We start from the raw sequence: 144,179 nt of genomic DNA on the forward strand, positions 1-144,179 counted from the left end.
TCGCCAGTAAAAGGGCGTAATAATGAATCACTTGTATAAGCTATCTGTAATTATTATTAGTTGAATGCAATATTGGTGTTGTTTATAACGGCCTCTATTGGCGTCAGCGGAGAAAGTTGATAATGAAATTGTTTACTATTCGTATTACAAATGATAATGTACTATTTCTTTGTTATTAAAAATATTGTTATCTGACACCACGTCATACATGTACGTCTTTATCATATAACATATATTTGATTCAATATTTTTTTTTTACTAATTATCTGGATTAAGTTTGTTTTGTTTGTTTGTTTTGTTGTAGAATTGCTAACAATTTGATGTTCTGCAAACTTTGAGTGCAAAAATCGTTGGCGAGGACATCAGTCCCTTATGTAGTCTATATGTCTGTCGATAAGACTCTGAAATGGCTTTTAAAAACACATTTTCTTTATATATATATCTATATATCTTGTAATTTCCTTAAGTATTAAATACACATAATTCTGTCAAATTCTTTCTAAACTGGATTATTATAATATTATCAAGAAATACTACGCCAACTGAATTTTTGATATTTTCTGTTTTAATGGAAAACCATTCATCGATGTCAGTTAATATGCTTCTACGACGTACTGTTATAAACTTATTTAATATCTAAATTTTATTTAAATTTAGGTTTCATTTAGTAATGTTGCAATTATAAACATTTATACCCTACCTTACGACAAACCAAGTTAGGGTAGTATTCATTGGAGGTGATGTTGGACAAAAAGAGAAAAAAATTTATAACTCAGAAATGCAAAGTAACTATAAAAAGGCGATAAATAGGTATGTGTATATTTGTACAAAATTCTTAAATATTTGTTTCAAAAGACATTCAAACTTTGAGATAAGATATGTATTCCTTTGAAATATCAAATTTGGGTATTCCCAAATATCTTGATAACAAATATATAAAATAAAAATAGTGTTCACACCTTCATACACTATACGTCTGTACTTACAAAAACAACATTATTATTATCAATTAAAATATTAATAAGAACAAATGATCTATTTGGAACGCAGTTTAATTAAACGCAAAAGACAAAACGCAAAAATGCTTGAAGAACTGACAAATATGTTTTCAGACTTTCAAGGCTAAACACGAGAATTAAAGACAAAATACTAACGGCCTGTTTCACTAGTCCTGGATAAAGGTTATCTTGCAAATAAGTTACGATTAAACTTTAATAGCAGGAGATAGAACAGGCCAATAGGGCTTTTTTTTATTTAGATATATATTTGCGAATAGAAATATCTCATAAATAAAGCGTAATTTGATGATGAAAAAGAATAATGTACATCATAAGTATGTGATACAATTAGTAGCGTTATAATACATTTAACACTTGTGATTTTCGTCTAAGTATAATGTAATTAATGTAATTTTTTCTCAATTACAGGTAGTGGAGACGGTGGTCTGCAAACCGGAGCCAGCGGAGTCGCCTCCGAAAAAAGCGAGGGGCGAGGACTACAGCTATGCGATATACTTGGACCCGTACGCACACCTGCGGTATAGGACGGCACCCGCTTTCAGACCCTGGGGTAAGAGGGAGCCGGAGCTCCAGCACCCAGAGCGAGTCGTCCGCGTGGCTGACTGTACGAGGTTCGAGCAAGACTTCCAACCCAACGTAGCTTTAAAACCTCTCACACCCCCGGTCGACGACGTGACGTCATCAACCTCCCCTCCACCCTCAGACCCTGAACTAACTGCTAGATTACTCGACGCTGAGGCCAGGCTTTCAGAAAGAGAACGACAGTTAGACGAAAGAGAAGCGGATTTGGCTCGTCGGGAGGCGAGGCTCGTAGAGAGAGAGAGGGAGATAGAGAGACGGGAGCGAGCCGTCGAGGAGGAGAGAGAGAGGGAGATAGAGCGACGGGAGTTAGCCGTTGAGGGGGAAAGAGAGGGGAGACCGGTGCCGAACACGTCTCCGGCGGAGGAGGCCGAACGGCCGCCGTGTTGACCAACGCGAGTGATCGTGAGGCTCCGCTTCAACTGAGTGTCGAACGCTAGGACAATGCGTACATAGTACAAAACTGTGAAAGATTCAATTCGTTTGCCGTCGCGTGTGAAGCCTACGTTATGAACGTTTTCTTTTTTATCTCTGACAGACTTGTTACGATTCTTACTACAACACTATTTCGAGTGATGTATAGTTTATAAAATAGCTATTCGATAAGCATGTACATAATCATGTGAAGTACAGTTTATTGAATTATAGGTTTTTTTTTTTACATTTACAGTTTTTCTTGTAGACTCTTTCAACGTGTGCCATTCTGAAGGTACTGCTGTTACCTTTTGCATAACCTCATCTGCGCTTTTCAATATAACGTAATACTCACATTATATAATAATAGTTTTAATGCCTACAACCATAAGCATAATTTATACAGGGTTATTTTTTAAGATATACTTACCATTACAGTTCATATTATATAAAACTCTTTTTTCTTTTTAATTATAATATAAATAAAATCTGTTGGACTTAAATAAAAATACATAATTCCAAATACATTTTTTTTTTCTACAAATAACTCTGTATAAAAACCTCAGCTATACCAAATAACAGTTTGTAATGGACGCGATATCACATGACGTATTTGTAATCACATACAACATACCTCTGAAGGTTGTTAAAAATTAATTTATGTAAAATATTTATATATTTAAACATTTGCGAAAAGCGAATTCTTTTAAGAATTAAACCATTGTTCGGCATCATTGTTTCAATAGTACGATGTAATTGTTATATATTAAGCTATTCTTGCAGCAATTAGTAAGTACCTAGAAATGTCTAAATTCGAGTCGACAAAGCTAATGCGGTTAGGCCTAAATCTATGTAGTCCTAAACGAGAAAACTAGTGTAAAATCGCTTAGAATATGTATATTCTAAAATCTGTCATAATATAAGGGTTATATCCCATGTTCTACCTCATTGTATATAATAAATTTGGCTGATAAGGAAACTGTAAGCGGATCTTTCATTAATTTCGAATCTGTACTTTGGAGCAATAAAAAAAATGTTACAACGTAAATAATCTGCCTGAATTAATTCTAGGTAATGATTTTTCTGTCTATTTAGAATTTATACCCATATATTTTGCGAATAAATTAATTGTACCGAGTTTGGCCATAATAATGATAGATCATAGTCTCGTTCTTGTCATCACAATTAAAAACGTTTATACGTCGGACATGTTGACGATTTTATTAGTATTTTTCTAATTTTATTTGAAACTTTTTATCCAGATATACGTGTGTAGATTTCGTAGCCTTCGCCAGTAAGTGTGCATTTCTTTATTTTCTGCGACTGAACAAATCATTTTGTACGTAAAACGTAAACATTATTTGTCGTTGCTAAACGCAACTTGTGATTTTCTTAGCAGTTTAGAAGCATTATTTATTCACGTGTAATTAACTATCACATTACGTGATCGATAAATATTGTAAACATTTTTTTAAATATTAACCGTATTCCTAATCAAGTCATCTGTTTAGAATTACAATGAATAAAAATGATTTTTATTCATTTCGAATAATGGGATTTCTGTGAAAAACTATCTTAAGAGAGTCGATGAAATTTATCGAATAAAATATTCGATTTTTTAATATTATGGCGGCCTGGCGCCATTTTGTTTCACCGGTGTGTACCGGATTTAGATTTAAAAATGTGAAATAAGATTTCACTTTTCAGAAGTGATTGTTTTATATTTTGGCAAAGCTCAAACGTGTATAGACACAATGTTTTTTTAAAATATATATATATATATTATTCCTTTCAGAGTGCTGTTACGTTGTAGCTAGTTGTTGTACTATATCAGTTCTAGATAAGATTGTATCTCTAGTCAGAGACTTTTCGAAAAAAAAAATATTACCATTTTACTTTTTTTATGTTATCTTACATGCGAGTTATAATAACTTATTTTAAATAATAGATGTAATTAGTAACGAGCTGTATGTCGGTTTGTGTATAATAATGTGGTAAATCATGAAACTTTTCTGTCATTGCAGTTGTTAATCACGTATTTTGGTGCTAAAATAATTTTTGGCTTGGCTAACTTAGTAATTAATTGTACATATAATATAATTTTACTATTTATTGGCAACTATTATTGGTCGTTTTTATTTTTTAAATATTATTTTCTTTTATTTAAAATTTAAATGAAAGAAAAAATTTTAGATGTATAATTTGGTTTTGATAATTATGTGCCTGTTGGCTTAGCCATTTTCACAATTTTAAATTATTTAATTTGAAACTATTTTCATCTTTTATTTGACGGTTTTCGAAATCTTTCAGAAAGGATTTAATAAAAAAAAGTATTTTTCGTAAGTAAAATAAAAAGATTCTGTATATTTTAAATAAAGATCGAGGCGTCCAAAGATATAAAAAGCCGTTTAATAGATGAAAATACCAAAACGGTTTTCATTTCGATGTGAAAAGAGCCAGGCTTATAAATTGGTATAAATTTATGAATTGTATTTAAAAATTGCTCCTAAAAAAAACGCGTTACGTTTATTTGCAATATTTTATAATAAAATTAACGCCTTAATCCTTACGTAGGTCGTATATTTTCTTCGATGGAAAAGTTTCAAAGCCTCTCACTGTCTTAGAAATAAACGGTGCTAAACGTATGCCATTTGTGGTCTTCTTTGAATAAATTTCGTAAAATATAAATCGACTAAAAATACGGCCAAAAATATGTTATTGAGACAATTTGTTTGTTTAAAGACTCCATAGGTTGTAATATTTATTTTTAAATTTTTAGATGAAACATATAATTTTAATCGGGAGGCAGTGAGAGTTTGTATGTAAATAATACTTACATTTTAATATGGTATGTCAATGTGAATGAATGTAAGGCTGTTATAATCCTAATACTAGAGTAAGCGCAAGAAACCCTCGTGAAAATCTTTCATCCCCTTACCTAAAGTTTACTGAGAAATCCAATTAAACTTATCAGTAACACAGAAAAAATGTTTTAACTTAAATTTTATGTTCATATATATGAGACAGATCCTTCTCCTACATGGAAAACAGGCGTATATATGAGACATATTTGTTTTATTATATTCAATTACTAGCTCTGCCTGCGACTTTATCCGCGTTTTGGGTGTTTACATATTCAACGTGATTCTTTAAATTTGCATAAATCAAACACTAAATTTTAAGTGAAGCTTACCGCAATATATTAGTGAAAATCATATCTAAATCGGACAAGCCGTTTCTGAGATTAGCGTGCTCAAACGCACAGACAGACAGACGAGAATTCTAACAATCATTGTTTGGGTGCTATCTGCGTTGATAAAGGTCCCAATAATATATTTTTTTTCATATCCGTTACATTTTTATATTGATGATGATGATGTATTGATGAATTGCTAAACAACAAAAAGCAAATACATGTGCAGCGCCATCTATAGGAAATTTAAAATCGAATTATGTTTTTGTAACTGTTTCTGTAATTATGGTTATTAACTAAAGCACTAATTCTACTTTTTTCTTACATAAACAATGTCCCTTTTGTATTCTTCATCAAACCTGTTCATCTGGTTGATAAATAACTTTTTGTAGTTTTAACTACATAGATAATTATGTACTTATATATATGACTTGGAATAGAAACCTTTTGAAAAAGTAATGTGATGTAATCAATCTTATACTAAATATAACTTCCTTAGACGTAATAGACATTTTCCGTTTAGTTCAGAAGTAGAATTCAAGAATCGCTTCCCATAAGAACACATATTTATATTACCTAAGCTGGTTACACTTTTGAACCATGATTTTTTATGTAATTATGTTTTTGTATTTATTTAGGGATAAAAGATTTATCGAACAGGGTTTAGCGCGATTTGCCAGGGTATAAAAATATACTCCTGTGATCTCAAACGTGTGAATGGTATAACCGATATGGTACGTTCTGCAAAGAAACAGTCGCAAAAATAGACAATTTCTTTGGTTTTTAAAAATAAAGTAACAATAATGAACTGTAAATTATTAGCCATAGATGACCTTCACAGTATGTTATTGTACATTGATGACATTTTTCTACTTATTGCCATTTGTGTGCATGATATAAGCGAAGTGAAGAAGAAATTGTTTTTGGAAAAGTAAAAATATTGAAATTATTTGTGATCCTTAAATCGTTGTTGTATATGGACACAATATAACAGTTTAAATAGGTAAACGTTGACAAACCCTGTAATTAATTATAAAATATTAGCTGACAATTTTCTCAAAATAATGTTAAACATACAGTTATGTTTATATCATATTTTTTAAATTAAAAGTGAATGTTGTTAAGTATTGTGCCAATCGATTTGTTAATTGAGAATGAAGACATATGGCAATATGTATTAAAATAAATTATCACGCTTAATATTATATATTTTTTTAAATTTTATTTGATGCAATGTATGATTCGCTTTAAAATAATTTAATTTCACTGAAGTTAGTATTAAAAAAAAATCATGCTAATGAATTGGTAAATTAAAACGAGTAAATTACCAATTACAAGTTTTATAGTTAACTTCAAAACAATATAAATTATTTTAAGCGTAATGTAAGCGAACGCCATCTGTTGATAAAAATAAATATTAATATTTTAATTATGTAATTGAAATAATACTATAATAATGTATTTACATATTTCTAATGCACAATATTTTATTGTGCCACATTTTTAGTAGGTTATTATCGAATGAAACTTAAAATGAATTTGTAGTTCTATGTACTAATACATTTTGGGGCAAAAATTATATATGAAATATGTTATGTAGGTCATTATCTTGCCAATGAAACGATTAGACTTCTATTAAATTTGTAATTATTGTATATTTAATTATCTTGTTTCAAATAAATTGTCTTTAGTTGTTCTTTTTTTAAATTTCTTGCCTAGGCCAAGTCTGATATATGTTGACTTCAAATATTTTATTCCCTTTAAGAAAATCTAGATTGATTATAGTAAATTATTTCGTCAACAGATGGCGTTCAGTAAAAATTACTCGTGATATTTTATGTAAGCAATTTCATATTAAATTTTTTTTGCGACTGTATTGTTGGTTTAAGAATGAAACTAGTTTATGAACTGTGTGTGTTTATATCAGAATTACTTTGCTACATTATTGTAATCCAAGTAAACATTCCCGATTATGTTTTCTGGATTTTATATTCATTCAAACGTATTTATCAGTAAAACTACAGATCGTATAATGTATTGTACCTGATAATTAGAAGATTAAGAAATTATATATAATTAAAGTTCTGTTATGCACACACATCTTCGTAACGTTGTGGTTTCGAAGTGTGTTTTACTTGAAAAGCTTATGAGTACCTTGTGGAGCAATAAAATGAAATCATTTTCATACTGTGTTCTTTATTTGATACCTTTATTTTTATATATGTGATACCATGCTTTCATATTAACTTGAAAAAGATTTGTGTGGATGTAGTAATTATAGTTTTCATGCAGGACCTATGACGTTTAAAATATTGTACATATGTATTGTCAATTTTTAATAGCTACTGTCGGCTGTCTGACTCAGCAAACTAATTAGGGAGTAGATTGACATTAATATAATACATTCCTGTCAAAGTGAAGTGCTTATTAGATGGCTATGATAAAGTAAATTTTGATTTCGTTTTTTTTTTAAATAGTAAAAAGAAGTTATGTGGACACCGTAAATGACATCTTTAATGGAACTGTAGCCATTTTTTTATTTTCCAACAATAATTACATTTTATTTATTATCGTTTATCGAACTAGGTCGGCAAACAAGCGTACGGCTCACCTGATGGTAAGCGATTACCGTAGCTTATAGACGCCTGCAACACCAGAAGCTTCGCAAGCGCGTTGCCGACCCAATCCCCAATCCCCCCAGGAGCTCTGGTCACCTTACTCACCAACAGGAACACAATACTGCTTGAAAACAGTATTATTTTGCTGTGATCTTCTGTAAGGTCGAGGTACTACCCCAGTCGGGCTGCTCCGTATTTTGAGCAGGAAATTCCTGCTGTGCCCTACCTCAGTTAAAAGTGAGTGTATATTTTTTTCTATAGAATTGATCTTTTCTCAAAATTGTATGTTTTGATCTGTGGTTTCTTTGTGTATTCTCAGAAAACCACAACCGCCACGTTGGAAGCACCCAATGATTACTTTATTTGAAAATTCTCATATAGTATAGACAATTTCCAGTGAAATTTGACTGTATGTACATTAGTATAGATATACGATACGATTCAACCTGTAACATCCCGCTGCTGTACATAGGCCTCTTTCTCCATGTAGGAGAACGTTCGGACCTTAATCCACCACGCTGCTCCTCTGTGGGTTAGCGTTTATATTCCCTACTATGAGTAACGCTATATGACAACAACCGGGACCGACAGCTTATCGTACTTTCATAGGCACGGTGGGGAGACCCACAAGAACAAACATCTAAACCGAAAATAAATATTTGTCACCCACACTCACACACTTTAGCCTATTGTAGTTCACTGCTGGACATAGGCCTCCCCAAGTTCGCGCCAGACATCCCGGTTTTCCGCAATCCTCATCCAGCCTACACCGGCAATCTTACGTAGATCGTCGGTCCAACGGGCCGGAGGACGTCCTACACTGCGTTTGCCAAGACGCGGTCTCCACTCCAGGACCCGTCTACTCCAACGGCCATCGGTCCTGCGACACAGATGACCAGCTCACTGCCACTTCAACTTGCTAATTCTGTGTGTCGGTTACTTTCGTTCCCCCGCGGATAGTCTCATTTCTAAGCCTATCTTTGAGAGAAACCCCAAGCATAGCCCGTTCTATTGCACATTGAGCGACTTTAAATTTTTGACCAGTCCCTTCGTCAGTGTCCACGTCTCGGCTCCGTATATTAACAAAGGGAGGACGCATTGCTCGAAGACTTTTGTCTTCAAGCATTGCGGAATCTTCGAAGTGAAGACAAATAAAAAATATCCATATCAAACCCACAAACTGCCCATGTCTACGCACGTACATGCCATACGCACCACTACATGAGAGCGATTTTTACATAAATATCGACACATATATAAAATATTGGCAATGCAAAAGGAAGCTTAACGAGGTCACATTATTGACAATGTGCAACTGAAAGTAGGTTATCAAATTTTGTAAATTTTATAAGATATTGAAGATCCTTTTTGGTATCATTCGTTCAAATTTTTTTACTCTTCTGCTACCGTAGATTTTAATGCCAATGGTTACTTCTTATTTCAAAAACGTATAATGTTTAATTATTCCTCTAGAGTTCGACATCATTGTCTATTAAGCATTGAACAAGCAAGCAATGTATTATTATTATTCTCATATAGCTACAAAATAAAAAAAAATATTTATAGACACCCATGCACTAATTCCATTTTATGCAAAAAATCCCATAAATTATTTTGGAAAGGAGCTAGTATTCTTAAAACGATTATTACCAAGCATCCTTCTTATAACCCTCTTTTTGCGTAGGGGATATCTTAACTCGCATCAGGGTAACTACTTAGTATAGAAATTTAGTTACCCAGTGTCATGAAGAACATCAAATACGAGTACGAAGGAGATTAATCAGTGTGGCAGAAGTTTAAAAATATATTTAAACATTGACCAGCCACAAACTCATTTGAACAGTTCGGTAGTAAATAGGTATCAATTGTAACTCCAAGTTTTCGGCTGCGCAAATATACGTCTCCTTTTTGGGTTATGGTATACGCATGTATAACATAAATTCAAGGAAAATGTTATATAAATTCAATGAAATTAATAAATAAAGCGTATTATAATTCGGTGCAGGATAACATAGTTGATAAAAATGTGTAGACCTAGTCCGCTGCATTTCATGCAAGGTATTACTAATTTTGTACTAAAACACAGTTTATATATTACTAGCTTCTGCGCGCGACTTCGTGCGCGTGGAACAGAGGCGCGCGCAATACTTGATCATTATTTTGCTGCGATGTTATTTTAAAACTGCGATATCTCTTGAGATACTCATTGAAATCGAATTAAGTAAAAGGCTATTTTGTTTTAAATTAAATACTTGTGATGAATAACATATTTTTTTAGATAAGGATTAATATCATGTTTATAAAAACATCTTCGTAAATAATGCATTATTTTAGAAAAAACTTGGTTAGCATAAAACAGGTTATAGTGAGCCAACACTGAGATTACACTTGCTAAAGGCTACACCTGCTCATTTTCTTTAGGTTAGACCGACAGAGCGTAAGTGCAAACACAGCACTACAGTGTGCTTGTGCTATCAATTTTATTTCATATTTTATCAAGATTTACCCAGTTAAGAGATATTTCAGGCAACATCTCAAATCGCTTTTTTTTTTAAATTTCATTGTTGCCAACAGTTAGTTTGGTATTCTATAAAGCGGTTGACCTTATAACGTGTTTCTTCCGGAACTTACGTACGTTAAAATATAAAAGTTAAAATATATCATTTAATTATAATAAATTAAAAATTTCATTTTGATTATGTATAAGTATCTATTGTCATATATTCACGACGATCTTAAGATAAACCTTCGAGGTGAAAAAGTAACGGAAAAACTAAAATGTAAGAAGAAATAATATTAAAATAATTTTAATTGCCTCGTACGGCCTCGTATGTAATGTTGGCTATTTTTGTTTACTATTTTGATGTGCCTGAATAATTTGGAGAATAAATATATTAATTAATATTTAGTATCAAAACATCTATACCTATATATAACATCATCTAAGTGTTGTGTGGCTACGGCACTAAAGAATTTAGCCACCCCCTCGCTCTTCCCGTGGGTGTCGTAAGAGGCGACTAAGGGATAACAAGGTTCCACAACCACCTTGGAACTTAAGAAGCCGACCGATGGCGGGATAACCATCCAACTGCTGGCTTTGAAATACACAGGCCGAAGACGGGCAGCAGCGTCTTCGGTGCGACAAAGCCAGTACTGCGGTCACCAACCCGCCTGCCCAGCGTGGTGACTATGGGCAAAACACATGAGTTCACGTTATTTTTGGCGTAAACTTGTGGAGGCCTATGTCCAGTAGTGGACTGTATAGGCTGTAATGATGATCAAAACATCTAAAAAAGTCTAGAAGAAAAATGGCTCTAACGTTTTCTTAAATATTTTTATATCCTATATGATTCATAAAAAAATATAGTTTGAGTAATTCACAACAGAAACAACCGTTGAGATCCAAGGTTACAACAACATTTTTTTTAATTAAAATTAACGAGAGTTCAACATAAATTCAACCTTACTTAGGTTTTTAACTTTGATGATAAAGTGTCACCTTGTATTGATTAGTTTTGATTTTAATTTATAATCGCTTCGGCTTTAATCAAATTAGTTATGAGGACAAAATAAAGTATACATAGATACAGTTATGAAATAGTGTAGTTAAGATAAACGATTTTTAACTATTGTATATGTACATTTCTTTTCATATCATTATTCTGACAAGATAACATGAGTCTCTATTATACCTAACCTAAGGCTGAATAAATATACAAATGATATAATAGTGAGAAGAAAATAATCTTCGTACGATTGAAAATAATATTTATACAAGATTAAGAAATTAATATGACACAAATATATATAATGATGATAATAATAATAGACTATTTTAATAACATATACCTACCGAAAAACTTATTTTTTATGTAGCAACACTTATTATTAATTTTTTTTTACCAAAAAGTACTTAAGGAATTAATTTGACTTTTTATTAAATATTACACCATATTTTAAATATTTATACGACCGTTAACTATTACTTAATAGTTTCTGACCAGAAAATCTATAATCACAATAAAACCTTTTTTTTTTTCATTAAATTCTTCACATTTCTATTGAGGTAATAAATAATATTAAAGCAATTGACTATAATAATGTTACAAATATATCAGAATAACGGCGATATTATTTTGTTTTTTACGCTATACGCTTTACATTATACGCTTTGTGTTTCAGAGAGAACATGTAACAATTACTTACTAGATGTAACTGAGGTAGGGCACAGCAGGAATTTCCTGCTCAAAATATGGAGCAGCCCGACTGGGGTAGTACCTCGACCTTACAGAAGATCACAGCAAAATAATACTGTTTTCAAGCAGTATTGTGCTCCTGTTGGTGAGTAAGGTGACCAGAGCTCCTGGGAGGATTGGGGATTGGGTCGGCAACGCGCTTGCGATGCTTCTGGTGTTACAGACGTCTATAAGCTACGGTAATCGCTTACCATCAGGTGAGCCGTACGCTTGTTTGCCGACCTATTGACATTAAAAAAAAAAAAAACGACCAAATTTAATATAAAAATATTAATTTATTTCGTTTTGTAAAGAGTACAAACCTTTTTTATTCATCGATATATTCAAATGTTTGATGGGTGTGTATTATAACTTCAAATGTATGAGGTAATTTCCAGAAACTTTCATTTCGAAATTTAAACTTTTTAAACAAAATTTACCCCTTGCTTTTACCGAGGATTGAAACCGGTCCGTTTTAAGCCAAATCTTGAAGCAACCTAAATTACTAAGAATTTTTGGTTTTTTGGAACGTGTTTTCTTTATTTAATAGATTTTAAAGGAATTTTTATTAATCATTATCTACGATGTCTTTCTCAATTTCTAGTTGACTATAAGTCCATTTATCCCACAATTTTACGAAAATAATTATGTGAAAGTAAACTAAAAAAACATCGGGCAAAAAAAATTATGTGGTGTCATGACACCACATAATTTTTACGAACACCAGGTAGGAACGAACATTGGAATCGTTCAAGAGGCTAACTAAGGCAATGTACTTGTCATCATAATATTATTTTATTTTTATTTTTTACTTATTTATTCGTTTATCAATTTATTTTTTCTCTGTGTATGTATTTTTCTTTTGTTATCAAATTATTATTTGTTTATGTAGGTATTTGTGTACGTGTATATGTGTGTATTTGTGTAGGTGTATTTGTATGTATATGTGTATGTATGTATATGTCTGTATATGTGTATGTATGTATATGTGTATGTATGTATATGTGTATGTATGAATATATAGAATATATACTTATGTTTATGCCTGATAGCACTTATTTTGCGCCCCTATCCCCAATAACAATCAATTATAGTCCTCTGGTTGCCTGGAAGAAATCGCTGCTTTAGCGATAAGGCCTGTTGCAACAAATGCAAATTTATTATATCTACGATTTTATTTTTGTGTTACCCACACATTAGGAATTCTAAACATTTTTGAATATCATATCAAAAAGCAAATTTATTATTTTTTTAACCTCATTAAACTTATGTTACTTTTGTGTTGGTGTGCAAAAAGTGTAAATAAATAAAATAAATAAATAAACGAAGTTCCTTCGGATAATATAGAAGCAACACAATTTGAAAAAAAAAAAATGTTGATTTTTATATATATTTTCTAGTTCTTGATTGTTTTTAAACTTTTTTTGATTGGTTTTTAATTAAGTACATAAAAATATTTAGGAGATTTAGTATTTTATAAAAATAACAAATACCGTAAAATAAAATAAATCAAACAAAATAATAATAATTCAAACTATTAAGTGAAATAAAAAAAAAAACATGTCTTTATTTATTTTTGTCGACAGTATAAAATTACATACCTAAATAATTAAAAAAAAAGTTTACTAGTAATATTTTAGTTTAACAATCGTCATATTATAGAGTCATGTGACTGATATTACGTCACTTCCGTTATATATTTTTCTTACGATTTTAGTATCACATTTTTCTCAGTTCGGTCGCTCAGCCAAATGTCAAACCTGCCGTAAGGAACTTCGTTCCAAAAATTTCAATGGATTTTTACTCGGAGTTTTGTTTTGCAGATCATCATCAAGTCCTATGTCCCCTGGATGGGGCAGAGGGCGTCCACAGTGCGCTGCCATCTCGCTCGTTCTTGGGCCATCAGCTTAATTTCGAGCCAGGAAAGCCCGACATTCTTCATCTCCGCGGTGACAGAGCGACGCCACGTTTGCTTGGGACGGCCACGTTTCCTTTTCCCTTGAGGAGTCCATTCTAAGGTCTGTCTCGGTATGTGAGAGGAATCCCTTCGGAGGGTGTGACCGATCCATACCCATTTACGCGGCTTTATCTGGTGGCCGATTGGGGTCTCTTTGCAAAGTTTCATCAGGTGGTCGTTTGATATTTTTTCGGGCCACCAGATGCCAATGATCTGACGTAGGCATCGGTTGATGAAGACTTGGATAGGCTGTGTGATAGATTTAGTCACCTTCCAAGTCTCGCATCCGTACAGAAGAACGGTCTTAACGTTGGAGCGAAAGATTTTGAGTTTCACTCTTAGTGTCAGCTTCCTGGACTGCCACACGGGTCGCAACTGAGAGAAGGCTGCCCTCGCTTTGGCAATTCTTGAAGCGGTGTCCTCTTCCGTACCTCCAGAATCCGGCACGACACTACCGAGGTATGTATAGCGTTGAACGCGTTCTAATGGCTCTATGCCCAGCAGCAGCCTTTGTGGGTTGTTTCCCCCGGTACGCATCTCCTTGGTTTTTTTTATGTTAATTTTGAGGCCGTCTCTAGCCGCCTCCCGCTGTAAATCTGACAGCTTGGCTTGCTGTCTGCGTGTCTGTGGCTGAGTAAACATATGTCATCAGCATAGTCCAGGTCATCAAGCTGATTGGTCAAACCCCACTCTATGCCTCGACGCTTGCTATCGTTCACTCTACGCATGATTCAAAGCAAGGGCAAAAGGAGACAACCCTGTCAGACCCCTGCGTGGACTTCAATGTCAGCGGAGATAAGGCCGTCATGAGCTACTCTACAAGAATAATCTTTGTAGATGGCTTTAAGTACATCTCAGATCTTTGGAGAAACTCCCATCTCATCAAGGCGTGACCAAACGCTGGACCATTTCACCGTGTCGAATTCTTTTTCGAAATCGACAAAGGTCAGGTAAACTTCCCTTTGCCATTCTCCTGCCTCTTCCAGTATAATTCGCAGTGCGTTTATTTGATCGATGCAGGAGCGGTTTGGTCGAAATCCTGTTTGTTCATTACGCAATAGCGGTTCGATCGCCTTGGACATCCTGGCCAGGATAATTTTGGTCAGGAGCTTAGATGGTAGTGAAAGTAGAGTGATTAGATTTTTGCAGATAGATGCTTAGATAATAGATTGATACATACATCACTTCAGAATATCGCAGTCCACTGCTAGACACAGGCCCCCACAAGTTCGCGCCAAAAATGGTATGAACTCGTGTGTTGCCCGTAGTCACCACGCTGAGCAGGCGGGTTGGTGACCGAAGGGCTGGCTTTGTCGCACCGAAGACGCTGCTGCCCGTCTTCGGCCTGTGTATTTCAAAGTCAGCAGTTGGATTATCATCCCCCATTGGTCGGATTTTTAAGTTCCAAGGTAGTTGAACAGTGTTGTCCCTTAGTCGCCTCTTACGATACCGACAGCAAGAGAGGGGGTGGGTACATTCTTTGCTGCCGTAACCACACAGCAGATTGATACATACAGTATATGGTTTTATTGGATGCCCGAACGAAATGGGATTTCTTGTTTAAAAACACTAAGCAACGATAGATAAATAAAAAAATCGTACTTACGTCATTTTATCTCACCATTTAGATAAGATTACTTGTAATCAAGTTTTTGAGATTAAACACAACTTCAAGGACGTTAAAGTTTCGTGTTTGTGTTTACGTAACTGTGTTTTTTTTTTCATACATTATATAGTTCATCATTTATATTATTATGGTAATATACTTAATGTAGAAGACGTTTTTTTGTTTATTCACTACTGATTAAATCAGTGATCAGTGGAATAGGATTTTCAGGTGACTAATTTGTTGTTTTGAAATATGTAGCTTTACCTAGAACATTAGAATTACTTGAGTGTATACACATACATACATACATACATACATACATACATATAATCACGCCTCTTTCTCGTAGGGGTAGGCAGAGACCATTTCTTTCCACATGCTACCATCCTTACATACTTCTTTCGCTTCGTCCACTTTCATTATTCCCTTCATACATGCTCTTCGTTTTAGGGTACTCTTGACCTGGCTTTTTTTCAAGACGTCCCTTATTTGGTCTCGGAACGTCCGCCTAGGTCTACCTCTTCCAACCCTTCCATCCACACTTGCCTTATACACTTTTTTTGTCAATCGTTCTTGACTCATTCTCTCGACATGACCAAATCATCGGAGCATACCTTTCTCAATTTTTGTCACTACATCTTCTTTCAGACCATTACGCTTCCTTATCTCACTATTTCTTATCCTGTCGATCAATTTAACTCCTATCATACTTCTTAACGCTCCCATCTTAACTGCATTTATTCTGCTTTCATGTTTCTTTTGCCATACCCAACTTTCACTTCCAAACATGAGTGTCGGAATCAACACCCCCTCATGCACAGCCAAACGAGCCTTGTTAGACACCTTCCGACTGCTCATAAATGAGTGCAAAGCTCTATTCACCCTGTTTCCTGTTCCTACACAAACTCATTCACCTGTTCAATTTGTTTATCTCCAATCACGATATTGCAGTCTGTCACTGCCTCATCTCTTTCAAACGCCATCACTTTCGTCTTCTTTATATTCATCTTCATTCCCTTTCTTACAAAGGCTCCACTCATATCAGTTACCATCTCCTGCAACTCCTCGGGCGAAGACGCAAGTAATACTTGATCATCAGCATAGAGAAGACATTTGACGAGTAACTCATTCATTCTCAACCCATTTTCATTCTCTTTTAAATCTGTAAAACAATTGTCCATGAATAGATTAAACAGCCGCTAGGTGACGCTACACATCCCTGTCTAACACCTTTTTCGATATTAAACCATTCAGTGTATGCTCCATTTATCCTCACACAACCACTAGAATCCCTATAAATAGTATACATATATATATATATACATACTTGAATGTTGTACTAGTTTTTTTTTTTTTGAAAATATTACTTAGTACTTAAGTTAACCAGATGTGTTAATTTTATTTTAATAGAAGAAAAAAAAAACAATATTTATAAAATAATATAATAATATTATACCTGTCATATAAAATGTAATTCGACGACGCGTTGGCGTTGTATTCACAACAAGGGGCTGATGTGTTTTTGGTAGCTGGCTCACTATTAAAATGTGATAAATGTTTGTATAGGCCATATTGGTGTTTGTCGTGGTCTGCGTGCTTGTCTCACGTGTTTATGATTATTTATTTATACCTATCTATCTTTCTATTACGCTGTGTGGTTACGGCATTAAAGAATAAAGCCACCCCCTCTCTTCCCGTGGGTGTCGTAAGAGGCGACTAAGGGATAACACAGTTCCACTACTACCTTGGGACTTAAAAAAGCCGACCGATGGCGGGATAATACACAGGCCGAAGACGGGCAGCAGCGTTTTCGGCCAGCCCAAGCGAACAAGCCCGCCCTGTGGTCACCAAATCGCCTGCCCAGCGTGGTGACTATGTGCAAAACACATGAGTTCACGCCATTTTTGGCGTGAACTTGTGGAGGCCTATGTCACGCAGTGGACTGTGGTAGGCTGAAATGATGATGATGAGGATGGTGACTATCTACCTATTAAATATTATTCATTTTCCTACAACAACAAAAAGCACTGGGTTATGAATATATTTCATCATCATATGTCATCATATATATGTCATCGGTCATTTTGAATTCCCTATATTTTTGAACTACTACATGCGCCGTGTATTGGTCAAAGTGCAGTTATGTTATGGAAAAAACGTACTTTGTATTTTTTCGCAATTTATCATTGTGTAATCAGACTTAATGTTTTTGATACTTGCTAGATATGATAACCTAATCTTTAAAATTCCACGTTCATAAAGATATAAAGGCATAGTTATGTTATGTATTCTTACAAATATTTAAGAATGCATAACATACTCATAATATTGTTGGCGCAACGGTCACAGCCTGCATGGTCCTGCCACATGACAAGCATTTCTATTGGCCATTCAGGTGTTTGCCGTGGTCTGGGTGATTGTGCAGTCCTAGTGGGTCTCCCCACCGTGCCTCGGAGAGCACGTTAAGCCGTCGGTCCCGGTTGTTATTGTTACTCATAGTAAGGAACATATTCGCCAACCCGCATTGGAGCAGCGTGGTGGATTAGGCTCTGATCCTTCTCCTACACGGGGAAAGAAGCTTATGCCAAGTAGTGGGATATTACAGGCTGAAGCGAATATTGTTTTAAATTATTTGATTACGTAATATGATGCTCCACTTTACCTTTCTCTGTATGTCTTTTCTCACACCTACACAATACTTTATATATTATGTAAATATATACACACATACAAATATACGATAACGCTAAAAAATACGATATACTTATAATAAAAGAAATGTATAATATGTTACATAATATTTAGCCAAGAAGCATGTTGCAGAGAATGACTTACAAAGTCATTAGTAGATAAAAAAGATTTTAGAAAATTCACTTTAAAATTTTCCACAGTCTATCAAATATAATAACTTAGAGACAAGATAAAAATTACTCACTAAATCATTAATTATTCTATTTACATACGAATGTTAAAAACCTGTTTTGTTTCGTTTATGTACTTATTTATTAATTATTGTTATTTCTAATTATCTGTGATTTTTTTGTGTAAAAACTGTCTGCGTTTTGAGTGATGCTCCGAATAAACGTGTTTCTTTCTTTCTTTTTTTGTTTCTTTATTATCACTATTTAAAAAATATATACATTAATGTTATAACATTATGTGTTACTGTATACACTAAACACATTGTTCACATTTCGCGACCTCGACTCGTGACCCGAATCAAACTGCTTTGAGTTTAGCATTATTGTCATTTTGTAATTCTTACCAGTTAATTTTATTACGTAAATCTATTTTTATCGAATTCGAAATCCTAAAAGTGGCAATTTCGTTTGTCATTGTTTTAAAAAATGAGCTTAACATTTTACACATTACATTACAACCAAGGCTGGTCATTTGTAACAGAAGCAATTCTATATCGATTTAGTGTAAGTTTTATACAAAAACTGCGTATGACAATGACGTACACGGTCCAATCATAATTATTTCCTAAAAAAACAACATTTGTAAAGATATTTCAGATATATCGGACATTAACCCGGTAACGGTCGGTTTAAAGGTCTCTCTTTCGTCATCGTTGTGTCAGAACAGTAGTCAAACGAATTAATCTATACATATAAATGTGTCAGAACAGAAGTCAAACGAATTAATTATTATGCAATGTCAGTGTTCAAATCATTGTATACCTTCAAGACAAATTTAACAGAAACCAGAGCCTGGAACATTAAAAAGTCTAGGTTCGTTCCCACGAAAACGAAATTTGGAGATCATTTATCCAAATTTATATACAAATAAAATTAAATATTGCACTTCATATGGTATTCTCTCTCTCCCTCTCTCACATCAACCTATCACACTCCACTGCTAGACATAGACCTCCCCAACTTCGTGCCAAATATCGGTCTTACGCAATCCTCATTCAACCTCCACCAGCAATCTTACGTAGATCGTTGGCCAAGCGGGCCAGAGGAGGTCCCACACTGCGTTTGCCAACACGTGGTTCAACTTCGGGACACGACTGTTCCACTGGCTATCCCACTATCACTTCATCCTACTAATTCTGCGGGCTACGTTGGTTGCATTTCTGATCCTATCTTTGAGAGAGATCAGAGACCCCAAGCATAGCACGATCTACTGCACGTTGAGAGACTTTAAACTTGAGGATTATTAGTCTTCTTGTCAGTGACCATGTCTCGGCACCGTATGTCAAAATAGGCAGGACGCATTGACCGAAGACTTTTGTCTTTAAGCCGTGTGGAATATTCGAAGTGAAAACACGGCTAAGCCTGCTAAATGTCAACCGAAAGCTCCTATCGGTTTCCTTCTCGGAGTTGTTTCGGCCTAGCTGAATAGTATGGCCTAGATAGGCATAGACAGAAAAGCTTTTTTGCATTGGGAGAAACCTATGAACGACCTACTTTAAGTCAAGAAAAAGCGCAGTTCTTTTTGAGTAGAATTAGAATTAATGAGAAAGATTTCATATGATAATATAATTGATGTCTTTACGGATTTAAAACCTCGCATAAAACTAACAACTTCAATTATTTCATTATCATCATTAATGGGATTGTTAATAGAAAAATTAACACAGTAGTTGGTTGTATCTTTTAAAGTGTAATACAGTAAAATATGTTTAACAAATTTAGCCAAATGAATATTATTTTGTGTAAGCTGTTGAATTTTAGTCAGAAGGGATGACAAAAATTGAATAGTCCACTGGAGATAAACTTGTAAATCCGTCACGGAGTCCTAGTTGTATAAACGTATTATTGATGAAATCAATGTCCGATCATAATTAGACATTTTCAATAAAATAGTTAGATTAGAATATTGTAAATATAATATATTATAGTATACCTACCTTAAATAATACTTTATATCATGACAACAAAACTTACTTTATAGATGTAACCTTATACCGTCTTATGTAAATTGAAAAATTAAGCAAATACTCAAAACTGAAATCAGCCCTTTATGGAACACGGTTATCATCCAAATAGTAATAGGAGCAACAGGGACAATAACTAAAAGCATAAAAAAGTACTTAGAACAGCTAGATTACATCATTGACATTAGCATTCTTCAGAAACAAGCAGCCATACACACTACAATCATAAAGAGTAAAGTGCTTGGAGGTACTGTTTTCGTACACAACATAGAAGACCCACTTTCATAAAACACACAACTATCACTAGACAGAGACACGCAGCAATTATTATCAGACACACCACACTCTCTCAACACAACTCACGAACCTAGCACAAACAATTTACAAAGACGAGGAAGAGGTACAAGGAGAAGGAGAGGCATGCAACGTGCCCGTATCGAATAGGAGAAACATGAACGACTTTTTTCTCGTGGGTTACGAGACGAAACATTTATTTAGACAGACATAAGTCGTTAAGGTAACCAACCAACAATCTTTATATCATAATTATTATATAACGACGACGATGACGCAGTGCTTTCTGCTGCGGAGAATGTGGTTTTAATTACCGCGTCGAGTCTGGGTACAGTTTGTGTGTATTCATTTATAATATTTGTATTATTTACATAAGTAAATGTATCGTAAAAAAATGTAGCTGTTTCAGTCGGCTATTACCTATAACACAATCATTAAGTTGCTTACTTTAGAAACGGTTAACCGTCTCTGTTTGACAACGACAAATAATGCAAAAAAATTAATACTTGTTTTTGTAAGTTATTTAGTATTTATGTTGAAAAATAGAAAATTATGCATGCGATGTTTTTTTTTATTATTATTTATTTTGAACAGTATCTTAAGCTGTAGGCGAGATTAGATATGACGCCCTTTGGATCGAATCAATTAATTTAATTACGATAATCATGAGTTAAATAATTAAATCGCATTTATATTTTTTATTATTAATTTAAATATGAGGCATACAAGTCTTCGGTTCCGCCTGATGGTAAGAAGATGCCGAAGCTTGAAGACGCCTGCAATACCTAAGCATCACACGTCGCTGACCCTATCCACGACCCTCATCAAAAGCTCTGGCTATCTTACTCACCACAGGAACCACACAGGAACGCAGCACTACTGGAGTGCAGTATCATTTAGCAGTAATCACGTGTAAGGGTCGAGGTGCTTACCAAGTTTGGCTGGTCCAGATTTTGATTAAGATATTTCTTCCTATCCCTCACATCGGTATCTTTAATATTTTTGTATCAATGATCGAGCAAGGCGAACGGAAGTTGAGAGGGAGATATAAGTTAGATGAGCTTAAAAAGTTTTTACTTCAGTCGTGAGGTCAATAGTAAAATCTTTTTTTTTTTTTATTATCAAATATGTATCTCATTTATTTAACGTTATTTATTATTGATTTTTTTTTCTTCTTAATATGTGCACACTTCTAACCACTGCTACTCTATCGTATCCTTTGCCCAAAGGTTATCGGGAAGAAATCTCTCTTTAGCGATAAGATTGCCTTTGTACACCTTTTTCTGTATGTTTTCTATATATGTCTGCATTTCGGTGTACAATAATGATAAATAAATAAATAAAATAGCGTTATCGACAACTGGTGAAACAGGCCCTTAGTCTACAGTACAGCTGTGTTACAATTTGTTAAGGTAATCATCGCATGCAATAAACGTAACGTGTAAAATATAAATTTGAAATAAATATAAAATATAAATTTAATAATATACAGATCTAAATTTTAAATAAAATAAAATAAAAATATAAATTTTACACGTTAACACGTTGCTTTTTGAAAAAGGAATCTAAGAATAACTTTTATATCACATTGAATCAGAACGTTACGCTGTCTCCGTTAAACGTCGAATATTATTTCCTACTCATACAAATCTAACTCCTCCGAAACGGCTTGACCGATTCTCATGAAATTTTGTGTGCACATTGGTTAGGTCTGAGAATCGAACAACATCTATTTTTCATCCCCCTAAATGTTAAGAGTAGTCCACCCCTATTTTTTTTTCAATTTTTAGATAATTTATTTATTTATTTTTAATTTTTTTATGATACAACATTAAAAAATACATACAACCCTAAATTTTCAACCCTCTACGATCAACTCCTATTTTTAAATAGAGTTTAGCGGTAAGACAACGTTTGTCGAGTCAGCTAGTACATGTATAGTTGGTTCTTTAATGTATGGAAAGGAATATTTTAGATGCATTTTTTTTTTGTTAACTTTCGCAACGAATGCGTCAAACCGGTATTTCGAACTGGTGAATGTATACTCGTTTAATGTTGACACAATGATCTTTAACACATCTGCAGAGATTTTCTTGTCTTCGGATACCGTAATATTTTTTAAGTATACATAGAAAAATCCAAAAAAGTTTTTTTTTTTAAATTATCGATAAAAGTTTGGTTAATAAATGATTCAATTCAAAATAATTACTATTTTGCAGAAAAGCTTAATTTGCTACGCTTTTAAAATGCAGATTAAAAGAGTTTTGGCAGTTAAAAATTTTATACCTAGGTATGAAAAAAAAGAACGCGTCACAACTAGTTAGAACATAATTATACATAAGTACAAACATAGTAGGGTAACAGCACCAGTGGCCAGCCAGTAACCAGTGGTCAGCCTTTTGCGTCGTTTATTGGTCATAAATATTGCTACAATTAGAATAAATGAATCACGTGTACCTAAATAGAAACTTTGATTCCTCATTGAATAATATGTCACACAATAGGTGCGGCAGGGAATCAGGGGGGAGATTTAAACCCGTTCTTACAGGTGACGGCGGTTGAAAAGAGCAGTAGTGTCACGTCCGCCATATTTTTTACTTCGCGTGGTGTTCTTTTAAAAGGTAAGAAAAAACATGTTTTATTATTAAATGTGATAGGCTTTTATGCAATTTGACATTGTGTAGTACTTCATGTATTGAATTATATTAAATTTGAATAAAAATATCGCTGATTTAAGTAAATATTGTAGGGGCTGACCATTGGGTACTACTTTTTTATAAAAGATCCAATGGTCGGCCCCCCGGGGCTGTTCACTGGATTCTTGAATTATTTTTAAAATTGCGAGAAAAGGCGTCATTACAACCAATAAATTAAAATTTTCAAATTTAGTAAGGCATGTTCTTTCATATTCCACAAAAAACCCAGTGGTCAGCCGCATTTAACATTTTATTTTTACGCGGCTGGCCACTAGGTGTTGCTGATCCAGTATTCAGCCCCGATAGACTACATTTTAGTTTTACCTCAAATGGTTATAAAATGTATTTAGGTAGTTTGTATTTCAGTAATTGAGAAGATATTTTTAGCCCAAAATGTCGCCAAGACAAACTTATCCTCCAGAGAAGCTCTCTTCCACCATCGAAGCCATACGAAACGGAATGCCGATAAGAGAGGCTAGTAGAACGTTTGGAATTCTTGGAGGCACACTACAAGATCGGCTCCACCTACGTGTCCCAGAAGGTCCAAGAAAAATGGGTCCAGATTCCATTTTTAATAAAGCAGAATAAGCACTGGTAGATTTGTGTCCAAAATTAACAAAATGCGGGTTTCCTTTAAAGACTGACAATTTATTAAATACGGTCCAAGCAATAGTAAAGGCCGATGGAAGACCTAATCCTTTCGTAAATGACAGACCAGGAAAAAAATGGCTTAAATCCTTTTTTCGAAGATACCCTTCCTTATCTATACGAACAGCTGAAGAAATTTCTAAGGGACGAGCAGTAATAACAGAAGAATATATAAGAAAGTGGTTTTAAGACTTGACAGAGTTCTTAAAAAAACACGATGCTCTGAATATACTGGATGATCCTATGAGAATATTTAATGGTGATGAAACAAGTTTTATGATTTGCCCCAAAACTGGAAAAGTGATTTCTCTATCTTAGAAAGAAAATTAAAACGGGAAATAATAAAAAAAGAACACGCAGAAAAAATAGCAGCCAAACGAATTAAAAAAGTAAGCGTGAGCACTAGTAAAGTAAATAAAAAGTGAACAAGGAAAAGGAAAATAGATCTTGAGATTCAGTTCCTACTGACGAAACCCTATCCAAAGAAAATAAAAAAAGTGTGTTAAAAAATCTAAGTGTATAGGGTACCGGGAAATAATGTATATCTTAATTACAAGTAACAGTTCGGATGATTAGATAGATATGAGTACAAGATAGATATCTTCGTTGATATATAAGAGAGTTGAGACATACAAAAATAGGGAGATTATGGCTGTGATTATTTGATTGTAAATAGATTTTACTAGGTACTATTAGTAGATTTGCTAGTGGCCCTTTTCTCTTTCGTGTTATGCGTATTAAACCTAAAAGAAATTTACATAGTATATAAGTATGCACAGATACTAATGTCGTTGATTATTTTATAAATAAATATTGATGTTTTAATGATTAAGTTCTAGAAAAATAAGAACACAAATAAGTACTGTGATTGTTTAGCTATAAGAAATAAGAGAGATATAAATAATATTGTTGATTTTGATATAAATAATACTCATTTTGATCTCATGCTTATTCATAGTTATAAGGGCTGAACACTGGGTTCATCAAGGCTGATTACTGGATTTTAGAGGCTGACCACTGGCAAAAAGTGCCATATTTTGTTTGAATTTATATATATATTTTATAAAGAGAGAGGTTGTTTTTGACATATGTTGTTTAAAAACTATAATAAACAATTAATCCAATCATGTACTACGTTTCATTATCCGACGACTCCTGTAAAAATGCCAGCTTTCCAAACTTCAAAAAGTTGTTATGAGGCTGACCACTGGTGCCATTACCCTAATTACAATAAAGAGAATAACCGACTCAATTGTGATCAAAAGATATTGTAATAAATAGGTATCTCATTTATCTTTATACAATGAACCTTAGTTACAAACAAAATCGAAATGTATAAAAATTCATGTTTAAATAACATGAGGTGCCTAGTTTTCTTATAATACTCTTAACATTCGCAAATACTATTCGAAATTTTATACGATCAATCAAAATTGAAAACAAGTTATTGAAGATAAATAAAAGATATGATAATGAAACTGGTTGTTAAATAACGTATTGCGATAAGTATTGTTATTTGCAATTGCAATTGTATTGCTTAGGTACGTATCACATAGCTAAAGTTAGTCGTTACTTAACAAAAATGTACAACAGATTCTTTTTAGAGTTTCACAAGTAATGTGTACTATCTGAACCCTAACGATAAGGCTTTGGTTTCCATCCTTTCTTCTGTCACCGAGCCAAGAAGCTTATACTAAAACTAGCGACCCGCTCCGGCCTCGCACGGGTATAAAATATAATTATAACCTATGTCATTCACTAAAAAAATGATTAAAATCGATCGTTTTGATTTATTCATTACTGCCCGTGGCGTTAACTTTAGAGTAAAAGCCGGCCGGAACCGCCGCAAACGCTGTACGTACCGCAATTTTTAAATCTGTAATATCTTCGAAAATATTCATTTAAATTATATCCTGTAAAGGACCATATAGATCTATATTAAATCAATAATGCATTTAAGGTATTTAATTAGATAAGGATTAATGCTGTATTAGTTAAAATCGCTTTGAAAATTAGCCATTATTTGTCGTAAAAAGTAAATGCCAAAAAAATGTTATTGTGGGATATCCATATGAGATAGATATATACCATAGCGGAGTTTTCTGTAGATTTTTTCAATGTGTACAATACTTAGTACATTATTTTGATAAATCTCGTAAGGTTCTGGCTGCGTTTGCAATGTAAGCGGACAAAATGTAATTATTTACGACATCACATTAGAAACCTCAAAAATAACAGTATTTCTCCACTATTTATAGGATGTTATTATACATATAAACCTTCCTCTTCAATCACTCTATCTATTAAAATAATTGTGTTTGCAGGCAAACGAAAAAAAACCTTCATTTCATCATCACATCGACAAGTAATACAACGTACCTAGATCGACGAAAAAATAGTGAAGTAACTACGCGTTATCAAAGATTACTCAAAAAGTAGTAATCAGATTTCGATAAAATTTAAATGTGACCACATGATAAACATCAGCTTTTGATTAAATTAAAAATAAAAAACCCAGTAAAAAGTTATGCGGATTTTCGAGAGTTTCCCTTGATTTCTCTGGAATCCCATCATCAAATCCTGGTTTCCTTCATGGTACAAAACTAGGGATATCTCCTTTCCAACAAAAAAAGAATTATCAAAATCGGTACATCCAGTAAAAAGTTATGTGGTATAATACAACGTAGGTCGACGAAAAAAGTGTCAAGTAAAAACGCATTATTAGATATAACTCGAAAAGTAGTTGTTAGATCTCAAATAAATTTAAATGGGACCAATTAACAAACATCACCTTTCGATTAAAAAAAAAATTGTCGAAATCGGTCCACCCGGTCAAAAGTTCTGACGAAAGACTACATAAAAAAATACAGCGAATTAAGAACCTCCTCCTTTTTTGGAAGTCGGTAAAAAACCGCATTAAAATCTGTTGCGTAGTTTTAAAGCTTTCGAGAAAGCGACTTTGTTTTATACTATGTAGTGATAAGCTTCTTGCACCGAGCTACTGCTCGGTAACGTTTGGAAAACTATACAGAAGAAGTAAAAGTTTTAAAGAATACGTATAGCTATAGTCTAGTATACATGGGCATACTCAGAATTTTGTAAAGGTGGGTCTAAAGGAAATAAATAGTGAACTCGATAGTTAGAAAAAATTTATTTCTTTTATTTACTGTAACTTTTCATTTTTACTTTTACTATCGACAGTATCGACAATACTTCAATTATATATAGTTTGTGGGGAATTTTAGCTGAATCCACCTATTTCTTATTAAAATCTAAAATATCAATTAAGTATAAGTTTAGAATACAGTGCTGTGTGGCTACGGCACTAAAGAATTAAGCCTCTCCCTCTCTTCCCGTGGGTGTCGTAAGAGGCGACTTAGGGATAACAAGGTTCCACAACTACCTTGGAACTTAAGAAGCCGACCGATGGCGGGATAACCATCCAACTGCTGGCTTTGAAATACACAGGCCGAAGACGGGCAGCAGCTTCTTCGGTGCGACAAAGCCAGTACTGGGGTCACCAACCCGCCTGCCCAGCGTGGTGACTATGGGCAAAACACATGAGTTCACGTTATTTTTGGCGTAAACTTGTGGAGGCCTATGTCCAGCAGTGGACTGTATAGGCTGTAATGATAATGATTAGAATACAGGTGAGGCAAAAACCCCATTAAAATTTTTACAGTTGTAATGTTATAATTATTAAAAAATACTTGGCGCTTTTGCCCCACCCTGCCCCACCGCGGGTACACCCATGTTGATATAGTTATAGAGACAAATAATGTACAGAAAAAATGTATGTAATGAATAAAATGTGTTTAAAATACACAAATAAAATTCATAAATTTAAATTACTAAACATACAATTATGTAACTTATAACGTTGTCTACAGTATTAATTTGGTTTTTAATTCTATTTCAAGCTTGTTTTTTTCTTCTTACAAGAATATTTACGGAAGTCTATTTGCGTATGGAGGACAACGAAATAAGTTTTCCTTTAATGATCGACTAACTCTTGACTCGCTAATGAAAGAGATTACAGTTACATTTTTATTAGATTAACAATTTTGTTTGTTTCATTTGATTGACTGTTGAATTCGAATTAAACATAGGAAAGAGGTGATGAAATGGTAATTGTACAAATATAAACTTACTACTTTGCTTGATACTTTGCCATAATCTAATTAAATTAATCATAATTTTATAATTTTACACATATTTAAGAAGAAATTGCATATGTTAATGTTGGCATTAAATTCACGTTCGGTACTACTGCGCCAAAGCGATCATAATTTTATATCAACTAGCTGTGCCCGCGGCTTCGCCCGCGTTGAAATCAGTGTATCACAAAGTTTTCCCGGCAAACTTCTAGTGAAACTCTCATCGAAATCGGCTTAGCCGATCCGTAAACCTTCCCCTTGAAGCCATCTCCCCATTGGTGAAACCGCATAAAAATCCGTTCAGTAGATTTTGAGGGAATCGATCACATACACTTTTGGGGACTTGATTTTATAATACACTAACTGTTGCCCGCGACTACGTCCGCTTGGTTATGAAGACATGCATTACTATTAAGATGTTTAACGCAAATTATTTTTTTATTTCAGTCACTTGAAATGCTTATCACACTGAGTAACTTTTTGCAAGGCACAATTTAGTATAATTTAATAGTCATTTTTATAAAACCTCTCTATACACCACATTTTTAGTTTTATTTTCAGGCTGCAGTATAAATAACTTATCAGGCGAACTTATAGCTGCTGTATATGTTTCATACAAACTATCAACCCTAATTAAACCCCCTTAGCGGTCGAATATCGCGAAATCCGTTCTTAGCGGACGTCTACTAACTATAATCTACCTCCCTGCCAAATTTCATCTTTGTTCATCCTAGATGAATGGACCATCCAGCGGTTTTTGAGTTCTCGTGATGAGTGAATTAGTGACCTTTCTCTTATATATATATATAGATTACGATGCATTATTTGGACACCTCCTCACCGTCTATAGAACATACATTTTAAATTTCGAGTCTCTTACTTCAAAAACATAGGACTTTCATACAAACTTCCAACCCCTGTTTTATCCCCTTAGGGGTCGAGTTTCAGGGGTCCGTTTAAAATCCGTTCTTAGCGGATGTCTACACCCTATAAGAAACCTACTTGCCAAATTTCAAGTTTGTAGCTGTTATAGTTTCGGAGATTTCGTGATGAGTGAGTCAACCTCCCATCCTCTGTTTTAACCCCAAAAGCAAGTTGATTTCTAAAGATACATTATGTGGACACCTTCTCGCCATCTATAGAGTATACATTTTAAATTTCCAGTTTCTCACTTCAAAAACATATGACTTTCATACAAACTTCCAACCCCCGTTTTATCCCCTTAGGGGTCGAGTTTCTTAAAATCAGTTCTTAGCAGATGTCTACGCCTTATAAGGAACCTCCTGCCAAACTTCAACTTTGTGGCTGTTATAGTTCGGAGATTTCGTGATGAGTGAGTCAACCTAACATCCCCAGTTTTAACCCCAAAAGGGAGTTGATTTCTAAAGATACATTATTTGGACACCTTCTCATCATCTATAGAGCATACATTTTAAATTTCAAGTCTCTTACTTTAAAAACATAGGACTTTCATACAAACTTGCAACCCCCGTTTTACCCCCTTAGGGGTCGAGTTTCGTAAAATCCGTTCTTAGCGGATGTCTACGTCCTATAAGGAGCCTATCTGCCAAATTTCAAGTTTTTAGGTGTTATAGTTTCGGAGATTTCGTGATGAGTGAGTGACCTTTCGCTTTTATATATATTATAGATTGATGGTTAGTTTCGAGCCGAAGAGAAAGTTAAAATAGGTATGATGTTTCTTTAACGTTTTCACTTTGATATTGGAAATAAATAGTTAACATAAATTCAATTTATTTGAAATTCCTCTATTTTCAAGTAATTAATTTACTTACCTATAGGGATAGGTTTACTTACTTATCTATACTAATATTATAAAGCTGAAGAGTTTGTTTGTTTGTTTGTTTGTTTGAACGCGCTAATCTCAAAAACTACTAGTCCGATTTGAAAAATTCTTTTAGTGTTAGATAGCCCATTTATCGAGGAGTGTTAAAAGCTATATATCATCACGCTCAGACCAAAAAGAGCGGAGAACCAATGAAGAATGTTTCAAAATCGGGGGTTCTTTTTTCCTTTTGAGAGCGTCCGCTGCGTGCGCTGTGAAAACAGTTAAAGTTTCGCAAATATCATGTATGACAGAATTGATCCCCTTTAAAAGTTCTAAAAAAAGTCCGCGATAGCATATATCTATCTTTTAAGGTTGACTATAACCTTTTTTATGCTAATCAAGTTCTAAAATAATGCTTTATTTGCGAAGATGTTTTTATAAACACGATATTAATCCTTATCTAAATAAATACGTTATTCATCACAAGTATTTAATTTAAAACAAAATAGCCTTTTACATAATTCGATTTCAATGAGTACCTCAGGAGATATCGCAGTTTTAAAATAACATAGCAAAATAATGATCAAGTATTGCGCGCGCCTTTGTTCCACGCGGACGAAGTCGCGCGCAGAAGCTAGTATGTAATAAATGTATAGGCTTATACCTAGTCTTATACTAACGTCCACAAATTCATTTGGAAGGTGTATGTTTCGACTCCAGTTTATCTTTCCAGTGAAACGCCAATCATTAAAAACATTCCGTCACTCATTTCCCTAAAAAAATACTACAAGTACCTCTTACAAGTGGTAAGTTAATAATTAATAGAAAAAGAAAGTATAAGTTAACGTTTTCGTAATTTTTACTGGTTGGTACTAAAAGTACTAGGTAGGTAAATAAGTCCGTATCAGCATGACTATGATTAATTTTACAATTGTAATATTATAATAAAAACAATAGTTGAAGGTAAACAACAGCCCTAAAAGTAAATTCCAGACAACAAGAAGTTTTCCAAGTACATCGTAGATTCTGTTAAAACGTGTTTTCCTTCCCTATTTACCACGTTTAAGAATCTTCTACCAGGACAAAAGACAAATAATAGGGTATTCTCAATATTGTAAAACCCATCTATACAAAAAAAAAAATTGGAGTGTCTGTTTGTAATATTAAAAACGCTTTTAACTAAATGCATATAGATGTATACACGGTACATATATCAAAATAACATTTTTTACAATTTTTGTATGTCTGTTTGTTCCAGCTAATCTCTGAATCGGCTGGACCGATTTTGACGGGACTTTCACTGACAGATAGCTTATCTCTACGAACTAAAAAAAAACATTTTGTTAAATTTCGCGTGGACGAAATCGCGGGCACAGCTAGTCTCATAGATATTCAAAGTTAATAAAAAAATTGTCATAAGGTAAGTAGGTAATATTTACCACATTCTGTTATGTAAGCTGTTTTTTTGTTTGTTCGTTTTTAATTTGTTTAATATCTAGTAGACGGAAATAATTTTATAATTTATATTTATAAGAAAAATAAGTTCATGATGATAATTTAGACGACGCGTTGGCGCAACGGTCACAGTATTGGTTTGTGGCTGTTTCGGGTTCGATCCCCGCACATGACAAACATTTGTATTGGCCATATAGATATTTGACGTATTCTGGGTGTTTGTGCAGTCCTTGTGGGTCTCCCCACCGTGCCTTAGAGAGCACGTGAAGACGTCGGTCCCGGTTCTTATCATGTACACCTAATAGCGATCATTTCTCATAGCTTGGTGGATTAAACTCTGATTCTTCACCTACATGGGGAAAAAGGCCTATGCCTAGCACTGGGATATTACAGGCTGAAGATTACTATCTAGTTATTTTTTTTTTACACAAAAATATAGAAAACATAAAACCATTACTCCTTCATGTTTACATATTTTCATGTTATGTTTATTTCAATGACCATTCTAAACATTATCTCTTACAGATAGTGATAAACAGTTGGAATGTAGGTATCTTTACATACATATTTATTCGCTTAGAAGTCTTCGTATTCGTATTAGGTATCTATGTTATTTTTAAAGTCTACATTATGTAATCCATTCATTGTTTAGTTAATTTAATAATCCATGAGTAGAATAATTGTTTGCTCGCAAACGAAAAAGAAACCAACTTCATTTCCATCGACAAGTAATGTATCTAATATATAAAATTCTCGTGTCGCGGTGTTTGTAGTTAAACTCCTCCGAAACGGCTTGACCGATTGTAATGAAATTTTGTGTGCATATTGGGTAGGTCTGAGAATCGAACAACATCTATTTTACACCCCACTAAATGTTAAGGGTAGTCCAAACCTAATTTTTTTTAATTTTTAGATAAAATATTATTTTTTATTTTTTTATGATACAACATTAAAAAATGCATACAACCCTAAATTTTCAACCCTCTACGATCAACCCCTATTTTTAAATAGCGTTTAGCGGCAAGACAACGTTTGCCGAGTCAGCTAGTATATAATTATATACAATTACAACGTAGGTAGACGAGAACATAGACAAGTTATCTAAAGTCGCGTTATCAAATATTACTCAAAAAGTAGATATCAGATCTCGATTAAATTTAAATGGAATCACAAGATAAGCATCTGCTATCGATTAAAACAAGAATCATCAAAATCGGTACACCCAATAAAAAATATATACGGTATAATACAACGTAAGTCGACGAAAAAATGTGTAATGTAAAAGTACTTGTCAGATCTCACTTAAATTTATCTTTAAATAAAAAAAAAATATCGAAATCGGTCACTCAGTTAAAACTCTGCAAAAACCCAGTCAAAAGATCTGAGGTAACATTATACATTAAAAAAAAACTATCGAATTGAGAACCTTTACCTTTTTTAGTAATCGTTAAAATTAAGTGCTGATTATTTCTCGGCTATAAAAGTACGCATGGTTACTGATAAATTATTTAATTATTCATGAGTTCAATAATTATAATTTGAACTTTTGTACTCGGTCTGTTACGAGCGTTGCATTTATAAAGTACTGCGAATTACTGAATGATACTAATAGAAACAAAATATGAGATAAATAAAAATGTTATGTAATAAAAAATCCTTTAATATAGAAAAATATCTAAACAACAATATTATTTTATGTAATTTACAATATGGAATGATTAGTATACACACAACAATGATATAATTTTTTTTATCAATTTATTATTCTTAACAATCCTTTAAGATAATTGATATATTGCACTATATATTAAAATGAAACTATGTATTGAGTCTTATTATTATCTGTGTAAAGGTCGGCGGTGTGCCAGTTTATTGTGACGTATCGATAAATATAAATGCCCAAAGACCCATTCTTCCATAACCCAGATAAGATTTAAAATATTACTAGAGTTATTTTATAGTTTAGAGCGAATAGTCTCGATTCTGCCAGCCGCTGACCTTTGCAAGTCAGTGAGTTTCATTGCTAAGCCCATGTTACCCTGGATTTTGATTTTACCCTGGAAGAATGCCTTCTGAGGGTTCAGTTTGCCCATAATTAAGTCTACGACATCTTCATCGTTTATCGTGAATGTAACATCACACTTGTCCTTGCCGTTGTATGTGACACAGCCTTTGCCTTCCTTAGCGTTGATCACCCAGTATCCCTCATCACCATTGGGACCATTTCGTACCTTGAAACCGTATACACCTCTAACTTTCTCTATAAGTTTGTCTTCATCTGTTTGCATTGCTTCTTCGAGAATCTTCATGTACTTATATACTTTGAAGTTCTCAGGGTTTGCAGCGATCGCTGCAACTTGGTTAGGAGTGGCATTTGTGAAACCCTTGCGGTACATGGTGATTACAACTGCGCCTCCGAGTCCCAAGTTGTGTTGCAAGGCAATACGAGCGCGAGGTACCTAAGAAAAATAATTGGGATTAATTTAATAATTCTGATTCTATAAAATTCATGGTGTGTAAATTGTATGTTATTTTGTTTTTATGTCACAGTTTTGTAAGGTCAAGTGTTGTGGTGATAACTTAGTATTTGCCATTTGCAATAAAATTATTATCAATATGTGACAAGTTAAAGAGCATTGTCCTATTGTTCACAATATAACAAACAGTATCAACGAAAAACATTTAAAACGGGAACAATCACATGTTATCACTAAAATACACAAATTTTATTTAAAACAGTACAAGAAAGCAAAATGTAAAGACAATTTGAGTACAATCCTACAATAATTTTGCATCACTATGTTCATATGTCTGTATGTCATACTAATAAATCATATTTTAAGATCCCAATCTAGAAACAGCTTACAGGATTAAAATTCATATTACATAATGATTTTTATATCTAAGAAATAAATACATAATGTAATATAAAAATTATGAAAAACTTTAATAAATACATGTATTTTAAATTATTACAGTAATATTGTAATTTAGCATAATGGGTTTTATTCAAAGTTTTTGATGCTAAGGAAACTCGTTTTCAGGAAGGATTTATCTAGGTAACTTTAAACGATTATACCATAAAAAATGTGTAAACTATAAAAAATGTGTTTAAAAAATTGCTGAATTATCATAATACATAATACAATACTTTACATAAATTATAATACAATTTACAAATATAGTTATACAAATTGACTAGGCTTGGTAGACGGTATAGTGAGTTATGTAAAATTTTGTGGTACAGTATAGTTGAGTATGTGTTGAGCATCTTTCAACTCAACGTTTCATCACATACAATAAAAATATGAACTTTAATGGAAACTTAATCAATAATACTGCTTTTTGAAGTTATTGAAATGTAAACAATAATGTAAGAAAATATTCAGAAGAATTTCATAGCCAAAGTGAAATACAATTAACACAAATGAGCCATACACGAGACGCAGCACTGAACGCCAAAAAGACATTTTCACATTTACAATGTATATGACAAACCTGTCTCTCTCCTGCTTCCCCACGCAGTTGCCACACAAGTTCTGCACACTGTGCAAGACCAGTTGCTCCTAGTGGATGCCCCTTCGCTATTAAACCACCACTTGGATTGACAACTACTCTGCCTCCATAAGTATTATCCCCTGCATCAATAAATTTACCAGCCTCTCCCTCCCCACAAAGCTGTAGACCCTCATACGTTATCATTTCGTTAGCGGCAAAGCAGTCGTGCAATTCGACTACATCGACTTGTTTTGGAGATATTCCAGTCTTTTCGTAGATACGTTTTGCAGCCAAAGCTGTCATATCAAAGCCTGCAACTTTCATCAAACTGTTCTCTTTGAAAACAGCAGGCGTGTCGGTTGCCATCTCCATACCAATGATTTCTACAGCTTTCTGCTGAAGTCCATAACGAATAACAGCCTCCTCTGACATAAGAACAGCTGCGGCTGCCCCATCACTGGTTGGACAACACTCCAACTTTGTAAGTGGACCATAAATTCTACGAGAATTTAAAATCTCTTCAACGGTGTACTCCCTTGTGCTTTGAGCTCGGGGATTCTTAACACCATGACGATGATTCTTGGCAGCTATCTTTGCAAGGTGAGTTTCAGTGGTGCCATATTTTTTCATATGCTCTGCACCTGCATTGCCAAAATACTGAGCTGTTATGGGAGCTCCAGTCAATTCAGCAATTTCTGCCATTTTGAGAGTGTGCCTATCCAGAGGATTAGTTCTATCCGAGAAAGTAGCGGCGCCTAGCGCACCTGGAGTCATTTTTTCGAAACCGACAGCGAGTATAACATCAGAAATACCACCTTCAATAAGTTGTTTGCCAAGAAAGATTGCGTTCGAGCCTGTGGAGCAGTTGTTATTAACGTTGTAAATAGGAATACCGGTCATGCCGACCTGGTACAGAACCCGCTGGCCACAAGTAGAGTCACCGAACACGTATCCGCAAACCGCTTGCTGTACATCGTCGTATTTGATACGAGCATCGGCAAGAGCGGCTTCGACGGCCTCTTTGCCTAGATCAGGATAATCTCTCCCAGTGTTAGGCTTGACGAATTTCGTCATACCTACACCGACTACGTAAACTTTCCTAGGCATTTTGGTATAGAATAATTACCTCGATTTCTTTATGTCGAACTGCGATGACCACTGCGAAATTATATTTCACGAGATCACTACACGACGTAAATCCACGCACTATTTGTTAAAAGTAATGTTAGACAGGTACTAATAAATCAGAAAAGAATTTTGTACTTTAATATAACCAGGTCAACGCGCAAGTGGTCACCTGAGAGCTCACGAAACAATGAAAATGAATGACAAACAACAAGTGAAATAGGTAGGTACGTGAAGTCGTGAATTGGAATTTGAACCGTGCTATAATTACGTGTTTGGATAAACGTCCAAGAAATAATTTTATTTTTATTTATTTTATTTTATTATAAAAAAAGCCATCACATGTATAGTATTGTATAGCTTAATAATTTTTTTTTATATATAAAAAATTAAGAGTTTAATAATTCTTTGTTATACATTGCAATAATAGGCTAACTCAACATATCTTTGAAAATATGTATTAAAAAGATAAAGAAGAGAAAGAAAATAAAAACACTACTTCTTAGATAAGAGAAAGAAAGAAAGAAATAATTAAAGTATTCTAATTATCCTATATGACGAAACAAAAAAAAAAAAAAAAATTAGCATTATAATAAAAAGGCAACGCACGTAGGAAGCACGTACAAAGCACGTAGGAAGTTACACTTCATTGGCTACCTAGCTTCAAAGCCTAGCTTCACATTGCTAAGGCTAACTTTTTCTTCGTTGACTAGCTAACTTCAGGGTGTCGGTTTTTTTCGTGACGGTGTGCGCGCGCGTCATTATAATTTACTCTCATAATTTTTCTCTAACGCACTAGAAGTATAACTTCAAAGACTAAAAAATATTAATTACTAAGCGTTTTTGAAATTAAAAAGTGGACAAATACATAACAAAAATATATAATATGTAATAGACCAAATATATCTAATAATGTTGAATAATTTTGCAATAGCACCTACCGCAAATACAAATTACAAACATTATTATTCAGAAGTCTGGCACAAAATAAATTTTATGTTATTAATTTTGATATAAATAAAGAACTATTGACATTTTATATTTTTAATTTCAAAAATGACCCATGTCTAGAAAATTGTTATCAAATAATATTTTTTGGTTTTACTAAAGTTAATTTAACATAAGGCGGAATGGCTCTAGATAGGCAAAAAATTTTAAATGAACTAGGAAGTGTAATGAATCAGCTTAAGAATACAGATTGGTAAATACACACGTACTATTATAAATTAAACAATTTATATAATTTAAAAATTAACTTTATTAGTAAAATTAATAAGAATTAACTTTATAAACGTTTCATTTATGTTATTTTATTTTCAGTGGGTGTATGGGTAAATTATTCGGGGATTCGGTGCAAAATGTAACACAAAAAGGCAAAATACCAACTTGTGGTCGATATATGCAAGGTTGTGGTCATGGCTATCATCATGGATGTAGTAATGCAATGTCAAATAATGCACAAAATTTTCATCCATCCTGCATGGCCCAATGTAATCCAACTAAGCTATACACTGACACGTATAATTATTTAAACAAAAATCTCATGCAACCAACTATTAACGAAGTGTACAACGACCTAAAAAGTATCACGCCAGCTAATACTATCATGAACAATCCACTGGCCCAACAACTGGGATTATTAAACAATAACAGTTCCGTCCAACCCACTATGAGTAGCGTGCCTCATCAAATGGAAAAACAAAACGTTCTTAGTAATCCGAATACTGGTTATAATATATGTGCTGCTAGTGGTTTAAATTCAAATAATAATATGGGACAAATGCATGGAATGGGTCCACAGATTATAAATATGTTTGGAGAAAATCAAGCTACAAAAGCAAATAATGTGGTACCACAAGATAAACCAATCCAATTGCCAACGAGGAATCAATACAATTATAATAAACATACCGCCTTAATTGCGCAACCTCAAAATACAAATCATCTCTCATATCAACTGAAACAACAGCCTATGGAAAATATTCAACCAGCAGGAAATATGAATACCAGTTCCGGGCTACCCCAACAAACACCTAATAATCACTATCATCATGCACAACACGCCCAAGGGATGGAAAAGTTTAAGGAAATGTTTCCAGCAGTTATGAAAAATGATTTAGGTTTTGATCCTATGGAGATCGCTATTCAAATGCATCCAGCAAATCAAAAAACTGCTACTGTAGACACGATACATAAAATGATGAACAATGATATTAATTCGGCTTTGAAAGCGAACGATAATAGGGCTGTCGTTCACACAGGACATATTGGATCTATTGGTAATAATCAGTGCAATGCGCAACCAAACCAAATTCAAGGCAACGTGTTTCCGAATGAAGTTTTGCAATCTAATGTACCTCATCAACAGAAAAATCAACAAATGCAATTACAGCAACAACCTGCGGCTAATATTGCGCAAACTAATAACCAACCAATTATACCTAATCCACAAGTTTCACAGCCATCTAATAATTCGTATGCGGCATACATTGGACAAACCAATTTGAACACTTCTACTGCACTCTCAAATTCACCTTTGCCTAATCAACAACAGCAGTCTTCATACTACCAACAATATACAATTGATCCCAACTCAAATTTCATTGGCCAATCAAATCTTCCAACAGTTTATGAAGATTTTAGTAAAAGACCAATAATAAAAGAACCAATACTCCCAGCTGACACATCAAAATTTGTGAAGCCGACACAGAAATGTGAATTCAATACTCTTGGACAACCAATAGAAATGTTACCAGCTCACATATATTATAGTCCAGTGCCAGGTCTACCTCAGACCTTATCCCCGCAAGACTCTATGAATCCAAGAAACGATTTCACAAAGTATAGTAATGTAAAATCTACAATAAGTAAAACTTCATTGATAGGCAATAAGTCCATCGGTAAAACACCTAGCAGGAATCAATTACAACATATATACAATCAATACAAGGGTTCTCAATCATTTACTCATCAAAACATAAGAGACCAATTCAATAAAGATAGCTGTTCTGATGGCCGACTTAATGTACCACATGCAAATTTAACTGCACAGCATGTGCCTATTGAAAATGTCGGTGGAGATACCGCAGCAAATAATCAATTAAAAAACGAAAGGGCTAACAAAATAGAACAAAAGATAGAACAGATTGGAGACGCACCAATCCTAAAACAAACTAATAATGGACCAGAAAAGGTTAGACATAGAATTACTTTGCGTTACTAACATTGCTTCGGCTTTTAATTATTAAATAAAAAATTAAAAACTACGTTTTTATTTCAGTTGTCTCCAGTAGTTAACCGTAAATGCAGAAACGGATTACAAGACATGGTATACACTTCGTATCCAACATCAGCTGCATGGTCTTTCCACGGGCATGGAAGAGCCGCTCCGCGTTCCACCGGATATAGTTATCGGAATAAAGTTTAAAATCGATTATAGTGTTACATGTATATCTTGTTTATTCGTAATATGAAAAGTTCAAGAAGTGTAAATGTCCTAAAAAAATATTAAAAATTAAAAATGTGTCTGTGATATGAACTTTATAGAATTTTATTTTAGTAAATTTAATAAGTAATTTTTAATTATTTTTTTGACTAGTCTGTTGGCGACCGTTGGTGCAATTTGTAGTGGTCCTGCTTTCTATTTAGCGGATTGTGGGTTCGATTCCCGCCTGAGTGTGGGTGTAATATCCATCAATATTATTTATAAAAAAATATAGCTATATCAGCCAGCTGTTGCCTATAAGAAGCATTAAGTTGCTTATATTAGGAACAGACAACTATGTGTGAGTGTTAGACATATATTTGTTTAAAAAAAAATTAAAATCTAAGTATAATTTTTAAATTGTAATTTCTGATCGCTACAACCATAATATATATTTAAATTAAATTACAAATTGTATACATATGAATATACAATATAATTTTATTTCATTATTGTTATTATTATATAAATATTATATATATATATTTTTTTTTAAATGTAATTACATTAAATAGAGAAAAATAGTATAAAATGGTTAATTATATTTATATTATCTGTACTCACAATAGACAATGATTGTTTAGACTGCGCCCTGCGAAGTGGAAATTTCGCTTATGTGCTAGAGGTTTCGATTTCTTGTAACGATTGTCTTAAAAAGCAGCTGTTAGGATTTATGGTGTTTTTTTAAACACACGTTTTGAAATAGTCGTCGTGTATCAGTCAGCTTTTGTGTCTTAAGATATCAAAATAGATTCAAAATGTCCCTGTTTGGATCATTGATGGGCGACGTGGAGGATGATCCATTTTTTGGGTAATTTTCTGCTTTATTTTAATACATAAAACTGAAATTGAAATTTTTAACTATATGTAATTATTTAATTCTTAAATTGTCGTATTTCCTAACCACAATAGCGTTCTGCGTTAAACCGCATGCAAGCCACCCTGATAAATTTTTTTGATTTGTCAGGTACTATAAAAAAATTCCATAGCTATATCTTTGTTAATAATATTGATTTTAACGTTCAAATGTTTTTAATCTGGCAGAATTGTTAATTTCTTTACATAAAGATACCCTCAGTTTATGATGTAAATATTAACATCCGTAATTTTCTATGTAAAGGGTAAAGAACTATGTATTTTTGCTGTTCCTCAGGTCCCACATGAGACACATGCGTCAGATGAACAATATGATGAACTCATTGTTCGCGGATCCCTTTGGAATGTTGGGCGATGGTCCGCTGTCCATCACAGGGTCAGGGTCGCGGCATGGTACTGCTCTAATGCCATTCATGCCCCAGATGCCTTCTTTGAACAGATTATTCTCAGGTATTTAAAGTTTTTTATTATGATATACATTGTAATTAAATTACTATAATTGTATAAGTTATAATAAATAAACATTGAGATGTCGTGACAGAGTATAAGCACTTAACAACCCACCCCTACTTAAATTAATTACAGTGCTGGATTTCTAGATACAAAACACATACTTGTCATAAAAAACCTGTACAAATACTTGTCATGTTTGCGAATCAAATAGTGCACCCACACATCGCCAAATTATAATTGTGTTTGTTCTTAATAAAAAAAACTGACTACTTTGACAGTTGACATCATCAAGTAATAAAATGAGAATATCATTAACATAGCTAGGAATAACCCATAAACTACTCACCAGTTTTCACTACTATTTAATCCATTTAAATACGCCGTAACATACCTCATGATAAGTTAACACTCCAATGCAGTGAAATTGAAGACCTCCTGTTTTTGAAGTCATTTAAAAATAGTATACCTTAACACATTGAAGTTTTTATTTATTAGAATTAACAAAAAAAAAAAAAAAAAAACAAAAATAAATAAATAAAAAATGAGTAAAGCACCTTATTTATAAATTAAAGGAACATTGATGTAGCTAGCATAACATTGATGTAGTAGCATATTACCAGCTTGTAAAGAGATGTTAACGAGAAAGACTTGGCAAGTTATTTTGTTGTAGATAAAAAATGTCTACAATTTTCCACCCAGGTGTAATATATTTGTGTGACTGCTACATGTTTCTATGACACACTAATATAATGTATTAGTAGTTGGTTTTATGTAGTCTATTTTTAATAAAATTTTGTTTATGGTATTTATTGTGTTTGTGTCACCCAAAATGTTTATATTTTATAAAAACAACAACTCTGGTGTAGTGGTGCGAGTAGTTGCCTAAAACACCGATGGGTGTGGGTTCGATTCCTGCTTGGGATGGATATTTGTATATGTATAAATATTTCTCTGCGGTTTTGATGTCTGCCCTCGTGGGTCTCCCCATCGTACCTCAGAGAGCATGTTAAGGTGTCGGTCCCAATTTATCATAAATATCTGATAGCAATCATTACTCATAGCAGGGAACATATTCAAAGTGGAGCAGCTTGGTGGATTAAACTCTGATCCTTCTGCTCCATGGAGAAAGAGGCCTATGGGCCGTGGGATGTTAAAGATTGAATGCGAATGCAATATTTTTAACTATATTATGAATGTCTTGTCTTTTAACTTTTAATATAGAAAAATATTTAATGGTGTTAAAGCTCTCCAAAAATACACATATGAAATAGTAATTGTTAGGTTCCATTAGGTCTGATTTTGATAAGCTTCACTTGTGCAAATATGAATTTTTACATGAACTTAAGTTAGTTTTAATAGCATTTGAGTTTTTTTTTTTTTTTTTGTAAGATATATATATATATAATAGCTATAAAGTTTGTTGTTCTAGGTATATTGAGGTAGTTGGATAATAAAATCCCACAAACAATTTTGTAATTTTCTCAACTTAAATTTAAAGTGTTTATTAAAAAGAAATTAATAGATAAAGCTTATTATTTGGTGCAGTATTACATAGATGATAAGAATTGGACTAAGTGATGTTGTATTTCATGCAAGATATTACTAATTTTGTACTAAAACACAGTTTATATACATATTATTGTAATAAAGACTAACTGCAAAGTTTCTTGTTGATTATTCTATTCAGAATCTATATTCCGAATTGGTGCTCCGTTTCCGAATAGCTTTACATTTTTAACAGACTTCAAAAAGGAGGAGGTAACTCAATTCGACCGTATATATAGGTATATATGTCCGGGGATAACTTCGTCGTTTATGAAATTATAATAAAATATTCCGATTTTGATAATTTCTTTTTTTTGTTGGAAAGGTGATATTCCTGGTGTGGTACCATGATAAGGAAACCAGAATCTGCTGATGGGATCTCCCAAAATTCCCATAACTTACTGGGTGTACCGATTTTGATGATTTTTAATTTAATCGAAAGTCCGTTATGTGTGGATGTGACCACATCCACGCATAACGGACCACCTTTGAGTCTAAATGCGGAAAACCGAGCCCACAACATGTGGTCACATTTAAATTTCATCGAGATCTGATTACAACTTTTGGAGTAATCTTTGATAATGCGTATTTACTTGACTATTTTTTCGTCTACCTAGGTTGTATTACTTGTCGATGTAATTGAAGTCGGTTTTTTTACGTTTGTCTGCAAACAAAATTATAAACAATAATTTAAAATTTCAATTTCGACAGTGCTTTTGAAGCCTGTTTGAATAGTTATGTTTGATTTTGTATTTGTACTTGTTTATCAAGCTTTTATTCTCGTTATCAGCAGATCTAACGAACGGGCACATGAGTGCAGGTAGCTCATTCTCAAGCAGCACAGTCGTCATGTCAAGCGGCCCGAGCGGCAGCCCTCAGGTATATTTTAATTATTTATTTATTTATTTATTCACACTTTTTTTGCACACCAACACAAAAGTTACATTCTCTCACTCTTTTCTTATATAGCGATAGAGTTTTGCAATCGCGAATTTCATATGGTTGGGAATTCCTAAGTGTAACGGAATGTACAGTAAAGGAGTAGGAATAAAAATCGGTCAGATGCCCACCCACCGTGGGTGGGCATCTGAAGAAGAGAACGTTTATGAGATCTGCACGGAGAATCATCATCGTGAGAGAAAGAAAAGCGGTCCCGTAGATACGAAGGGAAACAATGATTAAAAAGAGTCTTAAAAAGGAAACAAAGTATTCTAAAATTTCTACGATGGCAGATAGGTAGCCATTGAAACTGCTTACGAAAGTGACTTACATGATCATATTTTTTAATTAGTGTAATACTAAAAATTAATTATTATGAATTTAGTGTAATACAAAAAAGTAAAGTTAAAACTATAGTTTATTTGTGAGTAATAAAAATATCTTTAAAGTAGCAACTCACGCATAATTCAAGCAGGTTTAATTAACATAACATTATGATACATTTATATAGGATAGAAGGATCAGAGCTTAATCTTCTTTTAGGTTTTGTGAACGTTTATTTGCAGGTATTTAGCTCCACAAGCAGCATGAAAATCGGTCCAAACGGCGTCAAGGAGACCCGTAAAACTTTACAAGACTCGCGTACCGGCGTGAAGAAAATGTCCATAGGTTAGTGCATAGTTTTTCCTAACGGATCATGGGGTCGATAGTTGTATATGTATATAAGATAGGTAGTTGATAAGATCCCCTCTTGAGACTACCATTTGCATTCAGTACGGCTCCCATATCTGTTATCAGGACCCTTTTTATGTAAATGTATTTGTAAAGTCTTAGTATGTAGTATAATAGAATAGAATGTTTTATTGCTCACAGATAACAAAAGTATAATGATATAATGTACATAACTGGTGCAAGGGTTGGCAAGGGGTCTTGGGGGATCATTGAGTAAGCGTCATTTGTTTAATTGATAGAGTAACGCCCGGTCTCTGAAACGTTTGTCAAAGTATAGGTCTACTAAGCGGCTGTTAGATTTAACACGGCTGTCAAATCGATTTGAGTTGCTGAAACGTCATTCACAGCAAAATTAGCTAGTCCTCGGTTTGTTTGATTTGACATTCGATTTGTAACATGTGGTCATGTGACATAATTACATATTATTTTATATATTTGTGATGTATCAAAATCTACAGAAACTGTTAGTTGTGATGTTATTTAATACATCCGATAATTCTGATACATCTAATAAAGTATCATATAAACATCTAAGGAAGATACAAAAAAAGAAAATAGTTCCTAAAAACAAAAAATTGACTAGCTTGTTGGCGCAGTTTGTAGTGGCCCTGCTTTCTGTTCCGTGGATTGCGGGTCGATTCCCGTCTGAGTCTGGGTGTAATATTTGTAATATATCTATTATTTCTAAAAAAATAGTTATAACAGTTAACTGTTACCTAAATACAATACAAGCTTTAAGTTGCTTACCATAGGAACAGACGATCGTGTTTGTATGTTATAAGATATTTATTTATTTATTATTAAAAAAAAAAAAAAAAAACAATATGAAAATAAGATGAAGAATGCATCTTTAGAACAAAAAATTAAATTAACAGAATATAGACTGATTAAAAACAAAACATTAGTTATTAGATCCAGAAAAAAAAATTAAACAGAAGTAATATGAAAATATTATAAAGTAATTATAAATTATAATAGCATGTTTTAAATTCTAGCTATTAAATAAAAAGTATAAAATATTTTTTAAAGTAATTATAAGTATTTTTTAATAGTTCCTATAAATATATATATATTTATGACTGAAAACTAAATTATTTTTAACTAACCTAACCCAACCAAACCCAAAATGGCGGTTAACATACGATTCCACAGTCAAATTTGGCAGCTATGTCAACTGACAGGATGTTTAAATTAAGTAGTTTAACCATGCTTTTAGCAACTCATTTGATACTTAACAAGAGATTTGACAGATGATTTGTTAATTTTTGCGTTAATCAGCCTTTCGGAAACCGGGCGTAAGTTAACTTTTATACATATCTAAAATTTTATGGAAATAATTTGAAACTGTCGCAATTAAAATATGAAAAATGTAACAGTTTCAAATGTTTTTTTTTATTGCTAAGAAATGGCTGCACTAAAACAACAGCAATAATGCTTCTGGATCGAAACTTATGATTCTTTATTACAATTACATGTGTGAATTTAAAGCTTATTATGACACATTTCTTTTGACTTGTGGTTAATGCTTGACGAGAGCGTTACGAAAAGTGTGATCGGATGAGGCGAACGGAAGTCGATAGGGAGATATAAGTTTTTGAAGATAGAAAGAAAGAGAGTTAAGTTTTACTTCAGTCGTGTGGTTTTAAGCACACTCGTTTTTTACTATTATTATTATATTTGTAATTATTCTTTACAGGTCATCACATCGGCGAGCGCGCGCACGTGATCGAACGTGAACAGAACGTGTACTCGGGTGATGCGGAGGAGCGCCAGGAGTTCATCAACCTCGACGAGGACGAGGCAGAGGACTTCGACAGGTAACACTTACGTCATTTCTATTAGAGTCAGTTCTGTGACATTTTTGTAACTGATTATGTTTTTAAAATGTAATGTGAATTGGTTGTTGGAATGGTTCTGGTTTTGAAGGTTATGTGTGCTTTGTAATAAATGATGTATGTGTTATGTGATAACCAAGTTAAATACTCGTTACATATTGAGATGAATATTGCATGGAAAAATTTCGAATGTATTTTTAATTTAGTTTCGTGAATTCTCGTATAAGTAATAATCTATTACTGCAGCAGAATGCCATTCACGCGCGGAGTATTTTTGAAGTAAAACTTCTTTACGCACGTTTGATTTGAAAATATTTTAAGTAAGGTGATGAATCCGTGACGAGAGCGTTACGAAAAGTGTGATCAGGCGAGGCGAACGGAGCAAGAGAGAGAGAGGTGCGAGTACATATATTTTTTCTCTCTTTCTCTCATAGCCAGTTACGTTTCGTGTATCTAAGACACAGTGCAAACCTATTGTACAGAAGTTTTACTTTAGTCGTGCAATATTTATTCAAATTAAGTTGAAATGGAAAACTCAAGCAATAATCTGCTTTAAGAGTGTATGCTACCTCAAATTGCTTATTTTCCACTCGGCAGGATGTCCATATCTTCCAAACTACTGAATATTTAAGTTTGAACTTTATGTATGGTAAAGTTCAGGACATAAACTATCTTTCATATGTTTCGAAAACACGATTCCAGAAAATTTTCTCGATAGAAAAAAATCGCAAAGTTACCTCTATTTTTGTATTAAAGCCTTAATATCTCAGTAAATATAGAAGTTATGGACTTGAGATTAAGCATGGTAATTGAAATAAGTATGACGAACATTTTATATGTTGCGATTTTAAAAAAAATAACTATTGATAATTTTTGTGGGGAGAAAATACATGTAATTCGCGCGATGAACAACCAAGCGCTCTCAATTCTCATGTGTATTTAGTACGGGTGAAATCTGAATTCGAGCTGAGGTAGGGTAGCCCCTTAAGTCGTATGGTCTAAATCGCATTCGTTTTTTTTTCGTATATTTCTCAACGCACTCGTCACATAACAGGGAGTTCCACGAGCGCGCCGGAGCGGGCCGCCAGCGCGCGCGCGCCGCGCTGCCCGCCGCGCCCGCGCCGCGCCTCGCGCTGCCGCCCGCGCCCTCCGCGCCCGCCGCCAGGTGAGGCGCGTTCAATATCGAGCGCTACTTTTTTTTTTTTTTTTAATTTTGGCATCGCTACTTTTTTTTTTTTTTTTGGCATCGCGCGGTTTGCGCATATGCCACTAACAAAAGCAGGGAAACGTTTATCGAGATTTGAAAGGATATTACTCACGGAATTGGAAAATAATCAGATAGGATTACTATGATAGGATAAGTATACGGATTTATAATTTCAAATTATTATCTAACAGGAAAATAGATAAAGCTGTATATATATCAGGATTAGAACATGAAAGAAGAGATTTGCGAGCGCTACTTATATATAACAGGCGGTTCCACGAGCGCGCCGCGCTGCCCGCCGCGCCCACGCCGCGCTCGCGTTCAATATCGAATACTATTTATATACATATAAGCGATCCGATATGCGTATCCGGTTATTTTTTTTTAATTTGCTGGTTACATTTTATAGAACACTTTTTTTTTATAAAAAATGTTACGGTCTACGGTAGAAAAATATCGAACGATGATTTTATATATCGAATGCTAGTGTTAGATTTGAAATTTGAATCGAATTCGAATTTTAAAGATTAGTTTGTTTGTTTGTTTGTTTTTTTTTTTTTTTTAATGGAACTTAAGCAAATTGCTAGATTGGATTTTTTTATAATTTATATTTTCAACTTTGAATGTTTCAGTTTTTTTTTAATTCGATCGTATCAAACTTATTTAATAAAAATTAATTTTTTTTAGAGTAGACATTTTTTTACGTTTAATGGCAAAAGTTAAATAGTGACAAAATAGTTGAATAGTTTGTATGGTCTGTCACAGCGAAAGTTGAATTTGTTTTAGTGACAAAATTCCACTTATGTTTAAATTGATATTGGTACTGCACAAACAGATGGTATAAATATTATATAAATATAGACTATTGATATATAGTAATTATTAATTGTTTTATGAACTTTGATAAGTACTAATTTTTTACCATTGTTTTTGCGAAAGTACATAATCAATGTCACTTTCAAATACCTTTTACACAAGCAACCACAACTTTTATCTATCCATCTTTTAAAAAATAGCAACTATCTGGAAAGACTATTTTGTTTAAGTGATACATTTACATTTTTTTAATGATGGCCAATAAGTAGTGTTTCTTGTTATAAATATTAAAATGTGAGTTAAACAGTCTTACCACAATGAGGGACTTACTGGAACATGTATTGAAAATGGATATATATGAAAAGTTTTAAAATATTTATACATAAATGTACATTTAAAAATTAAAATAGTTATTTAATACACATACATTTATAATTACAATAAAATAAAATACACAAATATTTTAAAATAAATTAGTAAAATTATGACTCATAAACATATAACACTTGTTCATTATTTTAAAATCTATCTGCTCTAGGCTTTCAAAGACTGTATAAGCATACTATATGTATAATTATAAAAATCATTTATATATTGCCCTTATGTATTTCTAGTATTTAGTACTCGCCTGGCATGTACTTTTTCTATTTTAGTTTTGCTATTTATTGTACTTTTTTTTTGCATTTTTGTGCGTAAATGGACGGATGGACAGATCTTTGTTTTTTATTGTTACCATTAATTTTAATGTATATTTATTGATATAAACTTTTTGGCTGTTTTGCGGAATAGTATCATTTTCTAAAAATGTATTATAGAGTATATTTAAGACATGTTTGAAACTTAACGCATGAAAAACGAAAAGTTTCTGAATATTCATTGAATTAAAACACAGTAAGGAATATCCTGCTTAAAATTTGAGGCTGCCTGTCTGGGGAAGGACATACCATACCCTGTGGTGTTCCTGTGGTGAGCAAGGTGTTCAGAGCCTCAGCTCCAGGAAGGGAAGGTCAAGGGTAGGGTCGGCAGTGTGCTACGGTGCTTTAGGCTATCGTAACCGCTTACCATCAGGTGGGCCGTACGCTTGTTTGCCGATCTAGTTGTATGAAGAAAAAAAGTTTTTATAATATAAGTAGAGATGATCGTCGTCAGTACATCGTCCACCCGTCCAGTAGCGTGTAGTGTAGTCGCAGTAGATGGTAGTTAGGCTCGTATTTTTCCAGTGAACGTCGTCACCGGCCGCAGGCGCGCCGTCCTCTGCGTGCGGTCTCCAGCCCCCTCGCGCTGCCCTCGTAAGTATCTGCTGACTGTCACAACGCTACATCTCATCACGTAAAACTACATCTCTTCACGTAACTCCACATCTCACCACGTAACAGTACATCTCATCACGTAACAGTACATCTCATCACGTAACAGTACATCTCATCACGTAAAACTACATCTCATCACGTAAAACTACATCTCATCACGTAACTGCACACTTCGTCACGTAACGGCACACCTCGTCACGTAACTACACACTCGCCTTACACTACCGTGCCTCGTCACATGTCAAGTGTCACCACACCGCGTCACATACCACCACACTTCGTCACGTACTGTCACACTGCGTCAGACACTAACGTGCTTCGCCGCGTGCCTCAATACTATCATGTACCACCATACCCCGTCACATTCTATTACAACACATCTCGTACCACCATTCCTAGTCACTTATCACTCATTATACTGTCATGTACCTCTACACCGCTACTGTACGCTACGCATACGCTACTGTAACACCTCATCGACTCAACACAAAATCACATACAACCGTAACTTATGGGATTATTACGAATAAAATCGCAAGTAACCAAAAATTACACGTGATTACAAAGCTGTATTCAAACGACAATAGCACCAAAATATGAACATTTGACAAAACAAATTTCAAAGGAATAATTGGCGCGTTTGAATACAATAGTAACAAAAACGCGTGTGACCCTTCCATCTCATGACACGTCAAGAGTACGTATGCAAAAACGGTATATATACACACATATACTAGCTGACCCCGCAAACGTTGTTTTGCCATATATTTTATTAACCCCTTAATCCCCCCCCCCCCCCCCCAATAACTTAGGGGTATGAAAGATAGTCGATTCTCAGACCTACCCGATATGCACACAAAATTTCATAAAAATCGGTCCAGCCGTTTCAGAAGAGTATTGTAACTAACATTGTGACACGAGAATTTTATATATAAGATTTTACTTATCGTATGGCATCTATTATATATTTTGAAGTAACTAAAAAAACTTAAATTTAATCCCAATACTACGATATATAATGTTTATTTTAATAAGACGTTTGCTTGCACATAGAATCTCGTGTCTTTGTTTCTCTAAAACAGTCGCACACACGTGTTTCCATGTTTAATACTACAAAATGATTCTAAATTAAATATATAATTTTTACACCTTTCAAAATCTTTACTGTAACTTTTTTTTATATGTATTCTCATCCACTCACATAATACAAATATATACTCTACTCAATGTAACACAAAAGTTTATATATATTATATAACTAATAAAATATTAAATAGTTTGTAAATCAAACGATTTCCAGTTCCAGATATTGGAGGCGCCGTTACTACTAATTGATATAGTAATCTATGTAAAATATTTATTTATTTATATAAGCTTTGTATATACGCTTTGTTGTTTACTACCATCTAAATGGTAGTTCGCTTGCGTTACGCTTGCCTTCTTTTACTGCTATTTTTTTCGTACATATTTATGTTTTTTCGAAGTGTATGCTTTTTTTCATCCCACAAAAAAAAAACATGTTAATTCTATTACATATTTGATTTTTCTTTCATACATAATTATACTTATGTCTTTTGAAAAGTTTATGCTTTTTCTATTCTAAAAAGAAAAAAAATCATTTTAATTCCGTTGTGTGATCAAATTTTTTACACTATAATTATGTATTTAATACTTCATACGATAGAAACTACGTCTAATTGAAAGCACTTCAAAGTTGCCATACTAATAATTATGGTTATGTAAACTTTACTTTTTTAGTGTGAAGTGAAATTATTTGCTATAATAATAAATAAATAAATAAAATGAATTGTAATTTTATCTATTGTTATGATCAATTTTATTACAGATTACATCAAAAAGTGTGTTTTATGTGGCCAAAATTTTTGAGAATAAAAATAAAAATAAAATAATTGAAGCATTTAAGTACTATTATATACGTTTCTATATTAATTTAAATATAGCAACTCAATTAATTTCATGTTTTATAATCTCTTTTAATATTCTGTAAATGCTTACAACATTATTCTAGTTCAAAATTAATCTACAACTTTATTTTTCTACTGGCCATTTATATATTAATTTGTTACTCATTAATAATATTATTTTTCAGTTCTGGTGTTCGCGAGGTGTATGGCGGTTCTCACCCCCAGAGACACAGACACAAGCACCACAGACACAGGCATTCGCCAGTAGACAACTAATTCTATGACCTAGAGCGGTAGCGATATATGAAAGAAAAATTATTCGAATCAAATATTGTCGTAAATGAATAATATCGTAAAACCAGTATCGCTGAGAAATTGTTACTAAAAACAGCGATTAGCAAGCGATAAATTAATATCCAAAGTAATATATCAATTGATTATAAAACAATCGGTTGCGCGATTGTCGCTAATTGCTTTTTTCGAATAGCGATATGAGTATGTTCAGTAAATATTTGTAAACTTTTGTTGTTCTATTTCATTACACGGTATTTTGAATAATTTAATTTTATAATTTTAATATAACCCGAATCTCGATATTAATTAATAGACGGCAGAGCAGGTTGACATTATGTCGTCATTGCGTATTTATTACCTGTAGTGCTATTTTGTAAGAACATTTTCGTGTCTCGACAGCGGAATTCGCGGTGAGATATCAAATTCGTATTCATTAAAACTCGACAGTCCCGTAGCGCCACACCTGTGAGTGCGGCGACGAGTCGAACCCTGTTGCGTGAGAACGTTGACATTTAATAGTATGAATTCGGTATTCTGTAAGGGGATTTACCGCTTCACACATCACAATTCGACACTTGATTCGACACTTGACTTCATACACATATTCTAAAATAAAGCCATAAGAAAAGAACATCGATAAAATAAACACAGCTCTAGATTGCCGCTCTTCGATTCGACACTCACTTCACATCGCTTGTGCGTACGGAATGTTTACAGAATTCCAAACCAAGGTGAAGTGGGTTCGCTTTCGAAGTGAGCGCTGTCACTCAGGTGAAGCTCGATATCGAAATGGATATTTACAGAATAACCCTGCTGTACGTCACATTAGCTTAATAACTTGTGCGAAAATTGAATTCTTAGGAAATTCTATTATAACAATATATTTAAATGAATTTTTAAACTATTTATTTACGTCTTTGACGTTAGGCTACATTTATTTATTTTTGTATAGAAACGTCGCTACCGCTCTGAAACTTATGTATATTTTGCGATTCGTGATACATGACGGAAACAAGTAGTAGCTAATAGTAATAACACAAAACCTAGACTATAACAATTCCATATAGAGACTCGAACTTTTTGTTTAGTTATTTTTAATCTATGCAAGTACTCAAAACCGGTTCCTATATTCGAAACGGCTTATTTTACTTACATGTTCGAAATTGAACGCTTCGTAAAACGAATCGTTTATTTTGAAAACAGAATACGGGGTTTCAATCTTTATTGACCGTAATTCATTAATAATTATGGACCTTAATTAAGGTTGATAGCTTATGAGTTCCATACGCAATGAAAGCGTTCTTTTAATATGTAAGTAACAGCTAAATTTTTCAGTTTCTTTTACTTTAAATATATTTTACAAATTAATTTATATGTGAATGTAACTTTTTTGATTCTACAGGGCTTACCGTGATTATCATTTTGAAACTGCCGATATTTCTGCGACGTTGCAGACGCCATGGTCACGGGTAAATTAATGAAAGCTTTAAGTCCCGTAGAATCAAAGGTATTCAGTGACCGTAAAATCTCTGTCTGGAATGTTTTACTTCATTTTTTAATTTGTATAACTTCATATAAGCTTATTAATTATATAGATAACTGATATCGTAAGCCCTAGGAGTCGGTTTTCATCATCTGGTTTTCATATTTTGTTAAAAAATAATATTTTATTCGAAGAATTAGCTTTAAAGTTATCATAATAATTGATAAATTTGTGCTAGTTTTTCATTTAATTTACAAGGTACGATATTATGTCGTCACTATGTGAAAACTGGTACCTTCCGCTTTGGGTACATACTGGATCAGTTAAAAAATTACATTTTTTTTGTATCATCTATGAAGTTATTCTTATTTTTAGTCAATATAAAATTTGGTCCTTTCATGTTACGTATAAGTAATAGGAGAATATAGTTAATAGTCATGTAATCTCTTAGTGTATTGTATGGAAATCTTAGTACCCCGTGATTTATAATGGCACAAAGCTGGGTGCTGGAAAGCAAATCGCCCATTCCTGATTTAAATTATTATTATTTTTTTAAATCTTATTCAGTGTTTTCATTTTAAGCTAGTTTTTTAATAAAGTATTTACAACGCAACTGTTTCCTTTTAAAATAGTTAAATTGTTTTGTGAAGTTTAACGTTAAACTTTTTTCAATAAAATGTAGAAAATATTCAAAATTTGATCATTCCGTCATAGGTAAAGATATATAGTAGTTGTAGTTCCCAAAAATTTTTTTTTACTATCAAGTCGTCAAAAACAAAATATTTTTTAGACAATATTGATGTTAGCGTTAAAGAACCAACAATTCATGTTATTCGTGTGATTTTATCTTAAAAATAAAATGGTAGCTAAGAAAGTGTATTTTGATTTGTCTCCGTCCAATTAATACTAATTTACAACGTCCTATCTGACACTTATATAGGATAAGGATATATTATTAATAAATAAAACAACCACTCACGTCAAAACCCGTATAATAAATAAAATACCCAGTTCACCAAAAAGAAAAAAAAAACTTCATAAAAGGTAAATAAAAAGTTAGAAAATAATTAAATGTAAGACTAATCAAATATTCAAAAATGAAATATAAGAAACTTAACCTAATGAAAAGTAAATGGCCGCAATTTTAATGTTTCTCCTTGTCAGCCATCTTGTCAATGTTGTTTGTGTGTCATAAAGACATGCGGCAGATGTCGTCGTTAATTTCGAGCACTTGGTCGATGAATGATTGGTTTGACATCATTAGCGCGAGCTTTGAAATAATTTGTAATAGTGCTCGCTTCTTGTACCTCATCTGTACGCTGCAACGCTCTATTTCTTCAACAACTAAAGGATCCACCTGTAGAAAAATTAGTTACTCATCAAGACATTTTAACATAAGAAGCACAGCAAATGCTGAAAATATTATTAATTTTTAAAGTAAATCCTTATAGTACCTAAATATAATTTATTTCTATATTTTTGTTTTTTTGATAGCACTAGATTGTATTAATTATTACTACATAGTATAAAACAAAGTCGCTTCCCGCTGTCTGTCCCTATGTATGTTTATATCTTTAAAAGTACGCAACGGATTTTGATGCGTTTTTTGAAGTGAAACTTCTTTAAGTATGAGGGGTAAAATTTTTACGGATCAAAACGCGTCACGCGTCGTCGTGGAATTTAACGCAGTTATTTTTCAGTTCGCAGTTATAAAATCAATAAATTTCTAAAATAAAAGTAGCCTAAGTTACTCTATCACATCAGCTATCAGCCAATAAAACTCGCTTCAAAATCACTCCAGCCATTTCAGAGATTAGCCGGAACAAACAGACAAAAATTGTAAAAAAAATTATTTTGGTAAATGTACCGTATCCTACTAATATTATAAACGCGAAAGTTTGTATGTATGGATGTTTGTTCCTCTTTCACGCAAAAACTACCGAATGGATTATAATGAAAGTTTACAGTAATATAGCTTTTGCATTAGAATAACACATAGACTATAATTTTTTGAGAATTAAAATAACCGCTTTATACTAAATGCATATGGATGGTATAAACGGTACATATACCAAAATAACATTTACAATTTTTGTCTGTCTGTCTGTTCCAGCTACTCTCTGAAACGGCTGGACCGATTTTGACAGGACATTCTCTGGCAGATACCAGATGTAGCAAGGAGTAACTTAGGCTACTTTTATTTTTATTTTACAAATTTATTTATTTTATAACTCGGCGAACTGAACAATAACTTGTTTGTTAAATTTCACGCGGACAAAGTCGCGGGCACAGCTATGCATTTAGTCAAAAGCGATTATTTTAATATTACAAACAGACACCTCAATTTAATTTATTTGTATAGATTGGATATAATTTAAGTAACATGAATGAACAATCTCATAATATTATAATCATCATAAGTCCTATGTAATCTGGTAAAAATAAGTATTGGGCTTAGTAAAAACCTGTTTAAATATTAAAGCGAAAATTACATGGATTCCTTGTCAGCTAGAATCTATGCGATCGGACAACGTAATGGATAGGAAATTGCGGGCCAGCCTTTATTTAATGACCGTTCATTATTTGTCAAAGTAAGGCTTAAGAATATTTCATTGTGAGTTTTATGTTTACTTGCAATGAATATAAATCTTTTATAGCCTAACTGAAAAAATAAAATCTGAAATAATTATTTGGTAGTTTGGTGATTTAAAAATTTTTAAACTAATTTTTTCATTTAGGTACGTACCGATAAATTTGCTCTCGACACAAATTTAGCGGTATCGTGTTCAAAATACCGTAATTACTAAATGAATTTACAAAAAGTTGTTTTGAGAACGATGTGGTATATACAATGATGTAATATGGGCTAATATATAATCACATACTCTACTAGGTTTTCTAGAACTGGTCTGTTTTTGAGAATCGGGATTTTCGGTACTTCGTTTTTAAGGAACCGGGATTTCCCGGTTTTTTCTTTTTAGTTTTTATTATATAAAATTAATGTTATTCTTCAAAAGAGTTTACTTTGAGAGTTGCTAAATTTTTTTACAAAATGTAGATTTAGGTATCAATTTTAAGAAACAATTTCATTTCAGTATTGTTGTTCTAACTCTAGACGGATAACATAAAGTCAACAAAGTTGTAATTTAGGTCTGTTATCGTGGTGATAATGTCCGGAAAGGAAAAAAAGTAAACATTGCCAAGGTGAAAAATTGTAAAACATCGCTAATTTGATTTTCATGTTCACTCTTTAGTATGTAAAGTTATATCAAGTTTGAAGTACGTTTTACGTAAATGCTTTGCCACGACTCACGTTTACATGATTCACACAATAAATTGCTTTGTCTAATAAATTGAAAAAACAGTTGTAATCTAATTGAAGAAATATTGGCTGAATATTTTGATTTTGTTAAGTCTAATATCATTATTTGAACTTGTTATTATATTAAAATTTTCAAAATAAACCGTTTTAAAAATATTAAGTACCTATGATTTCATTATCCGTATATATTAATCCGCCTTTAAAGAAAAAAACTTTATCTGTACAATTTTTATGTATACATTTTGATATATAAGAAGATGAATTTAGTGGATCTTGAAAAGCGAGGGGTAAAAATGCTCAAAATAACCTTCGCAGCGCATCAAATCAAAAATGTGTAGCAAAACGAAAAAAAAACACTTCACAGATAATTAAAAAAAAAAAACGTAAAAAGAAATTAATTAGCAACAAAAAATCTAATCTATGTGACTAACATTATTGGGATCTGTGAAGGCACTGAATTTGTACTTGGTTTTGCGTTTCTTCGTGCCGATGTCGGAGAATATCGTAAACGACGCGTCCTTAGTGCGGGCCCCGACGGGGAAGTACATGCCGGCTTTTAAGTTGCCCTTAGGGTCTCGAGATAGCAAACTCCTGGAAAGAATATTTAATAGTTATCCTCGATTGAGGAAATTTAGGTTTTAAAAAGTTACTCATATAAGAAAATACGTAAATATATTAGTGTTGCCCAAATGCAAGAACAAGACGAGACTTAGCCAGTCTTGGTCTTGGTTTTGCGCCAATACACCTGGTCTTGGTCTTGGTCTTGGTCTTGCGCTCCCAGTCTTGGTCTTGGTCTTGGTCTTGCAGCAAGAGTCTTGCAAGTCTTGCAATTACCTATTAGTCTATTACTATTTATTAAAGTTTACTTTAAATCTTAGAAAAACGTATTAGAATTGGAACATTGTGAGCTTGAATTAACATAGCCATAGTAAAGATCAAGCAGATTAATAAATAAATGAAGATTTGATAAGAAATTCGAAAAATCAACTGACCTATATGTCGTTTTCCATGGAAGTAACTGTTTCTTAATAAACATTTATGATTTATAAGCTTACATTTGCTAAAACATGTAAAAAAACAAATTAATTACAATAACTTGACTGTATTTTAAAGAACAATACTTATCTGTCTAGAAAGAGATTGAACCCTCAACTTATAAGAAATTTAATAAAAGAGTTTTACGATTTATCATTTATTTGAATAAAAAATAAAATACAACACAAATCAACAGCTTTATCATTAGGTTATGATACTTTATATCAATTTTTTTGACCAAGAATTAATACAAAGTAACCATCTGGCTGACTCATCACTTAACCTATTTCTATGTTTTCTAATTACTAATGATGCTTTAGAAAATAACCTCTCAGCAGGTACTGAAGTTGCAGGTATTAAGAGAAAATCACGGGCCATTTTCGATAAAATCGGATACTCTGTCTCATGCGTCCTCCACCAATCTAAAATGTCTTCCGAGCTGGCAGTTCTTGGTTTTCTCAGGTACTCCTCCAACTCGTCTATCACTAAGCCTTGAAGACAAGATCCAGATGACGTCGAGGGACATTCATAGAGTTTATCAAAGTCTATTACGTCTTCATCTTCATCACATACTTTATTTTCTTTTTCTGGTAATTCCAGAGATTTGTTCAGTGAGTGTAGACTTTTATATTCTTCATAAAGTTCATTGAACTTGCGCAGACTTTCTGTTTGAAGTTGCTTCCCCCACATTGTCAGGTCAAAAGTCTGAGCCTTATGCCTTGGGTCTAAAATTAAAGAAGTACAATAAATCCAGTTGCTCTTCTTATAATGTTTAAGCATTTTGTCTCGAGCTGCTTGGAAAGCTAGAATGAGCCTTTCATCCACTTCAGATCGATTAGGTTTCTCATCTAACTGTTTTACCATGGATTCAATTTTATCTAGCAAGAGATTGAATGATACAATGACTAGCGGTAATGTAACATATTTGTCTCCACCAAGTTTTGTACTTAAAAGTTTAAAGTTTATTAGAAATTTATGTAATTTTTCGAGTACCTGCCATTCATTAGCTGTGATTTGAAAATCATTTAATTCGGTGACAGAACTGCACAATATGTCAATGCCCGCTCTCACTTTTAAACCAAATCCAATCATATCATGTGTGAAATTCCATCTCGTTGGACAGTCAAGAATGGCATTTAGATTTGATGGCACGCCAGCTGCTTCACAAGCAGACTGAAACTTCTTCTTCACTATCTCACTTCTTTTTATTTTACTGGAAATACTGCGTAACTTTGTTACAGATGTACGCGAGTCAGCAATATTTGGTGCAGATTCTTCATCTTCCTCATCCTCAGTTTCGTCTGCATAGTCTTCGTACTGCTGATCTTGCGCGTTAGTGTCAGACTCACAGTGTAATGCTAAGGTCTTTAATAAATCTTGTACACCAAGGTTTAAAATGTGAGCAAAGCACCGGAAATGTTGATTGTCTGAATCAAAGTGTGGCGGCAGCTGTTTGCCCAGTTCATACATAAATTTGGTATTTGCAGTTGCGTTGTCGACCGTGATACCTTGTATTTTATCAATTATGCCATATTCCAATAAACATTCATGGAAAATCGTTGCAATATCTTCCCCAGTATGTCGACCGCGTGATGGTATAAAATCAAGAACTACAGATTGATACTTCCATTCGTTGTCTATATAATGAATAGTAACCCCGTAGTAACTCCTACCAGCAATTGACGTCCACCCATCAATGGTAAAAGACATTTTAGATGATAATTGTTGAAGTCATTCCTTGAGATTCAATTGGAGCTCTTCAAATCGCTCTTTGACTTTCCTTCTAAGTGTAGACCTTTTAGGAAACACCATATTAGGGCAAATACATCGAAAATATACTTGTGTAGCTTCGTCATCGAAAAATGAGAAGGGAAGATATTTTTTCACCACCCAATCAACTGTAGCTGTCGTGATGTTGTCACTGCTGTTTTCCGACTGAAACAAAACAATAAATCTTGTGTTATTATTTAAAACATACTAGGTTTGAGCGTATAAGAGGAGGAGGTTTGTTGTTGTTAAATCGAGAAAATCGTTAAATTGATATTTGTTATATTAAGGTTGCACTGTACTGTAATTTACCAAAATAAAGTACTTAGTTGTTACTGGCCGATTAAATGAAAATATGGGTGTTTATAAAAAATATTTAAGACGATAATTACATACTTAATATGTCGCACCCCTAGATGAAAACACCACTAACTCAAAAATACTTACGTAAGTTAATGGCGTTTTTGAAAGTATCGCATGAATAGCTACGCAGAGTTAAAATTCTTTTAACTGTTAAAAAAATATTCTTACCTGTCCACTTCTTCCAGCGGTTACTAAAAAGCTTGTGATATCTCCACTTAATTTTGGTTTAACAGGAAGAAATATTTCTGATTCCTTTTTGTGGAAAGATATTAGATGTTTCCTTAAGCCTGAAGTGTTTCTGTTTTTCATTTTTATTTCAATCTTTTTATGTTGGCACAATTTACAGAAGGCAGTTTGGGATGCATGAATTATTTCGAAAAAGTCCTCAAATTTGCTTTTGGGTCTTTTAGATCTGTGACTCAAACTCTCGTTACTCGGACTAGAATAATTTGAATCTTCGTCACTCATATTAAATTGTACACGTGATACGTTTTTAGAAAACAACGAGAATTAGTAAAAACAATTATTAAGTTAGACTCGAAGCACAGCTCAATTGGAAATGACTGGAATTAAAATAATTCCTTTATTTATAGTACGTTTCCTTGCTTTCTACCGCGCCGCCTCGCCACGTGCCGGCTCTATGAAAAGGATGCCGCCGCAAATCAAACAATGCCGCGTGCGGCGTACAAACACACACTAAATATTACCTACTTGTACAGACGCGACGCGTGAATAAAATATATGTAAAGAATTAGTGCCAATCACTATTCTTTACATATAAGTGAATGTTTTGGCGTACATCTATACTAATATTATAAAGCTGAAGAGTTCGTTTGTATGTTTGATGACAGAAGTTTTAAAATAAATAAATAAGTCCTGAACGTCACTATACCTCCAAAGTTACTATTCCTCGTGGACGAAGTCGCGGGCACAGCTAGTAAATACTTACTCTCATCATCTCTCTCAGAGATATTCGGGCTGGTAAGTAATACAAAACTCTTATCGCAGGCTTTTTATTTTATTAGTAGGTAAGTACCTACGCTTTTTATATTATTTTATTAGTTTTGTAGAATTTTTTTACACGTTTCAAGTATATTTAAAAGTGGCTACAATATTTATTAAACGGGTGATATTTGAACACTTTTTGCTATTTTTTCTTGTAAAAACTTAAGAAATATAATGACTAAATGTACAATAATAGTACCTAAGTAATTAGTTTAAAACCATATAAGTAATCAATATTATAATATATACTTACTAGAATGAATTAATATGACATCTACTACCTATCCTTACCATTTTATCCTAATCATAATACTACTTGCGTGATCAGTATAATGTATTCATTTTCATTCTAAGCACTCTGAAACTTATTTATTCTTTGGAACACCTGTAGGTACTCTTAAAATTCGAAATTATTTTGCATGAGTATACCTACGCCCTATGGCGGCAATCAAATAGTGTCAAATGTTATGATTTCGGCGTGGCGGCAACGATTGTTTTAGATTTCAAAAGAAGCCGCCGGCGCGTGTATCATAACCATGTACTTCCGAAAAGCGGCAAATTTCTTTGAGAAGTAAGTACAAAACCTTTGATGCCGCATTATCAAAGTGCCGATGGTTAAAACATAACTATGCATGCACTCAGTTTGATTTTAATAGATATTTTTTTATTCGCTATGTTTATGGTATTAGTCGTAATGCGCATAGGTCCAGTTTTTCATATTCTTTGATACAGTTTTTTGCGTCTCATAGAATTCCTAAGCGTACCTACCTATACACCGAACTGTTACACCTAACTACTCAGTGAAATAGCGCTAAGTCCTAGCTGCAAGACGCAAGAGTCTTGCAGGCTATGTCTTGTTCTTGCTCAAGTCTTGCACGGTCAGTCTTGGTCTTGGTCTTGCTAAAAATACGCGGTCTTGTTCTTGGTCTTGGTCTTGCAAAAACGCAAGAACAAGACCAAGACTGCAAGACCAAGACTGAATTTGGGCAACACTAAAATATATGTTAAAATGTAAAAATGACAAATACTGTTTTCTGATGTTTACGCGAATTCCACTCATTATAATGAAACAACTTTTTCGGATTTTATCGCGGTTTATTAAGTTTCTTAGATGCCCGACGTGTCGGAACTTTACAGCAACAGAGTCAAGGGAGGTCAGTCCTGTCCGAAAGTGTCCGAAAAAGTTGTTCCATTGTAAAATGTCAACTTTTGAAATATATTGATAACTAACAATGATATACAACTTTTTAAAATTAAAAAGTAGTTGTCTTCATTTTGGTGATTCGGAAAACTGTTATACACACACGAAGGGGAGTGTTGATTCTTTAATCGTGACTAATAAGGACTAAACTTTATTTATATTATTTAACTTACCGTTTGGCATTCGTTTTGGAGTGTTTGCAGTGAAGTGTTCTAAAATTGTTCGTCCTAAAGTCTTTAAAAGTGAATTTAGTGATATTAAGTTGGTTATTATCGATTCATCTAGAAGGTGTTCAGAAAAATTTCTTTTGAACTCAACCTGCATTAATAAAATTTATTAGATTCGATATTCTAGTGATAGATAATTTTGATGTCAATTTGATAAATCGCTTTGGCCCATTACTTACTACGCCTGCCTAGAGATATAAACTTCTCTGGGATCAAACCCCACGTTCGAATAGTTTTTTTTTTTTCTTCTTTTTCTCGTCTTTTTATTATTATTTTTTTTTTTTTATTTTTAAATTTCCTTTTTGTTAGTTATATATAGGATTTTTTTTTTTTAAATTTAATATACGTAAAATTTAAAATTTTATTATACATATAATTTTGTTGTTTTTTTTTTCTTTAATTTTCTTACACTATCATTATAAATATATAAAGTATGAATAAATTCGGTTGTTGCACATCATCTGAAGCTGATCGTGTAGGCACTTTAGTTTGTAACCTTTGCCGAGTCTCATTTCACTACAAATGTATTTTTCCACATAAGGAAAACAAAAAGCTATCTTCGGATCTGGTGTCGAATTGGATTTGCCCCGATTGCTTACAAAAAAGTTGTGCTCGAAACAATCGCAATAAAGATAATACACCTGTCCGCTCAAATCATCGTGACCCAAAGGGAGTTGTAACCGAAGATATGTTAACCTTGCACCCCAATTCAAATCAGGATGTGGTCGATCAATCTCTGCCTGTAAATTTCCAGGATTTCATAAAATCTGAGTTCCATGATATGAAACAGGATCTCACCAGTATCTCGAAAGATATCACATCATTAAGGCAAGAACTACAGGACATAAGAATTGCTATGGGTTTTATTAACGATGAACACAATAAGATTAATGAAAAAATTGCGAAAATGGAATCAAAGTTTAAAGCTTTTGATGCCTTGGTGACAACTGTGGAGCACTTGAGGACGGTTAATGAGAAACTGGAGGCAGACTGTAACGCTAAAGACCAATGGGCAAGGCGGTCCAACATCGAAATCTGCGGAATTCCTGAAAAGAAAGGCGAGAACCTTCTCCGCATTACTGAGGAAATTGCAAAAAAAGCTGGATTTGATCTGAAAATGACAGAAATTGATTTTGTTACGCGAGTTTCCTCCACTAATAAAGTCAATAAACCTAAGCCTATAGTTGTCCGTTTGCAGTCTCGCTATAGAAAAGATGACTTTTTAGCCTGTCTGAGAAAATTAAAAGTTATTTGCCAGGACCTCGGCTTTGCTAAAAATGAGTCTCGGATTTATTTTAATGATCATTTGACAAAATTTAATAAAATGCTTTTACAACGTGCTAAAGTTTTGGCTAAGGAGCGCACTTATAAATATGTTTGGGTTAGAAACTGTACAATTATGGTCAGACAGAACGACACCAGTCCTGTTATTCACATTGCGAATGTTGATGATTTAAAAAAGATCAAATAGGCATCATTTACTCTCTATTTATAATTTTGTATTGTATGATTTATGTAAATTGTTGTATCTCATTTATGTATTTAATATGCTGTTATGTGTTTAGGGTTCGGCTATTTTTTCGGAGTGCTCATGTATTCAGGCTCTACTTGACATTCATAATTAGGATTTTATCTTTTACCGGGTTTGGGTGTGATAACGCTTCGGTTCTGGATGTAACGATTATAAAAAAAAAATGTATATTTAATTTTTATATTGTATGCAATTACTATGTTTGATCACAATAGTTTAAGTATTTACTACCAGAATGTTCGTGGTTTACGTACCAAAACTAACTTATTTTACAACAGTCTACTTCTCAATGACTTTGATATAATCTGTTTAAGCGAGACATGGTTGTTGGACTCCGTTTCTAGCTCTGAACTTTTTGATTATCGTTATACCGTATATAGGTGTGATCGTAGTTATGAGTCTCGTGGTGATAAGCTTGGTGGTGGTGTACTTATTGCTTTGCGTCGCGAGTTTCAGGTTGTTTCTTCGGAGAATATTACCTTCCATAAATTTTCAGCTGAAACTGTCACTGTTACTATTCACCTTAAACACTCTCGCCTTTTGAAGATTTACTGTTGCTATTTCCCACATTGCCCAGAACAAGAAGAATCTGAGGCTTATTTTTTTGACACAGTTTCTAATATGATTGTCGATAGACCTAATGATGTTTATTTGATTGTGGGTGATTTTAACATAAGTAATGGAATTTGGCTTCAAGTGCATAATTATTCAGAACTATGTGACTCTTTTCGGGGTTCTCTGGTGGGCACCCTGCACCACTTTCTTTGTTTTTCTGATTTGAAGCAGTATAATACTATAAAAAACTGTAATGAGCGTTTATTAGACCTGGTTCTATGTAGTACTGATTGTGTCGTTTCTAGGAGCTCTTATCCTTTACTCGATGAAGACAAGTATCATCCTGCTTTAGAAATTAGCCCACTACTGGTTAGACCTAATATTTTGCATTTACCTTCCCGTATTATTCGCCTTTATCACGGGGCTGACTCTGAGGCAATAATTAAGTCTCTTGGTGAAATCGATTGGATTAATCGCTTCCTTAACCTCGATATTGAAGCCGCCACTACTTCTTTTTATGATACTATCTTTAATATTATTGATAAACACATACCATCAAAGGTTGTGCATCAGTCACGTAAGTATCCTGTTTGGTATAATGGGCCTTTGATAAAGATAATTAAGGAAAAATTAAAATTTCACAGGAATTGGAAGACATATTGTAGGATTTCAGACTATGATACATTTGTGCTTTTACGGGAAAGGCAGAGAAAGGTTGAGGTCGACTGTTATAATGCTTACATTGATAATGCTGAGAGAGAAATTAATCGAAATAGTAAATATTTTTGGTCATATATAAAATCTAAGAGGGAGGGGTCTAATGATCTACCTAATCGTATGTTTTTTGGTGAGACTTCATCATCTGATGGCGAAGAGATTTGTGGCTTGTTTAATTCGTACTTTCAGTCTGCTTTTGAACCGGAGATGCGTGTGAATGGAGTCTTACCCGACAGTCAACCCTGTGTGGACTTATGTACAATCGAACTTACTACTTCTATAGTTGAGAAATATCTTAAAAATCTTAATGTTGACAAGGGAATTGGACCGGATGCTTTACCCCCCCGTTTTCTTAAGCAATTTTGTGATGTGCTGGCATTACCTATATTTTTGTTGTTTCGCTTATCTCTGAACACCGGATGCTTACCAACTTTATGGAAAAAATCCTTTATAGCCCCTATATTGAAATCCGGTAATAAACATGATATACAGAATTATAGGCCTATTTCAAAACTTTGTTCCATTGCAAAGTTGTTTGAGAAAATCATTTACGATACTATGTTTCCAACTATACGTTCTTATCTGCTAAATCAACAGCATGGATTCATCAATAAACGTTCAACGGAAACCAATCTTTGTGAATTTATACATCGGGTTTCCAGTTCTATGGATCAGGGACATCAGGTTGACGTCGTATATACGGATTACTCTAAAGCCTTCGATAAGGTCTCACACAGTCTTCTTCTCCTTAAGCTAAAGCGTTTTGGAATACACGGTGATCTTCTTCGTTGGTTGGATTCATATCTTCGCAACCGAAGTCAGGCTGTATCTATTAAGGGTTACTTATCATCGTTTATACCTATTACATCAGGTGTGCCCCAGGGCTCTCACCTCGGTCCTCTACTTTTTAATATATTTATAAATGATATAAGCAATGTGTTTGTGTCCTCTGAATTCCTTTTGTACGCTGATGACACTAAAATATTTAAAACTATCAAATCATTAGCTGATTGTTATGATCTTCAAACCGATTTAAATAGTCTCAAAATATATTGTAATTCTAATTTGCTTCATCTGAATATTATGAAATGTAGTATAGTTTCTTTTTCACGTAAACTCAAACCTTTAATTTATAAATATACTCTTAACAATACTTTATTAACCCGGAAATCTGAGGTGAGGGACTTGGGCGTTACACTAGACTGTAAACTTACTTTTGGGAGCCATGTTAACAACATTTCAACAAAGGCCTATAGTTTGCTTGGATTCATTATGAGGGTTGGATCTGAGTTTAGGAGACCTTCCACGCTTATTCTTCTTTACAACTCCTACGTTCGCTCTGTACTTGAGTATGCCTCTACGGTCTGGAATCCACAGTATGACGTTTATAGGAATCGGATTGAGAAGATTCAGAATAAGTTTCTGAAGTATTTGTCGTATAAATTTACTGACTTACCAAACAAGCCATTGAGTCTGTCTAGTCGCCGTTCTGTTCGAGACCAAATATTTTTATTTAAAATTGTTAATAGTCACATAGACTCTTCATTTTTACTCAGCAATCTACTTCTGAACTGTCCACGGTCTGGTTCACGTCATCCGAGGTGTTTTCATACTCCAACCTGTCGTACATCCTATAACGCTAATTCTTTCTTGATCAGAGCTTGTCGTGAATACAATGAGCATTTTGAGAATTTTGATTTATTTCATTTATCTTTGCCTGAATATAGAAAGCAGTTGTCGAATTTCATTGAAACAATTTAATGTAGAATGAATTTTATATCGTTCATTTGAGCTTTTTTTTTTTGAGTTTTTGATGTTGATTAATTTATTAAAGCTTATCATTACTTTGGAGTGCTTTTATGAAATAATAATTGGTGGAAACTTTGCTGGATTTTGTAAAATTAATTTGTGTTAATATTTTTTTTTTTTTTTTTATTATGTATATCTGTTTGTTTCCCAAATATTAAATAAATAAATAAATAAATAAATAAAAAGGTATTAATAAATCACGTGTAAATTAAAACGTATTTCGATTTATAAGAAATATACAAAATGTATATGACTTCTTAAACTCTATATTGAGTTTTGGTTCACTCCTCTGAGCGCCTCTAATTTTTACAATTGAATGCTATTTATTAGGTACATTTATTTGGGGACAATGGTACCGACTGGACAAAGGTCGGGCCCTTAGTACTACGCCCAATTATAGAGCCGATCTTTTGTGTTTATTATAATAAAATTTTTGGATGAGCTCTATTAAGTAAAGCTATGTGATGACCTAACATGAACCATATATTTTAGACTTGTATGACGTATCAATAATATCCTTGAAATATATTACTGAAAAGTGCAAGACTATCTGAAATCAGGGCGATTTTTTTATTTCAAAATTGGCAAACAAGCGTTCGGTCCGCCTGAAGGTAAACAGATACCACAACTTATAGACAACAGCAACACCATGACCATTGCAAGCGTTACCCTGACCCTCCTCCGGACACATAAGAGCATTGTTATCAAACTGTGATCTTCTTTCTTCTGTGACCTTAAGGTTGAATTATTAAAGTATATTTAAATAAGAATGAGTACGAAAATTCAATAATTACCTAAAGTTGTAGACCAAATTTCTCTTTTCGGTAACATAGATGCTGTCGAGATATGGCTGTGCGGCGTATATCAGTGACGTTTGGTATTTGACGACGTGGCCTCTTGTGACGCGTTCGTGCCAGTCGATGTAGTTGCTATTGTGCGGGTTGAAGCTATACTCGTAGTCTTTACGACATTGAGGCTCGTCGGATTTAGTGAACCAACCTGGGAAAATTTAGCGTTATTGTAGCCCGATGTGGGTCAAATCTGACTTGAAATTTGCTCAATTATAAATTTGCATTTTAAGTTTTGAAATTACTTTTGCATTTATCTATTGTTTTGTAAAGTATTAAAAGTAATTATGAGATCAATATTTTATTTTATTATTTTATGGATATATTTCGTATCAATATTTTATAGTTCGTTTATCTTATTTTATAGTTGAACTTACCGGTGTGTGGAAATGCGCGATCAGACATTACAGTGATGATCCGGGCTACATGGTATCCAGGGTCAGCCAGCATAATTCCTGGCCGCCCATCAATGACGACTTGCACTCCGACTATAACGTGTTCTTTCTCTGCATAATCTACGGAGTCCGGCCCTTCGCCCATCATTACGTAATCCCTTACACCGACAACCGCTTCTTCGCAAGAAAGCAACGCGGTCGCCGTCGCAAAACCTGGAAACTTTTTATCCAACTGCCACCATTTCTTAATCAGGTCCAAGCCCAAACCAACGCACGTGTATTTCCGTCTTCTAATTGGCGGTAAATACTTCTGGTAAATGTCGTACAACGGCTTTCTAGACCTGGTGTGGGTGTCGTAAAGGTCGATGAAATTGCTGATCGAGTCATAGTTGTTGTTGACTAGAAACGTGCGGAGGATCGCCTCGGCTTGGGTGACGAGGTCCTCGTGCGCGTTCGATGTTAGTTGTAGAGGTTCCTGCGGTTGCGCCCAGCGCGGGGGCGGCAAGGGCTTAGTCAGGTAGCGGACGATCGGTTTAGCGTCGCCCTTCTCCCGAGCGAGTCAACTCGGCCACTCGGCTCCCCACCGGCCGACCTGAGGGGACGCCGGCTCGGCCTCGACCAGTATCTTTGGCCAGGCATCGTTTCGCCTTAGAACGCTCTGCAAGAGCGTCTCACGCTTCTCTAACACCAATACTACTACTTTTTCACGCTCTAGAAAAGAAATTAAATAAACCAATTAGCTATATTATTGAGCAATTAATTTATCATATTAAACATATTCAAAGAACTAATATTCTATTTATCTTGCTGTAAATATTTACTTGAATATGAAATAAAAATATCGCTTTCGAATTGATTACGTAAAATGCGCAGCATGAGTTTAAAAAAAGGTAATTTAACATTTATATTTAATGATTGACTGACGTTTCACGATTTTTCCGCAGAGAGCACGTTAAGCTGTCGATCCCGGTTATTATCATGTACACCTGATAGTAATCGTTATTCATAGTAGGGAATATCTTCGTCAAACGGCATTGGACAGCGTGGTGGATTAAGCTCTGACCATCGCCTCACTCTCAGAAGTCTATGCCCAGCTGTGGGATGTTAAGGCTGAAGCGTTTCGTGATATTATTTAAATTAACTTAAAACAGATTGCAACTTTGCAAGAACAATAGTCACAAAATGACGTACTAGTCTAAGAAAAAGATTAATACCATATCAAATGGTAAATAATCGAATCAAGTAACGCCATCTATCGGAACCTTATTGGGTTAATAACGCCATAGATGGCGTTAACAAAAACGTAACCAGGTACCATTCGTTAAGTAAAATTTTCTTCTCATATTTTTTCATACCAGGGGCTTGTATGAAAATTGATACTTAAGGAGTAAATTCCAAAAAGTTACTGTCATATGTACAAAAGAAAAGGTAAACAATAGCGAACTATCAACGTGCCATAGTAATTTGTACTGAGAAAGTTACAATATAGGTTACGAGATCATTGCTCGAAGTCTAGACACGCATTCACACGTGTTCAGTTTTATTTGTATACGTGACCTTAATACTATATCATTCATATTGTGCAACTGATTAACTACTAGGCAATTCTTGTCGCTCTACAAAGTATTTGTTGCACGTGACTTCGTTCACTTGTAAGTATTTTAAGGGATAATAAAATAGTCTTTCACACCTAAACTACAGCTATGCACTGTTTGGCTTGAAAAAAGAAAAAAAAACCGACTTCCGTGTCCATCGAAAAGTAATACAACGCAGGTAGTTGAAAAAATAGTCAATTAAACACGCGTTGTCGTCATTATACGCACTTATCAGCTCCTAATCTTTAAATGTGACCACACGAAGAGTTTGTTTGTTTTAACAAGCTATCTCTATCAAGGAACTCAGGAACTACTGGATCGAATAGAAAACTTATTTTTGTCTTGGACATTTACTAAGGAAGGCTATGTAATATTTTAGTAATTTTAGTACGTTTTTTTTCAAATTAATGCATTTAAAACCGCTGGACACAGTTATTTAAGTAATAATGATATAAGTTATAAGCAAATTTTACGGCACCTAGAATAGTGGATGTAAATAAACGCTAAAATATTCGCAACACCTACGTTGAACCTCTATTAAGAATACGGAACAGAAGGAGCAGCGGTTTTAGAACATAAAAAGCACAGAGTACAGTGACTCTAATAGTTTTATACTTTAAAAAAAAAATTAAAACATTTCGTTTAAAATATTTGTAGAGTTGTTAAGGGTTAAACATAAATCATCTACTATTTAGGTCTTTAAAATTTTATTAACGCTGTAACCTCGACCGTATTTACTAACTTCCTCAAAATTTCCTTGTCTACTCTATTCTACATGACGTTATCGAAATCATGCGTGCTTTTTTAGCACTATTGAAAACCATTGATGCAAAAAGAACAAATGAGATGGATTTTGAGTGGCTTTAAGCTATTAAAGATTTATTATTTAAGTGTGTGTTAGAACATAAGAAGTGAATCATATTCGTGATTCAGTGAACAATAGTCTTTGTTTCAACTCATGAATTACGCAGTACGCCATTATTCGCTATCAAATCTAATAAAAGGCTATGTTTTCATAGACAGCAATTTGATTTATGGCACATACAAACACACAAATTTAGTGATGAATTTATTAGATAAAAATTATAATCAAAAGAAATTTTATGAAAAGAAAAAAACCATTCTAAATTTTCTTTTTAAATTGTGTGGGGATCAGGATAAAAAATAACAGATGTGTTATTTTGGATTACCAGTAATCTATGTACTGATTTACGGTACAATCAATTTTTGCGTGAAAGAGTAACTAACATCTATTTGCATAAATTGACGCATTTATAATATTAGTAAGATAAGTATCGAATAAAAAAAAACAACAAAAACTAATACACAAACTAACAGACATATTCGTATTTCTTCTTTACCAAAAACATAACGAAAGTTAAGCCACGATATCGTAAAATTAATGATATTTGATTTCCATTCACTCTGTTTACTCGACCAGTATGAGTGAATGATTTTTACTCAATGAACTGATCAGCTGTTTCATTGATATAGTCTGTGACACGAGTACAACATAAAAAAGGCGCGGGAAAATAAAAATGGCGTGGTATACCTAAATGCTAACTGCTATTTCTAACTCATTCAGTCTAATACTTGAAAAGTAATTTTATAACTACGAGTATAGTCGGACAGATGAAAGTTGAACAGAATTTTGTACAGGTGAAGCCTGAACATATTAGAAAACTTTTATTTAACGGGAAATATTTAAACAATTTTACAGGTTCAATTTTAAAGCCTTTTTTGTCTCGAAAAGGTAGTGTAATAATTGTGTTTGCTCGCCGAAAAAACCGACTTCAATTGCATAGACTTGTGTCTATGTAAGTTGACGAAAAAAAAAACAACAAACGCACTAGACGTCACTACGATTTTCGAGGGTTCTCCTCGATTTCTCTGCGATTCTATTATCAGATCCTGATTTCCTTATCATGGTACCACCCTTGGGATATTTCCTTTCTAACAAAAAAATAATTATCAAAATCGGTTCATAAACGACGAAGTTATCCCCGATATATATACGCTCGAATTGAGTAACCTTCTCCTTTTTTGAACTCGGTTAAAAATGACATAAATCTGATAAAAATTGTCAGTGATATTATAACCATAAGACTCTTTTTGTATCTTGAAAAATATACGATTCCGTTTCGATAGATTTTCACGTAAACTTCTGGGCTGCAGCTAGCATAATTTTAATTTAATTGAGCGTAGCAACATTTTAGTCACTGACCGTTGCCATGTTACATAATAAAATAGTGTTCAGCTGTTACAAATTCTTTATTTGTTAACATTCACTATTAACCTTGATTACATATGAATAAATTATGAAATAGTTTTGTGGTAATTTTTAAGTAGCTATATCTATGATTTTTATCTTTAAATCGTGAAAGGAAATAATTTAATTTTTTTATTAAAATTTTCATATATTTAAGCATTATTGACGGTCTGATATATTTAAACTTTTTTGGATCGCTTATATCGCACCGATAATATTCTACATTCCGAATTAAAATAGCGATTCGAAGATGCTTTTGAAGCCAAAGCATTTTGAAGCAAAATCCTTTTGAATTAAAAAAAAATAATAATAAAAAAAGAATTAGTAGCCTTAGTATGAACGTTTTCTATTAATACTTTGTTTCTCGTAGACATTACACATCCCAGTTAAAGAGTAATCACTCATGAGTAATCCGAGAACATGACTCAACCACTTGTTGAAGATTGATGAAAACATTTTTTAGATTATTTCTTGATGATTCAAGTAACTGAAAAATTAGACGATGATTTTGGTAAGGGTAACTTTATATACTAACATCAATAATGTTATATACCTAAATCTTAAAAAAGGAAGTCACGAATTACGAAACTTTTTTTATACGGCTCAATTGATTATTTATAAGGGGTTACCGTAGCCTATATACGCCTGTAACCCCAGAAGCATTGCCAGCGCCTTGCCGAACCTACCCCCACGATTTCTGGCCATTTTACTCGTCACAGAATACAACACTTCTTGAAAGCAGTGTTATTTAGCTATGATCTACTTTAATGTTGAGGTGCTTACTAGTCTGGTCGCTCAAATCTTTGAGCAGGATATAATATCCTGATGTGCTCTATACCTCAACATTAAAAACTTGCATTATCATTATATAATAGTGTATTCGTACTATGAAGTCACAAGATGCAAATAGTTTCATAGTAGGATTCATTATAGTTAAAAGGAGCCGCGAAGTATGCGAGGTCACTTGAACTCGATTTTGATAGCGCGTTTCGCGCCACGCGACCGCAACTAGGCCATTGTGTCAGCGACCTTCTCAGGTCGCATAATTATGATATTCGCGCCAACTGACACTATGGCGAACACGTAATAATAAATTAAATCATGTGGTAGTTTTTTTACGTTTCCATTGTCATGAAGCAAAAGTCTTTGTATATACAGCCTAATATGTAAATCGTAGTTTAATTTATTTAATTTATATAAATATACTTTAAACTAAGAAAGTTGACATAAGAGTCTACTCGTAGAGTCTGTTTATACAGACTAATTCATTCCACAAATCACTACACTATAATCAATAAAAAAAAACTAAGTTTATTATGAAGTTAACATAATTCTGCTCAAAAGCAATTTCAAAGTAAGTATAAAATTAAATTTAAATTACAAAATTATATTATGTGCTCGTTACAAAATAAACGTGTCACAGACAGCAAGTCACGTCGTTTCAATGTGAACGTTTTGATAAGTCACGTGTTCGCAGTTAATAAGTACAAGTATAATCTCGCACGTGACAGAAATTGATCGATTAACGATATTTACAATTAGTTATATTACATTATTAACTTTATTTAGATAATATACATTTACTGCCTTTCAAGTTATGGACGTCAAAAATAAGTATTTTTGTAATAATTATTTCAAAACCACATTTTTATAGTAAGTTTTTATAATACTATTCAATGAGTTTGTGTACTTAGTGTTTTAAGTTTTTTTTTTCTTTTATTTAAAAAGGGTAACGAAATACGAATGTTACAAATTCTTTTAATTTTACTACTACTAAAAATGCGAAAATTTACGCCGGCTATTTTTATTTCTCACACAACCATTCTGTTCTTCAAGGTTCATTCGTAAAAATGTGTATGTATAAATCCTATGTTATAAATACTGTTGCTATGCGTCCTTTCGTATTTTACTTTTTTAAGATTAAGAATCATTTTACTGAAGTTAAATGCTAGAAAGACTGTCCAACTATACGCATGATAAAAGGTAACAGGCTATTGTCTATTCATGAGATATTTAGGAAAAAAAATAAAGGGGTTACTTTATAAGATCTAAGACAGTGACAGTTATGTTTGTTCTTTCAGCACCTATAACTCAAAAGCTGCTGATTCAAGAATTTTAAATTAAAATCTGTAGGTTAGGTAAGGTTATCTTGATACACCGTCTAGAATTAGAGTTATCTTGTTGTCAATGTTTTAAAATACTGACAAAATAGCGAGTGTTAGATAGTTATTTAAAATGTATATTTACAAAATTGCCGCATGCGACAGTGTCGCCATCTACACGTGCAACTTGTGTTACAGTGCGAGTCAATGTTCCATAATATGTTATATGACTCTACATTATGACGACATAAGATATCAACATTTCTTTGTTTTGACACGGCATACTTTTGAAAAAATTGCAATATTTTTATTGACTTTTTTTCTTTCTTTTTTTTTCAAACGTCATGTAGCGATCTTGCGTATGTTTCTTTTTGTTGATAACAAAGAAGGTTTCGTGTTCTTTTTAAATCTTTTACCTTAATAATCTTACGAGTAAGATCTTTCTGTTAGATTTCAAAAGTTTTCCGTATCCGTAGAACTATAAGCTGGTAAGCCTTTGCTAAAATATTTTATGTCAACTTATATATATGTACTACAAAATATTGATGTATAATGTGAGAACTCTATTATTGACTTTTTAATTTCATAAAGCAAGTCAATAGTATTAACAAATTTATTATGCCATGAAAAAATTATTGCGTGATTAATGTGAAATCTGTATGACAAACTTACCGCAATTTATTTATTTATATAACGTTTACCCATTAGGGAAACAAACACCATAGAACACTTCAATGTATTCACAGAAAATATAACATGTATAGTATTTTATCTTGAAATCCATTAAGCATGGTTTAATATTCGTGATATCAAACCGCCATGGTTTATATAAGTATTGTCTGGCTATAATAAAATTTCATACTACCTAAATTCTAAAATTTGGGGTGTCTGGTAGAATCTATATCTGTCTAATTAGCCAGAAGTCCACCCATTGTACTACACATATATCTGTTGCAGTCAAAACTCTTAACCAGTCAAAAGCGCTATTGACTAGCAAAATCAGTCAGAAGTACTTTTGACCGTTTGCTTTAGTCAATAATACTTTTGACTAAAATAACAGTTAAAAGTACTTTTGCCCAATGGAGCTGGTTAAAAGTACTTTTGACTAAATGATTCCCTCAAAAGTGGTTTTGACTGGTTGTATCAGTCAAAACTCTTAAAAAATTAAGGCGGTCGATAAAAATAACGACAAACGGTAATATAAACTTTTATATTACTCATTATTAGTGGAGAACGTGCTGATATTAGAACAAAAATGAGTGACTACGAAAAGAAAGAAGGCTTTTTGCAAAGAATTTTAACGATGGAAGATATGAAAGATCATTCAATGTGATGACAAAAGAAAAATTTGAAAAGTTTGCAATGGATGTGGAAGACGCGAAATTTAATGAAAAGGAAACACCATTACAGTACAGTAAACTACAACGCTTTAACACATTGAAGTTTGTGGTATAAAAAAATTAGTTACAAACACAGAACCTGTCAAATATTTTTGCCGGCTGAGGAAATCTACGACATTATTGATGCTGCTCATGTTTTTATAGGGCATGGTGGTCGCGATAGACTTAAGAATGAAACGGCAAAAAAATACGCTAATGTTACAAAAGAAATGATTAATATATATTTATCAATGTACGAAGTATGCCAGTAAAGCAAGAAAAGGATGGGTCAGGTTTAGAAACCGATCCTGCACACTGAAATGAACAGCCGCTGCCAAGTCGATCTGATTGACGTGCAGGCGCAAGAAGATCGCGCGCATAAATTTATTATGGTTTATCAGGATCATTTGACTAAATTTATTCACATCTAACGAGTTAATAGTGCTTTTGACTGACGCTTTTTTGCAGTTAAAACTACTTTTGACGGAGAGCGTCAGTCAAAAGTATTTTTAACCGCGAATTTGCAGTCAAAAGTACTAATAACCAATAATTTTCAGTCAAAACCACTTTTGACCAACTTGTCCAGTCAAAAGTACTTTTGACTAATTTCGCTAGTCAATAGTACTTTTGACTGGTTAAGAGTTCTGACTGCAACATATCCATGTTTTGATGATATGTAATATGCGATGTTCTTTTCTTTATTTGTGGTAAAAAAAAATACTTTAATGGTCGATCTATTGTCGATTTTTAGCGAATCTAATAAATTTATAGCTTTATGGACATTTAGTGATAAATAAGTTTTGTAAGTAATAATGAGTTGGCATTGACTGGTCGTTTTCTGTCGATCTCTGATAATGTAGTGTGATAACAAAGCATTAAATAGTATAAATTTAAATTAGGTACTGAAACTATATATTAGGTATATCATGAAAATTGACATTTACAAATTCAAATAATAACTTTTTATTTGATAATCTTTTTTTACAGATAGGCGAATAAAAACAAAATTAGAACACGTATTTAAAAAAAAATTACATTAGTAAAATCACCCAAAGTTTCTAAGACTATAAATTAAAACATCTTATTTGACTTTACAAATGACGCTACATAATTTTATCTATACATTTATCTTTTATATAAAAAAAAATACTTAATAATATAAAACAGTTAAAATTTCAATTATATTTTTACGAAATTTATAAGAATTATGAATAATATTCGACATTCGACGAAGTCGAGTACGAGTATAAAGTTAACTTAAAAAAAAATAGTTTTTTTTTTAACTTCCTGTTTAGATTAACATAACAATATTTAATAAAACTTGATAAAATAAAACATTGTTAATACAGTTTGATATGAACACGTACAATAATTTTATTATAATCTTTAGATAGACTATCAAAAAATTTTAACAACAGTTGTAAAACTGTATATTATTATTATTGTCGATTTTAGATAAAATTATTAAATCATATTTTAGAAATAAAAATTAATCCTCTAAATTCAGGGCCTAAATGTTTTTTTTTTCCTCAACAAAAAATATTGATAGTTTTCTAAAATTATTACGGTAAACCGTAAAAATTAATAATAACTAATTGTCTTATTTTTAAATGAAAATCCTCAAGTTATTTCTCAACTTATTTAGTTTGTCACGTAAATCGTACACGTAGAAAAAAACTACGGAAGTAGTAAATAATTTTAAAAACGTTCTTACTGTAAACTGGATACAACTAACTTTCAGCAGTCTTTGTTTATATCGAGATCGCTATCACTACGCAAACGCTACTGGCATTTTCTTGAATACGCACACAATCTTTGTTACTATGGCAACCGACGAAATATAACTAAATCAAACTAACAAAATATTGTATCGTAAAAAAAACAGTTAGTTTAAAACAAAACTTACCCATACAACGGCTAGAAGCCAAATAAAAAATAAAAATAAAATTCGCTGCCCCGAAGCGCGCTCTATCCGGGGACAGTCCTCTCGTACGGCTTTAGATAAACTGCTCGACGGGTTATTGTGCTTGCGTTATTATACGAGTTTCGAACTTGCCGTAAATATTATAGTGATGTACGTTGAGCGTTCATAATGTTATTTTTTATATATATTAATGATTTAAACAAACAGCAATATAACTTAAAATTACAATTAACTTAAAGGTTGTTGTCTCTGTGTTTATAATTTTGCAGCTTAGGTATTTGGTAGAGTAACAATAAAATCCGGCATTACACGTAGCCTGTGTTTTGTTTAAGAAAAAAAAAAAACATTTTCTACAACTGTCATCACCGTAAATCCAATTATTTTTTTGTTATAATTGTTTTTATTAAATTGAGATTATGCCTGTAATTCATTATCTTAATGTTGATGGTTTATTATCGAACAATTTTCTTCAATTTGAATATCGAAAAACGGCAATTTACAAAAATTATCTTAAAACTTTTCATTTGTCTTAAACACACTGGCGTAATGGGATGGGAAGCTACCGTTTCGAGTTGATCATTATCATGCAAGGTAGCCAATGAAAGTATACAATTAATTTACGATTTCTTTACTTTCTTTGTAGTAGTAGTAAAAGTATTACTTAACTTTCAATTATTAAATGCTCTTGTTACCTACTGACCAGAAATTATATAATTAGTTTCATTATTATTATTAATAATTAAATAGTATTCATAGTTGCCAAATAAATGATGTAAAATTGTAGTATTATTGTCACGTATCATACTATTTTTTATGTATGAAAACAAATTTACATACAAATAAAACAAAATCTGTAAATTTTCCACTATCAACGAAAAAATCACTATAATTAGACTTTTAATCTAGATAAAAAAAAGTAATTGGTGCATTAAATCGATAGAAATACATTAAAATCTCCTCCCTAGGCAACGTGGCGACATACGTTTTGCGCATGTCTGAAATGCTCGACGCTCAGCTGACTCACAAACGCTAACTATCTCGTTCTGGCTTTAATAATTTATTAGGCGTATGTCTCCATCTCCCTCTTTCAGTGTTAATGAAATTCCCAATCGCGTCACTGAATGACAGTTACACAACTTAACTTATTACTTGAAAATAAACAAAACTTTTAATTACTTGGTTATATCCGATACGAACTTCTGTGCAAAATTTTGTTAGCTATGGTTATTCTGATAACAATACCCTAAGTTATTATGTGATTAAAAATGTTCGCTTTTTAACTTTTGCATTGAAATATACGAGTTTTTTCATTTCAATTTATGTTAACATTATATTTTGCACGTGTTTATATTCGTGTTACGTACGTCATGATTCTGACGTCTATTCTTACTAGGCGTAGAGGCGTAGCACTTCTTGACCGTAGCAATCAACTTTACGGCCTACACACGGTCCCTTGTATGCATTGTGATCGACTTGGATTTAATTAATATCTCCAGTGATTAAAATGTCTTCTTTTTTCTGTAACTATAATTAAAAAAAATAGACTACAAAACTTTGTTTTTAAAAAGAAATCATTTAAATAGTGCAAAAGTTTTCATCAAAAATATATTAAGATTAAAAAAAAACCGTTTCTTATTAAATGAAATTACGTAGATGACGATGCGTACTTTTCGACCTTAAGTTTCCTGCATTTATTGTTTACATTATTTGTCACTTACAAACACTCAAATGTACGTAAACAGGGATTTTTTATTATTAAAAATAACAGTAAGAATTAGCGTCTTATAGGAAAGTTGGATTAACTTATAATAAATAGAAGTTTACTACACGTTTTAATTTATTATGCTCTAACAGCGTACAACCTAATCGTAGCGTTAAAGGCAAAGTTATATAATTATAAAAAAATTTGTTTCATTATACATATCATTTAATATAAATGTATTTATTTATTAAATTACATCATAACATAAATATAATAATTTTATAATTACATTTTATAACGATTATAAAACATACGGTATAGTTATACTTTTTATTTCATTTAAAATTAACGCTTAAATGTGTATTCTTTATCTTGATTTTTTTTAAACATAGTTTGTATCTACACGAAATAACCCTTTTAAATATGATAAGTATATCAGTCTGTCCACGATATCTTATCTCATATCATTTTTATCCACAAATTTTCATGCAATTCATCCGCTGTCACGTTTAGTGAAAACCAATGGCATAGTTAGAGGGGGCAACCCCCCTTTTTTGTGGACAACAACGTCTTAGCAAAAAACAAGTCTTGAGGACCTAAGACTTAAGGCGTCCTAATATTGGCTGGTAGAGATAGGTAGCTTTAAGCATTGAGCTCGCATTACGGAACAGTTAAAAAATTTGCTCTAAATGGTAGGTCCTGAAAATCCTGGAAATCCTGATTGTTAATTATATCAGGTTTCTCTTCTGACCTTATATTGGCTGGTAGAGCTAGGTAGCTTTAAGCATTGAGCTCGCATTAGGGAACAATTAAAATTTTTGCTCTAAATGGTAGATCCTGAAAATGCTGGAAATCCTGATTGTTAATTATATCAGGTTTCTCTTCTCAAGACTACTTATTATTGTTAGTTTTGTATCTGGTTTAGATAATTCCTCATTTCGCGCATTTTTGCAATTGCTTAAAGACAGTGGGTACTTTAGACTCTTAGAGCCGGTTTTTACCGGTCATGGTGTAAAGTTGATCCTCCGCATAAGGTACGTATACTAGAAGTTAGTGAGAACAGTAGAAGGTATAATAGGCTTATAGGGCCTATTTCACCTCAGTGAATAAACTAAAGCTTTTAAATTCATATTTGCAAATAGAAATACCTAATAAATATAGTCGAAATCGGTGGTAAAAAAATAATAAAACATCGAAAACTTTTTTTGGTTGATACCGTCATCCGTCAATCATCTCATTCCCTTCAACTTTAGCATGCATCTAGCAGACTCCTGTAGCGTGCCTTCGAAGTTGTTATGCAGTTTACTTCCGTGCTATGTACTTGCAAGAATTGATGTATAATACAAAAGTTTGAATTAGGATCTTTCGATTTTAATTAATAATGTTTGAGTTTCTTTGTGCGATAAAACTTGGCCTTTGAACGATTCAAACGTGACATTTATTGTGATAGCATTTATTATAAATTTAAATAGAATAGAATAATATAAGTATATAATGGTAAGATAAGTATTAGAATATATTTTATTATGATAACGTTACATAAAGAAGCGATATTAAAGACTCATATTACACATACATGTATAAATATGAACAAACTTATGATATTTACACAAATAAAAAATTATTATAAAATGTTATTTTGTTTTTAGTTACTTTTAAAAGTTTCAGATAACTATCTGATAGTAACCGGACTTATTTCACGTCCCAGCAAATAAGTAAAGAAAGAACATATTAGAAGCATAGAATATTTTTCTAATACAAATATGTTTCTGTTTCTGAATTAAACTCCACTTTATTAACCGACTTCAAAAAATGAGGAGGTTAGTCAATTCGACCGTATATAATTTTTTTTAATGTATGTTCGGCAATAACTTCGACGTTTATGAACCGATTTTGATAATTCTTTTTTGTTGGAAAGAAGATATCCGAAGGGTGGTACCATGATAAGGAAACCAAGACCTGATGATGGAATCCTAGAGAAATCGAGGGAAATTCGAAAATCCACATAACTTTTTACTGGTTGTACCGATTTTGATCATTTTTAATTTAATCGAAAGACGATGTTTATCATGTGGTCACATTTAAATTTCATCGAGATCTAATTACAAATTTTGGAGTAATCTTTCTAATTTTTCGTCTAACTTCGTTGTATTACTTGTCGATATAATTGAAGTCGATTTTTTTTTCGTTTGCCTGCAAACACAATTATTAAATGTCAGATATTTCTGTTCAAAACCAGTGAAATCTAAACTTGTTATACGTTATGTAATATATTATAGTTTGTCAGTTGAAATGGTCTTTGTTTTACCTCCTGGAAAAGTCTCCGATAGTCTATAACTTATGCGGCAGGTAAACTTTACCAGAACCCAATGGAATTGTCCTTAAGAAATAGAACAGAAAAGATATAAATGAAGACACGACTCAATTTGACATAAAATTTTCGGCCTTAGATAAGCTGTAATAGAATTATTGTAAATATATTGTTCAGTTCGCAGTTATTAAATAAAAAAGTCTAAAACAAATGTAGCCTAAGTTACTCTTTATCTCAGCTATCTGCCAGTGAACGTCCTGTCAAAATCGGTCCAGCGGTTTCAGAGATTAGCCGAAACAAACACACATACAAAACAACAGACACACAGACATACAAAAATTGTAAAAAATGTTATTTTGCTATATGAACCGTGTATACATCCACATGCATTTAGTAAAAAGCGGTTATTTTTAACCGACTTCCAAAAAAGGAGGAGGTTCTCAATTCGACTGTATTTTTTTTTATGTATGTTACATCAGAACTTTTGATTGGGTAGAGCGATTTCGACAAATTTTCTTTTAATCGAAAGGTGGTATGTGTCATTTGGTCCCATTTAAATTTATTTGAGATCTAACAATAACTTTTCGTCGATCTATGTTGTATTATACCGCATAACTTTCTACTGGATGTACCGATTTTGATAATTCTTTTTTTGTTGGAAAGGGGATACCCCTAGTTTGGTACCATGATAAGGAAACTAGGATCTGATGATGGGATCCCAGAGAAATCGAGAGAAACTCTCGAAAATCCGCAATAACTTGCTACTGGATGTACCGATTTTGATAATTATTTTTTTGTTTGAAAGGAGATATCCCTTGTTTGGTACCATGATAAGGAAACTAGGATCTGATGATGGGATCCCAGAGAAATCGATAGAAACTCTCGAAAATCCGCAATAACTTGCTACTGGATGTACCAATTTTGATAATTATTTTTTTGTTTGAAAGGGGATATCCCTTGTTTGGTACCATGATAAGGAAACTAGGATCTGATGATGGGATCCCAGAGAAATCGAGAGAAACTCTCGAAAATACACAATAACTTTCTACTGGATGTACCGATTTTGATAATTCTTTTTTTTTTGGAAAGGGGATATCCCTAGTTTGGTACCATGATAAAAAACTAGGATCTGATGATGGGATCCCAGAGAAATCGAGGGAAATTCTCGAAAATCAGCAATAACTTTTTCTAATTTAATCAAAATCTGATGTTTATCATGTGGTCACATATACATTTTATCGAGATCTGATAACTACTTTTTGAATAATCTTTGATAACGCGTAGTTACTTGACTATTTTTTCGTCGATCTACGTTGAAGTCGTACTCGTCGATGTAATTGAAGTCGGTTTTTTTTTCGTTTGCGAGCAAAAACAAATAATATAATATTACAAATAGACACTCCAATTTTATTTAACTAACCTCTTTATTTGTATAGATTAGGTCCTTACATATGAATTTTACGTTTTGTATTGTAGGGACATAAAATCGTTTTTTTTTTTTAATGTAATATATTTGATTAATCAAAAAATCGGTCACCAACCCGCCTCCCCAGCGTGGTGACTATGGGCAACACACATGAGTTCACGCATTTTTGGCGCAAAATTGTGGAGGCCTATTTCCAGCAGTGGAATGCAATAGGCCGAAATGATGATGATGATGATGTTGATGATGAATCAAAACATGTACCATTGCTACCTATGCACATTTTCCATTTTATAGTTAGTTCATTGATACATTTACAAAAAAAACATTCGGACGGGAATCAATAAATGTTTTTAAGGCTGAACTCGGAACTGAATTCGGACTTGAATTCTTTCCCTTGCAAGAAGTTATCAAAATTACGAAAAAATTATAATCTGTTGGAGGTCTGTCTGTCAAGGCCCGGGGAGTACGGTGGATGTCTTAGACATTTCAATAGAAGCTCCTCTAGTTTGGTCGCTGTCTGTTGTGCAGTGTGTGGTCTAGCATTGTCCTGAAGCAGTAGTGGCCCAGAGCGATTGACTAGTCTCGGTTGTTTAACAGCTAGCTTTTCCAACATGGTTTGTAGTTGCTGACAATGGACAGCTACCGTAATCGCCTGACCAGATTTATGAAAGCTGTAGTGCACGACACCGTCACTAGTCAACCAAACGCTCACAACTAACTTTTTTGAGTCAATTTTCACTTGAGGCAGGATTTGGCTGACTCGCCAGGATTCAGCCATTGCGATGAGCGCTTCCGATTATCGTACAAGATCCACTTTTCATCACATGTAATGATTCGATTTAAAATTCCTTCCTTGATGTGCTGGTTGAGTAATGTAACGCAGCAGTCTAAACGCGTTTGTCGGTATGCTTCACTCAATTCATGAGTTACACACCTTTCAAGCTTTTTTACCTTCCCAATTTGCTTCATGTATATTAAAACAGTTTTATCACTAATACGGCAGTCCGTCAGATCCGCTTCCACGGTAGCTTTCAATTCTTCATAGTCAACTTTGGTCTCAGGCCGTCCACGGGGCTTGTTCTGCAGGTCGAAATTTCCAGAACGAAAACATTGGACTCAAAAATTCACTGTGTTTCCTTTTGCGATACTGCAGCCATACACATCATTAACCCGTCGAGCCGTCTCTGCAGCACTGGTGCCACGGTGAACTCGTACTCGTAAATAACACGATATTTCAAGTTTTCCATTTTGTAAACTGAGTGACGGAAAAAATGAAAAACAAAAGAGGAAAAAACAAATGAATTGCGGTTTTCGAAATGCAAATGCATAGCTGTATAATGAGTAAGTGAGTACTAGCTGTATATATTTAAATTTGGAATTTTTAACCAAGGAGGAAATATTTGAGATCAAAGTGGCCAGTACGACAAAACGAGGAGTTTCTTGGAGACTTTTATCTCTTTCGAATATAAGTCGAGAACGACTTTCAAATACTTGAGTTTAACTCACCATGGTAAATATAATTTAACATTACTTTAGAAGAAATTTCTCAGTGTATACTTACAAATAAAAAACGGGACGATAAAACAATTTATTTGTAGACTTTTTTCCCCTCTCAAAAAAATCTCTGAAAATATAAAACACGTACAAACGCCTACGCCCCTCAATTTTTATACAGTAGTTCTATAAATATGAATTGATTAAGATAAGGTCTTTTTTTTTTAAATATTTCTTCGCTAAAATTTTATGGAATATTATTCGAATATAATACTTTGATGTACCGTTGGATTTAATAAAGACACTTCAATTGTGTCGTCACAAAAATAAAATCACACTAATACGCCTTTTTTGTACGAATTAACCCTACCAATTTATGTTGTACTATGTCTTATATTTTCTCTAAAAGTTATTTTGCTCTAAAAACGTTTCAGGCGTTTATTCTTTTTGATCTTTTTTTTTTTTACTCCGGTCGAATTGAATTAACTCTTGCCAATTTCCAATAATCTATTCTGAATCATTTCGATTTAGAGCTATATTTATAATAACTGTAAGAAGGTCCTATCAACGTAGAGATCATTGGAAACATCAAAAATTATTTACACAAACCATTTCACAGTCGATATTAAAGCCAATAATTGAGTTTGCCTACAAACGTAAAAAATCGACTTCAATACACCCACAAGTAATATGACGTAGGTAGTACAAAATAAATAAATAAACCAGTGGCGTAGCGAGAAGGGGGGGCGCAAGGCATCATGCCCCGGACGCTACTTAAATGGTCCGCAAAACAAAAACAAAATGCTGGACATATTATACGGTTCTCGAATGGGGGGGCGCTAAAATGGTATTGTGCCCCGGGCGCGAGTTAAGCTCGCTACTCCACTTAAAATACACAGTCGATTAAATACGCATTAATAACGTTCACTCAAAAAGTACTGTCAAATCTTGATCAAATTTAAATAGGACTCCGCACTCCGCGTCGCAGCATTGAGGGGGAGGCGGCAAAGTCGTGGTCTAATTTCCAAAGGAGCGTCCCAAGTCTCGGAAATTGCCTCTTGCAAGAAAGATCCTTCTCATCTGATCAATTTTTTGGGAAACTGCTTCCTCAGTGAACGCCTCCACAGGCGCTCCGCTAAGAACGCTTTCTTGTTCTGTTGATCGTCGCGCACTGAGGACACGGGTTTGACTTCAGGAGCAGCCTCACGTTGAAACCTTTCGAGCTTGGAGGCGTCGAATACGCCCTTTCGTTGGATATACCGAGCTCGATCTGCCAGGTTCTCTTATTATTATTACTAGCGGTCGCCAAGTGGTCGAAATTCGACCATAATTAATTCAAATTATAAGTTTGAACATTATTAAGGTTCTGTTGTCAAAGATTATTCATACTTCTATAATAATAAACAAAAGAGTAGGTATACATGCGTGTGTGCGACAAATTCATGGTAGTGTGTGTAGTTTTTTTATTGATTTAATGTATTTTTTATGCATAATTTTTAATAAATATTGGCATTTTGCAGTTTTGTTTCTCTATATAAACTATAAGTGTGCGAAATTTCATAGTCCTCCGTCCGCGCAATTTTCGTAAAAAGGGGTACAAAGTTTTTGCTTCACGTATTAATATATAGTATAGTTCATAAATATTAGATTTCATAGCCTCAAGTATTTGGGTTCAATAAAATTGTAATATTTGTTAGTTATAAGACTAATACTTTATTTTGTAGAATTAAATAAATGGATAGTAATCGCGAATTTAACGAAAAAAATTTACCAACAGAAAAACTAGTTAATGAGAATGTGACTGAAGAACCTATAATATTTTACAATTTCGTATTTTTTATTTTAAGGCTGAGCAAGAAGATGAATATTTATATACTTTCAATAAATAAATAAATAAATATCTACACAATACACACACGGTTGTCTGTTCCTAAAGTAAGAAACTTAATTCTTGTGTTATAGGTAAACAGCCGACTGGTATAGCTACATATTTTTTTTTCGAAAAACATACTTATAAATAATACATACACGAATATATAAATAAATATTTATATTACACCCAGACTCGGGGTGGGAATCGAACCCACAACCCTCTGAGCAGAAAGCAGGGTCACTTCAAACTGAGCCGACGGGCTAGTAGTCTAGTAATATTAGTAATATAGTAAAATTTTTGCATATTAGGTATACTAGGAATTTGTGAAAAATATTGTTGTTCTTTTATACTTAAGTATGCAAATTGTATCTTTGTATTGTTTTTCAGAAGCATTAAACCAATTTATGAGATATTATTTCAACAAGTTCTAAGAATTTATACATTGTATGAAATTTAAATATGTATACAAAAGTTAGTAGTAAGAATACTTGATTTATTCATAATGAAAACGTATTTAATAAACATATTTCATCAAAATTTCATACAGCTCTAAAATCTAAAAATCCTTTTAATCATAGGGATATTATAAAATAAAAGACTCGTAAACATTTTTTAAATTTTATTTGCCCATGAGCCGATTCGTCTAGCCCAAAGATGACACTACAGTGCGACTACAACACTACAAAACTACGTACTACAACCCCGTGATGAATTAAATGACTCCATAACAACTACAAGGCATCAATTGTATTGAGGTTAGAACTGGAAGGCACAATATCATTTGAATTGACGTTCGTACTAGAAGGCACTTGGTCACTCGATTTGGCCTTATTCTGTGATTTTCAGGCAGCAGCAGAAAGTTGAACGATTTTATCGTTAATTTCAAGTAATTCCGTCATATATTCTTCATCGGTCATGATAGTAGCTAATCGTTTCAAAATGGACAACAGTTCACCGTCTTTAAGACGTAGTTGGTCATTACACTGCTCCACGTCATCGACAAGCTCATCCGGTATCTGAAAAAGAAATTAAATATTATAATGCTGTATTTTTATTTTGAAGTAGAAACAAAAAACTTTTTCAGCTGCTTTCCGTCTGGATAATTACATATCCATAGTTTAATAATTTTTTGGCAACCGCTTCTATTTTATGAGTCATCTAGATCTTTTATATAAATTATGTTGAAGAATTTATTTCATATTTTCACCTAACGACCTCGTTTCATCTGCGTCATGCTATTATAATTAGGAAGGCACGCAGATGTTCAAAGCATATATATTTATTTAAATAATTATAAATAAATTTTTATTAAAAATAAAAAAAATAAAATTTTATTATAAATATTATTTAAATAATTATAAATAATTATAAAAAAATAATTATATAAATATATATTTATTTAAATAAGTGTGTTTGCAGGCAAACGAAGAAAAACCGACTTCAATTATATCGACAAGTAGTAAAACGTAAATTTAAATGTGGCCACATGATAAACATCGGCCTTCTATTAAATTAAAAATCATCAAAATCGGTACACCAAGTAAAAAGTCATACGGATTTTCGAGAGTTTCCCTCGATTTCTCTGGGATCCCATCATCAGATCCTGGTTTCCTTATCATGGTACAAAACTAGGAATATTTCCTTTCCAACAAAAAAAGAATTATCAAAATCGGATCATAAACGACGGAGTTATCCTCGAACATACATTAAGTATAAAAAATTAAAAAATATATATACGGTCGAATTGAGTAACCTCCTCCTTTTTTTAAGTCGGCTAAAAAAAATTTGCAAGTAAAATTTTTTTATAACTCATACTAATTACACTAACGTAGGCCATGTAAATGATGTCATTTCTAATGTAATTATTGAAACGGTACATAAGCTTATAAGCAGAAGCATAGCTACAAATCCTAGCAAAATGGCATTTATACGACTTATACATATAGTTATTTCGTTACAAAATAGCGATTCAACGGGGAAATGCTGCCAGCATTCTTGGCACAATTCCACGCGGACATGATTTATACCAAAACTATCTGTAAATATTTAGTTATTAAGTTGTGAACTGTAAATATGTATAATGTTTAATAAACTATAACATTTATTTTTCGTTACATTAAGTGATATCAATGACATTTTAAGATAGTAAGCCTTACCTTCTGCAATTCCAAAAACGATTCGAATTTCAATTTCTTTCTCTGTTTGCCGTTGTGGCAATCGAAAAACATGGTAAACTGTTGGTCTTTCTTCTTAATTGGGAAGTAGATACCGGCTGTCAAGTGTCCTTTAGGGTCACGGGCCAAGAGACTCCTAGAAAGCAAAACCAAGGTTAATTGATATCAAAATTTCTCAAACACACTGAAATGTAATTGTGATTTTTAGAAATTAGTACAAATTTTCGATTTATAGAAGAAACTGAAGCCAATAGTACTGTTTTAGAAATTTATACATAAAAAATAAACACGTAGAGGATGTTTTTTATTGTCTAATATATTGTGTTTATTGGCAATAAAATGTGGTACAAACCTTAAATCCCATACTAAATTTCTTTTCTCAGTAACAGCAACTGCACTCAAGTATGCCTTGGCGACATACACAAGGGACAAACGTTCCTTAACTTTGTCTCCACGAGTCTCCCTCTCATGCCACTCCACATAGTTGGGGTTGTGGATGTTGAACTGATAGTTGTACTCTTTGCGGCAGTGTGGCTCGTCAGACTGAGTGAACCAACCTGAAAATTAAAGAGCTTGGTTAAGTAACAGTTTTAATAATTTTACAAATGAAAAATATAGTATTCGTTTTGTATACTGTCGTACCTGTGTGTGGATAGCAACGATCCGCCATTACGGTCACGACACGGGAGATATGGTATCCAAGATCAGATAAGAATATACCAGGTCTACCCGCGACCCTCACGTGAATAGCTACCAGCACGTGATCCTTCTCAGTTTCGATCAAAAAGCCTTGAGGTCCGGGGAAAGATGTCGTGTAATCCGTAAGATCCTCAATATTCTCATCGCACGATACCAACATCAAAGACTTCGTGATTCCAGGGAAATCTTTTTCCAACACCTTCAAGCGCTTTATGACTTCCATACCCAGGCCCACACAGGTGTGCTTGTGGGCGCGAATCGGCGGATTGTATTTCGGGAAGAACTCATTCAATGTTTCATCAGACGCTGCCATGTAAGAATCGTAGAGAGTGATAAAGTTGTTAACGGAGTCATAGTTTTCTGCGACGACGAGACGGCTCAATATCGCCTCGGCTTTGGCAACCAAATCCTCGTACTGTTGTAGGGATAAGTGCAAAGCGGGGCGCGGCGCCCCCCACCGCGGGGGCGGCAGGGGGTGGTCGGCCGGCCACTGGGAGCCGGCAGGTTTAATGAGGCCGGAGCCGAGTCAGCTCAACCACTCGGCACCCCAGCGGCCAGTGACGCGGCGGATGGCCCTCTCCTCGCTGGAGGTGGTTGCGACGTCAATGGGAGCGTGGACCCCGTCCATCTCCCGAGTGGCCTCTACGCCGGCCGGCGCTCCCTGAGACCACTCTAAATCCTGACTTAACGGTTTTATATTAAGCGTATCTGGAAAGACGAATTACTAAAATTAGAATGGGCCGCTCGTCAAAACTACTTGTATGTGAAAAACTAAATATTTATTTCAATATTTTTATTCGTTCTACAAAAAGGTTTTCATTGTCTTTCGGGTTATTTTAAAACAAGAACAACACATTGGAAACGTGGGTAAATTTTGTTAATAAAAATGTTATGTATAACACTAATGAGACAATAAGAATTAAGAAAAACCCGCTAGTGTGCGCCTTAACAAGAAAGATCGAGTTTATTTGGTCACATAAACAAAATACGCTTTGCAAAACCATATAATATTCACATGTATTATGGGAAATACCGAGAATTTTAATATAACGAAGCATTTACTCGTGGACGTCAGGTTATGTCGCAATAGTCTCCTAAAAGCATCACGAAAGGGCGTGTAAGGTCAAACTCAATAGGGGTTACACCCCATCAATATACATTGCCCAATATTTTAACCTTCAGTAAATAAAGGTTAAAACTTTACTCGTTACAGTAATAGACAGAATAAGGCATCGAAAATAGTTCTAAACAAATTCTAGAATAAAAGCCGTTCAATAAACAACAAAGACGCATATTGTTTTGTAAACAAAAACACTAAAAATAGAAGATTTACAGGAAATACAGGAGATAGGTCAAGGTTAGTAAAATAATGATAATAATATTAAAACAAAACATACCCATTGGGGCAGCTAGCCGATCAAGATAGATAAATCGTACTCTTCGAACTGCGTTTGTTTACTTCTCGAGTGAAACTGGTCTGGTCTGCGTAGACGCGGTCTATATAAACCCTCCATTCCGGTGCTACTCCGCTCCCCCTTCCCTTCAGACTGTACGTCATTCATAGGGGTGTATGTGTGCGTAGTATTAGTATCGAGAGACTTGCGTCTGTGTGTGTTAGAAGTTTCGCGTCACTAGGTTGATACGTTAGTAAAGCGGAGCGTGTAGACTGGTATGAAATAATTATTTGCTCGCAAACGAAAAAAACCGACTCCAGTTACAAAAGTAGTTATCAGGTCTCGATCGAATTTCAAAGTAACTACAAGACAAGCATCAGTTTTCGATTAAAAGAAAAATTATCAAAATCGGTATACTCGCTAAAAAGTTTTGCGGTATGATACAACCGTACTTAAATCGACGAAAAAATAGTCAAGCAAATACGCATTATTAGATATAAATTATAAAGTACCTATATTAAATTTAAATGGAACCACATGACACGTACCACCTTTCGATTAAAAAACGAATCATCGAAATCGGTCCAACCAGTAAAAAGTTCTGAGGTAACATACATAAAAAATAGAGATCTTCCTGTTTCTGGAACATCAATTTTAATTAATGACAAAAAGTGTTTATTGAAAAACCGATCATATATTGGGATAACATAATATACTCGTATTATTTGACGTGTAGACTTTTTTATTCAAAGCGCTTCTGTTTCATCCAGGATAATTAAAAGGTGAAATTGAAAAAAGTAAATGCTTATAAAGCAAAAGCTTGATTATGTTTGAATATTAATTGATTCACCAAAATCTTACCTTTTAACGTGTTTTATAATTAAAATAAAATGTTTGATACCAAAACCAGGTTATTATATGACTATCATATGACTTTTAAACTACTTTGTTGTATTAGTAAGCATTTTAAAATGTAATTAACAGTTTAGAACTAGTTCACTAGAACAAATAAACTCAAAAAATTGGTACCAACTATTACACACACACACACACACACACAAAATTAAAATATGAAATCGCTAAATCATAACCGCTATGTACACAGCCTCAGGGGCATTGGAACAGACCACACACACACATCTGTAATGGTAGTGTACATAATCAATGTGTTTGTGTGCAAGGTCTGCGATAACAGTAAACATATACGTACTTGTTCTGTGTAAACAAATATTAGCAACACGTGCGTACAGGATGGTATCGTGACACTAATATTATATTCGGACGCGAAAATTTACTGGAATTTATGTATTTTTTACACGCCAACCAGTACCTGGAAGGCTGGAACCATCATGGGATATTGAGACGGGATATCACAAAACCTTTATAACTTATTTAACCTTTATTTACTCTATTATTATTTATTATTATTATTTTTTACTTTATTTACTCTATTATTATTATTTATTACCATTATTGACACGGCAAATTCATACCACCGTATATTTTTTTTCTGAATATATCGATTTTCATGAATAATCGTTGTCCTGACTACAAGGAACACAAAAAGAAAGAATTGTCCAATTTCGCACTGTTGTCTAGAAGTTGTGCGCGTATCTATCTATGTACGCGTATGTACCTACATTTCGGTCATTTATTTTATATAGACTTCTTTCCTTAACGAACACCTAAAGAATTCGTTTAAGTCACAGACCATAGTACTCCACGGTTCAAGTATATCCTGAATAATATACCTACGTACATAGGTATACGAGAATATTCTCTCGCAAAATTTAATGATTTCAAAACAAATAATTTAGTCTGTGTTTTCAGTAAGACAGTAATGGATTGTTTAAAATAGATAAAATGTATACACGAAAAAGTATTTAAAATGAAGAAAAAATGAGCAGTTCGTGGATAGACAAGAACAGAACAAGAGGGAAAACAGACCCAAGAAACGATTAAAGTTCACTTATAAATATTGAACATGAATAGTCATATATCACGCAAAAATAATTTCTTTAAAGCAATTTCGGAATTATACTTTTTTTATACAACTAGGTTGGCAACCTGATGGTAAGCAATTACCGTAGCCTATAAACGCCTGTAACAAGCATCACAAGCGCGTTGCCGACCCCCAATTCCCCCCAGGAGCTCTGGACACCTTACTCACCACAGGAACACAACACTGCTTGAAAGCAGTATTATTTAGCTGCGATCTTCTGTAAGGTCGAATTATTTCCCCAGTCGGGCTGCTCCAGATTTTGAGCAGGATATATCCTGCTTTGCTTTGTACTTTTATAAACATGTTAATCATTATAAAATTGTTAATTAATATAAAATTCTCGTGTCACAATGCTAGTTACCAATCTTATCCGAAACGGCTGGACCGATTTTTATGAAACTTTGTGTGTCTAACGGGTAGGTTTGAGAATCGGCCAACAACTATTTTTTATACCCCTAAGTTATAAGAGGGGGTTAATAACATATATTGCAAAATAACATTTGCGGGGTCAGCTAGTATTCTTAGTAGACAATTACATACCAATAAATATAATAAAACATAAGCTGTATAGAAGGACATTTTCTATAGTTACATCCTTTTTGAATAATAAATAAAAACCGTAATTTTTTATGTATATCTATTTGTTTACTAATTATAAATAAATATAAAAAAAATATACTATACAATAATAATCTATAAAGAAGTTATGTTAGTGAACACATTGTATAAATGATTAAAAAAATGAACCCAAATATTTTCATCCTTGCATTCGTGGAATTAATTTCATTTATACCTGACTACGCGGAACGTTGCTTGTGTAGGAGCAATTCCGAGAAACCCTTGGCGTTCTATAATCTATTTCTATATTATTAAACGAATTTGTACTTGACCTTTTGTCCCTGACTACATTACCTGCGTGGGTTGAATCTAGTTTAAGGAGTTCTTTGGTCTAATAAATTTAACCCTGAAGGAGGGACAGGGCAATACACAGATCACCCCCTGGCAATAGTTATTAGAGAAATAAATAAAGGGTTTCAAGTAGGACGTAATGTACTTAAGTAGGTATATGAAATTGTTTTTGGGTATCACTCAAAAAATATCAGTATGACGTATGATGTGTCGCGAGCTTTGTACAATTACGTATATTAAAAAATTGTACACTAAACGGTAAAACGGTTTTTTCATTGGACAAATTTATTTAGATCGATGCAAAAGTTTCTTCGTCTTTTATATAGAAATTCAAGGTTAGATTTTACAAAATTTATTTACAATAATCTATATACGTGAAGCAAAAATTAACCTTGTACCCCTTTTTACGAAAATTGCGCGGACGGAGGAGTATGAAATTTCGCACACTTATAGTTTATATAGAGAAGGAGCTTGTGCAGAATGCTAATAAAAATATATTAAATCAATGAAAAAAACCTAACACACACACCATGTATTTTAAACACACACGCATATTATTTTTATTGCAACTTTTTACTAGAAAATGCAGTCTTTAATCCCTGACCAGACACATCTTGAAAAGAAATATGAATTTAAAAAAAAGAACACGATAGAATTGTGCGTTCATTTTGAAGTAACAATGCATTATGCAGGTAGAAGATCATAAAAACATCTTTGTTAACTTTTAAGCATTCTTACGTAAGCCCTGATCCAATGTCAGTCAACTGGAACATTGAAAACTATACAAAACCATTCTACTGCATGACAAGTTTTGTTGTTGTAAGTCTGGATTTTATGGGAATATATGTATGTATTGAAAGGTTTCAAAACAGTAACTACGTAGGTAGTTATGCATGCACGCCAGCTCTCCGTCGTAGATTAAGTACGAAACTGTTCCGATGACTTAGCATTGCCACCGGGCAGTTCATAGTTTAAAGAACGAAGATTAATTAATTCCTGGACTTGTTTTTAAGAAACATGAATGTAATAATATATTGTGTGAGAATCAGAAATATAATAGCCTCCAAATCGGCAACATGTTTCTCATCTTTCATTTCATTCTTGATTTTAAGTATAAATAGTTTATATATAAAAAACCCTTATATCCAAGGGCTAAGTTTGACTACGTATGTGGTTGTTCTTCTCAGCCGTATCTTCATTCCAAATCAGTGGTACCTTCTTTATTTTCTTTTTCTTCTGCAGTCAAAACACTTAATTGATTATTAGAAGCTGCACAACTACTAACAAATAGCCTTTAAAGCTTTGTAAAAAAGCCTTATAAAAAAAGTTTAAATATGCATTTTCCTTTTCCTTTTGAAAGTCCTCCATGACTATGGTTGCTGTAAAGTATCCGAAACGTCGGGCATGTAAAAAACCTAATAAACCGCAATAAAGTCCGAAAACGTTGTTTCATTATGAGTAATATTCGCTTAAACATTAGAAAATAATATATATAATAATATATATTTTAAAGTACAATTTCTTTACGCACGCTTGACTTGGGAGTTAGCTGGTAAATGTGTGATAAGAGTCGTGTGGTCTAAAGCACACTCGTTTTTTTTTTTTGTTATCATAATGTACAGTACTGAGCAATAGGGACGCGATTGAACCAACTGAAACTTTATTAGATTTCTTAAAATCAAAATAAAAAATAACTTCATTCAAATAGGCCCCAAGAACACTTTCGAATCGTCATTTTACGAATTAAAATTTTAAGGCTTAAAAAATAAACTAAATATAAATAAGTAAGCTATGTAGGTATGTATAAAAAATCTTTAACACGTGTAATATCATGCAGATATGTTGATAGAGATAAACCTACATTAGGTCACATCCTTTTATTATATATAGTATTTCCGTTTATCATTAAAATGAATAACGTTCCTGTTATTTTATAATGCAATCTACGTTATTTATTTAATCATCCTGTATTTAATTTTTTAACAATAAATTACAAATTTTCGAAAATTCAATAAAATTTATGTCAATGAAAATTAACTAATTTTATCATTAACACCACATTGTTTGGTTAACACAATCTAAATATGTGTACCATAACATAATGTAATATCATAATAAACCGAACTAAAGATAAGCAACTATTACTTTTGGCATAAAAGAAAACACAAGAAATGACAATGTGACCTACAAGAACACATCTACGTAATTAATTAAGTATCTATGTATATCAATCTCACAATAAGTAATGAAAACAATCGATTTTAACAACAAGGTATAATGATGATAATTGTTCTAATAATTACATACGTATTAAGACTAATACATATAGTGTTTACTGTTTAGCATATAGGATATGACATACGTACAATATACTATTAAAAGTCGATCACACAAATATGAATATAACGCAATAAAGTATCATGTAGGTATGTAAATAAGGTAAAGTACCTAGGTAAGTAGTATATGTAATTATAATCACGTTCAAAGAGTATGACTATGTGTATATAACGCGTTATTTACCATAATGTACCATAAGCGACGAATAAATATCACGAACAATAACCCAATTAACAGTTACTGATAACCGGAACTAAGCAGTTTTCCGTGGTATTATCATGACGCATTGGAACAGTGTTCTCAACTGGCTGACGAGTGACGCGCTAGCGTTTCGTGTTCAGTCACCTTACTTAGCAAATTGTTTATATACCTAGGCCATTAAGACAACTCACAGAAATGTATAATTATATATCCTACACAAATGTTTGCCGTTGTCATTGGTGTCTGATTATTAACTATGTATATTTGATTTATTATTAAGTAAAGTAAAAAGCTTTTTTAAGAAAAATAATTTTAATATATATAAATTATACGTGTCACATTGTTTGTCCGCGATGGACTCCTAAACTACTTAACTGATTTTAATCAAATTTGCATACCGTGGGTAATTTGATCTAACTTTAAAGTTAGATAAGGCGGTACGAAGTTCGCCAGGTCAGATAGGTATATATACGAGCATAACACAGCTCAACTTCTCGACAACTTGTTCGTAAATCAAGAACCCCACAACTACGGTGTTTTTTTTTTCGAATTGTCATGTGCTGTTGGCCCTACGGCCTTTACAGCATCACAGGTGAGTGCAACTTCGGTGTATCCGTTAACCATTTTTATTTAGCACGTCCTTCCTTGCGACTGATGTCAGTCACACAACTATATATTTTGTATTCCGTTACAATAATTAATATAACTTAAATTTATAACATTTTTATTCTTATAATTTTTATTTGTCAATTTAGGTAAAAATAAGGATAAAGGAGCAGTGATTTTTGTCTACGTGTAAGATATTATAGTTTACAGAGTGTGTTTATAAAAGAGTTTACTTAATGTGACACGCCCATTAAACACGCCTCGAAGCCTCGAAATAAGTCACAAAAAACATAAACGTAACGACGTGACGTTGTGTTCTTAGTACTATGAGTCATTTTGATTGTGTAATATTTTTATTGCATCATCGTGTTGTCGACTGAATTTTTATGACTCAAATTGTCAATGTATTATATTATGCAATACATTATTAAGCTATTGGATAATATAAAAGAAAAAAAAAACTAGTCTCAAATTTTCAATACGTTTTATAACTATCCTTATTAATTAAAAATGTATAAGTTTAGATATAATATAACTAGATAACAGTATAACTAGTATTAATCTAAAGTAATTCGTCTGTTATTGTTAAATATTGGAATTAACCAAGGCATTAAAAACATATTCAATAAAAGAGAGTTAAATCTTTATATATAAAAAGACAAGTCCTGACTCACTCATCAACACCCAGCCCAAAGCCATTCAGAACATTAACTAAAATTGTAAGGGAAACAATTATGCAGTCAAATAAAGTGGCAGTTTTATACAATATTCTAATTTCATGTGTAGTCATTCAACCCATTATAATAATTAGGTATTCAATATTGAATTAAGAAGGAAAAGATTCAGAAAAAAATCATTTTTGATTCCGACTCTTTCACGGAATTACGCAACGGTATTAAAGTATGGGTTTTATATATTTCAGTATATTTATTATATAAATCTTTTGTACCAACATTTTGGCAAATATAAATTAGATAGGCAAAGTATAGGAGCTTTATATGAAATATCTAGCTCATAATCTAAAGCAACCCGACTGGGGAACTACCTACTTTAATCTTGCGAAAATACGATCACATATCCGATTTTCGTAAAAAGCTCAAGTGGTTGCCAATCCGTTTTCGCCGGAATACTAGAATGCTGTCGCTACTTTACTATGTACTTAAAAATCCCCGGGCAAGAGAGAGTATCTAAGAGTTCATAGTACATACGTAAATCTGACAAGGCACTGCGTTCGAATGAAGTAACTACGCTGCAAATACCTATTCATCATACTGCATTCTACAACTGTTCCTTTACAGTGCAGTCAATAAATTTGTGGAATGCCTTGCCAAATAGTATTAGGGAGGCTCTTATTACTTTTAAACTTACTACTACTACTACTACTACTTTTAAACTTTTAAACTCTTACTACTTTTAAGAAGTTAATTAAGATATTTACTTGCATTGTTAGAGCTGAACTCTACTAGAAAATTTAGTTATCTGTTAATGTGCTGTAAACAATTATTCAATTTTATATTTATGATAAACCATTACCTATTTAATAAATAATGTAATATGTTATTTGTGTATTTATTATTACGATAAAACATAATGTAATAGGTATGTATTTATTTGTGTATTTATTTATTAATTTATTTAGATGTTTATTATTTATTTATATTATTATTATATTATTAGATAGTAGAATTCACTTTTTTTGCCTTTTTGATGACCCTGACCCTTTGGATCTGTTTTGTTTTAAAATCTCCTCTACCCCAAGGTTGTCTAGAAGAAATCGCTTACCTAGCGCTAAGACCGCCTTTGTGCATATTATTATTTTGTAAGTTTTTATTTCTTTAAGATACCCATGTACTTTAACTTTTATGCACAATAAAGTATATTTCTTCTTCTTCTTCTTCTTCTACTTTAATCTTACAGAAGATTAAAGCCAAATAATACTACTTTCAAGTAGTTGTGTCTTCCTGTGGTGAGTAAGTAGTAGCGTTTTCTAAGTTTTACTCCAAAAAGAGCTGTAACCCTTTTCCTCCAAGGAGGCCTTTTGAGTAACCCTTTGCCTAGTACAATCTAAAACATTTCAGCAAAGACGTGTAAGTCAAAATTTGACTTTTATTAAAATTAAAACTTTAATTCCACTCTTTTATTAGTAATTTACATACCTATGTTTCTTATGTATATAGTCCATTGACGTTATATGTTTTATATAATACTGAAGCTTAGTTATGTTTGTTATGGATTTATGATTTAAACCATTGCGATTATAGAGCAAAAAAAAAATAACGTATTTTTTACTTTTTCACATTGTTATCTGTAGAAACCTCTTTGGCAACGTAAAAAAAAAATTAAAAAATAATTGCTGCAGACAGCACTATAAAACTTTTAGTTTGATTGTTTTTGTTGATACAAGATAATAAAGGAAAGCGAAAGAACTGCATGCTTATTGAATTGTCAATTAAGTACATATACCTATATTTTTTTTATTCTTTCATTAAAAAGTCTGCATATTTAGGCAAAGACCCCGTCTACGGGAAAGCCCTACATTCACTAATGAAGAAATCTCAATGTAGAGTTTTAGATTATTCATTATCTGAATTATGATTATAGCATTTCAAAAGTTTTGTGATATTCTATGTTTGTATTCTAAGGAAGTCAATGACCTGGGGATATTACTGTTAGTGATTTGTAGTTTGTTTCAATAAATTTAAGCAGGATGTTCAATGCGGGTACATTTATCCGTCAGTTTTTATTTATCTTATTGTTTTTGATTCAGCAGGATATGACCCAGTTAACATTATTAAGTCTACATATAACACAATACATATTAAAACAAGAATTTATCTTCCATTATTACGTTTACCTTTTAAGAAGTTTAATCATATAGAGTTTATCAATTTAAAGTGCTTATTTTATTAGAGTGACACAAATACAATAAACCATTTAAATTGTTAAAATTAATAACTGCGTAAGAGTTTTCAAAACGGTGTTTATTTATTCCAAAAGTAATTGCTTTAAATTAATACCGTTTGGTTTTGGGATATTCCCGTATAGTAAACATTTTTATTTTTAAACGTAATGCGTCAAAGGCTAAAAATAACTATGCTTACGAGGCGAAATAAACCCATATTATGTTTTCAATGAGATATTTGCATTAGTGTGCGATACGCAGTAAATGTGTGAGTAACTACACATGTTTGTGCGTGTGTGTGTATTTTACGTATTTGTTTAATTATCACCTTAATATATTTACAGATAAGATTCATATTAGTTCAATCTCAGTTATGGTACATTCCGAAGTTATCTAGAAATTTTCATCTGTAATTTTCCTTTGCTTTTTACATAACTGCGCAGTTTGTTTGTTTTGATTCTAATTTATTGATGTAGGGCTTATAGATAAATATGTCAATGATAAGGGAAATAACCTTCCTGCGTTGTAACCGCGATGTTGTCATTTATGTCACACTATCATTGAGAATATTATGGTTTGTAGTATTTGTATGTACATATAGTATGTAGAGCCGCCCTGCGCGTGTTGCTACGCTTATATTTTTTGTACTAACTCAGAAACCTTTGTGGGCTGTTTTTTGAAACAGTTTGCTGAAGATCATGACATGATCAAATGCATATGTAAAGTCAAAATAGATTGAGTTTGAAAGAACTGGGCACAGTAAATAGGCCCAGCCCTCGGGCTGTAGACTTATGAGAGCGGACTCGCACGTTCGTTTTCAAACCGCCCAGAAGACGACGGCAGCTGGGAAGGCCTTGTACTGCTGTTCGCTCACGCGAGCAGCGTGGCGGGAGCATGATAATACTTGGCCTTTGAAACGATCTCCAAGGACCTCGGGTGGAACGAGGCACGTGAGGAACAGCAGATGTGCATGCGCAAGCGATCCCGTAGCTCCTCCAACTTCGTGTTGACGACCATCGTAGGGGTTTTAAGGGGTAAGAATCCCACATTACCCGGTTCTACCCCAAGAGCCGGGCATCTGATTTCCCCTGTGTTAACAAAAAAAAGAGTCCGCAGAGTAACTGGGTAGGGTAAGGGGTTTCGAAATAGCTGAAACAGTGGTATCCCAAACTTCTAAGAGAGTGAAAAATGCCCGGGATAAATTTAGTAGTATCTATGTAAAAAAATTAATATTAAATTTGTCCAGATTTAGTACCTAACATACGTTTTTGAAATATTAGTTATATGTCCACGTAATTGCAAACCAATAAAATTTGCTATATAACGAAAGTATTTTAATGTAGTAGCATGAGTTCTAAGAATCCTTTTTTATTATATTGTAATTTTTTTAACGGTATACATACAACTATAATATACTTCAGCTGTTATATACTATAATTATACGTCAGCTGTGTGGCAACGGAAGTGAAGAATATAGCTACCACCTCTCTTCCTGTAGGTGTCGTAAGAGGCGACTACGGGATAACACAGTTCCACTGCCACCTTGGATTTATAAAGTCGACCGATGGCGGGATAACCATCCAACTGCTGGCTTTGAAATACACAGTCCGAAGATGGGCAGCAGCGTCTTTGGTGCGAGAAAGCCAGCCCTGCAGTCACCAACGCGCCTGCCCCGCGTTGTGACTATGGGCATCACACATGAGTTCACGCCATGTTTGGCGCGAACTTCCCGATATATATTTTTTTGTGGCTTTTTATTGGAAAATCAACATTTTGAAGTACTTTTTCAAACATCGTGGAATACCCTATTGAGAATAAACAGGTCCTACTGACCTATTCTACCTTCTGCTGCTAAAGTCTATTCGTTAAAGTGTATTGTATTGTATGTTACAATGTAAAACTTAAAACCTCACATTTACAGATAAGTGGATAATCATGTCCGAGTGGAATAGTGCCAAGAATGCTGGCGGCATTCCTCGATCAATCGCAATACCGACTCTCTGGAAAAAATGCACCATCCCAATACCTACGTATAGTATATAATTTTATAAAATAAAAAAATGGAGACTGCGATACGTGGACTCATTTTATTCAATTTTTATCCGACTTCAAAAAAATGACACTCAATTCGACTGTATACCTATATATTTTTATGTGTGTTAACTTTTTAGTTGTAAGTTATTGCTTATCACGGATGCACACATATAACTAAATTTTATCGAGATCGAACGAATAGTTTTTGAGGTATCTCTAACAAGGCGTAGATATTTAATTCATTATTTTTGATATTGTTTATGATTTTTATTCATTTACTTGTTTCCTTTGCGAGCAAACACAATTTATTATTTTTAGATTGTCGGATGATAGTCCGGTCAAATTAGATCAAATAGTAGGGGTTAGGTTAAAATAATTTACACTTGGCTGAAAATTGCTAGGATTGTTCAAAACACTAATGAAATGTGAAAAGTTTTCATCGATCCCGACGCCTGGAAAAAATTACTGGCGTCAAAGGTCACAAAAACGGGTTTTTTGGCGATTTTCTGCAAAACGACCCCGAGTAAAATTTTTTCCTGGTGTCGGATCGATGAGGACTTTTCACACTTTATTTATAATAGTGTTTTGAATTATGGTAACCTTGGATGTTTAAATTGACCAGACTAATGAATGAATCCAGCAATGGACTATTGTTTGAGTTTTGACTATAAACGGTACAAAAATGTAATTTTTTATAAGTGACGAATATTAGTGCCGTAAGGTCATTTTGAAAAAATATAGTAAATAAGACATTTTTAAAAAATAAATAAAAAAAGCAACCATAATTTGTCAGGTGTGGGGTTCGAACCCACGCTCCCTCTCGGGAACCAGAGCTTAAATCTGGCGCCTTAGACCACTCGGCCAACCTGACTTATTCAAAGTCGCAAAATTACCGTTCTTATTCTGTTACTATATAGAATATTATATATTTAATTACAAAAAGATAGTTTTGATTAAATTAATTTATTATTGGAAAAAATAATAATAGTTATATTTACATTTAGTAATCAAATAAATACACAAACTGATTGATTCATCACGACGCGTCGACCTGTATTTAATGACGCAATAAGTAATATTTTCTGCTAATTTCAATGTACTTTTTTTTAAATTAACTAAAACTTAAATTGAAAACAGAACCTGTAGACATGTGTAGATATAAAGTTTTAAAATTAAAATTATAGGAAGTATAATACATATTAGTAGCGCCACCTATCGTGGAATACTCAAACGACTACAATAAGCAACCATGACCTTTACATTAACTAAAGTATATTACTTAAAATAATCATAGATGGCGCTATAATTCGAATGTATAAGGTAAAGCTAATGAACGAGTTATCTCTACTTAACTTTTCTTATTTGTTTGTTATAATAATAATATTTACGTTCACCCAAAAAGTGAGAGAAGAAAATAATGGAAATTAAAGCAAAGTGAATAAAGTGACTGCGATTTAGAAATAAATTATTTCTGTCGTGCTATTGTTTGTGTGATATAATAGTAATTTTTTTTTATTGAAAGTACATTCATTATTTTTCGGCCGTTGATTTAACCTTACAAATTAAAATTTATGTTAGAGTAATAGATATGGATCTAAGTAGGTATACCTACCTAAATTAAAAGTAAAGTAAATATATTAGTTGATCATGAGCCATTTTGCATTTTGTTTGTGGAAAAAAATATAGTCTAATTAATCCTCCTTTTAGGAAGTAGGCAAAAGTTCCACAAATCCTTTTTTGGGCATAGTAAAACCGAAAAATGTCGAATGTAAACCATAGATTTTAACAAATTCATTTTTTGTGATTTCACAATGCTAAATTGTGTGACTAATACGCCTTATACCTAATAAAACCTAGTACAGTACTATAAACTATTATGACACGCTCATTGTGCCTGTGGCCGGATGTCGTCTAGTTGTTTCCTTTTTTTTTGTCTACAAATAAAAGGTTTTATGTTAATGTAGGTTAATGTTGGCTTACTGCGAATTATACATAACTATACAATCCGCGATGTTCACTCTCATTTCAGTTGAATTGATATTTTTTAACCGACTTCCAAAAAAGGAGGAGGTTCTCAATTCGACTGTATTTTTTTTTTTTATGTATGTTACATCAGAACTTTTGACCGGGTAGACCGATTTCGACAAATTTTGTTTTAATCGAAAGGTGGTGTGTGCCAATTGGTCCCATTTAAATTTATTTGAGATCTAACAACTACTTTTCAAGTTATATCTAATAATGCGTTTTTACTTGACGCTTTTTTCGTCGACCTACGTTGTATTATACCGCATAACTTTCTACTAGATGTACCGATTTTGATAATTATTTTTGTGTTGGAAGATATCCTAAATGTGGTACCATGATTAGGAAACCAGGATCTGATGATGGGATCCCAGAGAAATCGAGGGAGACCCTCGAATATCCACATGACTTTTTACTGGGTGTACTGATTTTGATGATTTTTAATTTAATCGAAAGCCGATGTTTATCATGAGGTCACATTTAAATTTCATCGAGATCTGATTACAACTTTTGGAGTAATCTTGGATAATGCGTATTTACTTGACTATTTTTTCGTCTACCTACGTTGTATTACTTGTCGATGTAATTGAAGTCGGTTTTTTTTCGTTTGCCAGCAAACACAATTATTTTATTGTGACTATAATAATTGTAGGTGAAATAGCAAGTAGATAACGTCCTGATAAAATTTAATTTTACAATATTAATTAGAAAAGAAGCAAGTTATCTTACTGAAGTAGGGCAAAGTACGAAATCTCTTGCACAAAATCTGGAACAGTTTACAACTTTACACAATAAAGTAGCTCAACATTAGACGATTATTGCCAAAATTACTTGGCTAAAATTTGCATATGTTAGAAGTTTGAAAGGTTAGAAGGTTGATTTAGGAAGCTTCTGGTGGTCAACTTTTATAGATTGCCATATATATTAGTCTCAATTTATATATGTATGCATATAGTAAATAATTTCGAAAGAAAATCATTATTTTTTGTTATGTATTATTTCTGTTTTTGGTGTACAATAAAGTGTATTATTATTATTATAAAATCTACTTTCAACCCTGACGATTAATTTTCTTTACAATTAACTTGAACTTTAACATATCAGCATCAGGGTAACATACATATCTGTATAAAAAATATTTGTAGTTTTTAGAGTTTGCGCCCCAAACTCTTGCCCCTGTTGCCTAAATGCGTCTCTGAACAAAAGTAATATACGAAGAAGACAGTAGTTGTTTTAAAATTATTCATATAATTGTTAAATAAGGAATAATAAAATTTCTAAGCAAGTTCAATATTTATAATAATACTAGCGACCCGCCCTGGCTTCGCATGGTTGCAAAAACTATCAGTGTTCTTCTACTATATTATGCACGTATTATACATATAAACCTTTTTATGGAATAACTCTATTTACTAAAGAAAACTGCATCAAAATCCATTGCGTAGTTTTAAAGATCTAAGCATACAGACAGCGAGCGGGAAGCGACTTTGTATTACACTGCATAATGAAAATACATATACCCTGAGAAGTAGAGAAGAATTTGGTTGCAAAATAAATAGCAATTTTATATCTGTTATTTATTTATTCAATATTATAGTACATTATATTTAGCATGTAAGCTTTGTAGACTCGTTCGAGTTTTGTCGTACACCCCACGTTCACAGTACCTATCTATTAGTTATGATATTCATTTTAAATAATTCATATTTACAGTTCATGGTCAAGTATAATAATTTATTTTTCTTCCCATATTTAAAAAATTATGTTATCGCTAATAGCGTGTAGTTTAACTTTAAACGAAAAAATATCACATAAAAATATAAATTAAATATGTTACCCTGCCTAACGTAAATTTTAATACACATAGATAACTGTATAGCAAAAAAATGGTTTAAAAGGGTATCTATAATTCAGTCTGTAGTTTAAAAAAAAGAATTTATAAATTCACAGTTTTGATATAATATCAATAAACACTTATTTAATTATATAATAATTTTCCTAAAAATTCCCTTTTTTACAATGAAAAACAATAAAAAGTGATGTAATTACAAACATTTCCACATAATTATATAAGAGGATTATTTTTAAAATCATAATATCAATAACGTGTTATCCACCAAAACTGAGGTGTCATAAGTTTATTAACCCTATATGCACCTTTATACTTTCCAAAAAACTCTAGAAGATTCTAAATGAAGTTCATAATGTCAAAAATAAGTTACAAGCTTTATTAAATATGGCAAGAGTATTAAGAAAAAAAAAAAACAATAAGTTACAAGCTTTATAAAACATGGCAAGAATATTAAAAAAAAAAAAAAAAAAACCAACAAATCTTGACGTTTTAAATTCCATTTATATATTTGTAGTTTTTATGCGTTTAAAAGTATTTTTTTTTTTTATTATTATAACTAAGTAAATAAAATTTAAAGCTCATATAGAAACTACATAATACAAACTAACGTAAAATATTTATTTTAAACCATTTTATATTTCAGTAAAATAAACGCTAAGCTTGTAAATATAGTTAGTATACTGTGGTTAACCGTCATAGCAGAGTTACAGTCATCGCTGAAGCATTGGCACACAGTCTCCAAGTGGTCCTCATTATCGGCCTTGTAGCAGGCCTTGTGGTGTTTCACCCAACCGCAGCCGCGAGTCACCCGGACCTCAGGATCGTGGCCCTTATGAAGGACTGTGGACAATATTATTGTATAGTAATCTTTACTTATATTATAATATCACACGAGCTTTTTTTTATTCGCGGTTATATTAAAAACTATTAGTTTCAATTAAAAAATCAAGGTGCTTTAGACCACACGACCGAAGGAAAACTTACGAAACGTAACTCTCTCTCTTTCTATCTTCACTAACTTATATCTCCCTCTCAATTTCCGTTCGCCTCACCCGATCACACTTTTTGTAACGCTCTCGTCCTAGCTTACTCCTCAAGTCAAGCGTGCGTCAAGAAGTTTTACTTCAAAAATACTTTACTGTTTGCATAGTTCATTTCAGATAACCAAAAAGCCGTAGTCAGTTAGCAGCTAAAAAACGGAAGGGCCCTAGGGTATGACGGAGTTACGACTGAGCTCCTCAAAGCCGCAGGATGACTTGCTCCGAAATCCGTGGCGAGACTCTTAACGCCGTTATCCACCGAGGTACCACGTCGGAGGCGTGGTCCAGGAGTGTGGCGGTGTTAAACAATTATAGACCGATCTCACTACTGAACCACATCTATAAGCTGTTTTGGAGGGTTGTTACGAATCGTCTCGCTTGAAGACTTACTACTTATACTACTTATTGAAATGAAAGTGTCAGTACGACAACACAAAGTTATTAAGGATTTAATTATTTAGAAGATCTATCCTTAAGCCGACGAATTATAAACGGAATTATTTATATCCACGGTGTACAAAAACAAACGAATAAAATCTTAGCGTTAAAAAAACTTATAGAGCAAATTTTTGTAGTTTGACTTTTTTTGTGAAAAATAAACCTTTGCAACTTAAGATACTTGATCTTGAATGCATGCATCGTTGAAGATCGATCTTGATGCATCTTGAATGCATCGGTAAAGAGTTTCGCTTCTCTCTAGGGTTGCCAACTTTTTTTGACAAAAAAAAACGTATAAAATGGTTTGGATAGGAAAAAATAAAGTATTTGGAAGAAAAAAAAAGTATTTTTCAAATTTTATGTTTTTATTGCTTTAAAAACGTATTTTTGTGTGCCTTTAGCACATGCTAACAATTTTTTGTTATATTTAAATGTTTCAAACTTGTTTAAAAATCATTATTTAAATTTATATAAATAAAAATTCGTTTCTAATTAAATTTATTGACGCTATATTTCTCTCTTCTCGCTACTTTAGATTCATTACTAAAAAAACCCTTTCAGTAAAAGCTTAAGTAGTTGGAACAGAAAGTAAGTAAGAATTTTTTTTTATATTTGGTAAGCTATCAGGTGCATTTTTAAGTATATATTGCCATTTTTCAACTGTACTTTTCACTGAAATTTTTTTATCATCATTAGTGATTTTTTTTTGTCTTATACATTCGGAATATATATCCTGCATCTTAACATTTAATCCGTCTTGTAATTTAGTTTTTATAATTATCATTTCAAAATTTTCAAATTTAACCGCATTTTTTAAGGACACGTTAGGGAGTATTGAAAGCCAGTTATCTTCGCTAAGGTCAAACAATTTTTCCAACCATTGATTCCTTAACTGCATATAAACAAAGCCAACGGTCAATTTTTCTACAATATCGTTGATAGTGAGTAGTGACATCTGTGACAAATGTCAGATTGTCACCTGTCCTGTCACATTCAAAACACCACATCTGTCATCTAACATTTCGTTCAGTAATTTTAAATCCTTTCCATCATCCGTTTTACCTTATGTGTACCGTTAAATAGTTAAGTACCCATAATGAGTATCTTGTTTCACGCATCACAGTAAAGATTGAAAATAAAGTATTTTCATATACTTTATTTGTATGCAAAAGTATAAAGTATATTTACCAAAAATAAAGTAAAATACTTTATTATAAAGTATGGTTGGCAACCCTACTTCTCTCTGACACAGCTTAATTGATATAATACTGTGAAGCAGAACAAGAGTTCTAATTGGTTATTTTTTTTTTAATATTGACGATAACAGAGCTGCCGCTTATCTGTATACATGAAGCAAAAACTTTGCACCCTTTTTTACGAAAATTGCGTGGACGGAGGAGAATGAAATTTCGCACACTTGTAGTTTATATAGAGAAGGAGTGCAGAATACTAATATATATTTTTTAATTATGCATAAAAATATATTAAACCAATTAAAAACAACGTAACACACACTACCATGTAATTGACACACACACGCATATTAAACTCTTTTGTTAATTGTCATGTAGTCAAATTTTTTTTAAAAAAGGTTCTTTATTTTGGTTTTCTTTAATTTAAATTTTTAATTATGGTCGACTTTCGACCTCTGGACGACCTATTGTTAAATTTAATTTCATTATATTCAGATAATGACTTATGTCTCGTAACCTAAACTCAAGTACCTAATCTCAATGTCTGTTATTCCTGGTTATTATTATCTTCACACGACTTGAGAGATATCGACCTTCATGAGGTCGCCAAGTTCATATTATATTATATCATGTAGTACGCGTATCTAAATACTTACGTAGAGACATTTGCTAGGTAATAAAGTTGTATATAATAATGACGGAAATATAGAGTTTCTTTTCATACTGATTAAAAAAACATTACAAACATTTTATGTACTTAACTACGACCTATTAAACAATCATTTGAATAATATACTGACAAGATTATAACATATTATTAGAACTCGATTTGTACACAACATAATCTTTAATCCGATTCTCGCAATAAAACTAAAATTAATATTAGGGAAGCAGGGTCGGATCCAACCCTCAAAAAAGGTTATGGACACAGCCACCCGAAAATCGGCGAAGTGCTATTTGGACTACGAAATCGCTCATCCATCATCATAACATATAAACAACTTTTGAACGCGCATCAGATCAGATATGATTTAAGGAAGACCTGGTCTATTTTGATTTGACACCCCATGAAAAAGGGAAAAGAAATGAAAATTGAATTGAAAAATGATTTTTTTCTAGGCCAGCCGTTCCATAAAATAATCGAGTCAAGAGAAATAAATAAAAGTTTCGAGGCTGTGGGCATGTCCACCGTGCCCACAACAGTGGAGCCGCCATTGTAATTAAGTGGCTATTTTGACAAAAATAGATACTCTCTGAATAATATAACTTTACACATAAAATTGAACGATATTTTCATACACATAATATGAATATGTAGTTCACATCGGACGCTATTTAAAATTATACATTTGTAAATAAATTAATAATTTAATCTTGTTTATATTGATACATAACCTTTTATATCAATTATGATGAAAATCAGCTATAAATATTATTTATTTAATTCATCACAAAGTTAAATTGGTTGGTGCTTACACCGACATATTATATGAATATCAAACTTGTCGGAGCCTAATCCATTACGCTACTCCACTCCGCTTGTCCTTCCGTGATCATGGTTGCTGTAAAGTATCCGAAACGTCGGACATCTAAAAAACTTAATAAAACGCGATAAAATACGAAAACAGTTGTTTCATTCTAATAACCTGTTATTTTGGTTCTCATACTACTATATACTAAGTTTTATTACGATCATATTACATACCAAGTTTTTGCGTGCAAAAGTAACAAGCATCCACCCATCCACCCTCACAAACTTTTCTTTTTAATTTTAGCATTAAGAAAATTAAAGTTATTGAGTAGTTACTCTTTACTCAGAAAGTAGATTCCGTTTTCAGTTACTCATCTAATATACTTAAGAACTTGTATATCAAAATAAATTGCGTCTTACTCGTCTGTACGATTTTCCTGCAAAACATCTGCTGTGATGCCAATGGATTAGGTGCCTGGAAAGCGCTGCGGGAACAGTCGGTTGAGTGGAGGTACCTCTGCACGGTTTCATCATCGTAGATGGTGGGGTCTATGCACATTGAGTTGTTAGCACTGTTGCATTCGTAGCATCTGATTGATGTACCTACACACACGAATAAAAAATATATATAGGCTTTTACGGTCCCACTGTTAGGCAAGTGTTCTAAAAAAAATTGAACGAAAATTAATAAATAAAAGATATAAAACGTTAACAAACACAAACAATAAAACAGTAAACAAATTAAATTACTTCCTATAAGTTTGTTTATACTTTTTTACATCTATTAAATACGACGGAATTATGCTGATCATTAAATTATTAATAATCTTATTATGGTTAAATGAAAACGCGGAAATTTAAAAGTGATAAGTTTAAATTAATTTATACAGAATATCAAAACAAAACAATGTCACCCTGTTACATCAATAAAGAAATGATACCTAAAATGTATAGATACAATAATTAAAAAAAAAAAAAACACAATCTTATCATAAATTACAATATTTAATATTTGAAAACCTTCAATTTATACTCTATTTAACTTACCAAATTCCACACAAGCAATCAAAACGAGAAACTCCAAAACGTATTTCGACATTTTGTTACAATTTATAATATCAACTACTCGTAATTTTACAAAACTGCGTCGTTAACGCGCCCCTAAGCGACTGGTGCGTTTCACAGCTTTGAATAAACCGAATAAGTTAACTAACGTACACAATGCACATCCTTATTCTGTAAATATAAACCAAATGACATGTGAATGAACTGACACGTACAAAATATCGTGTTTATTTAATTTATAAGTGAGATGATTCCGACGAATCGTTTTAAGATTTCACTTAAAATGGTTTAATATTATTGAATAATTATAAACAATTGTCTATTTGACTAAATGTACTAGTATTTAGTTTTCGTACTAGAATCCACGAAAATTAAAATATAGCGCGGCTACAATGAGTAGTATTACAACGTTTTGTATCCAACGAACTTAGTTTCTGAATATTATTTATCTTTCTATTTTTAGCCGATTAATAATAATAGTTCCGACAGTTTGAAGATTATAATTTACAAGTCTCTTTATCATCTTATGTCTACTATCGTCTATCACCAGCTTATTTTTTATATACAAAAGTAAATGAATCTTGACTAAGCAGATAAATTACTGATAAATAACAAGTTGCCGAAGTCACTTTTTAACTGGATGTTGTGCTTTATGACATGGGATTGAATTTCGTTCATGTTAAATGATTGTAAAGGCTGTACGCATACTTGTCGTACTCTAGCTTTTGTGTCTGTAAAGTGAGTGTCTCGAATGTCCCGATACAACCTTCAAAATTTTCCTAACACCACTGCGTAATATGCGCTATTTAATTATTTACTAGCTACGCCACGCGATTTCACCTGCGTAATTTCCTATCCCGTGGGAATCATAGGATAAATAGTAGAATACGTATTATTCTAGATCTACAGTAGTTCTTGCGTGAAAGAGTAACAAACATACATACATACATACTTACTCACAGACTAGCATTTATAATATTAGTAGGATAGAATTAGTAGGATATAGATACATCTATAGTATGCTTATATACAGAATCAGTATGAGACAGTAATCATATTTTATGATATACTAGCTCACCCCGCAAATGTTGTTTTGCTATATATGTTATTAACCCCCTTAACCCCCCCTCCCCCATAACTTATGGATATGAAATAGATGTTGGCCGATTCTCAGACCTACCCGATATGAACACAAAATTTTTAAAAATCGGCTTCTCCGTTTCTGGGGAGTATAATATGTTAACTAACACGTGACACGAGAATTTTATATGTAAGATGTATAGTAAAGAAAAAAAAAATAATATTGCATAATATATGTGACAAGCGTTAATTCCGTCGATAAACTGTCACGAATTTTGGCGGAATAAGCAATTGTAAAGTATTTGGTCCAATAAAGAATTTATTGTTTAAAAAAAAAGTAATAGTTGCGTAAAGTTGAATAAAAAAAAGTTCGAATAAAATAATGTAACAGAATAAACCCGCGTATTTAAGACACTTTTCTAATTACTTTAATAGTTTTTGTAATCACAGGGACCGCCGACAAGCGCACCACGTCCTTGTGGGCTTTTAATGAAACAATTAGTATATCGCGTGTTTTACCCAGAATAAGTGTCCTGCACGCACTACTTAGTTTCAATTGTGTCTATTTGTTAATTGTTATGATTCACATAATCATGTACTACTTTTTGCCCGCGATTTCACTCATATAAGAGTAGTTCTTGTGTAGAATTGATTATAAGTTGTATAATATTTTAAAATTTCGAAATAAATTATGTTAATGCTTATTGGTCTGATTTAAGTACGACCGACATAATTATAGTAGTGATTATAGAAAAATAAAGTTTTATAATATACGCTTCAGCCTGTAATATCCCACTACTGGGCATAGGAAGGATCAGAGCTTAATCCACCACGCTGCTCCAATGCAGGTTGGCGGATATATATTCCCTACTATGAGTAACGATCGCTATCAGGTGTACATGATAACAACCGGGACCGACGGCTTAACGTGCTCTCCGAGGCACGGTGGGGAGACCCACAAGGACTGTACAAACACCCAGACCACGGCAAACATCTGTATGGCCAATACAAATATTTGTCATGTGCGGGGATCGAACCCACAACCGCCACCGCAACCGACACAATCCATGGCTGTGACCGTTGCGCAAACGCGGCTTTAAAGATTTATAGTATACGGCTGCTTATTTGCTGTCGTTAAAAATTTTAAGTGCAGAAATGGCGTACAAAATTCAATTGATTATTATTGTATAGTGAAAATTCGTGTGATTAGTGTTTTGTTTATTTATTTAGTTTTTAACCGACTTAAAAAAAGGAGGAGGCTACTCAATTCGACCGTATATTTTGTTATGTATGTTCGGGGATAACTTCGTTTCTTATGAACCAATTTCGATAATTCTTTTTTTTTGTTGGAAAGGAGATATCCCAAGTGTGGTACCATGATAAGGAAACCAGGATCTGATGATGGAATCTCAGAGATATCGAGGGAATCCCTCTAAAATCGTAATGACGACTAGTGCGTTTGTTATTTTTTTTCGTCTACTTAGGTATTACGTTGTATTACTTGTCGATGTTTTTTTGATTTAATTGAAGTCGGATTTTTTCCTTTGTCAGCAAACACAATTATATTCACTTTACTTAAAAACAATTATTATTTATTAAAATTTAACAGACATTCCTCAAAGCTTATAACCACATTTTCATGCAACGGAGAAGACTTAAAAAAATACAGTCGAATTGAGAACCTCCTCCTTTTTTGGAAGTCGGTTAAAAAATGTGTCTGTACCTATTTATGTATGTATGTAGAGTGTCGGTTTTATGTGACGGTGTGCGCACGCGTCGTAAAAATTTACTCTTGTCGTTTCTCCCTGACGCCCCAAAAGAAGTACCTATAACTTCAAAATAACTTTGCTAGGAGTAACATCTATACATCTATACAAATATAATAAAATTGGAGTGTCTGTTTGTAATATTAAAATAACCGTTTTTTACTAAATGCACGTGGATACACGGTACATACACCAAAATAACATTTTTTACAATGTATGTCTGTCTGTCTGTCTGTTTGTTCTGGCTAATCTCTGAAACGGCTGAACCTATTTGGACGGGACTTTCACTGGCAGATAGCTGGTGTAGTGAGGAGTAACTTACGCTACTTTTATTTTAGAAATTAATTGGTTTTATAACTTTGCGAACTTAACAATAACGTTTTTGTTAAATTTCACGCGGACGTAGTCGCGGGCACAGCTAGTTTTGAATAAAAAAACTATTGGTCAAATTAACTTATCATACGTAGCTACGCGAGTATCACGTAGCTTCTTCTTATGTGTGGACTTAGTGACGCTGTATTTCATGCAAGATATTACTAATTTTGTAATTAAACACAGTTTATATATTATTTTCAAAAGAATAACTGCAGAGTTTCTAGCTGATTCTTCTCTGCAGAATCTACATTCAGAATCAGTGGTAGCTTCACTTTTGAAAATAATAATCACTTTAAAATTCTAATTTGTAAAATGTGTGGTTCGAAGGTGCTTTTTAAGCCTATTTGATAAAAGTTATTTTTGATTTTCATTTTGAATAATCAGTCAATCAGTCAGTTTAAACATATTATTTTTGAAGTATTGAATTAGGTATTAGTAACTGATGCTGACAGACTGAGATTTAATAGATTTCAAATCGACATGAAATATTTGAGACGACTTGTGTTTTTCTGAATTTACTCGATCATCTAAAAACTTCTATTGAATTTTTAGACGGAGTACAAAGAACAAACAATAAATAAAACGTCAAAACCGTAACAACAGAAATCCGTAAAGAATTCCTGCAGGGCTAAAAATATAGTGGAAACGTAGAAATAATTGATAAAATCGTTCACTTTATTTTACATTGTAAATAAATAACAATTATACTTGCTTGATTTGACGTAAACAGCAAGAACTAAAGCGCTGAACACTATTGGATTTACCATTGTCACTGCAAGATGCGCCTGTTATTTTATAATAGCAAATCTATTATCACTGAATTGCTATACAATTTAATCAGGCGCAAAAATCTTCGATATCACAATAAAACACTGCAAGAACATAACAATATGAGTAATAGCAATTACTCAAATGCGACACTTTTTTTATTAAATATTGATGACATGTGCTTTTTTCACTAAATTCGCTTGCGAACTAACTGCCTGAGAGGTATATTGTGAGTTTATATCTTGGCTATCCATTGTACCTTACGGACACGCATCACAAAGGGAATATCTGGATTAATTTGGATTCCGCGTGACATATATAACAGAAAGTGCCAAAGGAAACATTAATAAAGATTGCTTATGACATTTAAGCCTAATTTGATGTCAGACTGCAAAATTCTTGAAGGACTCGACGTCATTAAGCACTTTCGGGGGAATTCCATTTAAACTGCACAATCTTAATTATAATTTTTGTTTAAAATAAGTTGTAAATCTAAACTGCTACCGAATAAACTGTAAGCTATTAGACTACTAAAAAAATTGAGAAAACTATTTCGTGACTAAACAGATATTTGTGAAACTCATAAAAATGAAGATTCACTCACAACTCACTCAAACATCACAAATGACACTGTTTACCTGTGATGTTTGACGATTTTTGTAATAACGCTGTCTTCGACATTGTAGGTATAAATTGTTTATCACAGGACTGACATCCTACTGTGAGTTGAGTATGAGGTATTTATTTATGGTTTATTTTAAGAAATATATAACTGAAGACATAATCATACGCCAAGAACATAATTATATAATTTAAATTATAGACCTATTGTATACGGGTAGTAATTTTGAGTATTTATTTATCTGTTTATGTCTTGTATACAACCTCGGCATACGAGTATATGCGATCAGGGTTGTCAATGATATGAAATTTTGTTTTGTATGATTTGTTTGTATACGAATTTAAGGATAATTACGGGTTCTGAATTCGGTTACGGATACGAAAATATTTCTGATTATTCGTTAGTATCGGGATGTTTCGGGTACGGATGTCTGAGTTGCTAGAAATTTTAAGACAAATCAATATGACGCAGTTAATGTCAACTCTTACGAAAAAAAAAACTTATTTCGGATTTTACTCCTTTCCGAATTTTTTCGAAACGTTTGTAGGGGATTCGGATTATTTTACGAATATATTATTATTTCGGATATCCGACAGTTTTTGTTACATTTACGAAACTTCGAACATCCTTACTCACTATGTGCAATTAAACAAACTATGATTAGATAATTCAATGCAAAAGTAGTAAACAAGATTGACACAAATCACTCCCAATGTCAAGTACATGTATTTCATGGTTTGTCTTACTATTCAATGATGTTTGTGTGTGCGTATGACATATACATTATTCTACATTTAGTGTAAGGTTTGTCCGAATTCAATCGAGAGTATGAGGTCACCTATATGACAATACTAAACGGCCTTTGTGGGTATCATTTGAATTATTCATTACTCCTTCGCGCTTCTCCGCTCCTGGTACAATTCTGCTACATTGACCTAACTTATGTATCATTTATGGACTATTTAAATCCTTGAAATAATAATATTTGGAAAGATTAAATTTGTACTATACCAAGCCTGTCAAGAATAACCAATAAGACGTTACAGATAGACTATTGTATTATAAGATCAAATAGTAGTTAGTATAGTTATTAGTACGGAACCTACACAAAATTATTGGCTTTATAACTATTAAAAGATACATGTTAAATGAATAACCAAGACTAAAACTCAGGCCAACTTTATAGTACCTACCTTCACAATAATGGCCACGTAGCAGCCAAAAATGACTTCCCAAAATAAAAATCATCGATAAAGGAAATGGAATTTTTGTAATTCCTTTGTTATTCATATCTTTTACAACCTTATTCAAAATTGCTTAAACTTACTACTTCCTAAAATCGTAGAATTCTTCCAAATAACTTATTTGTAAACACACTACAACGATTCTTGGATTAGTGAAATTGTTTCCTTAAAAATATAATATAAAGTAAAATTTAATTTAATTTATATGAGATTAATTTAAATATATCCCATTAAGCTTTAAATACATCTCTCTCATAAAAAATGAGGTTCAGTTAATCTTCGCACTTTTCAAATATAAATGTTGGTCATACACATGTTCGTCGCTGTCTGAGCGTTTGTGCTTGTGTGTTGTGTATAATTCCGGACCCTCGAAACAGAAAAACAACAAATCTAACTTTTTTATTTATTGTACATATAATATAATTATTAGAAAGTACAAAAGCACGAAAAACGTTCCTGATTTGGTACTAGATGTGACACGACGCTTCCTGGATTGCAGCTTGTTACTACGTCCTATGCTCAGGAGCAGGAAGGAGCAATTTGTTCGGCTCTAATCTCTTAATGTCGGAATATGCGGAGGTTGACTTGAGGTAGTGTGCGTTACACAAACACTACAACAGATTAATTCATATATGTAATAAAGGTGTAATATTTAGGTACGTAAAGTACTTCTGCTTTCCCTGCATCTTTTCTATTTTTTCAAGTTTAAATGTGACAAGTACTCTCATACTTTCAGAGAGAAATAGCCCTAATTTACCTAATTGTTGAATATTATTCTTTAAGCTAGAATACTTTTGTTTAAAGAATTAATTTTATATCTCTGAACTGATTTATTGTTTTATTTGGAAGCAAGATTAACAACTATACCTACCTGTTTCAGTTTTTTCGATGTGATCCATATCATATAATCTAGGTGTAGGTTATCCACTTAACCACAATAATCTTAGCAAAGAAATATAATATGTTACAATTAATTTTATTTCAAATCAACCACACATTGGCTATTTTATAATTATGGTACGTTAAAATCAAACTTAATTTTTTTTTAAATAATACAATTCAGCACACAACTTTCCAGAACATACTAAATAAAAATAGCTACTTAGTATCAAAATCAATAAAATTAGAGAGTTTGTATCGCCGAGAAGGCAAGAAAACTAATTTAGATATAACAGGTAAAATATTCTGGAATCCAAAAGTTAAATAATCACAGTCAAAGCATCATTGTGTTTTAGATTATATCAAGATCAGTCGATTTTTCGATAAACAAACTTCTGGATTTGGTCATCCATCTTCCATTGATTAATTTACACATGCTTAAAATAATGTTGTAAAATTTAACGCTACGAATCATCGTATACCTATCAAGGCAAGAGTGAATTGAAGTGAATTTTCTAGGCAAGCGCGCACCATCTTAGGCTGCATCTTCTCTTACCATCCATTTACGTTTTTTTCTTCTTGTTCTTAGTAAATCTTCTTGCACTGTTTGCCTCGCTATATTAAACACTTACTCATGACCATGGGTTGACTGGAAGAAATCTCTTTTAGAGACAAGTCCACCTTTGCCATAAACATTGTTATTATGTTGTTTTTACATGTATTTTTTGAGTGCAATAAAGTATATATACATACCATCAGGTGAGATCGCAGTCAAGCGCTAGTCTATATATATATATACTAGCTGTGCCCGCGGCTTCGCCCGCGTTGAAATCAGTGTGTCACAAAGTTTTCCCGGCACACTTCCAGTTAAACTCTCATTATAATCGGCTTAGCCGTTCCGTAAACCTTCCTCTTGAACCGCATGAAAATCCGTTCAGTAGATTTTGAGGAAATCGATCACATACACTTTTGAGGACTTTGTTTTATAATACACTAACTGTTGCCCGCGACTACATCCGCGTGGTTATGAAGATATGCATTACTATTAAGATGTTTAACGCATTTTTTTTTATTTCAGTCACTTGAAATGCTTATCACACTGAGTAACTTTTTAAAAGGCACAATTTAGTATAATTTAATACTTGTTTTTATAAAACCTCTCTATACACCACATTTTTAGTTTTATTTTCAGGCTGCAGTATAAATAACCTATCGACGAATTTATATAACTGCTGTATATGTTTCATACAAACTATCAACCCCAATTAAACCCCCTTAGTGGTGGAATATCGCTAAATCTCTCTACTCTACTACTATTATCTACTAACTATAATCTACCTCCCTGCCAAATTTCATCTTTATCCATCCTAGATGGATGGACCTTCCAGCTGTTTTTAGGTTCTCGTGATGAGTGAGTCAGTGACCTTTCTCTTTTATATATATAGATTACGATGTATTATTTGGACACCTCCTCACCATCAATAGAGCATATATTTTAAATTTCAAGTCTCTTACTTCAAAGACATAGAACTTTCATACAAATTTCCAACCCCCGTTTTATCCCCTTAGGGGTCGAGTTTCGTAAAATTTGTTCTTAGCGGATGTTTACGCTCTATAATGAACCTACCTATCAAATATCAAATTTGTAGCTGTTATAGTTTCGTGGATTTCGTGATGAATGAGTCAATGTACCATCCCCCGTTTTAACCCCGAAAGGGAGTTGATTTCTAAGGATACATTGTTTAGAGACCTCCTCACCATCTATGGAGCATACATTTTAAATTTCAAGTCTCTTACTTCAAAATCATAGTACGTTCATACAAACTTGCAACCCCCATTTCACCCCCTTAGGGGTCGAGTTTCGTAAAATTTGTTCTTAGCGGATGTTTAAGCCTTATAAGAAACCTACCTATCAAATGCCAAATTTGTAGCTGTTATAGTTTCGGAGATTTCGTGATGAATGAGTCAATCTACCATCCCCCGTGTTAACCCCAAAAAGGAGTTGATTTCTAAAGATACATTGTTTGGACACTTCCTCACCATCTATAGAGCATACATTTTAAACTTCAAGTCGTTTACTTCAAAAACATAGGACTTTCATACAAAATTCCAACCCCCGTTTTATCCCCTTAGGGGTCGAGTTTCGTAAAATCCGTTCTTAGCGGGTGTCTACGCCCTATAAGAAACCAACCTGCCAAATGTCAAATTTGTAGCTGTTATAGTTTCGGAGATTTCGTGATGAGTGAGTCAATCTACTATCCCCCGTTTCAACCCCAAAAGGGAGGTTATTTTTAAAGATAAATTATTTGTACACTTTCTCATCATCTATAGAGCATACGTTTTAAATTTCAAGTCTCTTACTTCAAAAACATAGGACTTTCATACAAACTTCCGACCCCCGTTTTACCCCTTTAAGGGTCGAGTTTCGTAAAATCAGTTCTTAATAGATGTCTACGCCTTATAAGGAACCCACTTGTCAAATATCAAATTTGTAGCTCTTATAGTTTCGGAGATTTCGTGATAAATGAGTCAATCTACCATCCCCTGTTTTAACCCCAAAAGAGAATTTATTTCTAAAGATACATTATTTGAATACCTCTTCACCATCTATAGAGCATACACTTTAAATTTCAAGTCTCTTACTTCAAAAACATAGGACTTTCGTACAAACTTCCAACCCCCGTTTTATCCCCTTAGTGGTCGAGTTTCATAAAATTTGTTCTTAGCGGATGTTTACGCTCTATAAGGAACCTACCTATCAAACGTCAAATTTGTAGCTGTTATAGTTTCGGAGATTTCGTGATGAATGAGTCAATGTACCATCCCCCGTTTTAACCCCGAAAGGGAGTTGATTTCTAAAGATACATTGTTTAGAGACCTTCTCACCATCTATGGAGCATACATTTTAAATTTCAAGTCGTTTACTTCAAAAACATAGGACTTTCATACAAACTTCCAACCCCCGTTTTACCCCTCTAGTGGTCGAATTTCGTAAAACCCGTTCTTAGCGAATGTTTACGCCCTATAAGGAGCCTATCTGCCAAATTTCAAGTTTTTAGGTGTTATAGTTTCGGAGATTTCGTGGTGAGTGAGTAAACCTACCATCCCCCGTTTTAACCCCAAAAGGGAGTTGATTTCTAAACATAGATTATTTGGACACCTTCTCATTATCTATAAGGCATACATTTCAAATTTCAAGTCTCTTCATTCAAAAACATAGGACTTTCATACAAACTTCCTACCCCCGTTTTACCCCCTTAAGTGTCGAGTTTCGCAAAATCCGTTCTTAGCGAATGTCTAAACCCTATAAGGAACCTACTTGTCAAATTTCAAGTTTGTAGGTGTTATAGTTTCGGAGATTTCGTGATCAGTGAGTCAACCTACGATCCCCCGTATTAACCCCAAAAAGGAGTTGATTTCTAAAGATACATTATTTGGACACCTTTTCATCATCTATAGAGCTTACATTTTAAATTTCAAGTCTCTTACTTAAAAAACATAGAACTTTCATACAAACTTCCAACCCCCATTTCACCCCCTTAGGGGTCGAGTTTCGTAAAATCTGTTCTTAGCGGATGCTTACGTCTTATAAGGAGCCTACCTGCCAAATTTCAAGTTTGTAGGTGTTATAGTTTCGGAGATTTCGTGATGAGTGAGTGACCTTTCGCTTTTATATATATAATAGATATATATAAAAAATAAAAAAAAAATGGGCGTACATATTAGAGGGACAAACTCCTCTTTTAAATCTTATGGTTGTTACCTATTGAAGCATGATACAGCAGGAAATATCCAGCTTAAAATCTAGTATAGCCTAGAACTAGTAATAGCCCAGTTCGAAGGATAACGCCAGAGTTACATTGCTTTTATTTTTCAAACAACTTATAATATCATTTGCGATAATTAAAGGAATTGTAACTAAGTTTCCCAATAAAAAATATCCATTATATAACTACAAACAGTTCCTACTTTTAGATTTTTATAGTTATTCCGTGTAAAGATATCATTAAACAAAAATTATTGGCTCTAACAATATAAAAATAAATTTAACTTAAAAGCTTTTCATATTTAATTGAGAAAACACATCTCTCTTGACCATTTTAGTATAGTTTCATTTTAGTAGTAAAATGAAAATCCGGAGTTGAGTGTCCGAAATACAACACCACACAACATACAACAAACGCCGTGAAAAATCTGCATAGCTGATAGAAAAATTGTAATTTGTGGAGATTTTTTTTAAGTGATATATCCACAGGCTTATTATGCCCATGCTTTTATTATTCCATTTTTTTTTTGTTTAAGCTTGCATCGGTACTTCACTGCAACTTTAGAATCCTAGAAACCTTAATAACTAGTTTTAAAATTTCAACATTTGTGGAGATTGGAGCTACAACGACTAGTGCAGAAACCACTTGCTCTGACCATTGCAACAACCTATCGCCTAGGTTTTTTTATACTTCAAAGGCAGCAAATAAACGTACAGTTCCGCCTGATCGCTGGATATCATTACTTATGGACCTCTGCAACACCAGAATTATTGCAAGTGTGTTACAGACCGTATCTGTATACCCTAATTCCCTCTATTCACCAATATTAAAACAATTCTCGCAGCAGTATTATTTGCTGTGTTTTTCTATAATATTGAAGCACTTCCCTAGTCCGGCTGCTTCAAATTTTGTGGGCTATATTTGTTGCCCTGGACTAAATACAAAGTATTATTTATTGTAGGTTAAGGGCTGTACGGTTTAATACTTTTCCTTTTTTTTCCTTACTATTGTATCATTGTTACCATATAGTAAAATAAAATTTATTACCTAAAAATGGCAACATTCAAAATATTATTTTCTACCAAAAAAACTATGGATTAATTTTTAAGCAATTTTCTATCGTCAAGTTTTTTAAAATATTGCGTAAATGCCTTTTAAGCTATTACATACCTAACACTTTCATAAAGTTCTAATAAAATTCGACAGCTGAAATAACCTGACCTTCAAAACGCAGCGAATACAAGTCTATCAATATCCAAACACACCCCAACCATCTCTATGACTCTATCAACTAACGCAATTGGTACGTCGATCCGGCCTAGACACCAGCCCTTTCCACCTATACCGGTGCGCTCAATATATCACCCAATTTGCGATGTATTAGAGCAATTGAATAAGCGGTGCCCACCGTTTTGATCATAGATATAGCATAAACACCACTAGCTTGATAGTCTCAGTCGGTACGTGACCTGGACCGCGCGCGGTCCACAGCGGAGGAAACCGGTTAGAACGGGAAACGGGCAACATGGCGCTCATGACGTTTTGCTTTTTGGCGGTAATATTCAGTCTGCTCCAGCAAGGTTTGTGGTTCATTTAATCGAGGAAAATATAAAATTTAACAGTCTAGGATTTATTTAAATTGGCTCAAATTTAGATTACATTTTTGATACCAGTTTTACGTGAGAATTTTATAGACTTTTGTGTCGTTTCGGTTTTAGAAGTGAAACTTTTTTTAAATTGTTGTGATTTGAAACTCGATGAAATGAAAATTGCGTCACGATAAAAAAAAAACATAAATATATAGGAGATAATTAGATAGAATACATTACTACTCAAAAAGCGTAAGCTTCCTATATTTCGGAATTATTTCAAAAAGTGCCACGTGTAATTAATAGGCATCTTAATAAAATAATATACAATGACGATTCAAAATCGCTTTCAGAGCGTACACGAATAAAATTAATTTTGATATTGGTTTTTTTTTGTATTTTATTTTGAAAAAATAAACGTTTTTTTTAACTTAACTTTAATCCTTAAGAAATGATATAAGTCTTCCAACTATAGCGCGGACGTAAATCGACAATTTAAGTTTTGGTTTTAGTGTTTTACTAACTGACCCCGAAAACGTTCTTTTGACATATATGTTATTAACCCCTTAATGCCCCCCCCCCCCACAGCTTAGGGGTTTGAAAAATAGATGTTGGCCGATTCTCTGACTTAGCCGATATGCACAAAAAAATTCATAAAAGTCGGTCGACTCGTTTTGGAGGAGTGTGGTAACTAACATCGGGACACGAGAATTTTATACATAAGAATATTTTAATCTATATTAATATTATAAAGATTTGATTGTTTGTTTGTTTGCATTGAATAGGCTCCGAAACTACTGAACCGACTTGAAAAATTCTTTCACTGTTGGGAAGCTACAATATCCGCGGGTGACATATTATATTTTCTATATTATATTGTCAAAAAAATTAGGAAAAAAAATGTTGTTACATATATAAATACCCAGTCGAAGCCGGGGCGGGATGCTAGTTAATTATATTTTAATAAATGTAAGGATTGATTGTGGGTCGTAAGAGGCGACTAAGGGATAACAAGGTTCCACAACCACCTTGGAACTTAAGAAGCCGACCGATGGCGGGATAACCATCCAACTGCTGGCTTTGAAATACACAGGCCGAAGACGGGCAGCAGCGTCTTAGGTACGACAAAGCCAGTACTGCTGTCACCAACCCGCCTGCCCAGCGTGGTGACTATGGGCAAAACACATGAGTTCACGTTATTTTTGGCGTCAACTTGTGGAGGCCTATGTCCAGCAGTGGACTGTAAAGGCTGTAATAATGATGAAGGATTGATTGATAGTGATGATGATGATTCATTTAATAAAATATTTTCATTGTCATAGATCGCGGTAATCACTCTTAAAGAGTTGACTCCAGGCGCGAGTCAAAACTGACACGCAAATTATTTTACATTTCGTTATTAATTTCCAGCGAAACTGTAAGCAAATCTATTTCATTTTATAAACATTTTTCAGTATCCTTCATGTTCACATTACTAATTTTATGAAAGAAATATGATAGTTTTAGTAAACAACGCCGAACTGCTATGAAATAATAGTTATTTTTAACCATACCTACTGTTAATCGAGAACTAGTATCGAAAATGTTGCAAATTTATGAACAAATCTTTACTGATAGTATAAAGAAGAAAGATTTGAATTTTGTAATGAATAAACACAAAAACTATTTATTCGATTTAAAAAGTCTTTTGACACGTTATGACTTATGACCGACAATGATTGACATAGGCTATATTTCATCATCATCATTACAGCCTATACAGTCCACTGCTGGACATAGGCCTCCACAAGTGTACGCCAAAAATAACGTGAACTCATGTGTTTTGCCCATAGTCACCACGCTGGGCAGGCGGGTTGGTGACCGCAGTACTGGCTTTGTCGCACCGAAGACACTGCTGCCCGTCTTCGGCCTGTGTATTTCAAAGCCAACAGTTGGATGGTTATCCCGCCATCGGTCGGCTTCTTAAGTTCCAAAGTGGTTGTGGAACCTTGTTATCCCTTAGTCGCCTCTTACGACACCCACGGGAAGAGAGGGGGTGGCTAAATTCTTTAGTGGCGTAGTCACACAGCATATAGGCTATATTTGAACGGGAGAAAATGGAACAGTTAAAATATTTTGAATAAAGATTTTGCTTATTATTTATTCAACGCTATCATATAAATGTTAATAATTCAACGGTATCATATATACATGTATGTTATTAATATGGGTCACAGTTTTTTGTCGATACCTTGTCAGCGAAATCATAAGTGTTGGATTTCGCTGTATTAATTGCAGAACCGCATCCCTGATTATCAAAGAAGGTTGATAAACAGTAGAACTGTAATCGTAGCTGCGTTTACACGAAAATGAAAAAAATATCGATTTCAATTACATCGACAAGTAATACGATGTAGGTAGTCGATAAAACAGTCAATTAAATACGCATTATTAGGAATAACACAAAAATTACTCGTCATATATCGATCAAATTCAAATTAAACTACATGACATGTACCAGCTTTCGAATAAAAAAAGAATAATCAAAATCGGTTAACCCAGTAAAATGCTACGAGGTAACACATAAAAACACATACAATAAACATATAAAATAATAAAACAGTCGAATTGAGTACCTCCTCCTTTTTTGAAGTCAGTTCATTTGATTGTATGTCTGTTTGAAAGCTCAGCTAGATTATAAGGTCAGTAGGTAGAGCTGTGATCGCAAAAAGCCTATCATTCATAAGATATTCTGTTCTGTGTTAAAGCATTTATATTAAAATGAATTTCAATACTATATTAGTATGAAGCAGTTACAGCCTGTTCTAGAGTGTACTGATCTATGTTACTTTGAGCAAAGCTTAGTAAATAGACTTTAATAAACATAGATTAGATATATCTAAAATAATATCAAAATTTATTTTATGAAAATTATAAATGTATCAAACTGACTGTCTATTTTTTTTTTCGTGAACAAATCGTTATTTTTTTTAACGAACACAAATGAATAACTGTTGTTTAATTTGGTGCAATCGATTCGGAAAGACATACATTTCAGCGACTCGTTTTTATTCGTATAAAATGTAGTACCTGGGTGACCGAGCCTAGCTCGGTATTTTTAGTAAATCGTGTTTTTTGGAATTCATATTTAAATTCGAATTACATATTTATAAAATATGAATAATATTTTTTTTAAAATAACGAGTTCAATTAAAAAAAAGGAAAAAAAATAATTGATCAGGGACATTGGGATTTGAACCATGATCTCCTCGGTTGATCCCGACCGGCCGATTTCCCACCGAGCTATTACAACTTTAATGACAGTTGCGAAATTTACCTTCGTATTCTAACGATATTGTAGCTATTTTTTCACTCCCTAAAAACAGGGATAAAACGTCATTTTCTAAAAATGAATCCTAGTTAGATGGATTTATCTCCCCCGAAACCTCCTATATACTAAATTTTATGGAAATCGTTGGAGCCGTTTCCGAGATTCAGATTATATATATATATATATATACAAGAATTGCTCGTTTAATAGTATAAGATTCACGTTGCTAGTCTATAAGGTCCTTGAATAAAAATATTTTTACGTTTTACTCCAATCTAAGATAATTATGGTCCTTGTTTGAGAATTAATATAATTGTTTAGCAATAAAAATTTGTTGTAATGAAATTATATTATAGATTATTATATTAGGAATCTATCGTATAGGAAAAATAAAACGCAATTGTATGAAGAATTAACCGATGTTACAAAAACTGTTATAACATAATTGTGTTTTTAATTGTATCAATAACGCTTACCCAAAAGCATTAGCTCAAAGCTCATTAGCGCAATAGCTCTTGAGAAGATTCTCTCTATTAATGTTGAAGATTTATACAATTATAGTGTTTTTATATAATTAAAATAAATTATCATAATAGAAATTTCCATTGAGTTAATGTTTATTAAATAAAGGCGGAGTTGTTATCGCGTTAAAAGTGTTGTTACCTGAAAAAAGTGTTGTTAATGATGAGAAATATTCCTTATTTTCTCTGTACATTCTCTTGATTCGTGAAAACAGCGGAATTGACAATGTTTGGCCATAGAATGTTATGTATTTAGGACAGTTGTAACTGTAAATACATATGTATTTGCAGCATACAAACGTTACAGCCCTATCCGATGCCATCGGACTGAAGGGCACTTAACTTGTTGGTTTTTTCTTTCTCTAATTCAGAATAAGTTCACTGGAAAGCAAACCTTATAATGAATATTATAATTAGTCCCTTAAAATTCTATAGTTATATGTATATATAATATGTATTAATCACTTCACAGCGCTGTTAGGGGGGGGGGGACATTTCAGCCTGTAACATCCCACCGCTGGGTATAGACCTCTTTCTCCGTTTAGGAGCAGGATTCGATTGGAGCTTAATCCACCACGGTGCTCCACAGCGGGTTCGAGTTCTATTTTATTTGACAAATATACCCTGCGAAATCTAACTTTGTACCACAAATGATTAATGTGTTCTTATTTTTTATTTACACTTTTTGCACACCAACATAAAAGTAACATAAATTTAATTAAGTTAAAAAAAAATAATAAATTTGGATTAGTTGCAACAGGCGTTCAGGCGGGTGGGTGTTCTTTTGTAGTGAACCGATTTTATGAACCCTATTTATACTAATTTGTCCAATTTGCATACTGGTTTAGTGTATCTGGTCTATGATATATATTTTATTTATTTATTTATTTAATACCTTATTGTACACCACTAATGTATTACAAACAAAGCATAAAGATATATACTGAATAAGAATGAAGGAATACATACAATTTTCATGAAAATACGAATAAGGCTCAGTTATTTTTGGTATTACTCTATTTCTAATTTTATGAGGTGTTGCAAATTCAAAAAGCTTTTTCTGTGTGGGCTGGTGAGAGATGTTTATGTTTGATTATGAAATAAACATTCCGATATACATTTTGACGAGTTCATGAAATTGATTACATGAATGAAATGGCCAATTCACTTCACTCAATCTTTAAAAATCTTTTTGTTATTTTTTTTTTTAATTTTTTAGTAAATGTAATTACTTATTGCACAGACAATAATGATACTGATGAAAAAAGAACTTTTACTGAATACAGTAAGTCCATCATAAAGTTAAAAGTTTAAAGCCTGTCTCCAATCAATGAATTAGTAAAAAACGATAAACTAATGCTATGTCCCAAAATTATTCGATAGGAATTTGTTTATTCATTCGCTGTAATCAATAATAACAAGTCAGTCAAATTATTAGTGAAAGAAATAAATTATTTTATTTATTTAAATTTGTTCACAGGTCTGGCCATAACATGCTACCAATGCAACAGCCACAACGACTCCAGATGCCTGTTGGACAAGTTGCCCGACTCCCTGAGACTGCCCTGCGGTCCAAAGGACACGATGTGCAGGAAGATATCACAAGTCGTGGAGTTCGAGATGAATGGCATGCCACCAGACAGCCGTGTTATAAGAGGCTGTGGGTGGGATGAGAGCAGCTACAAGGTAGAACAAAATTGATAATTTAAATTTTTGTATATGAAAGGGGGACAAATGAACAGAGAGCACTACCCTGATGTTAAATGGTTACTGTCAACCATTCACTGCAAAATTAGAGGACTTTCGAGTGTGTTGCATGTTGGAATACTTTTTAATATAAAATAATAATAAAAAATATTCCTATGTTTCCGAGTCTTTTGTATCTATAATATAAAAATGAATGTTTGTCTGTATGTCCTTTATAGAATCGTAATCGGTTTCCGAGTCGGTATACTTTTTAACATAAACGAAAATAACAAAAGTGTTTTAATTCATTTATTATTAGATTGAATTCAATCATCTGTAATCATACTTTTATTCAATACTAGCTGACCCGGCGAACTTCGTATCGCCTAACACAAACTTTATCGTATGGTATTAAAGTTCAAATTGACTTTTAAGTATTATCACAAATCTTTTGTATGGGAGTATAGAAAAGTGTTGTTTTTAGACTTTTTCAGGAAATTTAAAATTCTTTTTTTTAGAATTTTTCTCTCCGTAAGAACCATCCTCGTACTTCAAGGAATATTTTAAAAAAAGAATTAGCGAAATTGGTCCAACCGTTCTCGAGTTTTGCGCTTAGCAACACATTCAGCGACTCATTTTTATATTATAGATTAACATTGAATAATTTAATAGATTTTTATTAATAAAACAAAATGACAGCAATTTCAATTCGACAATAGCTGGATAACCTGAGAGAAAATAATATAAATCGTACGACTATCAAACGCTCATACTTTTCATATACTTTTTATGATTACACATAGACATGCCCAAAATACATTGACCATATTATCAATGCAGTTAATCTCAAATGTATAACCACATTCTGACATTCGCATGTTTCGTGATCTCTAGTCATGTTTCATGTTCTTTTTGGGTTATGGATTATGATAATAGATATAAGCTTTCGCTTATACGAGTACTTGGTTGTGGAACGTGGAATGCAAATCACCGAGAATCTAAATATGATTATAAAGTCAGCCTTGTTTTTCAGGGCCGTTGCTACCAACGCTCAGGTTTCGGAGGTAGACAGGAGGTATGTTCGTGTTTAGAAGATGGCTGCAACTCTGCCTCCGTGCCAGTCGGGGCCACCGCCCTCATGCTTCTCACATTCGCTTTACTAAGATTCTAAGCATACAAAAAAATTAAATAGAGTGTATGTATACAAAATCGTTATATGAGAATATTGTTTCTTTTTGAATGATGTCCTTCGTATGCAACTAGCGTTGTGAATGTTGAATATGATATGAGTCAACCTGTATTAAGCTCTATAAATAAATACGAAGCTAGATACCAAAGCGAAAATAGTATTAGATTTGATAATATGAATTATAATCGTGTTCAATTATGTATAGATAAAGATAGTATAGAGATAAATAAAGACACCGCTAAAAGATAGATAATTTAACTAGATAGATCATTATTGAGACTTCCATTAGTGTTTGATGCTGTTACAAATAGGACAGATCGAGTGTCTGTGTTAGAAAGACACACCGTTAAATAAATTAGCAACGGCTTGTAAATATATGTGAAATAGACGATAATTCTGTAACACTGCCTCCTTAACGTCGATCTAATCAATGCAAAACTTTTACACTACATTGTTATACCTACGCAGTAGCTTAATTGTTGTGTTTGTAAATGCGAAGTATTTATTAAAAAAAAATTTCACGATCTATTCTTTATTTCTCCTTAACCTCATCCTAAATATCTCAAGCTTCAGTTACATCTAAAAATATATGTTTTATTGGTTCAAATTCATACAATGCAAAGTGCTAACTATAAATCAAGATCTGAACTAGATTTACGAGACCTACCTTGTTCACCTTAATCGACTAACAAACTAAATTGTGCTCTTCCTTTTCGTGTATCATTCAATGAGCAGCATCCCGTTAGGCGTGTGATGACACAATCTGCGTGTATAGGTTTCAGTTGCTATAGGCTAGGTCTAACCCTGGTTAGACTCGGGGTGTAGTTGTGGTTAAGCGGTGCAGTCATGAAGTGTGGCCTTGGACTTCTGATCCTCTTTGTTCTCTTCAAATATGGTACGTTATGAGTTTTTGTCTTGTAACAATAAATAGGTAACAGCTTAACAGCTTTCTATTATTTACAATTAAGCCTTTTTAAGCCTAATTAATAGAAATTATTTAGTATTTAAATACATGTTCACTCTGTTTGTCTATCAATCAGTTCACTATTCGTATAAAAAGTATTGTTTCATAAAATTAATTAATTAGTTAATAATAATTTTTGAGTAATTATGCCAGTAACGAAATCGAAAAGTAATTTCATAATTATAGAACCTTCTTTTCATGTCTACTCAATTTTATAATCAATACAACAATTATTACAGTAAAAAATACAGTTTTATCGATCACTTCGCTATTCAATAGTCTTAAATGGTTAATTAGTACTTACTCACAATAATGTAAAACGTGAGATAGTCACTTGTAACCAATTTTTATTTAAAAAATTATGCCATATTCTTAATTAATAAAGATACATTGAGAGTATTAAGAGGATATAATATATATAACTAGATATATGTTTATTATTAATTGCAGGAGAATTTTATTTGAAGTTAGGTGAACTTAATATTTAAATATTAAGGTTCTGATTGTTTCAAGATATTTTAGGACAATTTACACATGTTTTGACAAGTTAATATCTTTTACTCAAAATAAAAGTCTTATAAAATAGTCTTTTACTCATATCTATATTTTCTTTTTATACCAGTGTTGTGGAGCAGGCAAAGGCGCGACTCGTGCCACAAAGACGGTATTAATTTACTAGGACTCCCATTCAATTTTACTCGAGTAATATTTGTTTGATTGCCTTATTACTATTGTTGACCGAAGTTCTGTAAGTGACAGCATGTCGTTTATACGTATCTACACGCACAATACGTATTTTATTGGGATCTAACACATAGCTTCAATAAACAAACTAGGGTATCACAAAGAATATTTGAAACCAGTCTAAAAAATTACGATACATTTTACAAAAATACTTTCAATTTAATATTCAGTATGCCTCGTATTATTATAGTACAAAAGTAGCTATTAATTGAATACACGTTTATTACTAGACCACCCGTAGAGTAATTTCAAGTTTTTTTTTTTTGAAAGCGTTTCCTGTCGAATCATTAATTCTGTGATTTGAGCTTTCAAAGTAATAAGCTCAATCATTTCAATATATTGTGTAACGGATAATCAGGAATATGACACATTTTAAATCACTTATCTTTAAGTATACATATATGTTTTAACACAAACATATAATAAAATTATTTTTAATAATTCTGTTTGCTCGCAAACGAAAAAAAAACAACTTCAATTACATCGATAAGTAATGCAAACGGACGAAAAAATAATAATAATAATAATAATAATAATATACTTTATTGCACATTTAAATAAAGAACAAAATTAAAATTACAAGCAATTATAGTAACAATATGTACAACCAGGCGATCTTATTGCTAAAAAGCAATCTCTTCCAGACAACCTGATAATGAAAGGGATATTGCTTTTCAGATGGGCAGGTGGTAAACAGATTTAAATAAGTCAAAGAAAAAATAAAAAATAAAAATAGAATATATAACAATTATATATGCATATACATTATACACATACGTACGCAATAAAAAAAAAAATAAAAACATTTACATACACACTAATATATAAATACAGTAATCGTATAATATATAGATTCATGGCAAATTTAATGATCTTTTATCAATTGAATGTAGTGAGTTTAAAATAATTATAGACTGAGGTAATATGCTTTCAAATGCTTCTTAAACAGAAACAAACTTTGAGCTCGTCTTATGGCCACAGGTAAGTCGTTCCATAGCAAAACAGCTTGCACAGCAAAGGAGTTTTTATAAAAGTTTGTTCTGTGACGGGGTACACGCAGCTTAAGGTTTTCTGATGACCTTAAAATTTCACTATGTGAACCAAGGAATTCGAACTTATCCTTTAGGTAAACAGGTGTTGACGGATGAAATAGTACACAGTACAGAAGAGACAATATATGAGAATTTCGGCGAAGACGAATGGGTAACCAGTTCAGTTTTTTACGAAATTCCGAAATGTGGTCATATTTACGCAAGCCAAATATGAACCGAATCGCAACATTTTGAAGGCGCTCAAGTTTATTTAACTGATATTCAGTGAGGTTAAGATAGCATACGTCAGCGTAGTCCAAAATCGAAAGCATAAGTGAATTCGCAAGCGCAATTTTGGTTGGAACGGGGAGAAAGTTACGTAAACGTCTCAATGACCCCGCGGTGGCAAACATTTTTCTACTCACTTCACTAATTTGGTGAGTCCAGGATAATGCTTGATCGAAGTAGATACCAAGGTTCTTCACTTTGTCCAGAAAAGGTAGTTTAACACCATCAAAAGAAATAAGAGGCAAATTTGTATAGTCAATTTTTGCAGTAATTTTCTGACTACCGATCAGGATTACTTGACTTTTTGATGGGTTAACCGTAAGACCATATTGCTTACACCATTCGGAGACAGTAGTCAGATCCGAATTAATCGCAGCTATAGTATTAGGAAGATTCTCAAGATTTGAAGATAGGTAAAGTTGGAGGTCGTCTGCATATAAGTGGTAGAGAGAATTTAAATTGAAAGTAATAGAGTTTATGAAAATAGAAAACAGGAGAGGAGACAGCACACCACCCTGCGGAACACCGGCTTTGACGTCACACCAGTCAGAAAAACTTTCGTCAAATTGTATGCGCTGCCGACGTCCTTGCAGGTAACTACGAAACCAGTCCGCTGCCAAAGGAGATATGTTAAGAGAACTTAGCACACTTACCAGTAGATCAAAATCAACACTGCTAAACGCGTTGCTGAAGTCAAGAAGGACCAGTACGGTAAGCTGCTTATTGTCCATTGCACAGCGAATGTCATCGGTAATTTTTACGAGAGCGGTAGTCATACTATGACCGGGGCGGAAACCTGACTGGAGAGGACTAAGGATACAATTTTTGTTTAAAAACAGACTGATTTGTTGATAAACAAGACGTTCTAAAACTTTTGAAAGGAAAGGTAAAATCGAAATAGGACGAAAATCGGAAAAATTTGTTGGCTTAATTTTTTTTTGGGAATAGGAATAATTTTAGCCAATTTCCAGTCCTGTGGAAATGTGCCAGATGTGATAGACGAATTTAGGATATTAGTAATGATGGGGCAGATTATGTCTAAGATGGGAATAATCATCTTACGACTAACACTATCGCAACCCTCCGCATTCGATGCAATGGACAATATATTCTTCCTAACATCACTCTGGGCAAAAGGACAGAAACTAAATGTTGGATATTCAGGAGTTGGTAAAGAGGAAATAAAATTTGTTGTCATCGTTTTGCTAACGCTATCCAGCATGTTACTACATGAAAAATGTTTATTTAGCGAATCAAGATTTATAGAGGTTGGAAGATTTTGAAGATTTGATGATTTACCAACTCCTATGGCTTTAAGAAATTTCATATTCAAAAATACTCAAAAATTCATAATCAATTAAATACGCATTATTAGATATAACTCAAAAAGTAGTTGTCAGATCTCGATCAACTTTAAATAGAACCACAAGACAGGCCTCGGCTTTCATTTAAAATACGAATCATCATAATCGATTAAGTAAAAAGTATGTATAATACAACGTAGGTTGACGAAAAAATAGTCAAGTAAATACGCATTATTAGATGTAACTTAAAAAGTAATTGTCAGATCTCGATTAAATTTAAATGGGACCACATGACAAGCACCACATTTTGATTTTAAAAAAATCATCAACATCGATCCACCTACTCAAAAGTTCTAAGGTAACATATGTAAAATAAAAAGTACCTACACATGTCAGAAGTGAAACTTCTTTGGCAAACTAATTTTTAAGTCTCGTTTATATTTATTCAAATCTAAAGCTTTAGATTTCCGTTCCAGCGCCAACGACAAAAACGCTAAAAAAGGTAAAAATTTATGTTCCCACTTGTAGATAATGCTTCCTATACTTCGCCAAAGTGAAAATCAAAATACAGTTTTATCAATTATCTATCTAAATATTATCCTTTATAGGTTCAACAATAATGTGTTACGAATGCAATAGTGCAATAAATGCGTTATGCTCGAAAGCCATCTTGCCGGACAGCTTGAAACGGAACTGCTCAGCCCATGACCGAGGAGTATCGCACACTCTGTGCAGGAAGATAATACAGCACGTTGACTACGATGTGAACGGCCACCTGCCTGAGAGCCGGGTCATCAGGGCATGCGGATGGGATGACACTAAGTATAAGGTGAATAAATAAACGCCTATAAACGTTTGGATGGATAATTATGCGTGCAAAAACTAGTGAATCTATTGCAATAAAATTATGTGCCTAATTTGATGCAAATCAGAATACGCATGTGTTACTTTTTCCCCCATACTCCTATGGGGTAGAAAGCTATACGGGTAGGATCGTGATTCGCAGCTAATTACGTATTAGAGATTTAATATTGAAACAAGATTACAATGGTCAAAATTAGGTCTTATAGGCAGTCCAAAATTGGCCATTAAATAATTGTGATAAATCGCGTAAAGTATGATAAATCGTGCTTTAAAAGTTATGTGTTTCGCCAGGGTGTGTGCTACCATCGCTCTGGTTATGGCGGTCGCCAGGAGGTGTGCTCGTGTACAACCGACTTCTGCAATGGAGGGAAAGATATAAGACCACAGCATCTTACTTTCTGTGTAGTCATTATCTACATCTGTAAAACATTTTACAATATACTTTAAAGAAAATTAGATACGTAATTCACAAACAGAAGTGTAATAAAATGTATTGAAATTATAGCAAAGAAATACAAGACTTATTACTTTTAGTGTTTCTTGATTTCTTCTCAGAAATTGAAAATACTTTACAAATGATTAAATTAGCGTGACTAAATAATCAAACTTAGTTTTATTTCTTCAATAAAAAATAAAGTATGTAAAAAAGTCTCAAACATTACGAAATCAAGACTCTTTCGTTACAAAAAAAGTCTAATAATCGTTACTAAAAAGTAAAATTCGAATGACACGACGTCAAAAAACAATGGAACGAAATCATATGGTTAGTTTCAATTATTTGGCAAGTTAGATATCGTCCATTACACATCGATTATCAGAAAATAATGAATATCTTCATAAAGAGATTATTTTAGAGAATAAGCAAGGTATAAAAGTGCCCATAGCAGATTTTAAAAGAGTTAAAACTATTTTGTCCTAAGCTTAAGAGAATTTTATATTAAAAAAGGTATTAGAGATAATTACTGAATTTGACATGTTCTTGTAAAAATTTTGTTAAAAAACGATTTCTGAGCGGTTCTTGAACGGTGAGTCAATGAAACTATATTTTCTTAATATAATATGCTTAACTTCATTTTTTAAGTTTTTAGATGATGTTTATAGATATTAAATGTATTTTATGCATATTGCTCGTTATTATATTAGTAATTTTCATGTTAATCAGGGAATCGAATATTTTATCATAAGATCGTGTCAGTAGCCATCTAGATCACGTTCAGACTTGTCAATTGTAGTTAAAATTTAGAAAAAAGATTTTTATTTAACAGAAAAATTATCTAGAAGGATATTTGTTGCAACGCGACAGTAGAAGTAGTTGGTACAATTTCATATATTTATAATAATCCATAGATATACTCCAAAAATCAATTTAAATTAAACTAATAGTTTAAAAAAAAAAAAAAACTAGAAATTTCGTGGAAGTTCAGTTGTTACTTAAAAATTAATATTTGCTTGAAATTGAAAATAATTTTGTTGTCTAGGCTACTAGGCACTAGGGAACTTTTCTGCCTCTCACGGGAACTCTAGGGAAGTAAGCGGATTTATTTAGTTTTTTTTTTTTCAAATCATTATACCGTTTCGACATTTTTGTGAAATATTACTTTTCTATTGTCTTTGTCGTTTGTTATTCGCGTTTTTTCGTTTTGTTATTATTTTAAAAACGAAAAAGCAAACGAAAAAAGTTTTATTATATGCAAGTATGTAGGCCGATGTATGATTACTACAGATTTTAGACCGGGTTTTATAAACCCTGTGAACTCTCCCTGAATGATATCAAAAATTAAAATTAATCCCAAACGACGCGATCGCAGAGTGCAGTAAATTTTTCAACAGGAGTTGAAATGAAACGCGTAGAAGTCCGTTCTGACATATTTACGTTTCAGGATACGAACCAAATGCAAGATTATGGTGGTTCAATATCGAACAAAAGAGGGTACCATGAATGTGACGGACGAGAATGTAGCCAAGAGAGTTCTTTTTCCGTAAACCAAAGGTCGTTCTTCCAGAAAAGTTGTGGTAATAAATACACTTTATGTAGTATAAAATTATTATTAGTACAGCATACTATCATCAGCTAAGTAGTTGGAAACACAAGTTCTACAAGTAATTGAAAATTATTAAATCAGGAGTTTTAAAACTTGGTCTTTCTTTCTTTAGACTTTTTGCAAAAAAAAAATTAGATGCTTAACTGCTAATTCTAATATATTGTAAATTGATAAGGAATAATTTTCAATTCGTCTTTACTTTAAACAGTATTTTGTTGGCTACTGCAAACCAGTTTATTTCAAATGTTATTGTAAATGTTAGTAGACATCACTATTTGGTGTGACGTTCCGAGTTTGAGAAGCGGAAATAAACTAACTTGCTTTATGTCAAATAATTTAATATGTCGGTTGATTCTGTTCTTATTGTGTCAATTCCTGTTACAAATTATAATAAAATATTAGTAAATTATTTCTACATTATTATTTACATACTAGATACATAACAAATTGGCGACGAGGATAACAGATTGACGACGAAGATTAATAATTACAAAAAAAAAAAAAAAAGTGAATATAAGTAACCTCGCGAGCAGCGGATATTACCACGTGCTCCTATACACCCATTTTCCTTGTTCCAAGGGTTCCAAATCCTGTGATGATAACCCGCTTCACACATTCCTTTTCCTCTTACATACGTACGTACATAATACGCCGCAATGGAACAACAACTAGGGCAAGTTTTGTCCCAAATGATGGAAACGATGCGAGGAATGCAATTACAGCAAGTACAATTACAACAAGCCTTACAAACCAGTGATAAAACGGTTAGTGGTATCACATTACAACCTTATGATGAAAACAATGAATCATTTTCGACTTATTTACAAAGACTTCAAAATTATATTTCCTTGAAAGGTGTCACAAGTGCTACAATTAAAGTGCAAATTTTTCTCAATTGTATTGGCCCTAAATACTACCAAGTACTGAAAAACATCACAGCGCCTGAGTGTCTAGAATCAAAAAGCTATGATGACCTTGTAGAACTACTAAGGAATCATATTGCCCCAGAACCTGGTGAAGTTGCTCAACAACACAAATTCTGTCTACGGCAACAGCATGAGTGTGAAAGCATTGCTAACTACGTAGCTGGATTAAAAGAAATAGGCGGAAAATGTAACTTTATATGTAATAATTGTAAAAATAGTACTTTTGAAACTCATCTGCGAGTACAGTTCATACGAGGGCTGCGTAACTCTGAAATTAAAGAAAGATTATTACAAGAATCTTCTTCTACAAAATTTGATGATTTAATTAGGATTGCAATGGCGATTGAGACTTCCAAAGTAGAAACAAAAGAAATGTGTACGGATATTCAACCAAATATAAACAAAATATCAAAGAAAACTAAGAATTTCAATACATCCAAACAAAATACAAATACATATAAAAGTCATACATACAATACAAATATTAAAAAAGGAAAGAAAATAAAGTGTTATCGTTGTGGAAAAGAAAACCATTCAGCGACTCAGTGTAGATTAAAAGATAAATTATTTTGTAAGAAATGCAAAACAAAAGGACACATACAATCAGTTTGCTTAAGGGAACAAAAACAACTAGAGCTAGTAAATGAACAGTACATAGAAGATACTAATGAAATTTATGAAATACATAAAATATTTTACAAAAATAACATACAAAATGATAAATTTAATATTACATTACAACTGAACGGGAAATTACATACACTAGAACTAGATACAGGTGCAGCAGTCACTACATGCTCTGTACAATATTATAAAGAAAATTTCAGTAATCTTAAATTAGAAACTACACCAATTAAATTAAAAACTTACACAGGAGAAATACTTTACCCACGGGGAACCTGTAATGTAAACATCAAATATAAAAATACAGAAGTCATAGGAAGAATCTTTGTTATTGATAGAAAAGTTGATCCTGTATTGGGAAGAGAATGGATTAGGAAATTAAACTTACAATTTGACATAAATTCACTACAAAAAGAAGAAAATGATATTACAGAAAAAGAGTTTACTGAGAAATTGAAAAAAATTATACAAGAATACAAAGAACTATTTTCTGAAGAAATAGGAGAAATTAAAGATTATCAAGCAGTATTTAAATTGAAAGAAGGTGCAGTTCCAGTCTTTTTAAAACCACGTCCAGTACCATTCGCTTTGAAGGATCAGGTGGAAGCAGAAATAGACAGATTAGAAAAGGAAGGAATATTAGAAAAAGTCACATACTCACAGTGGGGAACACCAATTGTTCCTGTCTTGAAGCAAAATGGAAAAATGCGCTTATGTGCTGACTATCGCGCTACATTAAACAAAAATTTGGAAAATGACAACTACCCTATACCTCGTGTTGAAGAAATATTTTCAAAGTTAAGTGGAGGAAAATATTTTTGCACACTGGATATTAATCAAGCTTATTTGCATATGAAGACTAATGAAGATACAGCAGAAATGCAAGCTATTAGTACATGCAAGGGTACATACAAGGTGAAAAGACTAATGTTCGGAGTGAAAATTGCACCAAATGTTTGGCAGAGATACATGGATCAAACACTTCAAGGAATGGAAGGTACAGTTTGTTTTTTTGACGACATTGCTTTACAAGGACGTACATTTATACAATTACTACAAAGAATTAGGAAGGTATTTGACAAATTAAATGAATGTGGACTACACTTAAACAGAGAGAAATGTCAGTTTTTTCAGAAATCAGTTACTTACCTAGGACATACAATAAATGAAAAAGGTCTACACCCTACAGAAGATAAAGTAAATGATATAAAGAATAGTTCACGTCCAACAGATGTTTCTTCACTACGCACATTTTTGGGAATGATAAATTACTACCAACAATTTATACCTAACTTAGCATCAAAACTAAATCCTTTATACAAATTATTACAAAAAGATACAAAATTTACTTGGTCAACATCATGTGAACAAGCATTTCAAGAACTGAAAAAAGAAATCTGCGGAGAAAAAGTACTTATACCATTTCATGAAAACTTACCTGTCACATTAGCCACTGATGCATCACCAACTGGATACGGAGCTGTGTTGTCACATATTATGCCGGATAAATCAGAACGTCCAATAGCTTTCGCGTCAAGATCTCTTACAAAGGCAGAGAAAGGTTACAGCCAGTTAGATAAAGAAGCCGCAGCATTAGTTTGGGGACTGAAGAAATTCTTTCAGTATTGTTACGGTAGAAAAATAATTCTCATAGTAGACAACCAACCATTAGCTAGAATTTTACACCCAGAGAAGGCTACACCTGCTACAACAGCCATACGACTTGTACATTATGCTAACTTTTTAGCTGGATTTGATTACCAGATAAAACTAAGGAAGACTGCAGAACATGCTAATGCCGACTATTTTTCAAGACTACAACATACAAATAAAAATGAAAAGAATGATACACTTACAGATGACGAAGCTTTCTACTTAAATCAGATTTCAGAAATACCAGTTTCATTACAAGAGATAAGGGTAGCTACAGCTACTGACCCGGAACTACAGAAGTTATATATTGATATACAATCAGGACGAGAAGATAAAACTAGACTACATGAATTTTCATTGCAGAATAATTGTATATTTTATGGCATACGAATCGTCATACCTAAGAAACTACAACCTAAAATATTAGAAGAATTACATACAGCGCACATGGGTATAGTTAAGATGAAGGCTTTAGCAAGAAGCTATGTGTGGTGGAAGAACATTGACATAGATATTGAAAATATGGTGAAACAATGCAAGAGATGCTGTTTGATGCGTAAAAACCCGACTAAGGTACCTGTACACAGCTGGGAATACCCTAAGGAACCGTGGAGTCGTATTCATATTGATTATGCCGGACCATTCATGAACCAATATTTTCTTATGGTGGTAGATGCCTATACTAAATGGTTAGAAGTTATACCTACTAATTCTATGTCAGCTGCAACAACTATAAATATTCTAAAGAAGTTATACACTACATTTGGTTTACCAATAACGCAAGTCTCGGATAATGGAAGACAATTTAGATCAGAAGAAATGCAAAAATTCTTAAAAAAAAATGGAATTCAAGCTAAATTTACAGCACCATTTCATCCTTCTACCAATGGTCAAGTAGAAAGATATGTTCAAACTGTTAAAAATAAACTTAAAGCAATGATTAGTGAAGAGGGATCTATACAAGATAAATTACAAAGATTTTTAATGATGTATAGAAAAACACCTAACAGTACTACAGGATTAAGCCCAGGTGAAATGATGTTTAAAAGAATATACAGAACAAGAATTGACTTAGTAAAAAGACCACAGGAATTAAGAAACAACAGTAATGAAGAGATAATAGTAACCAAGGAATTTCAAAGAGGAGAGAAAGTTCAAATTCGAATGTATGACAGTAATAAATGGAAATTTGGTAACATAGTAAATAGAAAAGGAAAATTACATTATGAAGTGGAAGTAGATGGAAGAATACACCAAAGACATGTAGATCAAATCATAAAGACATCATGCTTAGATAATAACTTTAGAATACCAGATACTTACCTGATTAAACCAAGAGAATCAGTGGCAAATTTACATACACCAAAATTACCTGAAAAAGACCTATTACCTGGAAAGAACATACTACCTGGAAAAGACCTTACAACTACACATGCTAACGCTACAAGAAGGGAATCTATACCTTACACTGAAACCTCGGAAGTGGACAAGCCAGAGACACCTCAAGCAACTCCAGATATACCTCCTACTACACAGGCTGAAATTGAACCCCGTCGTAGTACCCGGATTCGACGACCACCAAACCGATTGAACTTCTAAAATAAATAACAAGGGAGAGTGTTAGTAGACATCACTATTTGGTGTGACGTTCCGAGTTTGAGAAGCGGAAATAAACTAACTTGCTTTATGTCAAATAATTTAATATGTCGGTTGATTCTGTTCTTATTGTGTCAATTCCTGTTACAAATTATAATAAAATATTAGTAAATTATTTCTACATTATTATTTACATACTAGATACATAACAGTAAAACTATTTTTTTTAAACAATGAATTTGATTAGTTCTATATATCCTCTAATATCTATAATTCCTCTTGTATTATGTATATTATAATTCAACCATCAGTTTACGCATCCAAAATATTAAATATCTGATGACATAATATGTAATCCTTACATAGGAAACTATCGAAGCCGCATTTGACAAATAGTTCATTGTAGTCTAAATATGGTGACAGTTTAGCTAAAAGCAATAGTGACTTCCCTTATTGTATGCGTTGTATGTATTACGAAGGTCAAATTGTATTCGCTATGTCCATAAGTCCTGTAATATCTAATAATTGCTTGAATATTTCCAAGAAGTTCTGGTTGTTGACGGTACAAAACAGACCGGTGTTTTGTATAAGAAGAAATGGTTATCGATTTAATTACGGGCAAGAGACAAACACAAACATAAACATGGTGAAGTTTGAAAATTCGAAGCTACACTCCGCCGATTGAAACATCATACGATCACATACCTATTGAATGAATTTCGTAGCAATTTTGTCTCTGTATTGTTGAGCCAAGATCAAATGGCGTACCGAGAGCCCTTTCAGTCAATAGTGATGAAGACCGTCGGTCCACGGACCTATCCGGTTCGTGGCGGGCAGTACCGCACTAGCTACATTATCTGTAGAAAAGGCGATCGGGTTCACTGGTTTAATCTTAGCACTCGCCACCTAAACCGCCGCAACCTCTATTCGTACTCTACCTCCCTTAGCCACATGCAAGGTGACCAAATCTGCTGTACTCGGCCTTTGGGAAGAAGAGCTTGGCGACGGGTTCTCCAGCTGTATATAGAACTTTTTTGATCACTCACAATGAGACGAATTTCCTCGCTTCTCCATGCCGAGATTCTCTGGTTCAAACCGTCGATGGACCCTGTGAGATTGTCAGCTATTTCAAACTAATAGCCTAAGCTAAGCCCACTGAAGGCTATTCTAATGGAGTGCATAATTTTCCCCTCTCGGCTTTTTTTGTATTAAATTTGGCGGGCCAGGAAGTTGACGGCATGGACTAAAGCCAAACATGTTAGTCGTAAAGGGATAAGAATCAAAATATTATTATTATTATTTATTTATTGCAATGTTAAGTTAGTTATTTATTATTATTTATTAATTTAATAGAAAGTTTTTTCGGTATTGCCATTTATAAATTACTAGTGACCCATCCCGGCTTCGCACGGGTGCAATGCTGATACTAAATATAAAATCTAAAATAAAAAATATAATAAAAATATAATATACTAGCTGTGCCCGCGGCTTCGCCCGCGTTGAAATCAGTGTGTCACAAAGTTTTCCCGGCACACTTCCAGTTAAACTCTCATTATAATCGGCTTAGCCGTTCCGTAAACCTTCCTCTTGAACCGCATGAAAATCCGTTCAGTAGATTTTGAGGAAATCGATCACATACACTTTTGGGGACTTTGTTTTATAATATACTAACTTTTGCCCGCGACTACATCCGCGTGGTTATGAAGATATGCATTACTATTAAGATGTTTAACGCATTTTTTTTATTTCAGTCACTTGAAATGCTTATCACACTGAGTAACTTTTTAAAAGGCACAATTTAGTATAATTTAATACTTGTTTTTATAAAACCTCTCTATACACCACATTTTTAGTTTTATTTTCAGGCTGTATATGTTTCATACAAACTATCAACCCCAATTAAACCCCCTTAGCGGTGGAATATCGCTAAATCTCTCTACTCTACTACTATTATCTACTAACTATAATCTACCTCCCTGCCAAATTTCATCTTTATCCATCCTAGATGGATGGACCTTCCAGCCGTTTTTGGGTTCTCGTGATGAGTGAGTCAGTGACCTTTCTCTTTTATATATATAGATTACAATGTATTATTTGGACACCTCCTCACCATCTATAGAACATATATTTTAAATTTCAAGTCTCTTACTTCAAAGACATAGAACTTTCATACAAATTTCCAAGCCCCGTTTTATCCCTTTAGGGGTCGAGTTTCGTAAAATTTGTTCTTAGCGGATGTTTACGCTCTAAAAGGAACCTACCTATCAAATATCAAATTTGTAGCTGTTATAGTTTCGGGGATTTCGTGATGAATGAGTCAATGTACCAACCCCCGTTTTAACCCCGAAAGGGAGTTGATTTCTAAAGATACATTGTTTAGAGACCTCCTCACCATCTATGGAGCATACATTTTAAATTTCAAGTCTCTTACTTCAAAATCATAGGACGTTCATACAAACTTGCAATCCCCATTTCACCCTCTTAGGGGTTGAGTTTCGTAAAATTTGTTCTTAGCGGATGTTTAAGCCCTATAAGAAACCTACCTATCAAATGTCAAATTTGTAGCTGTTATAGTTTCAGAGATTTCGTGATGAATGAGTCAATGTACCATCCCCCGTTTTAACCCCGAAAGGGAGTTGATTTCTAAAGATACATTGTTTAGAGACTTCCTCATTATCTATGGAGCATACATTTTAAATTTCAAGTCGTTTACTTCAAAAACATAGGACTTTCATACAAACTTCCAACCCCCGTTTTACCCCTCTAGGGGTCGAATTTCGTAAAACCCGTTCTTAGCGAATGTTTACGCTCTATAAGGAGCCCATCTGCCAAATTTTAAGTTTTTAGGTGTTATAGTTTCGGAGATTTCGTGGTGAGTGAGTAAACCTACCATCCCCCGTTTTAACCCCAAAAAGGAGTTGATTTCTAAAGATAGGTTATTTGGACTCCTTCTCATTATCTATTAGGCATACATTTTAAATTTCAAGTCTCTTACGTCAAAAACATAGGACTTTCATACAAACTTGCAACCCCCGTTTTACCCCCTTAGGGGTCGAGTTTCGTAAAATCCGTTCTTAGCGGATATCTACGT

General features: G+C 33.1%; 7 protein-coding genes, 1 long non-coding RNA gene and 1 other non-coding gene across 9 annotated transcripts; 4 read left to right on the top strand and 5 right to left on the bottom strand.

Moving 5' to 3' along the window:
- Positions 1–33,189: 33,189 nt before the first annotated feature.
- Positions 33,190–36,150, bottom strand: LOC123660254 (sterol carrier protein 2). Its single transcript, XM_045595350.1, has 2 exons — positions 35,044–36,150; positions 33,190–34,004 (listed from the first exon to the last, which is right to left on the bottom strand). Exons 1-2 carry the CDS (start codon positions 36,148–36,150, stop codon positions 33,501–33,503), a joined length of 1,611 nt encoding a protein of 536 aa, XP_045451306.1. The 3' UTR covers positions 33,190–33,500.
- A 4,083-nt stretch (positions 36,151–40,233) lies between these two features.
- Positions 40,234–51,848, top strand: LOC123660121 (myeloid leukemia factor). The gene is made up of 8 exons (XM_045595223.1): positions 40,234–40,463; positions 40,806–40,978; positions 42,734–42,739; positions 43,320–43,405; positions 44,032–44,134; positions 45,894–46,014; positions 47,087–47,197; positions 51,476–51,848. The coding sequence occupies exons 1-8, from the start codon at positions 40,411–40,413 to the stop codon at positions 51,564–51,566; spliced, it is 744 nt and encodes a 247-aa protein (XP_045451179.1). The 5' UTR covers positions 40,234–40,410; the 3' UTR covers positions 51,567–51,848.
- A 2,249-nt stretch (positions 51,849–54,097) lies between these two features.
- LOC123660119 lies at positions 54,098–68,141 on the bottom strand. Its single transcript, XM_045595222.1, has 4 exons — positions 67,825–68,141; positions 67,394–67,598; positions 56,821–56,980; positions 54,098–54,424 (listed from the first exon to the last, which is right to left on the bottom strand). Exons 1-4 carry the CDS (start codon positions 67,988–67,990, stop codon positions 54,257–54,259), a joined length of 699 nt encoding a protein of 232 aa, XP_045451178.1. The 5' UTR covers positions 67,991–68,141; the 3' UTR covers positions 54,098–54,256.
- An 18,380-nt stretch (positions 68,142–86,521) lies between these two features.
- On the bottom strand, positions 86,522–89,253 carry LOC123660414. Its single transcript, XM_045595502.1, has 4 exons — positions 88,734–89,253; positions 88,444–88,648; positions 88,074–88,227; positions 86,522–86,933 (listed from the first exon to the last, which is right to left on the bottom strand). Exons 1-4 carry the CDS (start codon positions 89,101–89,103, stop codon positions 86,760–86,762), a joined length of 903 nt encoding a protein of 300 aa, XP_045451458.1. The 5' UTR covers positions 89,104–89,253; the 3' UTR covers positions 86,522–86,759.
- Positions 89,254–96,192: 6,939 nt separating this feature from the next.
- LOC123660101 lies at positions 96,193–96,787 on the top strand. The gene is made up of 2 exons (XR_006744133.1): positions 96,193–96,225; positions 96,389–96,787. It is a non-coding gene; the product is annotated as an uncharacterized LOC123660101 (long non-coding RNA).
- A 5,175-nt stretch (positions 96,788–101,962) lies between these two features.
- On the bottom strand, positions 101,963–102,046 carry Trnal-uaa. The gene has a single exon. It is a non-coding gene; the product is annotated as a tRNA-Leu (tRNA).
- Positions 102,047–105,627: 3,581 nt separating this feature from the next.
- On the bottom strand, positions 105,628–110,389 carry LOC123660396. The gene is made up of 3 exons (XM_045595485.1): positions 110,239–110,389; positions 109,612–109,794; positions 105,628–105,889 (listed from the first exon to the last, which is right to left on the bottom strand). Exons 1-3 carry the CDS (start codon positions 110,288–110,290, stop codon positions 105,672–105,674), a joined length of 453 nt encoding a protein of 150 aa, XP_045451441.1. The 5' UTR covers positions 110,291–110,389; the 3' UTR covers positions 105,628–105,671.
- An 11,780-nt stretch (positions 110,390–122,169) lies between these two features.
- Positions 122,170–129,086, top strand: LOC123660088. The gene is made up of 3 exons (XM_045595197.1): positions 122,170–122,337; positions 127,658–127,863; positions 128,897–129,086. The coding sequence occupies exons 1-3, from the start codon at positions 122,283–122,285 to the stop codon at positions 129,032–129,034; spliced, it is 399 nt and encodes a 132-aa protein (XP_045451153.1). The 5' UTR covers positions 122,170–122,282; the 3' UTR covers positions 129,035–129,086.
- Positions 129,087–129,736: 650 nt separating this feature from the next.
- LOC123660087 lies at positions 129,737–134,853 on the top strand. The gene is made up of 3 exons (XM_045595196.1): positions 129,737–129,947; positions 133,992–134,212; positions 134,539–134,853. The coding sequence occupies exons 1-3, from the start codon at positions 129,899–129,901 to the stop codon at positions 134,692–134,694; spliced, it is 426 nt and encodes a 141-aa protein (XP_045451152.1). The 5' UTR covers positions 129,737–129,898; the 3' UTR covers positions 134,695–134,853.
- The last annotated feature ends 9,326 nt before the right edge of the window (positions 134,854–144,179 follow it).

The sequence above is a fragment of the Melitaea cinxia genome, chromosome 15 (assembly GCF_905220565.1).
Source record: "Melitaea cinxia chromosome 15, ilMelCinx1.1, whole genome shotgun sequence".
Classification (NCBI taxonomy): domain Eukaryota; kingdom Metazoa; phylum Arthropoda; class Insecta; order Lepidoptera; family Nymphalidae; genus Melitaea; species Melitaea cinxia.

Bases quoted from the DNA above. Each gene is read 5' to 3' on its own strand.
- LOC123660087 (XM_045595196.1), top strand. From the start codon at position 129,899: ATGAAGTGTGGCCTTGGACTTCTGATCCTCTTTGTTCTCTTCAAATAT. The intron at 129,948-133,991 runs GTACGTTATGAG...TATCCTTTATAG, and splicing joins CTTTGTTCTCTTCAAATATG to GTTCAACAATAATGTGTTAC. The intron at 134,213-134,538 runs GTGAATAAATAA...GTGTTTCGCCAG, and splicing joins GGGATGACACTAAGTATAAG to GGTGTGTGCTACCATCGCTC.
- LOC123660088 (XM_045595197.1), top strand. From the start codon at position 122,283: ATGGCGCTCATGACGTTTTGCTTTTTGGCGGTAATATTCAGTCTGCTC. The intron at 122,338-127,657 runs GTTTGTGGTTCA...ATTTGTTCACAG, and splicing joins ATTCAGTCTGCTCCAGCAAG to GTCTGGCCATAACATGCTAC. The intron at 127,864-128,896 runs GTAGAACAAAAT...CTTGTTTTTCAG, and splicing joins GGGATGAGAGCAGCTACAAG to GGCCGTTGCTACCAACGCTC.
- LOC123660414 (XM_045595502.1), bottom strand. From the start codon at position 89,103: ATGGCAGCGTCTGATGAAACATTGAATGAGTTCTTCCCGAAATACAAT. The intron at 88,649-88,733 runs GTACGACAGTAT...TTTAATTTTCAG, and splicing joins TCGTTGCTATCCACACACAG to GTTGGTTCACTCAGTCTGAC. The intron at 86,934-88,073 runs GTAAGGCTTACT...TTTCTTTTTCAG, and splicing joins CGTTTTTGGAATTGCAGAAG to ATACCGGATGAGCTTGTCGA.
- LOC123660119 (XM_045595222.1), bottom strand. From the start codon at position 67,990: ATGATGGGCGAAGGGCCGGACTCCGTAGATTATGCAGAGAAAGAACAC. The intron at 67,599-67,824 runs GTAAGTTCAACT...AAATTTTCCCAG, and splicing joins TCGCGCATTTCCACACACCG to GTTGGTTCACTAAATCCGAC. The intron at 56,981-67,393 runs GTAATTATTGAA...TATTCTTTCCAG, and splicing joins AATTTGGTCTACAACTTTAG to GAGTTTGCTATCTCGAGACC.
- LOC123660121 (XM_045595223.1), top strand. From the start codon at position 40,411: ATGTCCCTGTTTGGATCATTGATGGGCGACGTGGAGGATGATCCATTT. The intron at 40,464-40,805 runs GTAATTTTCTGC...GCTGTTCCTCAG, and splicing joins GAGGATGATCCATTTTTTGG to GTCCCACATGAGACACATGC. The intron at 43,406-44,031 runs GTATATTTTAAT...GTTTATTTGCAG, and splicing joins GCCCGAGCGGCAGCCCTCAG to GTATTTAGCTCCACAAGCAG.
- LOC123660254 (XM_045595350.1), bottom strand. From the start codon at position 36,150: ATGCCTAGGAAAGTTTACGTAGTCGGTGTAGGTATGACGAAATTCGTC. The intron at 34,005-35,043 runs GTTTGTCATATA...TATTTTTCTTAG, and splicing joins GGGAAGCAGGAGAGAGACAG to GTACCTCGCGCTCGTATTGC.
- LOC123660396 (XM_045595485.1), bottom strand. From the start codon at position 110,290: ATGTCGAAATACGTTTTGGAGTTTCTCGTTTTGATTGCTTGTGTGGAA. The intron at 109,795-110,238 runs GTAAGTTAAATA...TCGTGTGTGTAG, and splicing joins GATTGCTTGTGTGGAATTTG to GTACATCAATCAGATGCTAC. The intron at 105,890-109,611 runs GTAAGACGCAAT...TATTGTCCACAG, and splicing joins CAGGAAAATCGTACAGACGA to TCCTTCATAAGGGCCACGAT.